Genomic DNA, 144,179 nt, shown 5'->3' on the forward strand with positions numbered 1-144,179 from the left:
TGACTGTCTCCCAGTACCCTGTTACCATATAGGTAATTTTCCATTTTGGATCTTATTATAGTTTCCATAAGTTTGCATATAATAGAAGTCAGGCTTACTGGTCTGTAGTTACCTGGTTCAGTTTTGTTTCCCTTTTTGTGGATCGGTATTACGTTTGCAATTTTCCAGTCTGTCGGTACCACCCCTGTGTCTGTGTTCTAACCATACCCTAAATTAGTTAATTGGACCAATTAAACTTCTAATAAGGTCCAATAAAGTACTTTAGGGAGCAGTTGGAATAAAAACTTGCAGGGACACCAGCCCTCTAGGACCGAGTTGTGCACCTCTGCTCTAAACGGACCCAGTGTGAACACAGCCAAGTGAGGTTGGCACTGCAGGTGCAACAAGTGACTGTTTTGTAAGCATTATGAATGCTTATTCACCATGGCTACATCCCGAAAATATACTTGAGTATATGCTTTCATACTTGTCAACACTGAGTTTTCAAAATAGGGGAGCTTTTGAAAACTGAAATCTTAATGGCCTAAATTGAAATGGATACCTACATAAGATAAAGGTATAAACATATTCTACTTTATTACTTCCTTCTAAATGCTTTTAAAAAGGAAAAATATAAAAACAGAAAAACACCTATGCCATGCTTCACAAAAATGGCCCTTCACTCTTGGCCCCTGTGGTTCTTATTGTATTGTAGTTGTAGGTGGTTGATTTGGCAGCAGCGAATAATTTGTAAAAACGTCCACTGTGGTTGATTTTGCATGACAGCAAAACATACCCTCTTGGCATTGCTACTTTCAAATCACACAAACCTAAAAGACAAGCTATGGCACTTGGTATAACGAGAAAAAACCCCCTCTAAATTCACCGTTATTCATTACAGTGCATGTATCTGGTGGAATCAGTAAAATACCACTGTCAGTAACATTTCATTGTCAACCATCTTCTATTTTAAATGAACACACTATTGCTGTATATAAAGCATACTATCAATCTAAATTTCTAAAGCAACGTTGATGTTGAAACTGTAATAGAAACACTTTTACTATTTCTGTGGCTTTTAGACTTTAGAATACTTTGCAGTCTGAGAGTCTGGGAACATGTCTAGTACAGATCTGCTGAATTAGTCACAACATATAAAAATCTCTGCATATGTAACGGTCTTGATCACCGTTTTTACTTTGTCAACAAAAGTTGTTATTGAAGTTCTGGTTTTCTGAGCGCCACTGGCTTTTTGGTGTATTTGTTATTCTTGTGCTTACCACTCACATCATCATTCTTGCTCCTATGTCACACCAGTAAAATCAGGTACAGACAGGGATTGTTGTAACATGCCTTTTGCAGAAATTAAAGGTTTATGGACAAAGGGGTTTAACAGTAGTTTTGTGCAAAATACAGGAGAAAATCTGTCCCGGGAGTTGCCCGGGAGACATGTCCAAAAAACAGGCAAATAAGGGAGAGTTGACTGGTCTGCAGTCTGCTCAAGGTTGCTCTCCTTTAAGAAAGAACCCGACTGTGTCATAATCCTTGGAAAAGGTACTGTGAAAAAGTGAAACCTACGTTTGGTTTGCCAGGTAAACAGCTTAGCTGTCCTGCATGTTAGTCCGGGACCTGCATATGTCTAGTAAGTGCTCGGAAAAGCTAGACTTTTGTTTGTTTATTTTTGTTTTGTACAATAAAAGTGTACCTTGTGCACTGGAAACATCAAGTTAAGTCTCTGGGTTATGTTTTTATAGGGGCACGTACCCAAAATAAGACCATCTCTGTTACTATATATATATATCATTTTTTGTATCTTTTTTTTTTTTAATGACTTTATCAAAACAAAATTGTGGCACTAGTATGATCCAGGAAGTTAAACAGAACATGAATTATTAAATATATAATGACAATTACTAAATATATAATCATATGATTGTTTATTTTATTTTTGAATGGCGCTAACACAACCTAATACATAACTAATGTTAACTTGTTGAGCACACTGCTACAGTTGTGTACTTTAAACAAATAATTTAAATGCAATTGGAAAACCGGGGGAATTTAACAATTGTACTGTTTCCAACCGGGACAAAAAATGAAGCTGAAAACTAGGACAAGCCCAGTTTTCCCGGAATGTCTGTGTGGCAGAGCAAAGCTCTGCCCTTTTTAAATTGGCAGGGATGTCTGCAGTGGAGACAAGGTGTGCAAGGCTGTGGTTCCCCTTCTGATTCACCGTGGGCAAAGGCCCCCAGAGATTTGTGAGATTTCCTTGTTAGCTTTTTCTTCAATGAGGTAGGTCTGCATGTACTGGCTGAAGGGTCTCTTTCTATCTGTGGTGTTTCCACAGTGTCCTTTACTACTGTACAATGTAGCCTTGCTGTTTCTTTTTTTCTTGTGAATAGTCTTTTCAACAGAACACACAAAGCAACACAAGGTAGAGTCTACAGTACTCACTTCCGCGATTCATTTAAAATAACTACAGCAGCTGCATGCAAATGGCCACCGAGCCAGATTCACCTTAGGGTTTTCAATCAGACTTCAGGGGCTTTTTCAAATGTAAAAAAAACACCTTTTCTATTTACAAAAAGAGAAATAAAACACCTGATTTAAATTAACCTAATCTTAAATACATTTGAACTTATATGCCTCTGTTTATAGATTCCTGAATAATTTACCATTTGGTTTAAAGGGAAATAAAATGCAATATGGCTGGGATACTGCCACAAATGTCCACTAAATGCATCTGTTACCAAAAAGCAGCTGCTTTCATGAAACATTGCAATTGAAAGTGTAAAAGAGATGAGGTTAAAAGCTATGTAAGGAGCCTGTCTCTCTTGTGTAGTGGTTAAGATGCTGATATGTGATGTGCATGTTCACTGGTTCATATCCTATAACTTGTTAGTTTCTAGCCATTGAACTTAGCAAGTCCATCATTGGTTCTGCATAATGACCATTAGACCAGATTAAATGAACCAAGGATTTTGCAATGATGAACAAAGTTTGCTGCATTGTCAGCTAGCCTAATACTTGTGAAGGAAGTTACCTTTGAAGGTTTCCTAATGGTAGACTGTGTGAAATCCACAAGCATGTAACATGTCTAGTGATAATGAGCTTGCTCTGCTCTGAGAACTGATACTTGTTAAACCTTACTTCTCTATCTGGCATGTTTACTTGTTCAGTCTGAATAAACCCAGATGTGTGTTGGATCCGCTGGCTAATGCAGGTGTTGTAAAGGTCAACTGGAGGTAAAGTGATAAGATCTCTTTTTAAAGTTCAGCTTCTCATCGGGGGATTTTTTTCTCCTTAATTTACTGGCAACAATCTCGGTTTATTGTAACATAATTAACCTAACATCCTGCATTGCATGCCTTTAATGTATTTCTACACTCTGAACCTGACTCGCTGAGATGATGGGATAATGATCTCTGCTCTGAACCTAACTTGCTGAGACAATCAGTGAGGTTTATAATGCTGTATAAAATCTTGCTATGTCATTGATTTCTCATTTTAAAGAGCACATTGTAATACAGGAGAGCAGAAATGGAAATATAAAAAAAACATGTTTCATAGTGCAACAGATAGGTGTGGTTTGAGCAACGTTACTGTTAACGCCAGCTGTGACATATTGGACTTAAATATGTCCTGTGAAATAATCCATAAAAAATACTGTGAAACCTCTATTGTACTGCTTAATTGAGACAATTGATTAAAATGTACATTTAAAAAGGTACAGTGGGGATGCCAGACCCATAGTGCCAGAAGAATCAGGACTGTCTTGTTATAGATTAATAAGACTCCTTTACCAGGAATGTTCCAGGGCACCGCTAGAGGGACTATAGTATAGCAGGACACCTGATACCACATTATACAGAAAATGTGAATGTCTCTTTAGAAGTCGTTTACAATGAGGGTCTTTTTTACACTCAGCTGGTCCTCACACTGACGTGCTTTGTGACGTGCGTAGTGATTCACATGATTTCAGGATATATTTAGCAGTTCCTGTAGGTTCCCTCTGCTGGGTAGTGCATTTCAAAGCAAAGACTCAACCATGAGCACCAAGGCGCTTTCAAAGAACTCTAGGACAAAGTTATTGAAAGGCACAGATCAGGGGATGGGCATAAAAACATCAACGGCCTTAAATATCCCTTCGAGCACGGTCAAGACCATTATTAAGAAGTGAAAGGTGTATGGCACCACCAAGACCCTGCCTAGATCAGGCCGTCCCTCTAAACTGGATAACCGAGCAAGAAGAAGACTGATCAGAGAGGCTACCAAGAGGCCAATGGCAACTGATTAGCAACTGATGGTCAAGTGATTAAAAAGAAAACAAAAACATTTAGTCAATGTCCATCATTTATATACCTTATATATTTTTTCCAAAAATAAATGTGTTATAATGATAAGTTATTTTGATGCTCAGTATATATTATATAAAATATTTAAGCATTTTTTTCAGCGTTAAAATACGTTTGTACTAACTGCCTGGGGGTAAATATGTGCATGTTGTAGGTTCATAAATGAATATGCTACTGACCTTATTTTAATCCTGTTGATGCCACATGTGCTAACAATCTTCAGCTGTACAGGTCATGAGCCTCTGGTCTGCAGACATATGTTAGGAACCATTGGTGTGATTTACACAGGGGAGTTGTCACCCTCACTTTTTCAATGATGGGGAAATGTCCAACTCACATTTCAGGAGTACTAAAACTGTTATTTCATTATCATTTATTGATACAATCGCGAGTCAGTATAGAAGTCAGTGGGATGGAAAATTGGATCGGATCCAGGATCACTGGAGCTGGATCATGAGATCGTGTTTTACTACGAGGATCAGGATCAACTGATCCGTAATGTTGATCTGATCCTGGAGCTGCACACACCTTAACTAGGGAAACTGACCAATGAGAAGTGAATGTACGTGGCACGTAGTTTTAAGACCCTGGCTGACAAATTTGTATACAGCCTGAGATCACAGTTTAATGTCAGAGAAAATTGTAAATTGATGGACAAAGATAGAGGAGGATGCACTACACTGATGTATCCAAAACAGAGGAAAATGGTTTAAGTTTGTAATTCACCATAGCTTGTGTTATTTACTAATGTTGTCACACTAAGGTTTGTGACTACTTACAGTGTAACTTCTCATATTAAATTGAAACAGTAAACTTAAAACAGCTAAATGATCTTTGGGCAAATAAATATAGACATCAATAACAACTAAATACATTACCACTTTTTACACAATTATACCAAATTAATGACAATTTATTAATGCAATCATTCTGAGACTGGTTGGTTGTCTTAACTTGCTGTAAACATGTTTGGAGAATCCTACATGCCAGGATTCAAAAACCTTCCTCATTCCATTCAAGTCATGTGACAGTGTGACCTTTCAACTCTGCTGACTCAATACTGGAGAAACAAAGGGAAATATAATAAATAAATAAAATTACATACGAAATTACTTTTTTGTACATAGGAAATGGTGTTGGTACAGTTTCACTGTGAAAGTATATAACCACTGCCACCTACTGTTGATTTCTGGCACTACAGCAACTACAGAACTTAATACTATATAAACACAAGAGAACTGGGCATTCTTCAAACTGTATATTTTAACACAGTTTCCCACTGTTTTAGTTTTGTATGGACAAGGTTTTTTTTTTTTTTTTGTGATTTTCAGTTTTCTCAGAAATGAAAAAAAAAACACACCATAACGTTACCAAACGAGAAATAAACTACTGACTATATTTATTTGGGCCGAGTAGTCTTCACTTGTTTTTCCAATATTACAACAGCAAGAGAACATTCAAAGAGGAGATTAAATGTTTAATAGATACAAATGGCAAAATCGTAGAAGAAGAAAAAAAAGCAAATATATTAAATGATTACTTTTCACAAGTTTTTACAAAGGAAGATACTGACAACATGCCCCACATGTCATCCAGTTCCTATCCAGTTTTAAATAACTTTAGCATAACTAAGGCAGAAGTGTTAAAGGTAAAAAAGTGCCTCCTTTGTCTGATCTTCATTTGTGACCCCTGGTCCTTGTTTCTTTTTTCAGGTCGAAAAAGTCCCTTGGGTCGACATTGTCAATACCTTTTAAAATTTTGAATGCTTGAATCAGGTCGCCGCGTAGTCTTCTTTGTTCAAGACTGAAGAGATTCAGTTCTTTCAGCCTGTCTGCATGTGACATGCCTTTTAAACCTGGAATAATTCTGGTCGCTCTTCTTTTCACTCTTTCTATTTTTTCACTCTATCCTTTTTGTAGCGAGGTGACCAGAACTGTACACAATATTCAAGATGAGGTCTTATTATTGTATTGTATAGTTTTAACATGACTTCCCTTGATTTAAATTCAACACTTTTCACAATATATCCGAGCATCTTGTTGGTCTTTTTTTATAGCTTCCCCACATTGTCTAGTTGAAGAAATTTTTGAGACAACAAAAACTCTTTTTCATAGATTTCTTCTTCAGTTTCAGTATCTCCCATATGATATTTATAATGCCATCGTCAGAGGCAACCGCTAAAAGAAGGTGTCTATAATATCAACTAAACTGTTTTAAAACGTATTAATGCATTTCCTTATTTTATTTATCTGTATGGAATTATATATAAGTTTTAACATGTTCACTGAGTTTAAGAACTTAATGTTAAAATATTAGCAACATAATTAATTTCACTGTGTAACAAATATATATATATATATATATATATATATATATATATATATATATATATATATATTTTTTTTTTGGTTCCTGGGTAATAAGTGTTATTTCCTAATTACTTATGCCTCAAAAGTATAGAAAATGGCTATTATTCCCCACAAACTTTGCTTTTGTGACCAGGACAGTAATATTTTGAAATGTACCTATTTTCCAGAACATTCCAGATAGATTCAGTGCTGAGTAAACTTGGAGTAACTTCTAGAACTTTCTAGAACTTTCCAGTAATATAAATAGTAGTATAAATACAGGGGCCTTAAGCCCACCAGTTCAGTTTAGTTCCAGCTGCCTAAGTGGATACATATCTGCATTTTTCTGAGATGGCATCAAGAGGCTGCAAGCATCCGGCAGACGCATTTTGCTATGTCTGCGGACAATTTATCAAGACAAGAGCGAAAAAGTACTCAGTGGAAGCATCTGCTAAGATGTGTGAGGCCTACAAGACATATTTCGGCATGCCTGTCGGGGATCAAGACAAACCCTGGGCACCTCATTTCACCTGCGAGCACTGCAAAAAAACTCTGGAAGGTAAGATGGACAATTGTTGCTCGGAATTTTATGTTATAAAATTTGTTAAAATTTTTAAAATTGTAAAAGTTTTTAATTTTAAAATGTTTTACAATTTTCAATGTTATTGAAAAAATATATCATATATGAAAAATGTTGCGAGAATCTCTTACACATTAGTCATGGGTGAAATAAATGTATTTTTGTAGGATGGTACAGAGGGGAAAAGAGAGCCATGAAGTTCGCTATCCCAAGAATTTGGCGGGAACCCACTGACCACTCAAGCAACTGCTACTTCTGCATGGTGGACCCTTCCAAACGTCGGACTGGCAAGAATGCACCTGCTATCACGTATCCAGACCTTCCTTCATCCATCGCCCCAGTGCCACACTGCCATGAGCTCCCCGTACCCACTCCTCCGGAGAGAGAGCAGCCGTCTTTAGAAGAGAGCAGCAAGTCAGAGAGCGAGGAAGATGTTGTAGATCCAGATGACAATTTCAGAGGTGGAGCTGAGGAGAGAAACCCATACTACCCCAACCAAAAAGACCTCAACGACTTGATTAGAGATCTTGGTCTCACCAAGTCCAATGCCGAGCTTTTGACGTCTAGGCTCAAGCAATGGAACTTGTTGGATGAAAGTGTGCAAGTCGCAGATCAGAGGAAGTGTCACCAACCTTTTTCCAGCTTCTTCACCCGTCAAGATGGGCTCTGCTTCTGCCACAATGTGACCAGTCTGTTCGAGGCAATCGGAATCGCCTGTAACCAGAATGAGTGGCGCCTCTTCATTGACAGCTCATCTAGGAGCCTCAAAGCCGTGCTGCTCCATAATGGTAACAAGTACCCGTCTCTTCCCCTGGCTCACTCGGTGCACCTCAAAGAGGATTACAACAGCACCAAGACCTTGCTGGACGCTTTGAAGTATGATGAGTATGGTTGGGAGGTCATAGGAGACTTCAAAATGGTGGCATTCCTGATGGGTCTCCAAGGCGGTTTTACCAAGTTTCCCTGCTATCTTTGCCTTTGGGACAGCAGGGACACCAAGGCGCACTACCACAGGCGGGACTGGCCACAGCGGACCGAGTTCTCTGTGGGGAGGAACAACGTCAAGTGGGAGCCACTGGTGGACCCCCGGAAGGTGCTGATGCCACCACTGCACATCAAATTGGGCCTTAGATAAGGCCTTAGATAAGGAGTCGGCAGCCTTCAAGTACCTTCAAGACTTCTTCCCTAAGCTGTCTGAGGCAAAGGTCAAAGCCGGTGTCTTCGTCGGACCACAGATAAAGAAGATCCTGGAGTGCAATGAATTCCCCAAGAAGCTCACTAGTAAGGAGAAAGCGGCTTGGATCAGCTTTGTTGCAGTGGTTCTGGGCTTCCTGGGCAATCACAAGGCCAAAAACTATGTGGAGCTGGTTGAGACTGGTGAAGAACTACGGCACAATGGGCTGTAGGATGTCCCTCAAAGTCCATATCCTTGATGCTCATCTTGATAAATTCAAGGAGAACATGGGAGCGTACTCGGAGGAGCAAGGCGAGCGCTTCCACCTAGAAACAAGGACCAGGGGTCACAAATGGAGTTTAGAAAAAGGGGCATTCAGAACAGAAAATAGGAGACACTTTTTTACACAGAGAATTGTGAGGGTCTGGAATCAACTCCCCAGTAATGTTGTTGAAGCTGACACCCTGGGATCCTTCAAGAAGCTGCTTGATGAGATTTTGGGAGCAATAAGCTACTAACAACCAAACGAGCAAGATGGGCCGAATGGCCTCCTCTCGTTTGTAAACTTTCTTATGTTCTTATGTTCTTATATACTGGACTTTGAATGCCGCTACCAAGGACAGTATAACGAGAACATGATGGGAGACTACATTTGGGGGCTGATTTGTGAAAGTGATTTACAGTATAATCGTAAATCTCGAAAAACTACTCACTTCTAAATCTGTTGTAGTCATTTTTGTATTATTTTAGTATAAATACATGTTAATTTGGATTCATATGTTGTTTTTTTCTGACTTTATGTGAACAAAAAGACACAAATTCACCCGTTTTCTCATTGGAAATAGGTACATTTCAAAATATCACTTTTCTGGTCACAAAAGCAAAGTTTTTGGGGATAATAGCCATTTTCTATACTTTTGAGGCATAAGCAATTAGGAAATAACACTTACTACCCAGGAACAAAAATTGTGTTACATAGTGTTTGCAGTCAGTGTGATACTGTGCTGAGCCGATAAAGAACTGTGTAGTACACACACGGTTGTACAGGAGTTCAAAGTAACATAACAGTTAAAATGGAAGGCTCTTTTTTAATGCCTACTTCATTACTACTAACAATTGTACAGTATTTATCGAGATTACTCATGACTTCAAGGTGATGTTGCATTTTATCCCCTGAAAATACATTTTACTCTTTGTGTTAAAATTAGAGGGTAAGTTACTCGCAGACCAAAACCTTATCTGGAGCGTTGATGACAACTGCAATGTATCTAAACAAAACAAGCAAACAGAAAAAGCTTGACACATCTTACTCAAGTGCTCCATTGCTGTGAAAGAAGTGCACAATTTTGTTAGAAATGTACAGTCTTTTTATAGATGGCTAAAATGTGGGTTTTATCAGGGCTTTTACCATTTTATACTGTGTGGAAATATCTACTGAATAAACAGCAGTCTCCAGTGTTATTTTGGGGTTAGGATAATAGAGTAAAAGGCATCAGATAAACAGCAGTTTCATTTTTATTTTGTTTCACTATTGCTCTAATTGTATGATGTGGCCCTTATGAAGATGCCTGGTATAAGTACAAGAAAAATGACTATGGGCTAGTCTGGAAAATTGGGGAAAATATGAGCAACGTGTGTTCCATAGCAGAGGCATGCTGTACACAAATCCATTGTCTACTGTCAGATAGAAAGGGGACTTTCCAGGGTGTTAAGGGCAGAGCTGCAGAAGGGTTTCCCAAACAAATACAATTTAGCAATGAAATAAACAGCAACAGACCAGTCTGGACACACAGCACTGCTTGCGCGCAGTGTATTTGGAACAGCATTGCGTGTACACAGTGAGTGTATTTGGGTGACCAAGTTGCATGTGTTTAAAAATACAACAGCTGCTTGTCTAGTGCTGTTACTGTACACAGGCTTCAAACACAAGCACTTGAAGATGGAGAGGTAATCCAGACTCCAGAAGAGATGGTAAGAATCAAATGGTCTTTGTGATGAAGCGTTAATGCAGGAAGTTTGATCACTCCGCCACTGGGTGTTGTGTGCCCTGCACTAACCTTGTGTTATTCTTCAAAAATAGCCTGAGGGAAACCAAACTCAAATCATCAGAATCTACTCCCTCATACGCTGTGCAAATGCTGCTTTGGTCATGACAGTGGTTTTGTGGGTTTGTCACAGTGGAAATGAAACAGTTGTTTTTCTTGGATAAACGATCCCTCAGGGCACAAACAGAGCACTGAAACTTCTATTCCAGTTCCACAACACAGCAAGCTGAAACAGATTCAAATAAACAGGCTTGGTGGCATTTATTATTTAGTCACACTATAGTACAGGTGTGATCATCCATAATTGTCTTGATTACAAATTGTTACAGTTTTTTTAGAACTTTACATTGTAGGTAAGGTTCAAATATGATTAATAAGAATATACAGAGCCTGCTCATCTTATTTTAGAACAAAAAAGGATTGTCTTCTCCTTTTAAACAAATATTTTGTGGTTCTGCTTTTGGCATTTAACAACACTGTGAGGCTTTGAATCAAGAGATAGCTGAACTTCAGTTTGATCCAGGTTTTTCCTTTCAGGTCCTTTTCTCTTACAGACGGCTATCAAGGGTTCATGTTTGGACTTCTAGACAGCCCAGGACTTTAGAGCTTTACTTCTTTCCAGCCCCTCGCCTTTCTGGCTTCTGGTTTTGTCTCTTTGTCCTATTCTTTAAGAAATACTGAAAACAAAAAAAAACAGAAGCACCTCCTATAACTAAAACTAACTTGCAACAGGGAGAAATTGCAGAATAAATGTCATCTTTGCAAAACTAATGAGTCAGAGGGACAGCCAATATACAGAAAATGTGTGCTGTATGTCGTTGGTGAAGCAGCACTAAAATACTGAATTTATTTAAAGGCTCTGTGTTTTGTAACACAGTATTTATGACATGAGAGAGTGAAAGTGGACTGATGACATGGCATAAATGTGACTGGCTGTAGGTTGGCACACATGCTAGATACTGCATGTGTATTGTATTTGAAAACACGTTGTTTTCTAATTGGTCACTACCATGGGGAGCTAATCTCTGAATGGCTGAAAAATAGTATTGAAATCCAGAGAAAAACGGTGTGTGGAAGAGGCCTTGATTTACTATTACATGTAAGAAAACAATCAGTGTTTACCAAGGTGCAAAATGAAACGATAAAGTTCCTTACGGCTGTGACTCTAACACATGGACTCATTGAACTCTATTACACACTGAAATTGAGCCTGGGGGAGGGGTTGTGTGAAAGTCAAGCTGAGAAAAGCAGAATGCAAAAACATGATTTCAGTTTTAGTGTGCTGTTGTTCTGTGTCTTGTCAGCAGGGGGTGCCAAAGAGTACAGTTAAATCATAAACCAAAACAGATGTTTTGTTAAGAAAATACATCAAGGACTATTATGGAGTGCACACGGCTTGACCATTCGTTGGTGTTTGGTGAGGCTGCAGCAGGGTCTGTTAAGGTGTTTGGTGGTTCGTTGGTGTTTGGTGAGGCTGTACCAGGGTCTATTAAGGGGTGTCTGCAAATTCAAAGCACAATTCGCAGGAATAAAGAATGCACAATTGATAAATGAATAGGTTTAGTAAAGTATTATATTGTATTATTGTTGCAATGCCATTTTCAGTGCAACTATACAAACAGTTTAGAGGAGTGGGGTGGGTACTGGGACCCCAACTAAAACGCCCCCAGGTACTTTCTGAATGGATGAATCCAGGTGAGACAGACTTGACTGTTATTGTACACACATTGTTTTATCAGAGTCACACTAAACCTGGCTCTCGTGTTTTGCGGACACAGGTTTGAAGCTCTGGATCAATGTCTCCAGTGTATGTCCCTGCATCAGGACTCCTCTGTTGAAATACTGCCCTTGGGATGTGCTCCCTGCAGTGCCCTGCGCAGCTGTATGAAAACACACCAAAGCAAGACTTGCAAGCAGCCTCTGCTGATTTCAGAAAACACAGCAGAGCAGAGCTGCATACGCTAAACAAAATTAACAATATTTATGTGACTACAATGTACAGGGTTTGTTTATGTTTGGGCCTGTACCCAGCTCGGGACCTGGTGAGATCATACTTGCTTCTCACCCCTAGTATTGTCATCGTCTTGCACCCTGGGTACTGGACAAACCATTATAACCAGAGGGGCGTGGCACCCATTCTTATTAATGAACCATTACACACCACACTTGGTCCCATGAACCCTTGTAGCTAAAGCTCAGGGAACACGGGTCGGAATTTGGTTTCAGGACTAAGTGTCAGGCTACTGCATGCACACCATGGGAGACGTGGGGTTTGATACAGCAAGGTTGCTTCAAACTAGGTCTCCCAGTTTACTGGAACCAGGTTTCAAGCCACAGTTCCTGAAAAAGTGGCTTTGTGTTCCATCAATTTAAAACATAGCAGACTTATATCAATCTGTACAGGGCAACTGTGTCATGTGAGGAATGGTTGTACTGCAATACTTGTGAAGAAGAACAGTAAGTGTGTCTTTCCTGTTGGGCTGAATGGAAACAGAACAGATTACAAACAGCTTGTCAACAGAAGTGGAATCTGGAGGCTCCAAGGGGACAGACAGGGTTCCTTCCTTTCACCAAACAGCTTGTTATTGTTGTTCTTCAGCAGCAAGTAAGGAAAATGTGCCTTTAGAGTATTGTAAAACTACCCATAATCAGCACCAGCATAATGTAAAGCCACCAGGCAAGTTCCATTAATACTAGTGACACCAATAAAATACAATGAATTGAAAGTGATCATTGTTATTATTACTGATGGAACAGAAGTTAATTTACAGTATATACACTAACATCCTGCATCTATATAGTATCTCGAAGTGCTTTAATTAATATTCTTCAGTGTGGAGTCTTCCTGCGGGCAATTAGCATAATTACTTGTACTTGTATGATGAGCAGAGAGAAAATTACCTAGCATGTCTGCACCACCGTGTGTATATCACATGATTGTATTCAATAGTCAGAAGCATAACTGTGGCTTTCCCTTTCTAAAGGTTTCTCAGTGTTTTTGTACTGTATTGTTGCACTTTTACTATGCTTTTCCCATGGTTATACTATGCGTTTACCATAGCTTACCCAGGTTTTACATGTTTTTAATGTGCTTTACCATACCTCTCTGTGCTTTACATGCTTACCTCTGCGTTACCATGCTTTACTACACTTTGCTAGTCTTTTACTATGGGAAACTTTTATAAGTGTCTGTTCCCATGAAAATAATTATAGTAAAGAAATATTCTCTTAAACTGGAATTGCAAACGACAGAAAGAAATTAAACTGTAAGAATGATAAAGTTGCAAAACGGGTCTACTGACAAGAGTCTGGATTTAAGACTGAAGACATACAGGCGCTCCTTGTCTTTCTGTTGTTTGGGAAAACGTCCGTAAAACCAGCAATGTGGGAAAGGAATCTCCATCATGTAGAATATGTCTACAGTGTGTTCATGTAATTATGTAATGCTTCAACTCTATTCAAGTCGTGGAACTGCAAACCTTCAAGACATGGACATATTGTAATTTTCCTGGATTCTAGTGAACTATTATAATATCTAGGGTACAGAGTACTTAAGCCTAGTAGCCCTAATGTTACAACACCTTGCTCACCTCGCTATAGTTAGACGGCCCAGACTCCAGACACAGACCCCGCGAGGACTCGTCTTGGTAAACTCCATTACAACCGGGTAGATGGGACAAAAAACAGCACTCTCAGGTCTAAAGGGTTTATAGGAAAAAAAAAAAAAAAAGGCTGTTGAGGACGAGTTTAAATGTATTCAAATACATTGTGACAGGAGGATTAACTCTACATATATAATTGTGTTGCTTATGCAACGCGTCCCCCACTAAAGCGCTGTTTGGTTGAGTCCTGTGCCTCTTGCACGAAACGGTTTCAAGGAAGCTGCAGTGTGCAGTGCGCTTCAGTCCCCTCATTAGTCACTTATGTTTACTTGCTTTGTCAGCTGAGCTCGGTGAGGTTGTTTTGTGTGCCTCCTTGCACTCTGAAACTGGACTTAGGACTTGAACCCTGAAAGAGGTTTTATCAGCGAGTTACGGCTTGCTGACGGCCCTTTTCTCCCCTTTCTCAACGGCAGCAGCTAACCGAACCAGCAGAACGGCGACGTAGGGTACTCGTTTAATTAATAGAAATTAGAACCACTAGCAGTCTAGCAGTAACAGTAACAGTAGCAATTGCATTGAACCTTTAACATGACACTCAAATCTAATAAAAATGAACCCGCTGCCGTATTTGAGCGAGTCAATAGTAGTGCACATACCGCGCTTTCAGACCTGTACCTGGAGCATCTACTGCAGAACAAAACCAAGCCGGAAAAGGTAAGGAATATTTTATATCTATTTAATGTAAAACAAATATTGTGCTGCTCAGAACCAATTATGCAGTGCCGATATGTACTACATAATTATTAACCCATATGTAATTTGTTATACATACCATGGATATGAATATTTAGGAATCAAACCAGTGTTGCCTGTGCGCACGGGAGCTGACCCTTACTTGTTTTTAGATCTAAAAACAAACTGCAAACCAGCTCTGTACCCAAAATGTGTGATTCAGTGCTGAAGTGTTATCAAATGAAAATACCCTGCTGAAGGAATAAGACAAAACATTTTTTTGTTATCTCAGAATTAATGATTGAGAGTTGTGTTTGTCAGAAGGACCCTCCTTATGAAAGGAAACGGAGCTCCATTCTTCTGTCTAGTCAGTGGAATGCAGCTCTTGTAACTGTTGATTCTTCAATAATATGCAGATTCCCAGAGACCCAGTGATCTCAACCAATCACTTTCTGAGGTATTAAATTAAAGGTGTGCTAGGATCTTAAAAACCACCCACTTCGGTAATCAGCTAGCTTTCCCAGCCCCATTATGCAGGTGAACTTTGTTTCCTTGCAGCTCCAGAGCAGCTCTCTCCTCCCTGATGCTCTGCACCTATTAATGTCCCCTTGTTTTCCTCAGCAATGTTTTGTAATCATAAAGTAAGAACACACTAAAATAAATACCAGAAAAAAAAGAAAAAAAACTCCACTGTTTCATCCCAGGGCTGCTAAGGAGCTAAGTTGTTTCTTCTTAGTTTTAAAGTGAGTTGTTTGGGTTTTGTTTTTGTTTTTTTCCTCTCAGTAACACATAACACTGGAGGGAATTTCAGCCATGTTTTAATTTTTTTTACATCCCTTATTGTCCTGTCAGGATGTCCCTCTGCTGTTTCTTCAACATGCCTTATGCTGCTCAGAAAAGAACAGTTGTGTGTGCTGATGACAGTGATCAAGTTTGGGAATTTAAAAAGGAGAATGTTTCACTATTTATTAACCAGACCTGAACTAAATAAAGTGCAGAACAGTTGCTTCTTTCCTTGCACAGTTTCTGAAGTATCTTTCTTTGTACTGATATTCCAGTTGTGATAGGTGAAAGTTCCCAGTGTTTGCTCCAGGACATAGAGACTGAAGGTCAATGTGGCCCTCTCTCAAAATTTTAGGGGGGCATTTTCTTCAGTGAGGTGGTCAATATGTTTGATTCAGAACCAACCACCATTTCTTATTTTTGTTTGTTTTAAATATGCTGTAGCAGGGCGGTAGGAAAGCCCTGCTTAAATGTGTTGTGGTGTTTATTTTTATAACAGGGTCTCCTCCTCCGCCCCTGTATCATGTTATTTTGTGTTTGTATTATGATTATGATTTATTTATTTATTGTATTTATTTATATATGACGGCAAAGCACCGCATGTTGTTGTTTTTGTTTGGGTGTGTTCTGACTGGGGCGAGGGGGCAGCTGGTCCTCTGCCAGGAGTAATTGAATAAACGCATGCAGTTTGTGGCTGAGGGCTAATAGAATAAACCCCTCAGCCACTGTATAAAAAGCCTGCTACGCTTTCGGTTTGGGGTGGGTGTATGGGGGAGTGCGAGTGAGCCAGAGGAGATATTTAAAACATCTAGGAACAGTGAAGGCGATTTGCCTAGCCTGACCTGGATTGCATTTGTATTGTTGTGTTCAGGATTATTTTGTTTAAATCTTTTATTTCGCCCTGTGAGCAAGAGTGTTTTTTGTTTAAATATTTTATTTATTTTTGTGTTTTAAAAATAATCAGCACGCTGCACATCTTTTTCAACTGCAGTACTTGCCTTTGTGTGCTTCCTCATTCTGGCCTGACATCACCGCAACGCCATTTCCTGTCACATATGCCAGCAGAGTTTACTTACCTTTTGTTTCTGAAGAACAAAAAATAAAACTGTAAAGCTGTAGCTACAACCAAGGTGTCTCTACAATACTCAGCTGTCACTTTTGGGGAAAATATTGGGAAATGTGTCACAGTGATGCTGGTGTATCACTGAGTAAAGGATATTCATTGTACCAAATAACACTAGAACCGGGCTTTTCAGTCTTTTCAAGCTGCATACCCCTTTCCAAAAAATGCGGTCCACTGAATATCCCCATCTGAGATAGACATAATAAAATGAAAACAAAAAAAAAGGTCTGTACAATAACATGATACAACAACGCACAAGCCTTGGAGTGTGTGATGGATACAATTACAAAAGTTACTTTATAACAGATAAACCATTTTATGGCAAGCCAAATTATCATTTAGACATCTCAAATTCATTTAGAGATATCTCTAAATATTTGAAATATCTCTAAATCATTTCCAGATATCTCAGAATATTTGAAGATATCTTCATATATTTAAAGATATCTCTAAATCATTTTATGATATCTAAAATACATTTAGAGATATCTCAAAATGATTTACAGATATCTTTAAATGGAACTTTAAATGCAATATCTAAAATGCATTTTCAGATATCTTTAACTCTTTAAATACTTTTCAGATATCTCTAAATCATTTAGAGATATCTCTAAATAATGTGATGTTCATTTAAAGATATCTCTAAATCATTTGAAGATATCTTCAAATAACTTCCTGTTCATTTAGTGTATTCTCGAAATAACATCCTGGTCATTTAGAGATATCTTCAAATTCAAGAAGATATCTTCAAATGAACAGGAAGCCATTTCAAGATATCTCAAAATGACTTCCTGTGAAAATGCTCTATGTTTTCAGTGGACGTCCTGTCCATTTAAAGATATCTTCAGATGAACAGGAAATTATTTATAGATATCTGTAAATGATTTAGAGATATTTCTAAATGAACAGGAAGCTATTTGAAGATATCTTCAAATGATTTACAGATATCTTTGAATAATATGTGGATTTGGCTAGCATGGTGCGCCAAACTGTCATTTACAGATATCTTAAAATTAGGGTTTTAAAGATATCTGTAAATCATTTGAAGGTATTTTCAAATAGCTTCCTGTTCATTTAAAAATATCTCTAAAATGTTTTAAGATATCTTCAAATAACTTTCTGTTCATTTGGAGATGTCTCTAAATCATTTGAAGATACCTTCAAATAAACAGGAAGCCATTTTGAGATATGTTAATGATTGGCCTGCCATCAGACATTTCATGTTAATACAAAATGCATTAATTTGCTACGTATTCATATTGCGTCTGGTCTGGGAAGGGGGACACACGGGCGCGTTAAGAGAAATTCAGCGGGACATTTTTTATTTCGGGGGCATTGGCACAGTGGCGTGACCTAGCGCGAACACTGAGTTCTGCTTGTGGTGGAAATGAAAATATTAATGATAATCATAGATTTGTACCATATACTTTGCAGTCCTTTCTTTTCTGTCACTAAAGTTCACTAATCCTGACATTCAGAAAACTGTTTCTTCCAAAATGTGACAGAAGGCACAGAAAGCACCCCTCTGTGTCTCTAGGTTCTGACGACCGTTCAGGAACATACCTTATGCCTGATGAGTAATCTGTGTCTGGGTTAAACTTACTTGCTAACAGCTGATTTAGCTGTTAAGTAGTGGTTGATTTATCAAGCATGGCTACTATTCTGGGCTGTCACACATTTTATGCAATCCACAATTAATGTAAAGGGGACTCGGACACTGCTCAGTCAAAACACACCCTGGTTTCCCTTATTGAGTGGTGTTGAAAAAGTCCCTTCATTTCAGTTCGAGATTCCGGTTTAAGGGATATGAAATATTAAATGTAGTTTAGGATTAAATGTGAAATGTGTAATTACAGAAAGTAAGATTATAACAAGATTATTACAGCAAAGTGAAAAATGGGTCAAACTATTCCCCAGTATGAGAGATTATATTCCACCTTTGACAAAAACTTACTATATTACCTGCATACGCATAGCATGGTGGAAACCTGTCAAGCACAGCATAGTGGAAACCTGTCAAGAAAACAGCACAAAACTGCATGTTAAAAACAAGGTTAGGTATAATTATGGGAAAAGCATGGCAGAAAACTGCAAAATTAAATCTTTAAAAGGGTTCCCCACACAAATGTGGTATATCTTAGGCGATCTGAGCTCTAGTCATTCATTATCTCACATTAAGCTCAGAAGAATATTGGCATATAAAGACCTGCTTACCATTTGGTAAATATAAGGATTCCACTGTACAGCTATGGACAATTCCATCACCTGGAATTTCAGGACTGAGACATCATTTATATATATATATATATATATATATATATATATATATATATATATATATATATATATATATATATATATATACATACAGCTCTGGAAAAAAATTAAGAGACCACTGCAAAATTTTTCTTAAATCAGCATCTCTACATGTATGGCAGCCATTCCATTCCAGTGTCTGTTGAATTCCAACACAGGCACACCTCATTCTACTGAATGAGGTACTGATTAGGGGATCACCTGAACCAAATCTTATTTAATGAGGAAAAGTATAAAAACCACTCCTGTGGTCTTCACTGTCCTCTTGCAATAGGACCAGCTGGATGGCAAAACATTGCTAGTAGTACCTCAAAAGTAATAGGAATCAAAAAATAACTATTGACCATGCCCAAAGAGTTGAAAAGGAAAGTTTTGAGTGAGGAAAAGAAGGGTTCAATTCTGGCTTTACTGGCAGAGGGATACAGTGAGCGTTGGGTTGCTTCCATCCTTAAAATTTCAAAGACGGCGGTTCATAAGAACAGTGTCAAGCAGCACACATTGGGGACAACAAAGCTACAGACCGGCAGCGGGCGAGAACGACTCTCCACTGACCAGGATGACCGCCAACTCATTCGAATGTCACTCAGCAACCGTAGGATGACATCAAGTGACCTACAAAAAGAATGGCAAATGGCAGCTGGGGTGAAGTGCACGACGAGGACGGTTCGAAAGGCTCCTAGGGGCAGGGCTGAAGTCATGCAAAGCTAGAAAAAAGCCCTTCATCAATGAGAAGCAAAGAAGAGCCAGGCTGAGGTTTGCAAAAGACCTAAGGATTGGTCCATAGAGGACTGGAGTAAGGTCATCTTCTCTGATGAGTCTAGTTTTCAGCTTTGCCCAACACCTGGTCGTCTGATGGTTAGACGGAGACCTGGAGAGGCCTACAAGCCACAGTGTCTCACACCCACTGTGAAATGTGGTGGAGGATCGGTGATGATCTGGGGGTGCTTCAGCAAGGCTGGAATCGGGCAGATTTGTCTTTGTGAAGACGCATGAATCAAGCCAAGAACAAGTTTGTCCTTGAAGAAAACTTGCTTCCTTCTGCCCTGACAATGTTCCCCAACTCTGAGGATTGGTTTTTCCAGCAGGACAATCAAGGTGTGGATGGAGGACCACCAGATCAAGACCCTGTCATGGCCAGCCCAATCTCTAGACCTGAACCCCATTGAAAACCTGTGATCAAGAGGAAGATGGATGGTCACAAGCCATCAAACAAAGCCGAGCTGCTTGAATTTTTGCGCCAGGAGTGGCATAAAGTCACCCAACATCAGTGTGAAAGACTGATGGAGAGCATGCCAAGATGCATGAAAGCTGTGATTGAAAATCAGGGTTGGTCCACCAAATATTGATTTCTGAACTCTTCCTAAGTTAAAACATTAGTATTGTGTTGTTTAAAAATGAATCTGAACTTATTTTCTTTGCATTATTCAAGGTCTGACAACACTGCATCTTTTTTGTTATTTTGACCAGTTGTCATTTTCTGCAAATAAATGCTCTAAATGACAATATTTTTATTTGGAATTTGGGAGAAATGTTGTCAGTAGTTTGTAGAATAAAACAAAATTGTTGATTTTACCCAAACACATACCTATAAATAGTAAAGCCAGAGAAACTGATAATTTTGCAGTGGTCTCAATTTTTTCCAGAGCTGTATATATATATATATATATATATATATATATATATATATATATATATATATATATATACAGACACACACACACTACCAATCAAAAGTTTTAGAACACCTCCATTTTCCAGTTTTTATTGAAATTTACACAGTTTAATGTCTCAATGTACTCTGAAATTAAAGCGTAGAACAAATAAACAATTGGAGATGAAAAAGAAATCATGGAATCGTTTTGTTTAACAAAATTTAATAAAACTTTGACTCATTAAAGTAGCCACCTTTTGCAGATATAACAGCCGAACACACTTGTGGCATTCTTTCTACAATGGAAATCAAATATTGTTCGGAAATTTCTTCAACACTGTTACAGAAGTTCCCACAAATGTGTTGCACTTGTAGGTTGCTTTGCTTTCACCTTTCTGTCCAGTTCATCCCAAACCAGCTCGATGGGGTTTAAGTCTGGAGACTGTGCTGGCCATTCCATGATTTGAAGCCTACCGTCTTGTTGTTTTCTTCTAAGGTAGTTCTGACATAGGCTGGAGGTATGTTTTTGGTCATTATCTTGCTGTAGGATGACCAACTAGGCGTATACCAGTGGGTATTGCATGGTGCTGCAAAATGCTGTGGTAGCTGTTTCGGTTCAGGGTGCCACTCACTCTGTGCAATTCGCCGACTCTGGATCCAGCAAAAGAGCCCCAGACCATCACGCTTTCTCCTCCATGTTTGACAGTTGGTGTCACACACCGAGGAACCATCCTTTTGCCTACTCGACGGCGTGCAAAAACCCTGCGTGATGAACCGAAGATTTCAAATTTGGATTCATCGGTCCATAAGACCTTCTTCCAGTCTTCAGTAGTCCACTGGCGGTGCTTCATGGCCCAGGCAAGCCTCTTTTTCTTATTTTGCCATCTTAGCAATGACTTTCTTACTGCCACTCAACCTGTCAAACCTGCAGCTCGAAGTCTTCTCTTCGCAGTTGAAACTGAGACTTGCTTACTTTGACCAGTGTTAAGCTGTGCTTGAAGCTGTTGTCCTGTGAGCCGCCTATCACGCAAGCTGTTGACTCTCAGAAACTTGTCTTCTGATTCTGTTGTGGCTTTGGGTCTGCCAGACCTCTTCCTGTCAGAGTTTCCTCCAGTTTCCAAGTGCCTTTTGATGATGTAGGAAACTGTACTCACTGACACCTTGGCTTTCTTTGCAATTTCTCTAAAGGAAAGACCTACACTTTTAAGGGTTATAATGGTCTGTCTGTCTTCCTTTGTTAATTGCCTTTTTCTTGCCATTATGATACCAATATACTACTTCCTGCAGTACAATACTGTCCAAATAATGCTTAAGAGGGTGTATTAACGGTCTGTTCCAGCACTGCTTTTATACAGACCGAGGGTTTGTAAGTAATCAGCAAAAGTTGGGACATCTGTAGGAATTGTTAGCATCAACTTTCAAGGCTTAATTTACTTCCATTGCTGCAGAACAGCTGTAAGTTGTTAACCCATTACTTGTTCCCTGAAAAAGGCCTTTTTGTATAACTGAAATGTACATTATTTTTCAGTTTTTGGTAACCTAAACATTTTTTTTTAAACCTCTGCCAGTTTACTGCTTACCTTTGTACCATTTCAGGTTATTCACTGGACTTGAACTGCTTAAATTTCAATAAAAACTGGAAAAATGGGGGTTTCTAAAACTTTTGACCGGTAGAGTGTGTGTGTATATATATATATAGTGAAAAAGTATTTGCCCCCTGTCTGATTTTCTGCATTTTTATATATCTTTCTGTGGCAGAGCACAGCTCTGCCCTTTATAAATTGGCAGTTATGGGGTTAAATTCCCCTACCTGCCTGGTATTGTGTTCAGGTGGCTGGGGTTGATTAGAGCAATTAACAATCAATCAGCACCCAGCCACCTGACATAAAAGGAGGCCTCAGCTTCCCATTAGGGAGAGGAGGGAGCAGAGGAAGCAAGTTGTCTGTTTGTGCTTGCTGTTTTTGATTTTGTGGGTTTTTTTTAATTCTCATCCAGTGAAGGCATCGCCCAGCCTGGAAACCTTTATTTTTATAAGTTGTTTTGTGTCTTTCTATTTGTGTTTAAATGACACCAAAGTTTGGTGCTTCTTTCATTTGTTTGGTGCGCAAGGTAATCAAACATGCACTCTTCAGGTGTGAAAAAGTTACCCCCCCCCCCCCCCCCAGTTAATTCAACCCAATTAAAGGGATAATTAGGGTCAGCTGTTTGAATACTTTGGTTAACAATGAGGCCTGATTTGGGCCAGCCATGCCCAATGTAAATCGGACTAACTTTGGCCCTTACCATCAGAGTCAAGTTGTCAGCACACAGGTTCTAGAGGCACATCATGCCACGATCAAAAGAAATTCCTGAAGACCTCCGAAAAATAGTTGTTGATGCCCATCAGTCTGGAAAGGGTTACAAAGTCATTTCTAAAGCTCTGGGGCTCCACCAAACTCCAGTCAGAGCCATATTGTCTAAATGGAGAAAGTTTGGGACAGTAGTGAATCTTCTCAGGAGTGGGCGTCCTGCCAAAATCTCTCCAAGAGCAAGGCGTAAAATCGTCCAGGAAGTCACAAAGAACCCTAGAACATCCAGGGATCTGCAGGCCTCTCTTGCCTTGGCTAAAGTCAGTGTTCATGAAACATACTGGGCACAAATGGGATTCATAGCAGAGTAGCTAGGTGGAAACCACTGCTCACTAAGAAGAACATGAATGCTCGTCTCAAGTTTGCCAAAAAGCACCTGGATGATCCTCAAGAGTTCTGGAACAATGTTCTATGGACAGATGGTCAAAAGTGGAATTTTTTGGCCAACATGGGTCCCGATATGTCTAGCGAAAACCTAACACTGCATTCCACAATAAGAACCTCATACCAACAGTCAAGCATGGTGGTGGTAGTGTCATGATTTGGGGATGCTTTGCTGCATCAGGACCTGGACGACTTGCCTTCATTGAAGGAACCATGAATTCTGCTCTGTATCAGAGAATTCTACAGGAGAATGTCAGGCCGTCCGTCTGTGAGTTGAAGCTGAAGCGCAGCTGGGTCATGCAGCAAGACAATGATCCAAAACACACAAGCAAGTCTACATCAGAATGGTTGAAGAACAAGAAATTTAAAGTTTTGGAATGGCCTAGTCAAAGTCCAGACCTAAACCCCATTGAGATGTTGTGGCAGGACCTGAAACAAGCAGTTTATGCTCGAAAACCCACAAATGTCACTGAGTTAAAGCAGTTGTCCATGAAGGAGTGAGCCAAAATTTCTTCACGGTGCTGTGAGAGACTGATCAATAACTACTGGAAGCGTGTGGTTGCAGTTATTGCTTTTAAAGGTGGCGTAACCAGTTATTGAGTCTAAGGCGGTGATTACTTTTTCACACGGGAGCACTGGGTGTTGCATAACTTTCTTTAATAAATAAATAAGTATCATAATGTTGTGTTATTTGTTCACTCAGGGTCCCTTTTATCTAATATTAGATTGTGATTGAAGATCTGATAACATTGTGTCAAAAATATGCAAAAATGCAGAAAATCAGACAGGGCAAATACTTTTTCACAGTACTGTATATGAATGAATGAATGAGCAGTCTTTAAACTCCAAAATGGGCATACTGTACATTGTTCTGCAGAATCTTTGGTTGAATAGGAGAGAGTTAGTGTACTTGATTACTTGGCTTACAGGAGTCTTTTTTCAGGTTTCTTTCAAACACAAGGGTTCCTTTGACAAGTACAGTGCCTTTGTCTCTGCAGTGTTTTTAAAGAAGTGATGTTTGAGTCCTGCACAAGTCGAGTCTTGTATTTCAGGCTGCTCCTGCTGAGTTGGGGAAAGTGAAATCTTAAAGAATACAAGTTGTATGGAAGGATAATCTTTTTCTAAGCAGGGTTGGTATTTTGAACAAAAAACAATCAAATTTAAGAAGATTACACAGCAGTGCTGTGGTGGTTTGGGAGCTGAACCCAATTTGTGTAAGTTCAGTTGAACCCACGTAGTACCAGGTGCAGTGGCAGGATTAGAGGTTGTTGCAACAAGACTTTGGCAAGCAGCTGTGCAGTACCTTGTTTGCACACAATTTGTACCCACCTCCAGAGAGTATGCTAACAACGTGGGACCTGTCACTTCACAAACTGACTCCCACAAAGCAAAATAAACTTGCTTGTTGGTATGTCCCCAGGTAGGCAATTGTACCGTGGTTTAGCCAGTGTCTGTGTGTCCAGATGGTGTTGTCTCACCACATGGGCACTTACTACTCGCTGTAGATTGTTTGCTAAATGATCCTTAGTTGATTGGCTGTGCACAAATAAACCAAAAGCGATCCTCCAGACTGGCTCAGCCCACCAGTTTGCTTGGATTGTTTTAGTAGCTCTTAAGATGTACAACATGTCGGGGTGAAGGGGGTGATTTTGAGGAATGATAGAGACTAACATACAGGGCTGGGCAAAAGTACTTGGAGACCGATATATTTACTGAAACATCTAACCCTGTGGTGTGTTTGCGACTCTAGATCACTCAGATTTCTGACCTGATGACCTGCTGCAAGGCAGAAAATAAAATAACAGTTCATTCATCCAGTCCAGGGCTGCATGTCAGATTTCCACAGCCATCCTCCACTCAGTTGTTAGAGAGGGTGCTTTTTTATATAACAATATGGACAGGCACTTCAAACAGAATATATAATAATGATTGTAAAAGTAAATTTTCTGACTGAAGTTAATCACATTAAAAGCTGTGTGTCTTTTAGGGATGTCAAGGTATAACGGTTTTATGGTAAACCGAGGTATAACTGCCACGGTTTTGAAACCGCAACCATTTTTCTATGCCATGATTACAAGTTTGCGGTATTGGCTCATTTTTGTATTCACCTTTTGTCCATCTGTGAGCCACGCTGGCATTTGGTGGTTTTGTTTGTTTGTTTCTCGATAGTTTTAATTTATGAATGAGCAAGACAGTTACGCAGCAACTGTTTCAACCAATTGCTGCGAGGGAGCATTTCAAACAATTGGCACTAAGCAGTATTATGCAAGGGCGGGTATTCATGATTTCAAACTATCGCTGGTCATATCAGCACCTGCTGCGAGAGACATTTACTGTATTGTGGAAACTACAGCGCCCTATTAACACATCGGCCTTGTCGAGATTTATCAGCCACGACACACTTCAGAAACTTCTGTTCTGATTGCTACTGTTCAAGGTCTGGGAGCTGGGAATATGCAGTGCTTGAATATCCATTTGTCATGCAAATCTAGCATTTATTCTTAAATAAATGAAATGTCGTCACCCAAGTGCTGAAAGTAAACATGGCAGATACGAAAGCAATGCAGGCCATTATATAACACAGGGCTTGCTTTAGATGTGCTTTCATTGCTATTTGTTGGTAATTAGTCTCACTGCAGTAAGTTGTCTGCTGTACAAATCCTTGACAGAGAATGATTTTGCCCAGGTACTGACTCCCTTGTTCCCACTGCTCATCACGGGGTATGGACAGTCTGGGTGCTAGTTGAATTAAGGACCCATGTGTTTGTATCGTGTTTAAACAATGTAACACTGCTATTATATGGATAAACCATAAACATGATTGCCAGACTAACCATGTTTAAACTCGTACAAGATGTCCTTGTTTGACCAAGGCGTTCCAGAAGATGGTTGTACATGACAACCAGTTATCAGTACTATGAGTCTGAATGAAACAGTCCTGGTCAGAAATGGTACCATGGTTTACACAATGTCTGGGAAGGAACTTTGAGTCATTGTTTAATATAAAGTGAAGAAAAAGGCTGTGGCCAAAAAAAAACAAGTTCTGAATTCCTGTTACTGTTAATGTAAGAGCGTTGTTTATGATCCACGTTTCGCAAAGTGCAGCGCAGCACAGCACAGTCAAGTCAGGTAGAGCTTTCTGCTTCCTGTTGTGTTTGAAGCTTGTGTGGTATTTAGGGTTTGCATTGTTGCATCGTTATCGAGATGTTAATAATGAATAAAACATGACCGAAACTTTGCAAATCCACACTGTAGTTTTCTAGGTTCTGCGTTGCCTCATCCCATGAACCACATGGCAAGCCTTTCTTCTGAATCAGCCCTATCCTTTCCCATGCTGTGTTCCCTGCATGGAGGTACACCAGGCTGCTCTATATCAAGCCTGTTCGGATCTGGTTAGGCTGTGCTGCAGGTCCGTTGGAAGCTGACAAGGCCTTGTATAATGCAGTCTTTTCTTGGCTGGGTTACTTTATCAGAATGACCCCTTCTGTCAGAACAATTCTATTTTTATAGAAATCACAGGGTTTCGCATCAGCAGAACTATACAGAAGTAGTGCAGCTGAAACCTTAAAATAAATACATAGCTGGTGGAATCCAGTCTGTATTGTTAATTTGATGAAATATTGCAACTGAAACACATGTAATTGTGTTGGTAAGTCACTCCCTGAAGAGCAGAGAGCTGTAGTGTACAGTGCCTTGCAAAAGTATTCAGACCCCTGACCAATTCTCTCATATTACTGAATTACAAATGGTACATTGAAATTTCGTTCTGTTCGATATTTTATTTTAAAACACTTAAACTCAAAATCTGTTATTGTAAGGCAACATTGGTTTTATGTTGGGAAATATTTTTAAGAAAAATAAAAAACTGAAATATATTGCTTGCATAAGTATTCAACCCCCACACACATTAATATTTGGTAGAGCCACCTTTCACTGCAATAACAGCTTTAAGTCTTTTGGGGTAAGTATGTACCAGCTTTGCACGCAGTGTCGGAGTGATTTTGGCCCATTCTTCGTGGCAGATTTGATCCAAGTTGTATGGGTTGGTTGGACGACGCTTGTTGACCGCAATTTTCAAATAGTGCCACAGATTCTTAGTGGGATTGACATCAGGACTTTGACTGGGCCACTGTAGGACATTCACCTTTTTGTTCTTGAGCCACTCCAATGTTGCTTTGGCCTTGTGCTTGGAATCATTGTCCTGCTGAAAGGTGAATTTCCTCCCAAGGACTGAAGCAGATTCTCTTGCAGTATTTTGCTCCATCCATTCTTCCTTCAGTTGTAACAAGATGCCCAATCCCTGCTAATGAGAAGCATCTCCACAGCATGATGCTGCCATCACCGTACTTCACTGTAGGGATGGTGTGTCTTGAGGCATGGGCAGTGTTAGGTTTGCGCCACACACAGCGCTTTGAGTTTTGGCCAAAAAGCTCTATCTTGGTCTCATCTGACCACAAAACCTTTTCCCACATCACAGCTGGGTCACTCTCATGCTTTCTGGCAAACTCCAGACATGCTTTGAGATGGTACTTTTTGAGTAAGGGCTTCTTTCTTGCCACCCTCCCATACAGGCCAGTGTTATGCAGAGCTATTGATATGGTTGACTGGTGCACCATTACTTCACTCCCAGCCACAGATCTCTGTAGCTCCTTCAAAGTGATTGTTGGCCTCTCTGTGGCTTCTCTCACAAGTCTCCTTCTTGTTTGAGCGCTGAGTTTTGAGGGACAGCCTTTTCTTGGCAGTGCCTGGGTGGTGTGGTGCAACTTCCACTTCCTGATTATTGATCCAACTGTGCTCACTGGGATATCCAAACACTTGGATATTATTTTGTACCCTTTCCCTAATCTATGCATTTGCATTACTTTGTCTCTAACTTCTGTAGAATGCTCTTTGGTCTTCATTTTCCTTCAGATTCACAGCCTTACCAATGATCCTTCAACAGTGGGGTTTTTATCCAGAAAATGTGACAGCAACTTTAATGGTTCACGGGTGGAGGCCAATGGTAAGGTAATTGTGTCCTCGTTAGGGCAGTTTTTTTCATCGGTGCAAACTGGGAGCTTCCACAGCACAGGGGCTGAATACTTATGCAAGCAAGATATTTCAGTTTTTTATTTTTCTTAAGAATATTTCCCAACATAAAACCAATGTCACCTTACAATAATTGATTCTGAGTTTCAGTGTTTAAAAATAAAATATCAAACAGAACGAAATTTCAATGTACCATTTGTAATTCGGTAATATGAGAGAATTGGTCAGAGGTCTGAATACTTTCACAAGGCACTGTATATTTTCTATTTTGGTACAATATTAATGAAGTTAGCATTGAACACTACTGTATTAGTAGGTGTTTACTGTTTACACATTAAAAGCAAGCTCACCATTCATTGAAAACCAAGTACAATCACAGAGACATTTCCATGTGCCTGGATTGATTGTTTCCTGACACACACTTCCAGCTCAGCAACAGCACAAGTTTTCTTCAGGGGGTACTGAAGGCTGTTTGATCCAGTGCTTGTTCTATAGGCTGTTTGATCCAGTGCTTGTGCTGTGGGCTGTTTGATCCAGTGCTTGTGCTGTGGGCTGTTTGATCTAGTGCTTGTACTTTGCCTTTTTTACATTGGCACTTTTTAATCAGTAGATATTGAAATGTGCTTTGCCCATCTCAGTATTAGCTGAGCTAGGGAATTCTTTAGACTGGAGCTTGACTGCTTCCTTATTGCTTGTGATTTCCTTCCAAGTTTTTGGGTTGGAACCATCAGCGATTTCCTGGGAAGTTTACGACAGGCACAGTGCAGATAAAGAGACACGTTTCCAGTCAGGAGGCTCGTCTTGCTCTAAAGTGCATTTTAAACAAGCTTCTGATTTTGTTGTTGGCTTGTGTTTGTAGCTGTAGACATTTCACATTATGTTGTGGCTCTTGGGTTTGCAAGTCACCAATAGGGAAACTGTGTAGTCACAGACACACAGATGTGTTGTCTTACTATACAGCAGCCACAGTATGTTTTAATGGAAAAATGTAGTAATGATATAAATATTATGCAACTAATATCTTCCTCATTTTCTGTGTCCAGTAACATGTGACATCTGACAGATGCAAGCATTGGGTCATAAGTAAATTAAGTTACACAGAGTTGGAAATTGAAGATACAAAACTAGTTGAGCATTTTGGGTTTGATACTGTCTGAAATCTGCTGTGGAGTGCATTGCACTGTATGTATAATTAAATAGTGGATACAATGTCAAATTAGGGGTTATCTGTGTAGGGAGGGCTACTTTATCAAGAGCCTGCACTCAGTTGTTTTGTGATCTCTGTTGTGTATTGCAAAAATAGTAAGATGCAAACCTGTTGACCCAAAGGTTAACTAAGCAAATGTTATGGCTCTTACAACCAAGCTGCGCCAGTGCCATACCGAGCCCTCATGTGGTTAAAGGGAACCTGGGTTGTTTTTCCACACAGAGCCGAGCTACTGATGTCACGCTCAATGAAAGACAGTTGTTTTAATTAACTCAGTTTGCCAAAAGATGCACAAACAAATGGAGTTCAAAAATGAATAGACCAATGGTACAAGGGTAGTTGTTGTTTTTTGTTTGGGTTCTATAGACTGCACTTCCTCACCGTCCCAAGGATGTGCTTTTCTCTCATCACACTCGCTGCCCGGCATGTTGCTTGTTGTTTGTCTTTCTGAGTGTACTGACTGACGTAATGTAATGACAAAAATCCTTAACCCCGCCCCTGGCTAGGCTCGGCTCTCAGCCGGTTTCAGATGTCTTGTGAGGCCGGATTCTCATGGTTTGGGTCTTGCTTGGCTCAACAAATAGCCAGTGCAGAACCACCCGTACCCTCACCGTACCAAGCCCTCACGGGGCGGATGTGCCAGTGGAGAAGGGGTATTAGTCTCCTTTAGTATTAAAGGACAGTACAAACAACTGTATTTGTTTTTATATGGAAATAACAAAACAGGAGTGTTCAGTACAGTGCAGGTTCACAGCATTTTCACTCCTGTTGTCAGGGAAGGTAGGGCATGAGAATCATCATTTGAAACGACACCTGAAAGAAGTAGGGCATTTTGCTGTCTGGGCAATGCATGGTACCACAGTATCTCATGATATTCAGTACCAATGACTGGACTGGTTGTGAAACTTATTTAAATATATTTATACCGACAACACTCCACACATATGAAAAAGAAATAAAATAAAAAAGTTTATATATATATATATATATATATATATATATATATATATATATATATATATATATATACACAAATATCAGATGTTCATATTCGCTACAAATGACAAAAATACCTTAATATACTTATTTACATTTCACCAGAATTTGCGCAACACACTAAAAAAAGGCAAATGAAAAAGAGTTCTGTGATATATGAGATTAATATATATAAAAAAACACAGAATCAACACAGCAGTTCTTGAACCTCTATTTAAAAGTTTTAGACAGCAAAAAGTAAACAAACCAAATTATGCGCGACCATAGGAAGGCCATCTGGGACAAAAATGCATTGTGCTGTTTAGAGCCAGAATCTCATGGGACAGAGTGATTTTTATATAGAATGTATATGTTACGTGACTTCTGCTTTGTGGAATGTAGTAAATGAGAACCAAAACTGTGAGGTTTTTTTCCATTCACTTTACAACGCCTGTGGCAGGGATGGCTGAGTGGTGATGTTAGGCCAGAAGCAGGAACAAAAAACAAAAGAAAATGCTATGGTGCATGCTGCAGCGCAAATATTTAGCCCTTTTGCGGTCCATTTATTAACAAAAAACAAAGAAAGTACTACAGTGCAAAAGGCTCTGCGGTGCTATTTATTTAAACAACAGTAATAAAATAAAAGGTTTAACAAAAAAACACACTTGCTCACAGAGCGAAATAAAAGGTTCATACAAAAATAAAAATCATGAACAGAAAACTACAAATATGATCCAGGTTAGGCTGGACAAATTGCCTTCACTGTTTCTAAATTTGATTTGATTTAGTTTACATTCTGTTTCGTTTCTTGCAGAGAGCTGTAGGCTTTTATGTAGCTGACCAACTTCTGGACAAGGTTTTTTTAATTGTGGATGGGGCTTCCCATCCACACTACCAAACAAAAACAAAACATACGGCTACGCTGTCACATATTTTAAATAAATACAAATAAACAATAACATGGCTACGTCATCATATTTGCACATAATAATAATAATAATAATAATAATAATAATAATAATAATAATAATATTAACAACCAAAAACATATCTACAAGCAGGGCTTTGCCCTGCTCCTGTTTAATAATGTGCAGGGCTCTCTCCTGTTGCCCTGCTACAACACCATTACCACGTTTGTTTTATCTGAAGTGTTTAAAGTTAAATTTCAGTTTTTGTTTGTTTGTTCAGCTACAAAAAGGCACAAGCAAACCTTAAATGTTATTAAAGTATGGCAATGGCCACTGTTTACTGTGAAGAAACAGCAATGGCAAAGAATTAAAAAAAAAAACAATGTGTAATTTGAACTGCTATTTCATCATTTGTGTTGTATGTTTCCATATATATATATATATATATATATATATATATATATATATATATATATATATATATATATATATATATATAAACTGCTTTTGTTGTACCGGAGAAACTATTTGTACAATCAAATGATCAGTTCTTGTATTACAAGACAAACACAGCATTTTAGTATTTCACATTAAAATGAACAGAGGCTGTGCATCTGCGATAAATACAACAACGGTATATATGCATGTAGGGTTTTTCAGTTTTGTTTCCTGTCGGTCTTGGTTGTATTGAAATTTCTTGAGCACAGGTACTGTTGTCTTAACAGTGGTGGTTAATTAAAAATATGTCAATGCCCTTACATGTTGAGACTGTTGAAGTTACAGATTAGCTCCTCTGACTAGAAGAGGCATGATCAGGAGTGAAACTAGCATACACATTGGTGTGTGGGACTGGTGCTGGGCAATTGTACTGCAAGCTGTTTAAAAGGTAGAAGAATAAACAGAATATATAGTCTGAAGCATCACTCAATAAGGTGCATGAGAAAAGGCTTATCAGATAGAAATAAGGAGTAATCAGCATTTTTTAAAGCCCTTAAGGGTGAAGTCCGTGTGATTACATGATTCACTTTGGTGTTTACAGTGCTTGTTCCTCACAATCATCGTCATCATAATCCCATGTAATGAGCAGTGTGCGCCGAGATGTTGTCACCCCCTGCCGTGAGCAGTGTGCTCCGAGATGTCACTCCCCGCAGTGAGCAGTGTGCTCCGAGATGTCACTCTCCGCAGTGAGCAGTGTGCTTCGAGATGTCATTTGATATTTGATTTGGAAAGAATGTCTTTTTATACCAAACAGCATCGTTTTATCCTATCCTGTAACTCCAACCTATGTTTTAAATAAATCTAGTCCTAAAATTAAGTTAATTGATTGAGCTAAATTTAATGTACATATTGCCAAATTCATAAAGCCTTAAAAACATGTCAGTTACTTTATGTATTGAAGAGAGAATTGTTGTCATTTTTTGTCTAGTTTTGTCATGAGCACATAAGACGGATAACACAGCCATCATTAGATTATTTTTCCCTGGGAAGTAGTCATGACAACCAGATATTTGATATGCCTTTGAAACAGAAAGAAGCATTGTGAAATAATGTAGTGCTGTGCACTTTTTATATTGCAGGCTGGTTTAACAAGCAGGCCATGTTAATCAAGATTATTTTAATAATCATATCAATGCTACTATTTTTTATTGTCTTTTTTTTTGTAAGTTCTGCTCTTTTGGATACCCTACTATAACTAGGAAGTACTGGAGTCAGCCGCACTGCATATCTTTTGAGGAGACTGCATCTTTGTTTCATTTCATTTCTGTTCCAAGACTACATGTATAGTTCCCAGTGTGAAATCTAATTTGTAATCAACACCATTATTTAATTACAGAATTCGCTTTAAATGCAGTGTTGTCAGGACAGTCATGTAATGCATTCTTGGACCTTGTGGGTAAGCCCATAGTGTATCTCACAGCACATCATACTCCCTCTGGGGCTGCTGTGGAGGCTCCAGAACAAACGGCTCTAGGTGCAGCAGATGTGTAGGTCTGGTTATAGCTATCCACAGTGCTATGTTTCCAGTAGCGCTAATTGTTTATTTACGTGAAGAGGCCGTATGTTACAATACTTTATATTCACATGTCATTTAAGTGTCAGCTCTTGAATGCAGATGTACCGGTAATCTATTCTGTGCAGGTTTAAAGTCACCTGCACTCAGTCACCTTGCTAGTATGAAAACACAGCTGTTACCTTGGCTACACAGAAGAATAGGAGAGGTCCAGGCAAAAGTGTATTTGATACAGTTCAGTGTTATTACAGTTAGGGTCTTGTTCTAAGCCATGGCAGATATTATTATTATTATTATTATTATTATTATTATTATTATTATTGGACCATCCCTGGCTTAACACATTTTTACAAACAGAAATGCACTAAAGAGACTCGCATGTACAGTCTGCTAGTGCTACCTTAATATCCCTGATTGAGTGTTTTTGAAGCTGCGAGTGAATAACCTTGGTGTGAAGGGCCCTGTTTTAATGATCTAAACAGTTCATATGTGCTGCTGTGCAAAGCAATTGACCTGACCCTCCACGGTGTGGTTTTCATAGAGGAACACAACCTTCTTTCTGGAAATGCTGCCTTTTGATCCCAGTGATTTTGGGTCAGGTGGACCTCGTTTGTGCTGATAAGGTCAACATGACTTGTTTTTTACTCTGCCAGGTCACATGTGTGCTGCATGGCTGATTCTGGTTTATCTGAATGCAGTTGCAGCTCAGTGAGTTGGATCTTCACACACACAAGTGAAGCTGATAATGTGCAGTGTGGGGCTGCTACAGCTCAGGCTTCATCCTGTGTCCTCATCTCCGTCAGCAGTGGGGATTGTTTCCCTCTGTTTGCCAGATTCCCATAAAGATTCACCTGCATCACAGCAGAAGAGCAATCAAGGAACTCCTTAAGGTGAAAGGTTTGGCACCTGTCGCCAATATGAACCAGTTTGGACCAGATACTGCAGATTATTGATTTGTAGATTATAATCTGCCTATCTTTTTAATTATATTTTTGATACCTCTATGTCATCAAAAATGTGCCTCTGTGATTAGAAAAATGACTGAGGTAGTTGTAAATCTTTTATACACAGACTGTAAAAGTTTTTTATTACAGTTAACTATTTCACTATACAAAAAGATTGGAGCAGCTGGTCATAGTGACCAAAACTAAAGGCAGATGATACATGTATTAATCAAAAGAACAGTTTGTTTATCAGTTTGTTGTTGGTGTGTCTGTCTGCCTGTCTGTCTGTCTGTATTTCATTACATTGATGCTCTTTTGCAGTGCTATGTCACACGTTGCATGAGATTCAAACACTGGATTGCATTTTTGTGTCCCTGGAATTAATGCATATTGAAGTCCAGGGATACAAACCAGGTATAAGCAGGCACATGGCAACACTAAAAACCATACCTGTTCTCTGCTGCCCTGTGGCGTTTCATGGTCGGGTTACTATGGGATTAGAGCAGTGGTCTTCTATAGGGAGGTACATTTGCATGCAGCTGCCATACTCTTTGCAGTTAAGGCAAGGGTAACAACCAGTGGGGACAAGGTTAATTACTTCTTCCAGTATGTGGTCAAGATAATGCAGCCAAATGTCCAGTTTGAGAGACAGATCTGGGCTCTATTAAAACATCATGAACAGATCATGAATAATGCATTCCAGGCACAGGTCCTGATAGCTTCTCAGCTGTCTGCTTCTTGAGACTATCCCCACCCTCCATACACACATACACACACAGCCCCCTATTCAGCTGGGTATTCAATAGACTCCTTAAAGGATTAATGGCAACAGTTTGCAAACCATGCCTCTCCACACAAACAGACTCGGTGATGCAGTGGATCAGCTCAGAGAATTTAAGATCGCTGTACAGCCGAGTACAGAATCTCTGGGAGGCTTGGTAAACACAGAGTACTGTATCTCCACCCTGCTGTGGGATAGAGCTGGTTTGTGGCAGGTATTATAACAAACTTTTCAACAAAGTGGCTTACATTCAGTAGATTACTATTTAGATGATTAATGAGGCAAGATTGTAAAATGAAACGTTAGGAAGTTCATATTTGAATGATTAAATGACATCTGTGTTTCGGTCTTCTGCTGTTCAGATCAGGACTAACAGAATTTTTACATTCTGTATGTTTACATAGAACATTAAATCCTTTTCAAATGTACAAGTTACTAAACCATGCAATTTAGAAGTGGGGTCGTGCAATGAGATTTGTATATCAGGTATATAAGGTATTGGATTTTGTAATCCTGTGCGAGTGCCTGGGGAGCTGGGTTCAGGAGTGGTTACAGAGCACAGGCACACTGCTAGGGGAGTGCTGTGCTGCGCAACTTCAGCTGAATAATGTCTTCTATCTTACATCCGGAGGCTGCAGCTAACATTGAAATTCTCTACTGAAGAAGCAGAAAAAGAATAGTCATAAATTCATATTAAGCAGTCTTCAACTTACCACATAAAGCATCAGTGACACACAGAACCATTATGAAACAGATTTTAAAATCCATCTGCCTCTTTCTCTCGCTCTCTCTGAAACTTAAATGCACTGACTGGTGAAGTGTCAAAACTTCGATGTCCTTCTTTATAATGTGCACATTGTTATGATTGTGTGCTTAGAGAAGTGAATGAGGCATATTGCAAATTGGCCGTTTTTTGGTGTGTGGGTTTCTGGAGATAAGATACCATTTAAAACCATTTAAATCAGTGCAAGTAAAAGAGCAGGCATTTCTTATTGATATTTTATGTGAGCACTAAGTAACCATAAAGAACGGTATTGTCAAGCACATTAAAAACCCTGATTTCAAAATTCTGAACAGGTTAGCTTCAGTACACACAAAGACTTCTAACGCTTTAGAGAGCCTGTGACCGAGATGGCGAACACTTTTATTTTCAAGAATCGGAGGCTCCAAGTTTTTATTATCTTATGATTCTCTGGCACAGAGAGATCTGTGTGTATGAGCAGGAACTCCAAGCATCCTTGTTAATTAGTTACTGTTTTGTTAGAGGCAGAATTGATTTTCCCAGCAGTGCAATTCTGCTGCTTTGAATATATCAAAGACTCACTTTGAATAACTCACAGGGCATGTTTTGAGCTGCACAGGGACTGAAGGAATATGTTATATTGCTCATACTGTCATACACTCATTGTATGACGCATTGTGGCAAAGTGATTGACAGTGTGCATGTGCAGGCGATCAATAATCAGACAAACAACGATAATCCAGGTGCAGTGCAGGTTTAGTTGTATAATCCAATGCCTGATGGTTAACAGCAGTAAACAAAACAATGTTAATGAAGCATACAGCAGCGTGTATTCCTTTATTTATAATCCGCGGGTTTGCCCCGAAATAGTAACAGTCCAGTTTCAGTTCACCCACACGAATCACATGCACAAACACCAGTCCACAGTGCGTGATCTACTGCTTGTTCAGAATACAGTTCTTTAGTAACAACAAAAGTGCAGTGGTGTTGATCCGGGTTTAGTGCTGGCCTTTGGCGACAGCTACGGATTGTGTTAGCCGTCCAAATAATTACAAACAGTATTTTTAACGACAAACAAAAACAAACAAAACACTCACATTTCACACACAGGTTCTCCTTCTGGTCATTTAACGTAACCATTCACAAAGGAACAGATCAGATCACTACGTTCCATTTTTATAATGTCACCCATGATCCCTTGGTCAACGAGCGCATCTGCTCCTCCAATCCGTGGATGCCACGCCGTTTCCCATCTGGGTCATTCGTTTCGTGTGCGTAGCTCTGTCCCCTTTTTTAATGGCCGACTTCGACCTAACCCTGGGAATAAACTGTCGTGCCATTTAGTCCAAGGTATTCTGTTTCCTTTACACAGCGCCCTCGCCGGTCGAAAGTGCGATCTAACACCAAGAATAATTCGATATCTGTCACACGCATTGATGCAGTTAATTTCCTTTCATATCTGGAAGCAAAATATCAACATTATTTTAAATTTGTTCATGTTCAGGAAGGATTAGTCATGTACTGTATAAAGCTGGAAATTAATATTAATATATCCCAGTCCCCTTCCTCTCACTTTCCCAGACTCTTTTTCTCCTTCCCCACTCCCCTTCCTCTCTCTTTCACAGATTCTTTCCCCTTCCCCACTCCCCTTCCTCTTTCCCAGACTCCCATTCCTCACTCCCCTTCCTCTCTCTTTCACAGATTCTTTCCCCTTCCCCACTCCCCTTCCTCTTTCTCACTCTTTCCCATTCCTCACTCCCCTTCCTCTCTCTTTCCCAGATTCTTTCCCACACCCCTTCCTGTCTTTCCCAGACTCTTTCTCCTTCCCCACTCCCCTTCCTCTCTCTTTCACAGAACCTTTCCCATTCCCCACTCCCCTTCCTCTCTTTCCCAGACTCTTTCTCCTTCCTCACTCCCCTTCCTCTTTCCCAGACTCTTTCCCATTCCTCACTCCCCTTCCTCTCTCTTTCCCAGATTCTTTCCCACACCCCTTCCTCTCTTTCCCAGACTCTTTCTCCGTCCCCACTCCCCTTCCTCTTTCCCAGACTCTTTCCCATTCCTCACTCCCCTTCCTCTCTCTTTCCCAGATTCTTTCCCACACCCCTTCCTCTCTTTCCCAGACTCTTTCTCCGTCCCCACTCCCCTCCCTCTCTCTTTCACAGATTCTTTCCCCTTCCCCACTCCCCTTCCTCTTTCCCAGACTCTTTCCCATTCCTCACTCCCCTTCCTCTCTCTTTCCTAGATTCCCCTTCCCCACTCTCTCTTTCTCCTTCTCCACTCTCCTTCCTCTTCCTTTCCCACTTCATTTCCCGAGACCTCTTCCATACATAGAATCAACAAGTGTCTGCTCTTCAAAAATATGCAAATGATTCTTGTGAGAAGTAATCACATTTCTGTGCATAACAAATGAAGGTTGATTATTTATTGTCTATTTTACCCCCTAGACCCCTCAGTAAATATCTGTTTGCCTGAATATATATTTGCCGCAATCTTCAAATACATTCATTTTCATGCAGAAGATTTCATGAACAATCCACCTGGCAGGTTTTTCTCTGCAAACTGCTTGTAAGCTACCTGTGCTCCACACTGTGCTTTAATAAGAGCACCCATGCCGTTTCTTTGTTTAACCCTTTGAGAGCTGCATGAATACAGTGATGCTCCTGCTGCTGTACCAGCATGGAATTGGAGTGTTACAATGTTGTTTAAATCTTTAACACATATGATTCCATCTTACTCTGAAACCATGATTGCTTACACACAGAAATTGAATATATGAATACTTAATACATTGTAATAATGATGTGTAGCTAAAATATATTTTAGGGGAGTCTAAAAGTCATGTTCTGTTGTACCATGTGCAGTAAAACAGTACAGCAAAGGGTCACATACTGTAAGCATTACACATACTTTAGCACTTTTATTGTATATAATAAACCATATACAATAGATGACAATGAACTATCATCCTTGGATTGCCAAATGTGCAGTAATGTTCATCGCACACTCATGTAAAAGCGAGCCCTGTTTATGATATACAGTAAACTCTGTAAGGAAAGCCGAGCCAGTCTATAAACCAGAGGCCACATTTTCGAATCCTCCACTCCAGTCTTTCATTCAGTACTATGTTACAAAAATACAACCAAACAACAAAGTGAAATGCAGCTTCCCTGACTAGAGAAACACAACTAAGTAATATAATAAAGCAGCTTCCTTTCAGCACGCTCAAGGGGTTTTGTTTCTCATTTTGTAATGATTGTCCTTTAAAAAAATAGGAGTTACTTAAATAATGGAGGAAATGCTTTAAAAATATTGCATTGTAGTCCCCAAATACCAGTGAATGAATAAGCTGTCTAAACAGCCTCAGTAGTGTAGTCCCTTTGGTGGCTGATTAGTTCAAGTTCTGCACTAACCTTCATCACACCCAGACCTTGGCTAAATAGCTTGAGTCCCTCAAACCCTGTGGACTTATTGCTACAAGCATCTCAAACTAAGGAATGTGATAATGGAGTCTGTTTTAATTTTGCGAGCAGTGGCTATCTATACAGGACACTGTTGAAACTAGACGATTCCTCTCAATGAGTTTGCTCCTGGTTCATTTGTATTATTTTTTTATTAAAAAACAGCCACTGATTTAATGACACACTTTTTTTTCAAAACAGAGAAATGAGTTTGGTGGTATAAAACTGGTATAAAGATTAAGAATCTAGTTATGTAATGCATTTCAAAGAGGCTTTTATTTTAATAATACAGTTAATAAGATTCTGTGTCGCTACTCTTGTGTTTTTCACAGCAGTAATCCATTTCAGACCAGCAGGCCAGGTTTCACATTGTCCTTGATGCATGCTCTTAACTCCTACAGCAACCAGTTAAAGCTCTCACGTGATGTGTTTAGGTGTTCCCATGGAAACTAAATTGCAGATTAAGATTTGTCTGATGTAGTTTTTAGAAGCTTCAAAACCTAGATTAATTTTTAACCTGCAGCAGCTGGTAATGCTTCAGCTAATAAAATGTTTTATGGCTCAGTTCTGACTCCAGTGGAATTCTAATCCAAATCTTTAGTTGCAGTGATAACAAATGTGTTCATTGTATTTACGACATGCTCACTGTGCATCCCGCTGAGCCGTTTTAATGAAAAGAAATAAAAAAAACGAGTGTGGTACAGATAAAATGCATGGTTTGAGAGTCCACTGTCTGGCCAGCTGAACAAGGCGATAGACCCCCCTGTGATTTAACCAAGGGGGTGGTGATTGGGGAAGGTGAAGGGATGGAAATCAATTGCGCAAAGGGAGAGGTAAGTGACTGGTTTATTTAGACTCTACTGATTTAGTCCTTGCTCCCAAACTAAAGTTGCAAAACTTGTATCAATGAATGAGCATGGGTCCAGTGCAAACTGCTTTGGGTTCCGTACACTGTGGATAAAGAGCATGCAAGCCCTTGGTTTGTTTTGAAATCCTAGCTCTAATAAGGCTGCATGAAGCATGCAGTCAGTATATGTTGATGCGTTATGCTGTTTGCAACACAATTGGAAGGTGATGTTGTTTGAGACACGTCTGCTCCGGTTCTTTTCCCCAGGTGGTGATGCAGACGCAGGAAGCTATGGGAGAGGAGGTGTACACCAACGGGAGCCACCGATTGGGCAGTGCCAACAGCCCTTCCATGAACGGGAAGGAGCTCACCAAGATGCGCCTGGTTCAGTTTGAGAAGAGCGCTACAGAGCCAATGGTCAGGACACACTCCGCATGTTATTTGAAGCTTTGTGATGCCACATTATCATTTTCTTTTTTGTAAATTCTTAGCAAAAATGCCCTTTACTAAATGTAAATATTTTATTTAAATCACTACAATAGGTATTTTTACATATTTATTTTATATTTTTCTAAGAAGTTGACATTATGTGCTGTTAGAGGTTTGATTTTTCAAACCTTGATACACAAAGGGCTTAATCGTCCGCTATTTGGATCAATTGAATAGATCCCTGAAAATGTACATATTATGTGTACTTAAATGTTTGTAAAGAAAATTTGTAATAGCCCTTCCTTGTCTTGAAAGAAGATCTGTAAGAATAATTTGTAAGAATAAGAACAAAAGAAAGTTTACTAATGAGAGGAGGCCATTCGGCCCATCTTGCTCATTTGGTTGTTAGTAGCTTATTGATCCCAGAATCTCATCAAGGAGCTTATTGAAGGACCCCAGGGTGTCAGCTTCAACAACATTATTGGGGAGTTGGTTCCAGACTCCCACAATTCTCTGTGAATGAATGGATGTTAGTAGCTCTTCTCATTGTTCTGAAACATGTGCCTCAATCCATTCTTTAGTAACAAACAACAGTGTTTTATTCCAAAGGCATATAAAAACCAGTAGAGTACAATAACTATCCTGAAGCAGTGTGTCAGAGTTGGAATTCCTGTTGTCACAAAGCCCTAGGGAACATGGCGGGTGGGATTCTGTATATGGAGTAGAACAAACAAACCCCCTCCAGCATGCAGGTTCATTTCTGTTTGTGATGCAATAGCAACACTTACCCCTGCACAGTGAGCTTTTAAGATGTAGGGAGGGACTGAATATTTGGCTGTGGTGCCATATATCAAGCATGATCTGGCAATGATCAACCGTGGTAAAACGGCTGCCCATGTCAGCAGTGCATGGTTTGACACATGGTGTAACTTGGTTTAAACATGATACAAATACCTGGTCAGTTGCCTACCTTTAAAGCAATGCCCCCTACAAAGCAGGCTGGATGTTTTCTTGCAGCATGCATCAGTTCATAGAGGTGTTGTCATGGTAGTCCTGAACTACTGAATGTATCTGAATTTGGTGTTCCTTCATTGTGTTCACCCTGAGAGTCATTACCTCTGGTGGGCTATAGTATATCTTCCCTCACTCGTTATCCTCTTAGAACAATCACAAATCTACATGTTCTTTCATACTGTTTTTCAGGGTGTCACACTGAAACTGAACGAGAAGCAGCGATGCACAGTGGCCAGGATCCTGCATGGAGGAATGATTCACAGACAAGGTGACACTGGAGAAGCACGCCTCGTATATAACACACAACCTGTATATAACAACACAGGATATCTCCTGACATTTTCAAAGGGGCTTACATTCTTTGGGTTGCTTTTGAAACAAATGCCTTCCATTGATTCTTACTGTTGCTTCTCCTAAAGGGTAACATTTATAAAATAATGTGAGAGGTCACTAGTTCTAATACAGTCTTTGAGGGATCTGTTGGCAGTCTCTCTAAAGTTTGTTTCATACACAGTATATCTAAAAATAAAAACAAAAAAAAAACACAGTAGATCCTGTTTTGTCAGACCTGCTATGTGGACATGAGAATAGATACAAACTTGAAAAGAATTAAGATGTGATGTAATGTATACTTTGGTAAATGTCAGCACATCAGCTGCCAGGTTTTGAAAATCTGCTGCAGTGTAAATTATTTTTCCAGGGATCCCGATGAACAAGGACTGCATTCTTTAGTGGAAGACACGAAGGCATGAATCAGACACAACATTATCAGACCTTTGGCACCTGTCATCCTAATTGAGTTTTCTAATGATCTACACTTGATTTATGAGACAAAGGCATTCTAATTATCTTTGTTTCAGGTTCTCTCCATGTGGGAGATGAGATTGCTGAAATCAATGGGAGTAATATAGCTAATCAGTCCGTGGATCAGCTGCAAAAGATGTTGGTACGTGTTAACTTTCCTTTGGGGTAAAACATCATTGAGAGATTTTCAGTAGACGTATTAACAATTGTGGCTTGAGCTGTGTGACAGGCTGGCGAGTGGAAAGAGGCCCAGAGACAGACTGCAGTTCAAAAAAATAACTATTTTATTATAAATAAACACAAAAATGAAAGGGCACAAGGGCCAAAACAAAGCAATTTAAACACAAAGAAAGACAAAAAGCAAAACTTACAAAAAAATAACAATTTCCAGGCTGGGCAATGCCTTCACTGGATTCAAACTTTCCAAACACCCAAAAACCCCAACCTGCTTCCTCAGCTCCCTCTCTCCAAATGAGAAGCAGAGGCCTCCTTTTATATCAGGTGGCTGGGCGCTGATTGATCGTTAATCAACCTAATCAACTAATCAACCCCAGCCACCTGAACATAATAAACCCAGGCAGGTAGGGGAAGTTAACCCCATCTCTGCCAATTTAAAGGGCAGAGCTTTGCTCTGCCACAAGCTGTCACTTCAAACAGACACAAGAAATGAAGGTCACTTTCTAAACAGTAAAATCAAAACCTGTGTGAATGTGTTACAGATTAATTGAGAATAGACTGATATTCTTTCACAATATGCAGACATTGCCTCCCTTTTCTTTTTAAAAGCTGCAGTGTCTCCATGCTGTTTGTGAATATTTACTGCATTCTTCCATAGTCTATACTTCCTGGGTGCTTTTACTTACTCAGCTTTCCAGTTTGTTTACATTCAGCTGCAGGGCCCCCAGCTATTTGACAAACTTCCGGTAGACACAGCCCTGCGATAGCAAAATAAATGAACAAGTTAACTGAAAGCCTTAAATTAATCATACACAGAGGGGGAAATTACATTGAATGTTGACAGAGAGCAGGGAATGATGGTATATACGACCCAAAGATGTTTCAGCGTTACAGACCTGCAATATACAATGAACTCCAAAAGTATTTGGAGAGTGACACATTTTTGTTGTTTTGGCTCTGTATTCCAGCACTTTGGATTTGAAATGACTATGGGGTTAAATTGCAGACTGTCAGCTTTAATTTGAGGGTATTTTCATCCATATCGGATGAACCTTTAGAAATTACAGCACGTTTTGTATATAGTCCCCCCATTTTAGGGTACCAAAAGTATTTGGAGAGATTAACATTATGTACAATAAAGTAGTCATGTTTAGTACTTGGTCGCATATCCTTAGCATACAATGATTGCCTGAAGTCTGTGACCCATAGACATCACCAGACGCTGGGTATCTTCCCTGGTGATGCGCTGCCAGGCCTGTACGGCAGCCATCTATGCACTGTCCAATGAGTTTGGAGGCATTTGGTTGTATCTGAGCAGACAAGATGTTTTTGTAAATTTCAGAATTCATCCAGCTGCTGCCGTCAGCAGTCACATCATCAATAAAGATAAGTCAGCCAGATTGGGGGGGGGGGTATACTTTGGATCATGGGCAGTTCCTTTTTTTTCTCCACACTTTCCTCTTTCCATCACTCTGGTACAGGTTAATCTTTGTCTCATCTGTCCATAAGACTTTGTTCCAGAACTGTACAGGCTCTTTTAGGTACTTTTTAGCAAACTGTAACCTGGCCATTCTGTTCTTGAGGCTTACTAGTGGTTTGCATCTTGTGGTGTACTCTCTGAAGTTCTGTTGGTGTACTCTTCTGCGTATGGTAGTCTTTGACACATCTTCGGTCATCCACTGTAGTGGTCTTCCTTGGTCTACCAGGTTATTTGCCATTGCTGAGCTCACCAGTGCTTTCTTTCTTCTTAATGATGTACCAAACAGTTGTTTTTGGCACGCCTAACGTTTTGGCTATGTCTCTGATCGATTTATTCTGATTTTTCTGCCTCGTGATGGCCAGCTTTACTTGCATTGACATTTCTTTGGTCATCATGTTGTCAGAGACCAGCAACAGACTTCAAAGGCAAATGCAAAGCCTAGAATCAAGTCTAGACAGACAGCTCTCTTGTGCATGTACTAATGATGCAAACAAACACACCTGCCTAATAAGAAACAGCTGTGAAGCCAGTTGTCCAAATACTTTTGGTACCCTAAAATGGGGGGACTATGTACAAAACGTGCTGTAATTTCTAAACGGTTCATCCGATATGGATGAAAATACCCTCATATTAAAGCTGACAATCTGTACTTTAACCCCATAGTCATTGTATCATTTCAGAGTTTTCAGAACAACAAAAATGTGTCAAATATTTTTGAAGTTCACTGTATATATGCATGATTTTGAACAGGTAGTCGATCATAGAAATGAGTTTTCTGAAATAGCTGTTATGCACAGAAGAACTGATCTGGCTTCATGGTACTGTATACCCTGTCATATTGCATATGCTGTCTGGGCTTCCTTTATTGACAATTAAAATCAAAGTCACCTTGCAGAATAATATTAATAACCAGTTTTCTTACAGAAAGATACTACTGGAGTCGTCACCTTTAAGATCATCCCCAACCCGCAAGCCCAGTCCCTAGCATTTGAGGTAAGTGACAGTGTCACTGTGCAGCTCAATATCCATCTGCAGGCACAAAGCTTCAACTCAGGAGTTCTTTAAAGAAACTGTTGTGAGCTTGTGTTGACAACAGTGTCTTTAACAGTTTTATTCATTATATTCTTTATTACATTCTTCAAGACAGACTTTAGCAAAAACATATTTTAATGACTCTTCAATTGTGAAAAGGGCCCAATCTTGAATAGCCTCAGAAACAGTAGACCTGTAGTCCTGGGGGTTGTATTTTGTCCTTTTGATAAACAGTATTATTTACAAAGGGTGCACACGTTCCAGTGCAGTTTCAAAGCATGCACCATTTACAGCAGTGTGAGGATTGATTCACAGCAAACCACTTGCAACACTGCAGGTGTGATGGTCTGTATCCATAAGCACGATAAGCACACCGGTAACTTGAATATTTCTATTTTAGAACCACACTGTATATTACTGTACAATTAATGCCATTGGTGTAAGGAATGCTACGTCCTGCTTTTTTAAAACAAGAAAAACAAGTTTGGAGTTTCTGGCTGACTTTAATTGCAATATGAGTCATCAGTCTTGAGTCACATGACACTTCAGCTTTACAGTATGTCTGACAGGACAGGAGTGCCCTTTCAAAAAAAAAAAAGAAAAAAAAATTAGTAGGTTTTTGGATTTTTTTAAATATAATTTTCTCCCAATTTAGAGTAGCCAATTATTTTTAGGCTCAGCTCACAGCTACCACCCCCTGCTCTGACTTGGGAAGGCAAAGACGAGCGCACGCTGTCCTCTGAAGTGTGTGCTGTCAGCCGACCGCTTCTTTTCACACTGCAGACCCACCATGCAGTCACCTCAGAGCTACAGCGTCAGAGGACAGCGCAGCTCTGGGCGGCTTACAGTCAAGCCCTACAGGGGTCGCTGGTGCACGGTGACCAGTCTATGCCGATTATTACTAGCATTTAAACAGTTTTGTACACATGGCTAACCATGTGTGGTGATATGATAAAGGATTGCATTTTCTTCTTTTTACAGAAAATTTAACTGTGTACACAAGAGGGATTAAACGTGTATATTTTTTCATTAGCAAGCTCTTTCCAGGCTGAATTAAAACAGATCTCTCCTCCACTGTGACTTAACGGTTTTTGTAACAATAGTGCAATTGCCATTGATACAAAATAATAATAATAATTATTATTATTTATTATTATTATTATTATTATTATTATTATTATTTACAAAACCCAATTGGTTTTATTCAATGGATTTAAAAAAACAGCAAGTCTAAATACTGAAACTTTTTTAAATATTAAATTCGAACCAACCCTACCATTTTACGTACATTTGAAGAAATAAACTTACTTGCGAGACTCAGACATACTGTACTGTTCGAGATGGTACTGTTTCAATGGTGCTTGGATTAGGTGAACAGACCCCACTGCCTGTCAGCGTGGTGTGGGTGTGACAGAGACAGACACACACTCTCAGTCGAATCATTTGCATTGTGATTGACATTTCTCATTCAATGTCCTGTGTCTTCAACTACATTTGTTCTTTATCAGGCATGTCTTCCTCTAAGCCAATACACAGAAAGGTGACTATTCTCTCTGTAGAACAAACACAGTAGCTTCTAGAATACTGCCATTTCATCCAGTCCTTTTATTTTCAGCTTTAGAGCTTTTCCAGTGTCATCTGCTGGCTCTTGAGAGTTCAGCTTGCAGTCTTTAGCAAGAAGGAATGCATTTCAGTTCTATAAAAAAATAGATATTAAAAATTGGCATGGCTGTTGTAACCTAGATTAAATCAAAATGATAACATGTTATTCTATAGAGAGCTGTTATTTAATGCCACCTGCATAGAGCTGCCATATCTATGGCAATGCTGTATATAAATAATATTTTGTTTTTTAATCTAGACATACTGTGTGTGATTTCTTTAAAAAAGGTGTAGTCATTTTTACAAAAAAAGAGTACATCTTTGAGATTCTTTCACTCCCACGTTTTACATTGAAAAGGAGTACAGTCTGGCGGCATATTGAAGGATGCTTCAAGTGACGGTAGATGACATAAAGCTTGACCTCTCATTCTTACGTCATGTAGACCTGGCTTGTGGACATCTAAGAACAAACACTAATAACCTAGATCCTAGTCAAATTTACTAGACTAATCCACTAAACCACCAGAGCAGTAGCTGCTATGAATGTATTGATGTATGGGCCTGATTCAGCAGCAGGTCTTTTTAATACACCTGACTAGCGAGAGCAGCAGGAGTTGCTCAGTCAGATATTCAGGTGCTTCTCAACCTGGGATCACACAGATCAGAGGCCACCTAAGAGAAATGCAGCACTTAAAGAATTATCTTCTTCCCCAGAACATAATACTTTGTTCTGTATTTTAATGTTTACTCTTACCATCTCTCTGGAGGTGGGGATACATTTTTGTGGTTTAAAAATTCCAGTGTTTTAAAATCATAAAACATTCCTACAGTTGTTTACTCTAGTTCCCAGGGAATAGCAGGTTAGTGCCATGATTCAGGAGGCAGGCCTGTTCTGTGTGTTTCTCTCTTCAGATGTACATGAGAGCTCAGTTTGACTACGATCCAATGAAAGATGATCTCGTACCATGCAAGGAAGCTGGTCTCAAATTCAAAACAGGTGACATCATCCAGATTATCAACAAGCAAGATCCAAACTGGTGGCAAGGCAGGCTGGAGGGCTCAGAGTCAGGGTTCGCAGGTCTGATCCCCTCCCCTGAACTGCAGGAGTGGTACGTTTTCTTGTGAAGCTTCACCGTTTTCATGCCAAAGCAAAGAGGTTCTCACTGAGACGCGCAGTGCACATTGGAAGACTTTACCTTATCACAAGTCATGTGCACATAATATAATAGCAGGTAGTCTTCTCAATCATTCTTTCAGTTTTAGAACAAAGTATTGATGAATTTCTAAGAATTGGATGATCTAAATACTCAAACTGTTCAGTTAATTGAAAATGCAATCTGATATTTGGAAGCCAGCTCAGGTGTCATGTTTTAATGATTTAAGAGAAAGCCTGTGTCTAGCCTACGAGAATGTCAGTTAAGCACATGCATTTCTTTATTTCTACCTATCCTAAAGCCTGGCTTGCTTCAGATTATTAAAAGGTAGTGTTAGTAGATCTCTGTAACTATGTAAAGCTGTCACATAACATCCCCTAATTTGACTCCTGACAGGCGTGTAGCGAGCAAAACCAAGTCCAGCGAGCAGGGCACCCAGTCCTGCAGCCCCTTTGGCAAGAAGAAGAAATGCAAAGACAAGTACCTTGCCAAGCACAGCTCAAGTACGTGCAGGGGTCTCCTCCAGTGATCCAACACATGTTGAGAACCCCTTTCAAAAGCCTTGCCTCTGTACACAGCCCATTCATTGTTATAGTCTAATATCTACTGTATGTAGGGAAGAAAAAATACCACATGCATTCCTGTGCAGAGTGTAATATTTCTCAGACAGTAGCTCATTCTTCTCATAATAGCGTATGAAAGGCAGTATTTGACAATCAACATTTTTGGGGGGATTCAAGAATATGTACTTTCTAACATTTATATTTGTGTATGCATTTATTAAATATATTTCATTCTACAATGGAACTCATTTTCTTTTCTTTTTGGTAGTTTTTGATCAGCTGGATGTCATTTCCTATGAAGAGGTTGTGAAACTCCCTGCTTTCAAAAGGAAAACGCTGATTCTCATAGGTAACCTAGCAATGCCAAAACTATGGGACAAGTACTGGGGTTGGGTCACATCCAGCCCTTATAAAAGTTGATCATGGTGTTATTGCAGTTTTACCAAGCTTTGTTCATGGTTATACTTCTGCATTTACCATGTTCTTTACTATGCTTTTACTATGATACACTTTTTATAAGGGTGGAATCACCTTGTTCTGCAAGACGTACTCACTGACGTAGTGTGATCAGCATCTCCTGCTATACCTTGCCTAACATTCATGTCCAGCACAGCCTTGGGCGATATGAATTGAAGTACAAGGTCTCAATGAAGCTATGTCCTTTTCATTGATAAAAAGGCTTTTTGTACTCTTTAAAAAAGCATGCAGTCCTAATGTTTCAAATAAATGAAAGTTATTCCATGTAATACATCATTCATCCTCTCCAGCTAAGCATGGTGGTATTGTAATCTTTTCTTCTGCCAATCCAACATTCTTTTGTATAGGCTGTTATTTTGTTCCTGTTTTTCCTCAGGTGCCCCAGGAGTTGGAAGAAGCCATATCAAAAGCACTTTACTCACCAAGTACCCAGAGAGATTTGAGTATCCCTCACCTCGTAAGTCCATTTGAACTGTTATACTGGAGCTGCCCTGTGGTGCATGGACACTATTGGAAGATATTTCTGACCTAACAAATAGTGTAACTGTATTGATCAGCTCTATCTGTGTCAATACTGCTAAGCAATGCCATGGACACAAGATACAATGGTACTGATTGTTGCTATGCAACTATTGAGCCACAACATGGGTAATATTTCAAAGTAAGAATGACATTACAGCACTGAATTCTGCGTCCTTCCTCCTCGTTTGCAGCAGAAACAAAGGCTTCCCATGGTAAGCTGTGTGCTGCACGGTGATCACTGCTGTTTACAGTGCCTTTCTCTTTCTGTGCAGATACCACCAGACCGCAGAAGAAAGACGAAGAGCAAGGGAAACAGTACTATTTCATTTCTCAGGAATCCATGTCAAAGTGCATCGCAGACAATGAGCTGGTGGAGTACGGCAGCTTCCAGGGACACATTTTCGGAACCAAGCTTGAAACCATCCACAAGATCCACGAGAAGGGCAGGATTGCACTCCTGGATGTCGAGCCGCAGGTACTCGCAACATAGGGGATTACATTGAGTTATTGAGCTGGGTGTTTATTCCGATCCAAGCGCTAATGTCTGAACCAGGGTTTTGAAAATCAAAATCCAACAGCGCATGTGAGTATCTTCAGTGCATTTCTCTCTGTAAATATCTTTTCAGTTAGCCCTCTCTGTTTAGAGCTGTGCTCGCCTCCACTCTCGCTTCCTCCTTTGGCTGGTTTGAGCTTTCGTTTTGGTTTATTGATGCCATCTACTGGTGCAAGCAGTGCAAAATTTGTCGTTTATTTGTCTTTAGCATAACTCGCCCATTGTTCACTTTGGAAGGCTCAGTCTGGCACTCAGAGTTTAATATCAGCTGGCCACTTGCAGGGCAGACAGACTTCAAGCTTTAGTAAAATGATGTGATCTTGGAGGAATAAAATGGCATGTTCATTATTAAACACAGACGGGTCTTTCAGCTTCCAGATCTCAGAATACAGGTGAAAGAGAGAAATTCAAACTTGCATCACGGGGGCAATAACCTCCCTTACAGTAAGGAAAGGATTGCATGAGCTACCAACTTGAAGTGGTCACAGATGTATTTTGTCACAGTTCAAGGGTGAGACAGTTCAGACATTCAGCAGGAGTAGAATGTAAAACAAAATTATGTTGTCCATTCATCCAAATTCCAACCTCCAAAATTATAAACCACTTCATTAGATTTAGGATTACAATACACTTAACACACACTCAAAAATAGAACATTCTGCCAAATTTTTTCTCGTTAAGCATTCATTTTTAGACAAAGTGAGGAAAATACAGAGATTATTTATTTATGAAATATAGGTTAAAAGTTATTGCGTATTACCTTTTAATTCAGGACGGTGATCTTCTGATGTAGTAGCCACTATAGGCAGCTAGAGGGTGCAAAAAAACCAGTGTTGAAATAGTAGTTAGAGTTAGTTTGGTCATGACAGTTAGGTTCACGGGTAGGAGTAAGGTTTAGGGGTTAGATGAAGGGGTTCATTTTAGGGGTTAGGTGTAAGTTGCATATGATGTCGTGTGGACTGAAGTTGCAGCTGTACTTTGTTTTACTATATTTTTGTAAATAACTTTATTATTTGTTTTCTTTAATTAATATAATAAAAGTCAAGGATGAGAAATTCGGTAGAATTTTGTGTGTGTGAGTGAAGTGTGCCATACCCGCGGTTTAGTAGTATGATTATGTGGTATGACCACAAAAACAAATATGAGTAAAGAAAAGAAACGTGTCAGCCATCTTAGCCCACCACAGAGCAGGCATCACACTCAAACTGCTACATTGTTCACTTCTGCACCTGCAGCTTCAGTTCTAGCTCAGAAATAAATTTAAGCTGTATATTAACTAAACTTTCAGACTAAATATTTTTAACATCATGCATTTTAAATGTAAAAGGAAACAATTTTCAACATTGCAACATTAACTTCACGTTAGAAATTCAAACTATTAGAAATTAGAAATTTTTCTATCTGTCTTTTCCCAGTATTAGATTATTTGAATCCTTAATACCCTGAAACTTCAAATATATTAAGAAAATATAAATACACCCTTTTATTTGTTTCAAATTAAACACATGTTTCTGAGTTGCAGTAGTTAACTTTAGGTAGAAAATATACAAAAGTAAATTCCTCTTTGACCAAAACATATTAATGTTGATATTTTCATAATCGTGTTATATTGTATTTGTTATTTTTTCAATATTATTTGGGAGAGACACATTGGAGCTGAATATCAAAAGTGCCTTATGATGGTCTGAAACTCTGTGTCTCCATCTGTTTTAACCCGACATCCCGAATGTTGTTTCCATCATAAATTGAAACCCTTTTCTGCTGTTTTCTGACAGGTGGAGTGGATACAATGTACATAAGTTAAGAAAACGATTCAGTATTTAAATGAGAAAACAATATGTTAATGACACAAATTTCAGGATTTCAATCAGTGGACAGGTGGGACTAAAAGGTAGTAAAGGCGGAAAAAAACAAAACAGACATGTGTTTCAGGAGATATGGAGAAAGAAGAGAAGATACATTTAATATAAAGCCGTAATAAAGCAAGTACATCAGGACAATGAGAAAAACAAGTAAAGTTAGAGAGCTCCTATTTTAGTGTAGCCTAATTGTTTATTATTATTAATTTTTTAGCAGAAGACCTTATCCAGGGCGACTTACAGTTGTTACAAAATCCCACATGACAGATAAATGCAGTTATAAAATACAATAAAGTTAGTACTAAGAGCAAAACCAAATAAAAGAGAATAAATACAGCAAAGTGGCTGGTAAGGGGAACAGGTGTAGCGGTGATGAGGTGCAGGAGTGATGAACAGACAACGGTGATTCAGTGAATAAGTGCTTTTATTTCTCTTTTTCCAGGTCTGGTGACCGTCAAATAATAAATCCCCGGCAATACACAACAATGTGTAAAGCACGGGGATGATGAAAACAAGGGCACAGTCCCGAACAAAAACAGCAGCACGGTCATCAGTCCTGGGTGATCAAAAACGTGCAGGTGCTCAGTGCAGTGGTGCTCCGGACAGTGCTTTCCTTTCGGCAGCTCCGGAGGTGTGCGTTAACTGTCTAATAGTGCGAAAAAAAGACAGACAATGACTCACAGACAGAAATAAACACACAACACGTAAATTCGTTTACACTCTGAGAGCTCCTCTCTCAGTCCTTCTCTCTCCCACCGTTTAACCCAAACGAAGGAAAAGATCAGCGTTACCCTGGCCCCTATATGTAATCCCACATGACATCAAGGTAAAGGGATGCAGCTGCCTTATTACTTGCAGCTGCCCCTCGTTTGCCTTTCAGGTCAGTACAGTCTTACAACAGAGTCTCGCTTCTATCCAGGCTGACCGACTTCCCGGTCCTGGAAACTAACTGTCAGACCAGTCCTTCCAGATACTTCTCCTCCCATTCTTTAGCGCCCTCACAGGTCGGGAGGAAGATTTATCACCAGAACTCATTGTATTTCTGTCACATATCCCACCGCTGAGAGTGGAGCCGAAGGAACACTCGGCTAAATCTACCTTTCCCATTACTCCCCCTCCTGGGAAAAATAATCTGCATTTTGGTGGTCTTTCCCTGCACGGTGTACCATATGGTACATGAAGGGCTGCATTGCCAGATACCACCATTATCTGGGCATTGCTGTCCTTCATTGTGTTTAACCACGTGAGTGGGGTCTGTGACCAGATCAAATGAGTGTACCAGCAGGTAGTATCGTAAAGAGTGAGTAGCCCATTTAATGGCCAAACACTCTTTTTTGACTACAGAGTAGTTACGTTCCCGAGGTAACATTTTTTTGCTCAGGTACAATATCGGGTGTTCTACTCCAGCTACTTTTTGGGACAAGACTGTACCCAAACCTGCATCTGATGCTTGGTGTGGAGGATGAATCGTTTGGTGAAATCTGGAGTAATAAGAGTGGGGGCCTGGCAAAGCCTACGCTTAATAGTATCAAACGCCCCTTGACACTCAGCTGACCATTTAATTAAATTTGGGGCACTCTTTTTCGTAATGTTGATTAACAGGTTAACCACTGTGGTGTTCTCGGGGATGAAGTGGCGGTTATAACCGGCTAAACCCAGTAGTGACGTCACCCGAGTCTTGGTTTTGGGGATCACTGCATCAAGCAAAGCCTGGATTTTGGTGACCACAGGTTGCACCCTTGCATTCCCCATTAAAAAGCACAAATATTGCGTCTCTGTTTTGGCAAACGCACATTTCCTCAAGTTAGCTGTCAGCTGGGCTGCCCTTAGAGACTGAAGAACGGCTGTAACCCTAGCCAAATGCTCTCGCCAAACTTCGATGCGAATTACATAGTATCCAACTGCCCTTGGATTAACCGCCATGATATTATTACTAATCAGTCCAATTTAATTAATTTCACCTCTTCTCTGTCACCGTCAATGTTGATAACCACAACCCACTCTTTGTCCACTGGGTGCCTCTTACAGGGAAGAGCCCGTAACGTTCTTTGTCAAGTCCCTGACTTCAGGATTAAAGGTCACAGTTCCAATTGCGTCGGAAAAGTTCCAATTATCGAGTGATTTGGATCCACAGTCGATCAAGATTTTCAAGCAGATCTACACTACAGTGCATAACGTTAAAACGGTTGGGGGGGTCACCCTCATTCTGTTGTTTAATAAGGAAATGGTTTTAAAAACTGAAGGTTGCATCTCTGAACCTTCAACAGACGCGTATGCCTATCGTTGATACTGGATCACTTTTCCGGTGGAGCTGTAAGGGCCAATACCACGTTTCAATAGACACTGCTTCTAAAAGTTGGAGATATTTTGTCATAGTCTTCTGAAACGTCATACTAGTTTTTCTGCAGACCACAGCGGTCTGCCAAACTTGACTGACCTCGTCTGGATTTGCCAGTATCTGCCTTAGATATCATTTATAAATATAATTCTTACCAAAAAGCTTGTCAACGAATGAAGAACCACAACTTTGTATAGTTGACTGTCCAAAACGAGACACTGACAAATACCAAATCGAACAGATCCAATTCATCCCTATAAACGTCCATGTATCTTTTTCAGGTCCAGAGTGGAAATAAGCCTCACTTTTCCCAGTCTGTCTAAAAGTTCGTCGACCCGAGGGATGGGATATGCATCGAACTTAGCAATAGCGTTTACCTTTCTGAAATCCACGCAGAAGCGGTTGGTGCCATCTTTCTTAGCCACTATGACAATCGGACTGCACCACTCGCTCCTGAACGGTTCAATCACCCCCAAGCACGAGTATGTCTCATAGCTCTTTGCGAACGCCACTTCGTCGACTTTCCGGGATCCAGTAAGGTCTCTCTCCACTGTGACACCTGGTGGAGAGATATTGTCATATTCAACTAAGTTTGTTCTGCCGGGCACGTCAGAAAAAACATTGCTGAACTCCTCAATAAGCTTACGCAGCTCTTTTTGCTGATCCGGAACAAATTGTTCCCCCATAGAAATCGCTCTTGTGCTTGGGGTCTCTGGACATCCTCCATATTGCCTGGGCTATATATAAGACCTCCCTTGCCTGCCAGGGCTTTAACAAATTAACATGGCAAATTTCACATTCATTCCGGCGATCGGGCTGTCTAATTTCATAATTTACTTTCCCTATAGTCCGAATCACCTCATACAGCCACTGCCATTTAGCACACAGTTTAGACTCTGATGAGGGAAGTAGCAGCATTACCTGTATAATAAATCCCCGGCAATACACAACAATGTGTAAAGCACGGGGATGATGAAAACAAGGGCACAGTCCCGAACAAAAACAGCGGCACAGTCATCAGTCCTGGGTGAACGAAAACGTGCAGGTGCTCAGTGCAGTGGTGCTCCGGACAGTGCTTTCCTTTCGACAGCTCTGGAGGTGTGCGTTAACTGTCTAATAGTGCGAAAAAAAGACAGACAATGATTCACAGACAGAAATAAACACACAACATGTAAATTTGTTTACACACTAGAGCTCTCTCAGTCCTTCTCTTTCCCACCATTTAACCCAAACGAAGGAAAAGATCAGCGTTGCCCTGGCCCCTATATGTAATCCCATATGACATCTAGGTAAACAGTTGCAGCTGCCTTATTACTTGCAGCTGACTCTCGTTTACCTTTCAGGTCAATACAGTCTCGCTTCTTTCCAGGCTGACCCACTTCCCGGTCCTAGAAACGAACTGTCAGGCCAGCCCTTCCAGATACTTCTCCTTCCGTTCTTTAGCGCCCTCACAGGTCGGGAGGAAGATTCATCACCAGAACTCATTGTATTTCTGTCACAGAGCCATTAAACTATTTGCTTATAAGAGTAAATTCCTTTAAGTGCAATAAATGGAAGAACGTATACTGTATGTAAATTATAGTTTCAGTTGTGGAGGATATTTTATGCCAAAATTAAAAATAAATTAATTAATGCATAAATAAATATCAAACTATGTTTTTTTTTATATATATATATATATATATATATATATATATATATATATTACATATTTCATTTTGGATAGCAGCTATATTATCCCTTTCATCCTCTAGAATCGCAGCAATCTCTAGCAGCACATTGGACTCCATCGGCACAGTATTCAGAGTCACTGCACCCACATCAGAGCCTTTTTTAGACAGAGCCTGTTTTAAATAGGTTATCGTCTCCTAGGACTCTGAAACAGGCGTAACCACTTTAGACGGAAAATACTCAATCCGACCACTTCAACCCTTTTGATTTTTGCATAGAGGTATGTTAATAAGTACCAACTTCATTTGCATAACATTCTTTATACTGTTGGAATTGGGGTTTTGCGACTCTTTTCACCCTTCCTGGCCATTCTTGATTTTTTCTCAGATAATGAGAAAACAGTCGGAAAGCTACCACAAAAGCCCTCCTCGACGGTCAGAAAAACTTTGATATTCATGGCAACTGAGACAGTTCAGACATTCAGCAGAAGTGGAGTGGAAAAGACCACACATTGTTTACACAGCATAAAGGAATATCCCCTGGAAAGTGTCCTGAGGTCATCAGGTGATTCGAGGGCATGTGCCAAGCATTCCCAGAGCAAGGCAACTCTACTAAATCGAGCCACACTGTCCCTGTCCCAACCCCAACCCCAACCTTAAGCAACCCTTGCCCTAAAACTTAACCTCAAACCCCATACCTAACCCTAAACCTAATTAAGAGTCATCTGATACCCTCAGGACACTTTCTAGGGGATATTCCTGTATGCTGCAATCACAGAGCCTCCAAGCAGAGAGTAAGGGGAGCCCCAAATACTGCCACATTTTTTATTTAGTTCAAGGTTACATCAAAGTATTACATGCATAATTATTTAAAGGAAATTCATTGATAACATAAGCAAAGACTGGCATAGCAGGTCCATTTTACTGATTGCAGGAAGAACTAACTGTTATTTTCCCTGTCTTTTGGTTACTGTCTGAGAAACTGTTAGTTACATTTAAATTCAAACCTGTAATCTCAGGTAAAGTTGCATATTAGTATCACTATTGTTAATGTTGTTATTAGTTGATGAATGTATATTCTTTTTAGATCCTAAAACTCCTTCGGACTGCAGAGTTCGCGCCACTAGTGGTGTTCATCGCCCCGACCAACAATGCCAATCAGGTGAGCAGCCTGCTTCTATGATACTGTGTGTTGCATCAGGGTGTCTATTAATTTAAAGTAGTGTGAAAGCGCTTGTACTGCGTGATTTCTACTGGCTGAATAGGCACAATATATGTGTGCATAAAGACATGACTACGAACCCCACTACAGGAGGATTCCCCTTTAGCGAGACAGTAGCACATCTGCCTGTTGTGCTGAGGGGCAGCAGTTCAAATCCAGACTATGGTGAATATAAAACAGAATTAATAAATAATAAATACATAAATAAAAAGCGTTACATGCTTCCTTGTGTTTTATTGAATACAAATATACGTAAATACTGTTGTGTTTAATTCTGAGAATACAAAGAATATATAAAGGTCACTGTAAATAGTAGATGTATGTTTTCATTGAACACTCATGATAGTTTAACAGCAGCCTTTAAAGTTTTTTTTTTTTATTGTTAGACCGTCACACTCATTTTCCTTGAGATGCTATTCTAAACTCTGGATATGGACTACCCTCGTTTTAGCTCTACATGGAACAATTCAGAGGGCTTTTCTATAAATAAAGAACAACTTTTGTTTTTCAGTGTGAATCTTTGCCACAGATACAGAAGGACTCCGACGCCATGTGCAGTGCGTACGGACACTACTTTGACCTGTCGCTAGTTAACAATGATGTGGAGGAGACTGTGAAGGGACTGGAGGAGGCAATTGAGCGAGCCAGCACTACCCCTCAGTGGGTCCCTGTGTCCTGGGTTTATTGAAATATTAGCCTACTCCATTATTCACAATTTACCCCCTTTTTAAAGATCAGTAAACTCTCCAGATGCTTTTTTTTTTTTTCACTTTTCAAAGTTGCAGAATCCCATTCGAATACTCTTGTACTTTTGTCTGATTACTGTTTGGATGTGCAAGTTCCAATGAGACACTAGCATGGGTTGAAGTGTATGCCTCTGGTAAATGCTTTTGCAAGTGTTTTGCCTATGGATACAGAACAGATGAACTGGCAGCAATAATACTGATGCCTCATCCCTGCTTCACTGCTTGTGTAACATTAAGTTTTACAGTGGCTTCTCTGGTGCCAATAGTGGAGATTACTCATCTATTAAAACTGGGCAAGGTCCACGTTACCAGTCTCTCCAGATTGGGTAAACCAGATCTCAGGGAGATTAACATATGGAGAGTTAGGATTTGAAATCAGACTGTACAAGTGATAAGCCCCTTTCACACTGGCACTGCTACCTGGGTCAGAGACTAACAGGGTCACAATCCCGCATACTTTGAAGCCACATACCTAGGTCAGACCCTGGTTGAGCGAGACAAAATGCTTGATGGTCGTTCGTGAGCCGACACAACAGCCACACCTGTGTGAAGATTTCACTTACACAAAGAACATTTTTGTTCAGCCCTACCTTTGTTGCTTGAGACCTGAGAACCAGATTGCAGCAGAGATGAAGAAACATTGTTGTAATCAACATTTGGGCCAATGGTTCAATCCAGAGAAGCTTGTATGGAAGAGTCATTAACAAATTGCTTCCGGGGCATTGATACACGCATTGTTTACTTGCATCTGTCACCCAGGTCAACCCTGCTTTACCAAAAGCAGTGTGAAATTGCGTACCTGACCCCCATGACACCAGGTCCTGCCCAGGGTAGGTTCTGACCTGGGTAAATCATGCCACTGTGAAAGGGGCTTTAGGAAAACCAAACGATGATAAAAGTAAATGGGAACCTGCAACTTTTTTTTGGGGGGGGGGGGGGGGGTGGGGGGGGGGGGGGGGGGGGGGGGGGGGGGGGGGGGGGGGGGGGGGGGGGGGGGGGGGGGGGGGGGGGGGGGGGGGGGGGGGGGGGGTGTGTGTGTTTCTACATCCCCAAACAGTACAGTCAAGTGGTAGCAATCCATTAAATGTTTTAGCCCAGGTTTTGCTGGAACATATTTAAATTCATGCCAGAAGTGTATTGATCAGTACAGCACTGTTATTCTAGTAGAGAACTGACTCAATTCAAGTAAACATTGTTTGAAATGGATCAGGTATTGAAAGGACTTGTCACAACAGTTGTGCAGATTGACACAAAGGATTACTGGTTGATTTTCACCATGTTATCCTGATAAACATGCAGTTTCCCCCACAAGCTAGAATAGAGATTTGTTTGTACAATCTGCATGCAAAGAAACTTTTCATTTGTCCTCCATAAGTAAAACATATTTTGGTTTATCCATGTTACCATTTACAGCTTTAAAAAATAAAATTTCATGTATTATATATACACACACACACACAAGTATCCACAGGTGCCTCCCTCCCTCCCAGTGAAGATGGTCCTTTCCCAAGGCACATCATCCCATGAGCAAGTGCAATAACACAATTAATGTCTACATGTCTTGTCCTTAATTGGGGTCTATTGTGAGACCATGGTCTTGTGTAACACGCACACTTGTGGGTACTGAAGTGATCCCATCTCTTATTTCAGGAAGGATATTGTTGTTTGGGACAGTTTGGTGTTGGGTTAAGGGATTGTATTTATGCCAGGAATCATAAAATGGCATGTCATTTTGAATAAAGCAGTGAAAGCTTTTATTTTTTGTAAGTGTCTAACAATGTTTAATTTAATTATATACAAAATATTTATAGAACAAACGTTCAAGCTGAAATCTTTAGATAAAATCCACAAAGAGTATACAACAGTTCCATGTCCACCAAATTTAATGCAGTATCTGCTGGTCAATCAATCACTTATTTACATTACAAAAATAAACCTGGTCTTAAATGCCATTATATATAAAACAAACCAGCATTTTTAGTTTACAGTATAAGATTGTATCTGAAAATATTCCAGCAATGTTTAAACAAATCTCATGAACTGCACAAAAAAAAAAAAAAAAAAAAAAAAAAACCTAGTTTGGGGGACAGGCAAAAACAAATTGACAGGCAAAAACAAATTGATGCACAATGCAGTATTCACATTCAATTGATTTATACATTCAGGGTTTGTTAAAACCACAGATTGGGTGGTAAAACACACTTCCACTTCTGATACTCCTTTAAAAACAAAAAAGTGAGTAGGGAGGCCAGCCCAGAACAGCGTGCCAGCTGCTAGAATAGATACAGGCTGCAAGTGAAACAGCAGGGATCAGACGGGCTGCTACGGCCTCTTCAGAGCTCACGCTCCTGCAAATGTCAGAATCCAAGACATTCTTGGCACTCAATCTTTCCATTGGACAAGGTCTGCTGATGCCAAGTTCAGTGGCGATTCGCTGTCAATATCACTCAGATTCAGTCTCCGCTTTCTGCTTCTTTTTTTTCTTTTTCTTGGTACTTTCACCCACCTGTAGACATGGAAACAAAAGTTATAAATATTGCCTGTGTTAAGTCTTGTCTTTTTTGACCTTCGTGTAGATAACCAGCTAAAAAATTGTTACAGTAACAATTCACTTATTCAAAAAATTGAGGGCAAACCCTAATTAAACATATCACTTGATTCATTTGAGCAGTCTAATGAAGAGTCAAATCATTTGAAGGAAACCAGAAGCCAGCAACAATGAATGCACACTGGACAATAGCCAAGTCTCCCTGTTAATCTTGCAGACTGACTTCCTCAAAAGTCAAAGAAAAGGGATAAATCTGCTGCCTAACACCTTGGCAAACCATGCATATATCCTCATTTATCCAGAAATGGGTGCTCAGAGACTACTAAGGAGTAACTTCAGAGTTCTGAAAAGGTACACATCTCTTCCAAATCTGGCTAATTAAGGGCTTACATCCAGCTTACCTCTGGTGCCAGTTCATCCTTAATTTTTTTGTCTCTCTTCTTTTTCTTCTTGCTCTCTTCAGTTTTAGGAGTTGAAGGTACAGTTGAAGTTGCAGCCTCTTCACTTTCACTATTGCTTTCCCTCTTTGAAGAGAAATCAGAATTATTAATATGATCCTTATTGCATGACACAGCTTTAGTATACAGCAAAGCAACATAAATACACTAAAGCAGAATATGCTGCGGAGAGAGGGCATATTGAGCCACTTCAGTAACTAAAGTGCTGCACTGCAATAACATCATCTACAGATCACATGCATTGTTTACAGTTAAGGCCATGGAAAGTCCATGCTGTAGTTTGTGCAGACAGGAAAAACCAATCAGTGGCAGTTTAGACACATGTAAAAGGAAACCGGAACCAGCATTTACTGTTGTGCTGTAGTATAGCAGCCTCAATGATCTTGCAGACTGACTCCCTCAAAAGCCACATAAAGACAAGGAAGGGGTAATTGTCTGCCTAACATCTTTGCAAATCAGGAATATATCTTATTTAGGCTACTGCAGCGAGATAACCATTATAAAGACTAATACGACCTCCTGTAACATGGGAAGCTATGAATTTTTTTTTTTTTTTTTAAATGGGATGCTTAGACTACAGGAGTAACTTCAGAGTTCTGAAAAGGTAGAAATCTTTCAAACCTGGCTAATTAAAGGATTTATATACAGCTTACCTCTGGTGCTGGTTCATCCTTAATTTTTTTCACTTTTTTCTTTTTCTTGCTCTCTTCAGCAGCTTTAGGAGTGGAAGGTACAGATACAGTTGCAGCCCCTTCACTTTCACTATCGCTTTCCCTCTTCCTCTTAAAAAGGACAAGAAATCAGAATGATTAATGCGATTCATGCATGGCACAGCTTTAGTATACAGAAAAAGCAACAGAAATACACTAAAGCAAAATAGTGTAGAGATAGGGCATAATTTCTCAACCTTAAGTGCTTCAGTAACTATTATAGCAGGAACCAGCATTTACTGCTGTGCTAGACCAGGGGTCTCCAAGCCTGGTCATAGTGAGCTACTGTGCTGCTGACATACATTTCAACCAATGTTACTTAACTGAACCAATTATTGGCTTAAATCAGTCAAGATTAACAGGTGTTCCAGATCTTTTGCCACCGATTATGTAACCTGCTGGATAGGGGCTCTCCGGGACCAGGGTTGGAGAACCTTGTGTTCGACAATAGCAGGAACCAGCATTTACTGTTGATGTGCTGGACTATAGCAGTCTCCTCATTGATCTTGCAGACTAACTTCCTCAAAAGGCCACAGAACCAGACAAGAAAGGACACTCGGTCTGCTTAGCTAGCACTATGAATGCTACACACTGATACTGCCCCTCCAGGTACTTGGTCTGGACTACAAAACTGGTCCAGCATTTTAGTTATTCAAATCAAATCCCGGCTGGTACACCAATTGGTTTCCCATTTCTAAAGATCACTGGCGCTGTCAGCAACCACACTGCAAATATGAGAAACCACCATGTGACACTGGAAAGTCCTATGGGGTTTATGGCTTACCTTTCCCGTTTGCTCACTTTCACCTACAACAGCCTTTGCAGCACTGAAAACAAATAAATACATCATTAATGGCAGGCAGACAGTTTTTACATGACTGAACAACATTCATGAAGTTTCAAGGATATGGAGGAAAAAAAAATTTGGTAGCAAACAACAATATTCATAGGATAGAAATCAAACAGGATCATGTATAGAAAATCAAGATGAATTTAAAAAGTGCATAATATGAAAGCATGTAGGGAAACCAGAAGGCAGCATACAATGAAGATACAGTATTCTGGACTACAGCAGTCTCCCTGTTAATCTTGCAAACTGACTCCCTCAAAAGCCAGGCAAAAAAAAGGGATAACTGGTTATATAAAAGCACATGTTGTTTCTCCATACCTGTAATCTACATATCCCTCCTTCCATGTCCCAGGAGTACTTCCATTTGGCTTTCCGTGTTTGTCCAACAAGCCCTGCTTAATCATCATTTTCTTCTGGCTTGCCTGGGGGTAAAAGTAAAATATTAAATGTAATCAAATATTTGCTGTCAATTTTGCTGTTACATTGTGCAATACATTTGAGGCAAACTGGTTCCTATAACAATGCATTAAGTACACTTTCAAGGAAAATAATGATACATAACATGTATTAAGAAACCTGGGAAAATTCTTTGACAATTAATTCAACTAGGAAGTCTGTTTAAAGTACCAGTTGAGGGTACATAAATACCAAATTTTGCCTATATAAAAGTCAGCACAGTCAGACACAAAAGGAACAGAAATGCAGTGTTTTCAAAGCAGACTAATCTCAAGCTTTACCTTTGGTCCCAAACCCCACTTGCGAGGATAGGTGTCTCTCTCCATGATGACTCTCTTGATCTTTGCTACAACACCATGGTCGCAGGTAGAGATCACTGCCGTGGTCATGAGGGCAACCGCTTAAGGAGGGGAAAAACATTTAAATCCTAAAGATTTGGTTAATCAGAAAATCAGCAGCACGGTTTGGAAATGATTCACTGCTGCTCAAATACTGTCATGCAAGAACCTTAAACTGCCTGGTTTGCATTGCGCCATCAGTCATGGGTGATAGACAGCGGGTCATCTTTGCACAAAGTGCTAATGCAATCTATACAGAAACATCATTTGGCAATATAGAATCCAGGCCTTCACGCCAGACCAGCTTAACTGCAACATCCACTTGAACACACCTGTTTTACCACCCCTGCACTGAATCGGGAGCGGCGAAGACGAACACACGCTGTCCTTCGAAACGTGTGCAGTCAGCCGACCGCTTCTTTACACACTGCAGATTCACCATGCACCACCCAGGAGCTACAACGTGGGAGGACAATGCAGCTCCCGGGCATAACAAGCAAGCCAGCAGGCGCCTGGCCAGACTACAGAGATCGCTGGTGCACAGTGAGCAGATACACCCTGGGCGACCTAGACCCCCTCCCTGCAACACTCAGCCAATTGAGCACCGCCTCCTGGGAACTCCCGTCCACGGTTGGCTGTGGAATAGCCTAGACATCCAGGCTATAGGGTGCATCCTGCTTTTACTGGATGCACCACTCGGGAGCCTCGATACACACTGGTTTGTGTGAAATCAGTTGGTTTCAGTCAAAGCTCCATTAAAAGTTGATTATCTTTGCATCAGTAATCCCAATATTCCAGACAGTCTTCTCAAAACCCACCTAAAGCACCAGTGTCCCAGGACTTACCAATGCAAATGGCCTCTCCCTTGGTTGTGATGACAACTATCTCCTGGTTCATTTCTATTCCATCTTCATAGCGGAGAACACCAGGTAGCATTATCTTTGCACCATAGCAGATAGCATTCACCTGTAAAAGACACATTGAGTAAAGACCACTAGAGACAAGTCGAACATCTACATAGAAATGTATTCAGACCAATGTTCCATCAGGCCGCACACAAAGGAAAGAAAACGTAGGTGGGTATGACACCATTGCAAAGTTAACCCTTTGCAGTCCTATGTAGGACCAGGTCCGACATTACATCTCCCTTTCCAGTCAGATCCTGTCCAACATAGGTCTCTAGTAGTTTTCTTCTCTCCCGAAAAAGCAGAAAAAACAGTTCAATGGCCGAGAGACCAATAGGAGCAGAAAAAAGGGGGGGGGGGGGGGGGGTGAGAGCAACACATAGCCCCATGCACCAGAGATAACACCGACAAAGATAGCTGCTTTCACATCCAGCTCTCAAAGAATCAGACATTTGCAGAGTTTTGAGATGTTATAGTAATGAAATACTATATTATTGAGGCGTTTGGTGAGAAAACAAGTGATCTGGAGATTTCAGTATGCACGACTAAGAGGTATTTGAAATACAGCGATGTATTTTAAACCGGTTTTATGGTGAAAAAATCTTTTAAAAACAGCATGTGTAAAATAAACTGAGCATGTGACAGACTAACGGTTAAGTTTTTTTTTTTTATAAAAACAATTTTTTTTAGTACATAACTAAATCCCTACAAATCCCTATAAAAACTCAGATGGCAAAATCTTTACAACACAATTTAAAACTAGAGTTGCTATAAAGGCTTCCAAGAAAACATGGTTCAATCACCACAAGTAATCACCAATACAGCTCGCTACGTTTCCTATAATTAATGGGCTACTTAAGTTGTATGTGTACAGAGCATAATCTTGCACTGAAGTTTAAGTGCACTGATCTGTTACATACAGCTGAGGAGCTAAAGGCCAATTTGTGGGTTTTGAACCTTAGCAGAAGTCAAAGGTCATGGGTAATGACTTTTTTAGAGCACAAATGACTTCCTATGTGTTCCATATGAACCATGACTGATCCCGAGGCACAAGGAGCCAGTTTTTAACTTGCCCTTTTGGAGAGGTCAAAGATCATGGGTGATGCCATTTTTCATAGAGCACGTCTTCCTATATGTGTTCCATTATAACTACGATCCCATCGGCACACCCTAGGAGATGAAATTTAAACAAATTCCAACATGCTTTTGATTTTAGTGGTTATTACTTTATGGGCCACACAACTGTACCAACATTGAAGAGCATACGTGCAACACTTCTTGTTATGGGTCATTTTTCTATTATCAATATGGCCGCCAAACCATGTGACAAACGCACCAATTTGAAATCAACAGGACTTCACATTACCCTCTACTACCACTCAGTTTCATGCCTCTAGTCTATTGCAGTATGGATTTATACTTTAATATGTAAATATAGCACTCCTGAAATTGTTATTTTGCTCACGCATCCATGTTTAACAAAAAAGCTGTGATTTTACAAAACTTAGAAAGGTCCTTGTCCTGAGCAAGAGTGACAATTTTGGTGCCGATCAACACTGTGGTTTCAGACAAGATGATTTTTGAATATTTTGCGCAAAATCCAATGCGGCGCATAAACCAACCATCCAATTGATTTTATTTGAACGTTTTCTTTTTATAGAACTTTCATGCGCTATATGCAGACATTGTCAGATCTCCATCTTAAGTCATTTTTGTCGACAAGAGCTTTGAAAATTGTCCAATATTTTCACGAGATTTGGCCTAGTGGCTGTGAACTTTTTCCACTCTGGGACGCCAGTCTGGTTGTCCACACGTAGGCATCTACTTACGTATGCGTTTTCATTACTCTGCGACAAACTTTTGGCAGAATAATAATAATAATAACAACAACAACAACAACACCACAGCAACAATAGGCTTCCCAGCCTTTGGCTTGGAAGCCTAATAAATACAAATACAGAAAAGTTATGTTCTAGTAGTACGTGGACTTTGAGAACTGCTTGGTGTGTACTTACTGTGTTTCTTTGATCGTAGATAATACTGTGAGTGCAATGTGTTATTTCTTTGGCTTGGCAATTAATAGGAAGACGCTGAAAGGATGTTCGGACGATATTAAAAACTTAGTTTATTTAAAATCTTGAACATTTATAGTGCCTTGTTCTTGCTGATATTTTAGTTCATTTGTTGCGTGTGTTGCATTTATTGACAATCATGTTTGCTGGTGATCATTGTTTAGTAGAGCAGTTTATATTAACTATGACATCACTTATTTAGTGTTCAACTAAGCTGCCCATTGACAGAAAAGTAATGCTCAGAGAAGTTTGTAGTCCTCAGTACAAAAGAAAGAGGGAACATTGATTCAGATTATGCTCACAGGTATAAGGTACATTACACAAATTTTGAAAGTTTCATGAGTTAAAAAAAGGGTAGTTTTTCAGATGTCTATTTTAAACTGACATTTAACAGTTAAACTAAAAATGAAAACTGAAAATCCTAAAGTTAACCTCCATATTCAATGCAAATTTGCAGCAAAAAATAGGGTTGCAGTAGTATTGGTATCCATTAGCAGATAACATCCAGTAATTAAACTGTATGGAGTTCAGGGTTATTTCACTGCAAGTGAAATACACTGTATCAACTCATGATGCAATGCAACTGAGGACTACCAACATTACATTGAATATCAAGCACTAACAGTTTGGTTTCCAAAAAAGCCATCAGTTATGGGTGATAGATAGTGGGTCATCTTTGCACAAAGTGCTAATGCAATCTATACAGAAACATCATTTGGCTCCTTGAAATCCAGGTCTCCGTAAACTAAAGACTGCATTTGGCTTATTTTTAAAGTTTACAAAAGCTGGCCATTAGTTTACATGAGCATGTACAAGATAGAATCACGAAAATTTAAATGAATGTGCCCAGCATTTACTACATACAAGCAGTAAAGGTTGAACAAGCATAACTTTACATTGAAACTCTAGCGTGGCGCAATGTCCAAGAAACACTGACTGAATTAAAGAGACACGTACCGCACTGTCCTTCATGACAAGCCGTTTGTGGGACACAAGCAGCTTCTCCAGGGGGAAGATGACACGTCTCAGGTAGGTCTCATCCTTGTTATTATCGTACTGCCACTGCGCATCCATCACGTCATGCATGGTCACCAGGTTATCCTGGGAATGAGGACAAACATGGCAAAGAACCAAAACACCTCCATCAGTACTTCCATTTCATAAACCCATTTACACACCTGACTCGCTTTTCTGTGTAAAGAAGCATTTTATTAATTATATATATATATATATATATATATATATATATATATATATATATATATATATATATGCTCAACAGCACATTTCCCAGTCTCTTCTTTAGTTAGTCTTAATGCTGAAACACTGACTGACTATGCAAGCATTCTGCAAGACATTTCCAAAACATCATGTAGGCAGGAGGTTATAAATGGAATGGGCCCGCACAGCCATACCAAGTATACATTCTCCCTTGCCACTTTCTGTACCAAAGTTTAATTACCAGAACGGGTGGGGAAAGAGCCCTGAACTGAACTCAACACTTGAGACCACTAAGCTAACTCTGCATTTAAAACATGCTGCAGTGTATAAAACCAACCATTCTTGGAGATGCAGAATTAAACACACGTGCAGATGACTTCATTATTTCTCACCTTTTCTCCCATCACTCCAGATCTGACTCTCCTCAGTTCTTGCATTTGGCCACCGACTCCCAGTAAAAGGCCTATGTGAACACACAGCGTCCGGATGTAGGTGCCCGCTTCACAGCTAACCCAAAAGATTCCTGCAAAAACAAGACACACATTGTGGAACAAAAGTCCAGTAAAACAAAAGTTTCAATGAATGCCTTCAGTGTGCACGGAAGTGATTAAAACATTCGTCAAACCACTGCACCAAGCAGGTAGAGAACTAAATCTCACGCCCAATCGCAAGGTTCTGTATGTGATCAGATTGAATCCTTCGTCTTCGCTGAGGTAGATTCTACCTCTGCCAGACCCCTATCCTGCAACAGCTCACCAAGCCCCAGTAGCAGCAGCCAGTAGAACACGGGACTGCTACCACAGCGTCTGGGAGCTGAGGAACACTCAGGCCTAGAACAGACTCTGGTGCTGCAGAGATAGGAGGCCAGAAGCACTCAGAGAATGGATAAACTTATTCATCATTTCACATAGCCAACCACAAGGCTTTTCAGCTTTGTGGAGATGCATACTTGTCCAGTTACCTAGTCATGTAGAGTACCCAAAATAGGATTTAGGTTAAGTCTCCTATAGTAATGGAACACAACAGTATTCATATCTAGCCAATAGTGTGGGTTTGTTTATTTAGATGCCAAGACATTTCCAGATTTAATTTAAGGTTTACGTGAACAGGACTAAAGGTAAGCAAGTGGGCAGAACTGACACTTACCTAACCTCTTCTCTGGATCATACTCAATCAGCTTGCTTTCATAAATGGTTCTCACTCTTAGCTGCCTTTTAACAGCAGAAATGAGAGGAGGGCGCTGAAAAAGGGCACCAGTCAGGGTATCCATTGCCTAAGAGGGAAGACAAAATGAGGATCCTAATGCAACATACACACCATTCCCTCAAGCCGACTGAGCAGAGATTCTGTATGCGATCAGAATGTATCCCTCGTCTTCGCCGAGGTAGACTCTACCTCTGCCAGACCCCTATCCTGCAACAGCTCACCAAGCCCCAGTAGCAGCAGCCAGTAGAACACGGGACTGCTAGCACAGCGTCTGGGAGCTGAGGGGCACTCAGGCCTAGAACAGACTCTGGTGCTGCAGAGATAGGAGGCCAGCAGCACTCAGAGAATGGATAAACTTATTCATCATGTCAATCAGCCAGGCTTTTGTTCAGTATTTATGGTTTTGGTTACGATTTGTCACATGCTATTTATTTTTTTTTTTAGAACTCACCCTGCTAAGCTGAAGCTCATTCTCAATAGCACTGTGCAGCCGAACAATTCCCACATACTCTTTGCCTAAAAAGGAACAAGGAGTAGTCAGGAGGGGCCACTTTTTCTGTATCACTCGTGTGACCCAAAAAAAAAAAAAAAAGCAAAATGTAAGAATTTAACAGTTACACAGAAATCCCCCCACACCTGCACTCTGCTGAGACTTGACGAGGCGTGTTGCGCGCTCCACACACACTATCAGACAGCCTGTGACTTTGGGATCCAGCGTGCCACTGTGCCCGGTCTTCTCCACCCTCAGGATCCGGCGGATCCAGGCAACCACTTCATGGGAGGACGGATTGGCAGGTTTATCCAGGTTGATATAACCGGTCCTGCAGGCAAGATTACAATTTGATTTATAAATGTTTGCTTAAACTTTTGGCTTTAATTTAAAACCACCACAATTTTGTATTGGTAAAGTGTTGATATTTTTATATACATTTATTTTATTGTAATTAAGGCTCAAAGTCAGTAGAGAGCATAACTAAAATTTAAGGTGGCCATCTGGTAGAAAAAGTAGCTGAATTTGGTGCGTTAACGTTAGTTTACCTACCGTAAACCGGGATCCCTGAAAGAAGATGGCCACCAAACATTGTTATGGGATACACTACTGCCTATTGATAGGTGTCACTGAAGTCCTAATTCAAAGTTGCAGATAGGCCCTCCTTCCCCCAGTGACATCCTCGGTCCGGCCTCCCGAGGGTACTTAACCATCACACAGGGGAAGTAACACCCTCTTTCGCGATGAAACCGCGATGTCGACCGAAGCAACCTTGCAGTTGGTGGTCATCTTCTCTTTCAGGGTACCAGGGGTTTACGGTAGGTAAACTAATGTTCCCTTTCAATTCAAAGATAGCCACCAAACATTATTATGGGAAACATGTACCAGAGCCATCGCGAGGGAGAAAAGAACAGCAGCATATGAGGGACGCCAAGTCCTGCCTGACCAATGCCTGCGGCAATAGCGTGCAACCTCGAGGATCTTAGTGCCCACAGAGGGCAATGAGGGATCTACTACATTCAGGCGAGCTAGGCACATTGCAAATTTCAGCCATGGAGGCACATCTGAAGAGGGCCCATGATGTAGCCACACCTCTTGTGGAATGTGCGGCTATCTACCCAGGTTGGGGTAAGCCAGCACGATCATACGCAGTCGAGACTTCGTGGAAGGTTGTAACTACCTTGCAAAAAGCAGGGTTTGCACGCAGTGACACTCGCCTGCAGCGATAGCCAAGAGGAAGGCTATCTTCATGGACAGGTGCTTCAGCTCGATAGAGTATATAGGCTCAAAACAGGGCATGCGCGAGAGCCTCCTGTACACTCAAGGCTCCATTCGGGGAGAGTGGCCCTCCTAGGAGGGCCACTATCGCAGAGTGCCTTGGAGAAATCGGGTAGCTAAAAAACGTGTGGCAAGCAGAAATGGCAAGCCGCTTGGTAAACTGTCAGTGTGGAAGGTGCTCTACCAGCCTCGAGCAGATCTTGCAGAAACTGCAAGATGGCAGGCATGGAACAGGAGATTGGATCATGACCGTCAGAATGGCACCAATCTTGAAAATATTTCCACTTATAGGCGTATAGCGACCTAGTGGAATGTGCCCTAGCATTCTGCAGCATACCCACGACCGCGTCTGACAGCCCTAAGGCTGATCAGCGGTCCCTTTCAGGGGCCGGCTCCAGGTGTCAAAGTGTGCCACTCGCCTGACTGAAGATCCCGGCGAAGCGGGATTTCCCAGGGCGGGCAGTTCAACAGCTGGCACAGGGATGAGAACCAGATTCTCCTGGGCCACTAGGAGAAGGGAATCCTTCTCCGGCTGGACCTTCGAAAAAGGCCAGGAGCAACGGCAGAGGTGGGAACGCGTAAAGGAGCGCTCTGGGCCATACGTGGCGCCGACGCAGAGTGGACCGTCGCAGCGGTGGAGGGAGTACCAAAGAGGGCAGTGTGTCGTCTCCGCCAAGGCGAAGAGATTGACCGGCGCCTTTCCAAAACATTCCCAAATGCACTCCACCACTTGAGGGTGGAGACGCCACTCCGATGGGTACAGGCCCTCCCTCGAGAGAAGGACCAACGCTCGATTTTCCACGCCTGCAACATGCGTCGCCCGAAGGCACAGCAAGTTCCGTTTAGCCCAAATCAGCAGCCTGAAGGCTAGGCAGTGCAACCCTGGGGATCGAAGGCCACCATGGCGGTTGACATATGCCACGACTGATGTATTGTCTGTGTGGATCAGCACGTCTGTTACGAACCACGGGTAGAAAGTACTGGAGGGCAATGAACATCTCTTGCAGCTCCAACATGTTGATATGCAGGGACGTCCTGTGGCGTGACTAGTGTCCGCTGACTCCTCTGCCTTCGCAGACCGCGCCCCAACCCGAGTTGGAGGCGTCCGTCGTAGCTTCCCTGCGGGTGTAAACCGCCCCATTTCTGACTCCTTTCTGCAGGCGAGAGGGAATCCTCCACCAGCGCAGGGCCGCCGTACACGCGAGACACACACTGTCAGCCGACGGTGCCCGTCGCGTTTGGGACGCAATTTGAACGCAATGAGCCACGCCTGCGCAATAAACCCAGCTCAATGGCTGATACCGCTGCTGCCATCAGACCCAGAAGTTGTTGGCACAAAACAAGGGACATCCTCAATCCCTGCTGAAACAGGGAAAGGCGGTGTTGTAAAGCCGATACCCTGTCATTTGATAGGTATGCGCGCATCATGGAGGAGTCCAGCATGAGCCCCAAATACGTTATGCACTGCACTGGTGTCAGCAGACTCTTGGCATTGTTGATGGAGAGAACCAGCCTCACTACATGCTCCTTCACTAGCGCCATGTGGGCCACTGCTCCCTCCCGTGACTGGGAACAGATCAACCAGTCGTTGAGAATTCATCACTCTGACTCCTTGCAGCCGCAAGGGGTCGAGGATAGCGTCTACGCACTTTGAAAACGTACGGGTAGCTAGAGAAAGGCCATACTGCAGCACGGAAAACTTGTACGCATTGCCCTGAAAGGTGAAGCAGAATATTTCCTGTGCTGTGGACAAATGGGAAAGTGAAAATATGCCTCCCGTAGGTCCACCGTGGTGAACCAGTCGCCAGGCCAGATAGACAGGAGTATGCGACGATGAGTCAGCATGTGGAACCCCTTCTGCTTTAGAAACCTTAAGTCCAGGATGGGGCGAAAGCCAACGTCCCACTTCGGTGCCCGAAAGTATCTCGAGTAGAAACACTCTCCAAGAGAGGTAGGATCTACGAGATTAATGGCGCGCTTGTCCAGCAAGGCTGCCACTTCTGTTTGGAGCACTGTGGCCTGAAGCAGGTCCGTCACAAACAGTCGTGACGCCGCAAAAAAGAAGGGTGTCCCAAACGAAACTGAAGCAAGTAACCATATTGTACGGTTGTGAGCACCCACACGTCGGAGGTGCAAGCGCGCCAGTAGTGCAGCTGTTGTGCCGTGAATCGGGTCTGAGGCCGCCAGCCTTCAGGAGCCCTGCTGGGGAGGGTAAGGCGGGGCTAGCGGTGGCAGTTATCTAGGGCAGAAACCCAGGAACCGCAGTCGCAGTTGTTGCTGCGTCGGCTGGCTACGGCCACCACATTGAGGGAGGATCTGCCTCCCACCCGAAATGAAGCCTGTTGGCGGTTCTTTAGGTGACCTGGCAGGGCTGTGGGAAGTGGCACCGTCCCAGTGACCGTACGAGGCTGTGCAGAGTGCCAGTGGCTCGACCTGAGCCGCACCGGAGAGGGGGGAGGGAGCAAAATAGCTGCCTGCCTCAACACCTCACGATCCCGAAGGCTCCGTTAGAGTCTCTCTTTCACTGCTGGGCCGAAGGTGTGGCCTGGAGATATGGGCTTGTCCAAAAGTGTGGCCTTATCAGCATCAGGCACCCACACATGCGACAGCCACAGCTGTCCGCGCGTGACCAGTAGGCCCACCAGGCTCTGGCCCAGGGTCTGACCCTGCAGGACAGAGAACTGGAGCAACGTGTGCAACGGAAGTTGCAGTTCCATGGCCACCAGCTCTGGTAATGGGGCATCACGCAAAACTCCGTCCAGGTATGCAGTGAGCATGCTGGACATATTCGCTAGACGGGTACTCTGGGCTCTACAGACGTGTCTCCGTTATTCTGCAATGCCGGTTCGGGACACACAGAGTCCTTGGGCATACCTCCCACCGGCAGAGCCTTAACCAAAGCCGCAATGGTGGAGTCCACAGGAGGAAACCCAGCCAGTCCCAGCTTCTCCACCCTTCCAATGAGGCCAGAGGAAAACTACAGTGGCTTGCAAAAGTATTGACCCCCGCGCCCTGGCATTTTTCCTATTTTGTTGCCTTACAACCTGGAATTAAATGGACTTATTTTGATTTCATGTAATGGACATAAAGTCCAAATTGGTGAAGTGAAATAAAAAAAATAACCTTTCAAAAAATTCTAAAAAATAAATAACGGAAAAGTGGTGCGTGCATATGTATTCACCCCCTTTGCTATTAAGCCTCTAAATAAGATCTGGTGCAACCAATTACCTTCAGAAGTCACACAATTAGTTAAATAAAGTCCACCTGTGAGCAATGTAAGTGTCACATGATCTCAGTATATATACACCTGTTCTGAAAGGCCCCAGAGTCTGCAACACCACTAAGCAAGGTGCACCACCAAGCAAGCAGCACCATGAAGACCAAGGAGCTCTCCAAACAGGTCAGGGACAAAGTTGTGGAGAAGTACAGATCAGGGTTGGGTTATAAAAAAATATCTGAAACTTTGAACATCCCACGGAGCACCACTAAAGCCATTATTAAAAAATGGAAAGAATATGGCACCACAACAAACCTGGCAAGAGAGCCACCCACCAAAACTCACGGACCAGGCAAGGAGGGCATCAATCAGAGAGGCAACAAAGAGACCAAAGATAAAAGCTCCAAAGCTGCAAAGCTCCACAGCGGAGATTGGAGTATCTGTCCATAGGACCACTTTAAGCCGTACACTCCACAGAGCTGGGCTTTACAGAAGAGTGGCCAGAAAAAAGCCATTGCTTAAAGAAAAAAATAAGCAAACACGTTTGGTGTTTGCCAAAAGGCATGCGGGAGACTCTCCAAACATATGGAAGAAGGTACTCTGGTCAGATGAGACTAAAATTGAGCTTTTTGGCCATCAAGGAAAACGCTATGTCTGGCGCAAACCCAACACCTCTCATCACCCCGAGAACACAATTCCCACAGTGAAGCATGGTGGTGGCAGCATCATGCTGTGGGGATGTTTTTCATCGGCAGGGACTGGGAAACTGGTCAGAATTGAAGGAATGATGGATGGCGCTAAATACAGGGAAATTCTTGAGGGAAACCTGTTTCAGTCTTCCAGAGATTTGAGAATGGGTTGACAATGACCCTAAGCATACTGCTAAAGCAACACTCGAGTGGTTTAAGGGGAAACATTTAAATGTCTTTGAATGGCCTAGTCAAAGCCCAGACCTCAAGCCAATTGAGAATCTGTGGTATGTCTTAAAGATTGCTGTACACCAGCGGAACCTATCCAACTTGAAGGAGCTGGAGCAGTTTTGCCTTGAAGAATGGGCAAAAATCCCAGTGGCTAGATGTGCCAAGCTTATAGATACATACCAAGAGACTTGCAGCTGTAATTGCTGCAAAAGGCGGCTCTACAAAGTATTGACTTTGGGGGGGGGGGGGTGAATACTTATGCATGCTCAAGTTTTCTGGTTTTTTTGTCTTATTTCTTGTTTCACAATAAAAAATATTTTGCATCTTCAAAGTGGTAGGCACGTTGTGTAAATCAAACAATACAAACCCCCAAAAATCCATTTTAATTCCAGGTTGTAAGGCAACAAAATAGGAAAAATGCCAAGGGGGGGGGGGGGGGGGTCAATACTTTCGCAAGTCACTGTATGTCTCAGTTGTGCCGCCGCTGTAGCAGGGTGGTTCCAAGAGGAATGCACCTCCTCCATAAAATCGGGGAAAGCTGGGAAGAGTTGAGCTCAGGGAGGCGGGAGTGGGAGGGGCACACTGCAGGGGACAATGAACGCCCCCACGCGACTCTTTCCAGGCGGCTCAAGAGCACATGCGGCTGAAAAGCCGCAGGTGCCATTTAGGGTTGAGGCAGCAGATCGGGGCCTAAGCACCATGCACACATGCTGTGCCTGTCCTCCTGTGGGATATTGGTTCCACAGGCTACACAGACATGGGAGTCAGCCCTACCAGTCATAGCACAGTGTTAGAAACCACTGCGCTGTAAACACTGTGCGCCGCGTGGTTCGACCACTGTGGGCACCGGGAATAGTGTGGCACCAGGTTAAGAGCACCAAGTACTACGTTCATCGAGTACCGTGCAATAACGGCGCATGCACAGAGCACCATGCGAGCCGCTTGCACCGAGCACCGCGTGCAAGTGCAGCACCGGTATAATATGCACCGTGTGCACCAAGCACCACTTGTATCCAGCACCACATGCACAGAGCACCAGATTACCGCTTGCACCGAGTACTGTGTGCACAGATGCACCGAATACCGTGCAGCGGCAGGCACAGAGTACAGCGACAATGGGCACCATGGTACCAAAGTAGCACGAGCAGAGTCTTACGCACTGCGGTATTAAACACCGGGCAGCCGTGCACAGTGCCTACCCTGACCGCGTGATCACACCCCTGAGCAGCGCATAGCGTACAACAGCGGGACAGGGCCGAAGCCGTGGCGGGCGATTGACACACAGTAAAAAACAGTTTAAAATACAAAAAAGTTCAATATTACAGGACAGATGGGGGAGAGCACACAGTCTATTGATTGAGCGACCTACACCAAAGTGAAGGCCTGCGCAGCCCATTTACATCTCAACCAAATAACGAGAGAAGCCTTGTGAGGAGTATATGGCCGCCCCGGTGAAAGCAGCCGCTGAGCAGCAAGCGCTCTACGCGAGTACGGGGACGCAAAGCTACAATCAAAAGAAGATCCAACAGTTGCCCACAGGCGGCTGGTGGGCAAACTCGACAACAAGAACAAGGCAAGCCTGGTCCCGTACAATAGTAGTGATCCCCAACGTAAGAAGGGGTGAGAAACACACACAATTCTTAACAATAATACTTACCATGCTAAGACGGCCAAACAAAGAAGCAGCCTGGCACGCAGAGCACACAGGTGCTGATAGTCAGAAACAAACAAGAAAAGGCTACGAATTTTTAAACTACTGATTCCAGGAAAGTGACGATGCCAGTTTTCAGCATAAAGTGCAGGGGAACTAGCAGTAGCTTACGCAGCACTTTCTATAAAAAGACAGGGCTCAATGCAACACAGAGGTCTTACCTTACCAATGTGAGAAGCGAAACAGGGTGCAACGGTTAAGTATCCTCGGGAGATGGGACCGAGGAGGTCACTGGGAGGAATGGGGCCTATCGGCAGCTTTGATATAGATGCTCAGTGACTCCTACCAATAGGCAGGAGTATATCCCATAACTGTTTGGTGGCCATCTTCGAATTGAATTTTTTGTGCATCCAGAGTTCAGATATGTTCAAATTAGGTCAAAACTAAATAAATAATCAATTTTATTTGTTAATCTAATATTTGGGTTGACCTCCCTACTAGTTTCACCACATTTTGATTTTGGACAACCATTTTACAACCAGGATGAGGAGGAGGGGGTTAAAAGTTAAGATATACAAACAAGAAATTTCACTTTACAGCTAGTCCTGAGAACAATCTTCATTCGTGTGATTTATGAGTTAATACGTCACTTGAGCACAGCTTGAGCAGCTAGAACCACTCCGATTCGCTTCACGGTCCTCTCACTCAAATTCCATGAGATGACATCTTATACAATAAAAAACAACCTCCACACAATGCATTGACAATGTTGGGACCTATAGTTACTCAAGTGAAAAAAATGTGAACATGCAATTAAATGCAATATCTAACCCATGATAAACCATTTGAGGCATGCATAAACAGCTGCATAATACAAGACTGGTAACAATTGATTTCTTTAGAACACAAAGCATACTGAAAGTGTTAAGGAACAATCCTAGTGCTATATTAATTGTATACACCCACCAGTCCTGGAACAGCAGTTTACTGACCAAATTGAATTGGATATCCTGTTAATTCATAGACTGGTTTTCCAACAGCCATCAGTCACTGGTGATAGATAACAGGTCATATTTGCACACAGTGCTACTGGGATCTATGCAGCCACATTTGGCTTTTTGGAATCCATGCCTCAAGTGACATTGTTGTACTTCCTATTCTGGCCTGAAGAGTGCAGTTAAGCGCAGAAGATGTCACCAGCATGGCATTAGTCACGCTCGGTCTCAGCTCATTTGCTTTGCTTACCTGACATAATCGTGGATGTTCCTTTTCAGAGGATTAGACCCATTAGGCAGAGGTGTGTAATGTGCCGTCCGTATGTTTAGCTTGTCAAAATTCTGAAACACACAACATAGATTAGCGAGTGTCACACTAACAAACCGGGTCTGTGGATTTATGTTCTTGCTACATATGTGATGTGGGTAGAATTGACATTATCACCAAAATATTCTGCTTGCATGGCAAAGCAAAAAAAGAAACAATGCAACAAAATGAAGTCCTCATGCCCATTTGCAAGGTTATGTATGCGATCAGATTGTATCCTTCGTCTTCGCTGAGGTAGATTCTACCTCTGCCAGACCCCTATCCTGCAACAGCTCACCAAGCCCCAGTAGCAGCAGCCAGTAGAACACGGGACTGCTAGCACAGCGCCTGGGAGCTGAGGGACACTCAGGCCTAGAACAGACTCTGGTGCTGCAGAGATAGGAGGCCAGCAGCACTCAGAGAATGGATAAACTTATTCATCATCTCACAGTGCCAACCACAAGGCTTTACATACACCTTTCTCAGCATTACAGAATGCTGCAGGCAAAGTAAAGCAAATACCTTGAGCAACAGAGGCCACTGAGAGGTGTCCAATGATGCAACTTTGGACTCTGGTTTGATGAGGAAGTCTCCCGTCTCTTGAATGTCCTGTTAAAATAAATGGAATGTTAAGTGTCCCTACGTGGAATCGTTTAAAAGACAACTATATCGATACCTATCTAGAGATTTAGATACAGGAATTCTCTTTTTCTAATCCTCTGTGATAACGCCGCATTGTGTGTTACAAAACCAATTCATGTATTGAGATTTCTAAAAAATACTATACTGAGGTATTTAACCATTAAAAATGTCTTGCTCAATTTACTCTTGTATTACTGTAACATTTATATTTCTGGAACAAAACATTTCAAATAACTACTATTTAGCAATGCGGTAAAAGTAACATAACTAAAATGAAATGTCGTGAACACACTCGAGGACAGCTACACTCCTCAGGTCTGCCCTTGATATATTAGTTAGCCACTTGCCTAATCTTGGTTGAGTTATGCTTTATTTTTTTCTCGCTGCAATTGTATAACCCTATGTAACCTATAAAATGAAACATTGTCTTGTCTGTGCCTACTGCAACACCAAATGACTACACACGGGTTCACCATTTTTCACAAGCAAACTAAACTATAAGGTCTGAAACCATTATGTGAATCACAGATACAGCTTGCCTGCCCACCTGCTCGAGACAGGCGATATGGATCACGTGACTTGAAACGTCATTCAAACACTATCTCGATATCTATCTATATAGAGATAAAAATTAAAATACCCACACAGTTTGACCTGTCCCTACACAACTCCAAAATGTGTTATACTAGACACCATAAATACTTCAGTATTTGTGCAACTTACCCCAACATCGTCAGTTACTTGCGTTTCCTTCTTTTTCTTGTGCTTCTTTCCCGATGAAACTTAAAAAAAAAAAAAAAAAAAAAAAAAAAAAAAAAACGTAAATTGGCAGTCCGTTATGGCGCTAGAAGTCCACTGGGGAGAGTGCGAGCACGTGTTCGTCTTGACACCACGTGGCAACTACAAATCTATTTTACCTCACAACCAGTAATGCAATACTTTAAAATTTCAATTCGATTGGTTTAAACTTCCTCAATAATTAAATAAACGTTGCAAGCTTCAAAATCAAACACGTAATTTTCTAATTTTTTTTAATACCAGTACACTTATTTCTACCAGTTCTGATACTACTTACGGTACCAAAACTTACATTTAGAATATCAATATTACATTAGTATAAAAAGGTGCATCTCGTTGACCCATTTTAGACATCATGAAAATACAGAAATAGATATGCAATAGAAACACACGTGTACCTACCCTACCCTACCCTACCCCCCCCCAGCTTGCTTTGGCTCACTTGCCTGTTGTAACCCACCTCCCCTACACACGTGCTCTCACACACGCACATAGAAAGTTCATAACACCAGTCTGAAAATGCTTAATAAAACACAAAACACACTATTGCCATTCAAAACGACACAGCACAATCAATTCAACCGATATGGTCTCATGTTAAATGCAACCTTGCTTTTTGCCCGGTAATGCAAACTGTGTACCATAACATACGCCAGGAGCAACGTTCCTTCACTATCTCCGCTCTCTCAGTTTAATAACAAGCCACTTCCTGTTTCTAACACAAAACACTCTGGCACACGTTTTTAAAGGCACGACATCACTTCTCATGCAATATTTCTTAAGCAAACACGCAGCAAATAAATGTCTTTACTTACAGTCCCCGTCCGCCATCTTCACTCTCCCAACGTTGAAACTAAAGGAAAGAAGTAGTGTAGGACTGGCCTCTGATTATACCCACAAAGCACAGCAAACACCCGCCCACCCCATCACGTGATCAGTGTAAAGGAATATTTCAGTGCTTTTTAAAGGCAGCTGGGCCGTTGGTTTTTTAGAAATTGCGTGGAATATTTTTTCACATATCAACCACACATGTGATTAACTAATAAAACCTTCTTAAATTATCATACTGGAAATATGTGTTGTCCAATCCAAAATAAGCTCTTGTTGCTTAAAATAAAATAAAAAACAGCGTCATTTGATGACTTCAGCAGTCGTGGTGTGTAAGATGGTGTGATAAGCAGGATATTTTGATGTATGCTTACAAGGCGATATAAAGGAGAGGTGGATAATAGGAGGTACGAATCCCTGCAGTTACCATTTTTAAAGAAATTGTGTACTCCGTATCTTTTATATACTTACAGGTCAAAGTTTTATATATTTTTTCTGTATTGTTTTATTTTTTTTTATTGTTTTTTTTTTTTTTTTACCAATAATGTTCATAAAGAGCTGTACTTGCATATACTTAATGCTTTTTTGTCTGTTGTTAATTTGAAAACAAAGTACGGAAATGTTTTTGAAATATAAATCAAAAAGCAGCATTTGACCTAAAAACAAATGTTCCTTTCAGCTTGCCTGAAACACCACACTGTGAGCACAGTTAACAAAAAGAGTACGTACTGGGTATTACATAAATAAATAAAGTTTCCTTCCTGTCAGCTACTGCTAAACACCGTTCATGTGTCAAACAACCTAGTGTTTCAACCACATGAACCTTTGCTTCGTAACCCTTGTGCCTACACAGGGTTCTATACAAATGAAAAAAGTAAGAATTAAGCCATTCAGTTCCGCAGCTATACCTTATGGGAGTTCACTAGCGTAGGCAGAACATTTTTGCCATTGGGGCAAAAATACAAATATCTCTAGAAACTTTTGCCAGACGTTCGTTCTGATTCAGTTTTAAGTACAGCTATGGCCAAAAGTTTTGCACCACCTAGAATATATATATATATTATATATATATATATATATATTATATATATATATATATATATATATATATATATATATATTCAGTTAAAGTTAAAGCACTTAGTATTAACCTTATCTGATGTAGGTATTAGTTTTATTAGGCAGCTACCACAGACTTCAATTAGGAAAGTTAGGGGAGCAGAAGATAGACACTGAGCAGCAAGTGCAGTATACGGGATTAGTGGGTGTGTGAGACGTCACATTAGTATTTGTCGTTACTGTTTTAAATTGCTAAGCGTGGTATTTAATTGATTGTACAGAGTGTTTTGCTGTTTGGTTCTTTTTATGTTCTTTATCTTTTATTCTTTTATGCTTGTTTGCAGTGATTATTGTGTGTTTAGATCTCGTTTAGACATCCCTAACACCCTACCCTAGCATTGGCTACTAAGGTGGTCTGTCTTGCACCCTTCTACAATTGATATTGATACAACTGTGTCTGGTACTATATATCTATTCCTTTTGTGAATGTGTTTTAAAACTGGATATATTATAATTTTAGTGGATATTGTGATTATTGTGGTGTTAATGCTATTTGGTATTTAAGTATTAAACTGCCCTTTTATAAAGATTATTATTGAATTTACTCTTGTCTGACGAGTTAATGAACCGCCTCCCTCCTCAACTCTCTACCACATCCAGACCTTCCTGTAGACAAAGGTGGTGGCAGTGCAGTCGTTACCCGAACCTAAACACCCGGGCTTGTAATCAAGCAGAGTGTTACACATGCACATTTACCCTCATCATATACTGTACATTGTGCAATTTTTTTTTTAATGTGTATAGTCGCTGTGAACGTATATCCAGCCAATCAGATTAGCAGTCACTTAATAGGCAAGCGGGTGGAACTATTTTTAAGGACCTGTATTTCACAGTGTACGGTTTCCCTGCCTGAGATGGGGATATCCAGCCAATGGGATCACTGCTATCCCGAACCACCTCCCCCAAATCTCACCGGTCCCTGGCAAAAGTAAATACATAAATAATTTATAAAAAATAATTGAATTGCATGTCTCATCGTGATGTGGCAACAGCCCCAGTCAGCCAGTGTAGCTGCCCTAGTGTGGGAGTTCCATTCTAAGTGAAACAACTTTCATAGTCAATATTTCATTTTTGGCTGTTACTTCTTGGCAAATTTGTCATTTATTGTTTTTCTTTGTTCTGAAAACAGTTAAATATTGTGAATATACATAAACCTCACTGAAAAGTTAACTGCCAAAATCGACCAATCACAATCTAATAGATATGGAACCAATATTGCACATTGATGCATTGAACGATTGTGGTTGTACCGTCAATGCACTGCCATCACAGAGCATGTCCTGCAATGTTTTCATGTCTCATTTCTGATTTACAACCTTTGTTAGAGAGATTTGTACCTTTTCTCTACATGTTTAAAATTCAGGAGCACTCTCCAAGTTTTTAAAACCAATTTCTTACCTCTTATCAGCATAAGCAATATTATCACTGATGCCCTTTTCTACTACTGTTGAAGATCTTTTGGTTGTTTGCTATTGTATTTTACACTTCAGTTTGGCAATTAGATATTTCATAGATAATAGTATAGATGTGAGGTTTCTGTTTCATCTGTTGTGGTTCAAGCTGCAGTCATACCCTAACATGAGGTAAAACACTGCTTCAAACTCTTTTAATGAATTAAGTAGAAACACCCTGGCCTATCTGTCCACTATGGACAACTTGCAAGCAAATTGCACAGCAAATGTATGAAGTGGGTCATTTTCCCACAGAGGAAAATCAGGCACCCTAAATATTGAAATTGACAAAAAAAAACAACCATTATTCTGCATGGAGACACAGAACAAGATAAGACAGACACTGATTACTTTTCTTCAAAATGATTCTTTATATTTCTAGTAATTCACATATTTATGGGTTACCACAATGTAATGAGTACCATAGGTTTTCCACTATACATTCACAGAGAACCATCCTTTATGTTTTCTTTGCTTAAGACAGTTATTTTACATTGAGGACCTTTTCCAGTTAGAGATTGTGGGATCTCGGTCTGAACTGTGATGCATTTGTATAGCTCAGTCGCAGATCGAAATTACAGGATGGGCTTTTTGAGTCATACATTCTCCCCCAAAACAAAAATAAATATGTCATGCTTTATCCCCTCTTGATAACAGTTACTGCCACAAGACAGTAGAGCACAGACATCAGTAATCACAGATGACTTTCATTTGCTTTTGTCAAAGCTCCTTCTAAAAGGAGCACTGCTGTTTGAATCCACATTCCCAGTGAGTCAAACTAAGGCAGAATTACTTTGTTTCCACAATTACACAGAATACTTGCAGTTTACACATTATTACAACATGAATCTTCCTCTGTGCAATCACATGGTATTCACACATCTTAATGTGAAATGTACATACAATGGCTGTGTAACTCAGATTAATAGGGAACACTACTTCACTGTGCTATTTCAACGAGTCAACAAATGATCTCAGTGAACACACACAACTGACCTTAACAGGACCTCACTGCTACTACTCTCTCATCATAGGCCTTATTGCCTGTTCAGTTTGTTTCCCAAAGCTAGTTATAGCTCTTCCTCCTTGTAACCTGCATGCCACTCTCATTCTGTGAGACAAACAGGCATGCTCTTACACCTACGTGCAGCAGTAGTAGTAGGTTAATGCTTTCTACAAATTCTGTTTTACACAACTCTTCAATTGAACCAATACCAACTTTCTGAAACATGAACAAAAACTCTGCAGCTTGGGGACCTGGGTCCATGGGATTAGCCCCAGCTCGGTCTGAATAAAGGAATTCCCTTTGCTGGTTACAAGCTGTTGATGTACGCAAACCATTTACAACTACTACACACTCAATTGTGCTGAATGTAGAAATACTCAAATACATTCAATGGCAAATGTTTGGACTAGAATTATTTTCAATGTATTCAAATTTAATTTAATTTCTTACGTTTCTTTTGATATATGCATATACTGTAGCACTAGGTAGCTATGCCTTCCAGTCACATTTGCAATCATTGTCAACAAAACATTTTATAAACAAAAAAACACATATATAGATTTGAAAGGAGGTATAACTGAAGTATAAACAAATGAAAACAATGAAAGAAATGATTTTTTTTTTTTTGGATGCACACTATATATATATATATATATATATATACACATACACACACACACACTTAAATTGGATTTTTTTTTCCTTTGCTTTACACAACCTACAAAACACTTTGAAGAGGCAAGATAATTTTTATTGTGAAACACAGTTTATGAAAAAAAAAAAAAGCTGTAATGTCTTGGTTAGATAAATATTCACCCCCCTAAGTCAATACTTGGTAGAACCACCTTTGGCAGCAATTACAGCTGTGAGTCTTTTGGGGTAAGTCTCTACCAGGTTTGCAAATCTGGATCGTATACAGGTATATTTAATTTGAAATCATGTCAGCCACTTTTATTGCACACAGCTGGAGATAGCAAAGGGGGTGAATACTTACCTAATGAAGACTTTTCAGCTTTTTATTTTTAATTGATTTGTCCCCCCCCCCCCACCCCACCATTTTTTTCACATATTTAAAGTGTTCCCATTTAAATGCATGAAGATTTCAGGTTGTAAAACAAACTGTGAAAACACCCAAAGGGGGTGAATACTTACTATAGGCACTGCACATGTACAGTGTGTGTATTATATATATATATATATATATATATATATAAAATCATTAAAAAAAAATTGTGTAAAGTAGTTTTGAAGAACTGAGAGAAATTTGGTTCCGTTAAGCTTGCTCCCCCGTCAGGTTCACGCCTTGAGCCCCAGGGACCTGGCTGTGTTGAGGACATCATCTCGGGTGAGGTAGCAGCCGCAGAGCTGCCGCAACCCTGTGAATGACTCACGCCCGTGAAGCACACGCCAGTTATCAATGAACAGCACCTGCAACAGCAAGGAGAAACAGCCAGCAACTGCACAACTGTGTGCTCACTCAGGGAGGAAATAGACCTACGTCTATTCTATGAACCAGTAAGAATGTAACTGTAGTTTTGTCTGTTAATGTGAAGATGTACACCACAACTGGCTAAGACATACACGTACTGTGCAGTGCATTATCAAGACATTGCTGAGGTGTTGAGAGCATACAGCCGACCGGCCTCCTCTCATTCATACATTTCTGTGTTCTAGTCTTACGTATATTTATTTGATCTCCTACCGTTTTAGATTTAACAGAATTAAACAGAAAAAGCATACTCAGTGTCCCTGATGGTTTGTACCTTTCCTGGTTTGAGCTTCACCCAGAGCTCATTTTCAGGTTTCCTCAGCTCAGTGGTGAGTGCTCGATGTGCAACATACCAGCGCTGCACAGTATCGTGAGGCACTGTGTTAATGACAGCTCGGTCGTAGTTATTGTACCTGGACACAATTACAGACAGAAACAAACTTTATAGCAAATAACTGTCCATTGGAACAGATTAAAAGGGCAACTTACTTGTGAAGAGCTCTGACTGATGATATCTCTTTACTCTAAAACGTTTTCCTCTTTAATCAGCCGATGTCACAGGGCAATGGATAAACAGACATTCACTGTGCACAATTCACAACTGGCTCCATTTAATAATACTTGTTTATGAGACTGAAAATTCAGTAGCAATGTAACACTTCAATCGTGAAATGTGTCCGACAACAAGAAAAGCTGAACAATTTTGCCACCTCCTTAACTGTTTTTTTTTTTTTTCTTTTAATTTTCATGATACAAGTGATGTTCACACAGTTAAATTTGTGAGTTTGTGTTTGTACTGTGCCTGATGGCACAGGGTTGTGTGATGCATGATGTAAATACATCATCGCTTGTATTGGATTTCAGTCTTGGTCAGTTCACTTCTACTTGAGCCAGTATGTTCTCATACACAAACATTTGCCATACTATTACATGATTAACTGCAGTCGGGAATAAACAAAAAACAATTCTACTCTGAATGAGTGTTTGCCTCATTTGTTTGGTGATGCAGTTTGGCAGGGTGGATGGGTTTTATTCTGCATCAGAGATTTCTCTACTCTACTATTTCTCTTTTCCTGAATACACTTGAGCTATACTTCTGAAACAAACGTGAGGTAGGAGAGAATTATTCAACCTTCAAATTTCCCATTTGCTACTCTTCTTTGTATATCCAGTAGTGGTTACAAGAGATATGGAGAGGCATATTTCAGAATGAAATGAGAACTAGAGATTCCCAAGCACGTCCCGGTCTGTTTTATGGACACTGACGGTAAGAAACACAAGATGCCTTACCTGATCATATAAAGCTCATTGTTCCACGGGTACACGTTGAGGACAGGTCCCACTCCAATCATATGGTTGTGATGGGCTCCCACATTCTCAATGTATTCGTGCTTTATAGGCACTCTGCTGAGCAGCTCAAAGTTTTCTGGGGCTTCTTTCAGAACCTTGTCAGCGCCATGAAACCCATCCACTAAGAGGGTCCGCCCCCCTGTGCCCTCGTGCCTCAGACAGTGGAACACCTGGATACTGTAGCAGGGAAAATAAGGGCTTAAAGGAATGCTAACCAAGGGGTTGAAACCCTTTCTAAACTCTTATTAGCGCAAGCAGTATTAACTCTGGGACCCTTTTCTTTCTATTGAGGACAAATGACTCATTACACAGTGTACTTTCTTACCAGCAGTGCTGTGGTGTCAAAAAGAGTCCTGTCCTTGTTAAAAACCTTTTCCATGAGGAAGGCAAACTGGGAACAGAAAGTGAAAGGGGTCCCTTTCTGATGGCTTCCCCTGAAACAACTGGCAAGTTCTCATGTAGCCTACACTGTGAAATCAGTTCATCTATGCATCACTCACCAATTAAATGAAAATATTAAAAATATATTTTTGCACAGAACAAACACTGCATGAACAGTTTGGACTTTATGCAGGACAAAATCAATATCAGAAATTAATTTCTTGATTATTTGGTGATGTAACATTCAAAATAAAAGAGAATAAATCAAACTGGATAAATATGCTTTGCTAATGACCTTGACATCTTATGTACATCCATAACCAACAGAAGACAGTGTGGTCCGGTGGTTAAAGTAAAGGGCTTGTAACTAGGAGGTCTCCAGTTCAAATCCCGGCACAATCACGGACTCACTGTGACCTTGAACAAGTTGCTTAACCGCTTTCTGCTCCGTCTTTCAGGCAAGACATAAATCAATAAATAAATAGCAAAAATAAAAAAGTTCCCATGCAAAGATGAATCCATGGACATTCATTTAAAGTATGTAATAGTATGTGAGCACTTGGGATTGTACAAATTAGTTCACGTGCTGGGATTCAAGTGAATAACTAATTAGTAATTGAATCCCGGCACAACAGTGTGTGTGTATATATACTATAGAGAGAGATGCACATTTCACTCACTCAGGGTTGTGTGTTCAGGGCAAAATGGGAGAGAGTGAGGAGGAAATAATAATATAGCAATTGCTATGTCATGCTGGAGGACCAGCACGGTACTTGTTTGATTAGTGTTTGTCCCTGTTGGTTAGCGTCTATTCATTTTGTCTGTTTATTTTGGCCCAAAGTGCCATGTTGTTTTGTTCAGCACTTTATTTTCTGTGTGTTATTAAACGTAATGAGCACCGCAGAGTCACAGTTTCACCTGCCAGTACTGCCTGTGAGCGTTTCTTTCTGGCCTGACATCACCCCTAAAGCCAGCCTGTTCAAAATACTTTATTAACCCAATCAGTTTATGCATAAGCATACCAACAAGGCTTAGAATGCAATAACCTCAGTAGTCTCCATGTATGTCACACAGCTTCCATAGCATTGTGAATAGGGTGTTAAACATTAGAAACGAAGTCTGAATGTGCCTTTTGATCTGGAGGAAAAGATGACCGTTCCTTAAGGATTACCACTTTCTTCAGGGAAGTCAGGGGCAGTAAAGCCTGGATCAAAATCTCTTTCAAAGTCTATCTGATCTGATGCTTACCCATTGTGACCAAAATGGCTGAGCAGCAGAGAGCAGCAACTTTATCTTACAGGAAGCATGTCAGACATACTGCTTGTATAACAACTCATTGAACCACACAAGCACCTTTGAAAGCATGGTTTCTGGATGAAAGAAGAGCTATCACTAGACTCTGCTGCAGAAAAAAAACTCAGTAAAGCCTGGCAGCACAGTGTGCCCTGGTATACCGACAGGTCTGGACTTGTCCAGAGGATTTCAAATAAAACAAAACACACAGCACAAGTTAGTGCTCAAAATCAACGGCTGACTCGGATAGCAAGGGCACAACTATGGCTTTTTGGGAGCAAATAACGTTTTTGAAAACAGACATTTAAAAAATCTAGAAAGGCATTATTGTGTATTACCGAAGTGATCCTGTACAAAAAAAGTTAACTAGCACATATATAAAAATAATTTAAAATAAAAGTCTAATTTACAAAAGCATCATAGCATGTCCCAAGTCAAAGTTAACCACTTCCTCATACTCATTACATTAGCACATACCATCAGAAACCAATTCTGCCTGCTTACACACAATACAATTAGAGGATCTACCACCAGCTGTTTATTTAAGACTTGTACAGTATAGTACTGTGCTGCTGTCCAGTATCCAGCAGTGTGCCTATGTATTACAACACCCCACCGCTTCTGTAGTTTTGATTTGTTGTGCATGTACAATGAAACCACTGGAACTCAATAATATTGTCAAAATAGGCGAATTTGATTGGCTAATTTAATTGATGACTTTAAAAAGATCACACATGTAATACATTTAAAATAGTAAGAGAAAAGGAACACATAGCCACAAACGGTAAAATGCATGACTTTTTAGATGTTATTTAGATGGCTAAATAAAAGCAAAAAGTGGTTTAACACTTTCACACGAGTGGCTGTTGTTTCCATTGCACTCACTACTGACCGAAAATTGAAATTCCCACATGCAGAAGTTTTCATGCAGGTAGGTATATGAAGGATATAAATGACAAATCTAAATGTGCACACTACTGTGATACTGTGCTACTGTACAGTATGCTTACCCACAGGGTTCCTGGAAGTATGAGGTGTCTGTGTGACGATCTAACGCAAGTTTAGTATAGGCTGTATCTCCTCTGGAGAAATCAGATGTAAAGTTCCATACTCTGCCATACATAGTTTCCCTGAAAAACACAAAAGAGAAAATACGTTTGTATGCATTATCCAATTGGAGATATTGATTTTTTAAAAAGCATCACATTTTCTGTGACCAAAGCAAACCAGAACAGACATTATAGTGTGTCAAGTGTGAATTTTTACACTTTGGCATTATTATTATTATTTTTTTTTTTCATAGCTTTACTTTATCATAATTTACAAATGAGAGGAGGCCATTTGACCCATCTAAGCTTGATCTCAGAACTTTGTCAAGCTGGGTCTTAAAAGGATCAATGTGATTCAACCTCAAAAACATGACTATTTAGCCCTAAGAGTCTCCTTCCCTCTGACCTGGTAATTTTAAACTAGTTATGAAAGCAGATCTGGGTTCAGGAAGAGAAGAATTTTCATGGAATTGCAGAACGCCGACAGGGGAATGGCGAATAGAGTAGTTTATATATGTATGGATAGTATACTCAAGGACCTTTTCACTCTATTTTTTATTGTTAAAGTAGTTAAAGACTAGTGCTAAATGGGGACATTTTTTTGTGAGAATTCCAGTAATAAGAGCAAAGCTAACCTGATGAGACTGACTCTCTGAGCAACCATCTCAGTGGCCTCTAGAGTTGGGGGCACATCTTCCACGAAGGCAATGCCGTACAGCAGAAAGGTTTTCAGGAATTGTTTCAGCTCCTCGTTGGAGGTCATGAAGCCCTCACAGCTGACGGCAGGCACTTTTGTTTTGTTGTAGATCTCCGAGTTCCAGAGAATCCGGGGCTGGACTGCTCTCTGTTTCTGCCCCTCATAGCTGTTCTGCACAAGCCAGACCAGGTTGAACCGGGTCACGTGACCGTCCGGCCCTGGGAATCCAAAGACAACACCATTGAAAACGTCTTCATTGCCATACAGTCAGCTGTAAAACTTACTGTAGTGATGTATAGTATTCCTGTTTTATGTCCATTTACCAAAAGGATATACAGTACAACATGCTCTATACAGGGGTTCACATAACTGGTACGCAGGCGCACCAATAAAGAAAAATGCAGACTCCCATATTGTCAGTACATTTAACAGGAAAGCATTTGTCATAAAGGCAGTGAAGGTGCTCCTGCTTGCAAGGTGAACCATACCTGCTCAACCTCTTGATTTATTTCCTGGAGCTCTGTCAACAATCTCTGGGAGGGTTCCAATTTAACTACTGTCCCTCCCTGCTAGCTCTATCATTGGCTGCTTCAAGTTTTTATTAAAAAAAGAGTGACAGATGGAACCTCTCCAGTTCATAAGACCAATAACTGTCTTTTAATGGGCACTTGAAGCAAGCAGTGATAGCATGGATTTCTATAAAGCCGTTGTCACAGGCAGGCGAGTGAATAGAGGCCCAGAGACAGACTGCAGTTCAAAAAAATAATACTTTTATTACAAATAAACACAAAATAAAAGGGCACAAGGGCCAAAACAAAGGGATTTAAGCACAAATAGAAAGATACAAAACAAGACTTACAAAAATAAAGGTTTCCAGGCTGGGTGATGCCTTCACTGGATGAGACAAACACAAACACAAACACAAACACAAACACAAACACAAACACAAACACAAACACAAACACAAACACAAACACAAACACAAACACAAACACCAGCTTGCTTCCTCAGCTCCCTCCTCTCCTTGATGGGAAGCTGAGGCCTCCTTTTATGTCAGGTGGCTGGGTGCTGATTGATCATTAAATTACTCTAATCAACCCCAGCCACCTGAACACAATAAACCCAGGCAGGTAGGGGAATTTAACCCCATAACTGCCAATTTATCAAGGGCAGAGCTCTGCTCTGCCACAGTCGTCCATTCAGAAAAAAGGGTTGTAGTTACAGGGAGTGGCATTAAGGAAGTTCGCTTCCCAAACTCAGCGGGGGTGAGGAGGTGTCGATGTTTGAAAGTTGTTCCATTTAAATATGAATTTAAAAGAAAACATTTATTTTACCATTTTACTTAAAATAATATATGTTCGCCCTCAGTTCTATCCTTATATAAATACTGTTGTGCCGTCAAGCTAACGTGTTCAAAAGCACTAATAAAGTGACAAACCGTTTGGGTTTTTGCTTTTGAATAGCAAGGGCAGCTATAGTGGTAAGATATTAAAATAAACAGAACATGCATGATTATTTGTTAACAATTGTAATAACCAGCAATCTGGACTCCTACTTAAACATTCAGAAACTATTGTTGTGGTCTCTGACACTGCCATCCTAACTGTCTGTACTGTTGGAGAAGGAGGTAGAGCTAGACAGCGACTTGGATGGTGACTAGGGTTGCCACCTGGCCCCATAATTCCGGAACACTGTGAGACAGAACAGGATTTTGAAGTTGCCTTTAAACTTAAGTAAATCAACATATGAACTGAGCACTAAACCTTTGCTAAACTGATTCTGGTGATTAATTATCTTGAGGCAGCATGACAATACAATAATAGCTTTTAACAAATGAAATAAATAAGTACATCATCAATATTTATTTATTTAAGTAATAGTTTTAAAAATATATATTTTAAAGTTTCTTTATAGTTTCTAATAGCATAAATTTAGCAAGTACTCAATGTTTATTGCTTTCAGTTTAAGGGCAACTTAAAATATTTTTAAATCAGAAAACTGTCTATAGACGAAACACTCCCAACCACTAAATCTCTCATGCAAACCATTAAAAATATTTGAAGCAGACAAAAAAATACATGTACTTACATATATTCACTTGAAAGTGAATGCACTTTAAAAATACAAACAGGCACAGTAACCAAACCAGCAAGAATGCAGTATTACATTTTAAGCAATTATTAAATACAATGAAAGTCAATCAATTATTTACCATTGGCTAGTTAGTATCCTCTCGTCTCTGGTTCATCTTACACAAGATAAAGAGTCAGGGCTTACAGACAACTTTTCTGGCGTCATGACACTCCTGAAAATCGCAGTTATCTCTTCAAAAAACAGCAATTTCAAGCTATTTGTCAACATTCAGCCAGCTGTCTTAATCTTGTTCACTCGAGCCCTTCTACTAAACTAAACTCTTAAAAGTGTGTGCATATTTGTTTTGCGATGTTGACCGCTGCACTACTACTAACTTACTTAAAAAATGCACATTAAAATAAATGTCTGGGACTTTTCAACAGATCCACACCAACTGCTTTGCAGGCTGTCAATCAAATGTGGCTTGCACATGATTCGTTGTGAGAGGAAGATCCGACCCAAATATTGCATCACAATTACCACTTTCATTTGATTGGGTAAAACCTGTGGCATTTAAAAAAATGTGATCTTAACTTAATACCACCCCCACCCCACCCCCTTTTTTTGGGGCGCACAGTTTGCGCTTATTGTTATTATTCTTTTTATAAATGTACTTAAACCTGGCATTCACACAGGCACAGATTTGGGTGGGCCTGTGTGCAAACTAGGTGGGACACCTATGCATATGGATTATGTTTACAATGTTGGTAACAAGTCTACCAGAGATCTCAGCCAAGACCTACAAAATATAGGACTGTGCTTTAAAATACAATGCAATTCCCTTACTACTCAAACTTAAATAAAACCAACAAACACTTCAATTCTTCAGGGCTCTTCAAACTCACTGGAGTTTTGTAACTTCTTTTCCATGCAATTTGCTGCATTTACCCTTAAAAAATAACTCACAATCAGCAATATAGCAATCTGAGGTCATAACAGGGTTCAGATTGTAATCTTCAGCCTGGCTGTTTACAGTTTGTAGGCATTAAATGAGTTGGAGTGAAACCAGGTTCACAACATAGTCATATACAACAAGGGAAATGGAGCAGATGGCACTGCCAACAACAAACATAATACAGTAGTATCATACACCCCCTGCCATAGATATAGGCTACTGCACAGCACGTCAAAGTGGGACATAGGCATGTACATAGAGTCTATATTATAGACGGACGGACAGTCACCTCCTTATATCCCCTGATACTGATACTCTTGTCAAAAACATGCTTAAGAATCCTAGCAGGTTTTATCACAGCTGGATAAGCAGTCCTCCAGATCTATGTAGAACTCTACAGTGTGACATGCAGATGCACAGCTGCCTACACTCCTGCATAACTGTGTTACAGGGGAAATGCATCCCCACTGCCACAAGAATTAATAACCAGGAAAATGCAACAGTATTTTAAAATTGTCTGGCCTTCAAAACTACCTGACCTACAAACAGGTCTTCCGACAGGTTTGAATTTTTAGGAAAGGTTTAAAAAAAAAGTTTGAATTAAAAAAAAAATGTGTAACAGTATTTATTTCTCAGGGGAACTGACAGGAAAGAATAACACATGTGCACCATTCAAACAGGAATACAGCACTCATTGAGGGGGTAATGTAACCCCTGTGCTGGGATCTGAAGTGCACTGGGATCGTGCATACAGGTTCATATTTTGTGAAGACCACACTGCAGTGGATGCCACTTATTGTTAAGAGTTTCAGCTTATTATTAGGAATTCTGTCAATTTACTATTAAAGGGGTGCTGCTCTTAACACTATTATAGTGCCCTGATATCTTCTAGTGCAACTGTTAAAATAACAGTGTACTATTTAAACTAGTGATCAGATCTGAAAATTAAACAAATTGACATATTTTACAAGGATTAAATATATATCATATATATATATATATATATATATATATATATATATATATATATATATATATATATATATATATATATATATATATATATATATATATATATATATACACAGTACTGTGCAAAAGTGTTAGGTAGGTGTGAAAAAATGCTGTAAAGTAAGAATGCTTTCAAAAATAGACATGTTAATAGATTATATTTATCAATTAACAAAATGCAAAGTGAGTGAACAGAAGAAAAATCTACATCAAATCAATATTTGGTGTGACCACCCTTTGCCTTCAAAACAGCATCAATTCTTCTAGGTACACTTGCACAAAGTCAGGGATTTTGTAGGCATATAGTCAGGTGTATGATTAAACAATTATACCAAACAGGTGCTAATGATCATCAATTCAATATGTAGGTTGAAACACAATCATTAACTGAAACAGAAACAGCTGTGTAGGAGGAATAAAACCGGGTGAGGAACAGCCAAACTCAGCTAACAAGGTGAGGATGCTGAAGACAGTTTACTGTCAAAAGTCATAAACCATGGCAAGACCGAGCACAGCAACAAGACACAAGGCAGTTATACTGCATCAGCAAGGTCTCTCCCAGGCAGAAATTTCAAGGCAGACAGGGGTTTCCAGATGTGCTGTCCAAGCTCTTTTGAAGAAGCACAAAGAAACGGGCAATGTTGAGGACCGCAGATGCAATGGTCAGCCAAGGAAACTTACTGCAGCAGATGAAAGACACATCATGCTTACTTCCCTTCGCAATCGGAAGATGTCCAGCAATGCCATCAGCTCAGAATTGGTAGAAAACAGTGGAACCCTGATACACCCATCTACTGTCCGGAGAAGTCTGGTCAGAAGTGGTCTTCATGGAAGACTTGCAGTCAAAAAGCCATACCTCCGACGTGGAAACAAGGCCAAGCGACTCAACTATGCACAAAAACACAGGAACTGGGTTGCAGAAAACTGGCAGCAGGTGCTCTGGACTGTTGAGTCCAAAAAAAATATTTGAAACATTTGGCGGTAGCAGAAGGCAGTTTGTTTGCCGAAGGGCTGGAGAGCGGTACACGATGAGTGTCTGCAGGCAACAGTGAAGCATGGTGGAGGTTCCTTGCAAGTTTGGGGCTGCATTTCTGCAAATGGAGTTGGGGATTTGGTCAGAATTAATGGTCTCCTCAATGTTGAGAAGAACAAGCAGATACTTATCCATCATGCAATACCATCAAGGAGGCATCTGATTGGCCCCAAATTTATTCTGCAGCATGACAACGACCCCAAACATACAGCGAAAGTCATTAAGAACTATCTTCAGTGTAAAGAAGAACAAGGAGTTCTGGAAGTGATGGTAAGGCCCCCATAGAGCCCTGATCTCAACATCATCGAGTCTGTCTGGGATTACATAAAGAGAGAAAAGCAACTAAGGCTGCCTAAATCCACAGAAGAACTGTGGTTAGTTCTCCAAGATGTTTGGGCCAACCTACCTGCCGAGTTCCTTCAAAAACTGTGTGCAAGTGTACCTAGAAAAATTGATGCTGTTTTGAAGACAAAGGTGGTCACACCAAATATTGATTTGATGTAGATTTTTCTTCTGTTCACTCACTTTGCATTTTGTTAACTGATAAATATAATCTATTAACATGTCTATTTTTGAAAGCATTCTTACTGTACAGCATTTTTTCACACCTGCCTAAAACTTCTGCACAGTAGTGAGATATATATATATAATTCAATGAAGAACTGCAGAACCCCTTACAGGTGAGGAAGAGGGTTTCTTCGTCCACTCGGATGTTTGAAGGCCGGATCCCCAGCTCCACGGCGGCAGTGTCCAGATTGCGCTGGTTTGTTTTCGTGTTGTAACACGAGGCGGAGCGACAGTGATCCCGAAGCCACACGTAGTCGAAGCGCATCACCAGCCCACTGACGCTCAGCTCTGCGAAACAAGGCCATGAGTAACACATACTGGGGTCTGGTCCAATGAACAAAATGACAGGGATCTAGTAGTGGATCACTGCAACAGGCCTAGTAGTGGATCAGTACAACAGGTCTAGTGGTGGATCACTACAACAGGCCTAGTGGTGGATCACTACAATAGGCCTAGTGGTGGATCACTACAATAGGCCTAGTGGTGGATCACTACAATAGGCCTAGTGGTGGATCACTACAACAGGTCTAGTAGTGGATCACCATAACAGGTCTAGTAGTAGATCACTATAATAGGGCTCTCCTTCATGTCCCAAACAATCCAGTGCATATTTATAACATTGTCTTTATAAAGAAGTAAAATCCCATAGAAGCTATTTTAAGAGTAGCTTGAAATTACAGTTTCAATATTTTGATTTACTGACCCCGTGCTATTATTTCAGTCACTCTGACTGGGTTGCAATTACTGAAATACTGGAGTTGTTTTCAAGGCACATTGATCTTTGTTCAAGAGTTGCTCACATGTTCTCGCTGCCTGCCATAGTCACATGTTACCCAGGCTGGACCATCTAGTGTGTCTTTATAGCAGTAATAACTAACTCAGTGTTACCCAAACTACTCACTTCACAAAGCAGTTAACACTGGGCTACAGTAAGTTAACACTTGTTTTCTAAAAAAAAAAAAAACACTGATATTAAAATGCTTCAAATAAAAAACTCCTACATGCACCACAGCTGTTTCTTGTTACTGCAGCATTCCAATTTTAGTTTTACACAAAAACAATGCAGACAGTGGTAGATGTATTTAAGGGACATAAGTTTCTTACCAAAATAATCTTCTCGCAGCTGCCATAGGCAGCTCTTTGAATGTGAGGCCATGTGCTGCCTGCGGTTGGCTGCACAGGGGCCCCTGCTGATTCCGGGGGGCCACAAGGCTGGAGGCTGGGCATTCCTCTTGGGAAGGCAATGCAAGCAAGCGCCAAGGCGGACAAACATGCGAGTGAACGTCATCTTAAAGGAAGAGGCAACAACATAGGAATCACATGAAGGTAACAAACTTTTAGGCTACACATGAACTTTATTATGTCTTTCTTTAGTCCTCCATACTTGTTAATGGTATATGAAATTAAAATAAAAACTGCTGCTAGTCTTTTTTGGGGGGCATCTCGGTGACTTTATTTGAGATTGTTCTGTGATCCTGTTTTTCTTTTCTTTTTTTCAAATTTAAATTTATATGTATTCTTCTACCAACCGAAGGTCCTTACCAAGGTGACAGTTTTATCCAGTTTGCTATTTGATATGTCTGAATCCACAGACATCGTGCGCTAGTGCCCTGCATGGCTTCAGATTAGCTTTATTAACTTCTTAACATGATTGGTGAATGTTTACCATATCCTTATATGTTCACCTTGCAGACCGTGTTGGCTTACCAGTTAGTTTGCATTATCTCTATAGTCGTTTAGCTGCGGACAGCACACTGATTTACTTTCTCCTCCTCCATGCTGACACTGAATGAATAGCAATCCTCCAGCAACTGCCGAATAGAGCTTGCAATCGGAATTGCAAGGTCTATTCCAGCAAATAATCCGCTTTTTCCCCTTTTGATTACATTTAGCTTTTTTATTGATAACATTTAACAAGAAAACCCTGTAAATATGTTTAACATGAGCGTATACAAATGCACGAAAACTAACTTGAACAAAACGTTCCATGTTAAAAACACACGGTAGATTCCTACAGACTGTCAATGTACCAATTTCACTAACTGAATCTAAATAACTTCATGCCAGAAAAATATTATCACGACGTCACATGGCTGCTTTGCGTTAAGAAAAAAACAAGTCTTATTGCACGCCACGAAATTGTTCTGTATGTTTCCTGTACCACGCAATTAATATGCATTTCAAACGGATACGTTTTTTTCCCCTCATAAAAAACAGTACATACCCTAATTTACTGTATGATGCACTTACCTCTTTATTTCAAGTACTAGCCGCCAGTAGCGACGTGCTTTTAAACCAGACCCTCCTGTCTCTTGAATCCTGTTTAAGGAGGACTTCAGTTTTATTGGTGCAACACGTGCTATTCCAGCATAACGTTAAACAGGATTAATAATTAAACAGAACATAAACTTGACCGCCATTACCATTACTATGATGATACTGTTCTGTTACGAACACTACACGCATGCGCCCAATTTATGAAAAAACAATTCCTCTTTCTTCCCTACGCGTTCTAGACGTAATATGTTGCCAGCACTGAAAATATCCTGCGTAATAGGCGACAGCTGTTTTGTGAATACGGTTCGTAATTTGATCTTTGTGAAATAAGTAAAAAATTATAGTATACTTGAAAATGAGGCGCCATTAGGGACATAATTCAAACTGACACCTCATACACTACACACTGAACTTGCATGCGGTACACACTGAAATCGCATACACTACATGCTGAAATCGCATACAGCGGCGCCTCATACTTTTACCACACAACCATGTAATATGAAAAACTAAACATTTTCTCTGGAAATTGTATGGAGCAGTGATTCTCAAACTGGGGGACGCGGACTGTATAGGGAGGGTGGGGGGCGTACAAAGTTCACGATTTTTTAAAATTTTATTTTTTTTAATTAGAGCGCCCATTTTAACCTAGGCTATACCGTATAACAGACAGATACTATAGTTGTGCTTTATCGACTATTTTGATGGGATCGCCAATAATACTTCCACCAATCACAGGGTGTTATACAGTTATCGCCCTCTGTCAGACTAGTATGCAGAACAGATTAAAGAAGCGCTTGACAATATAAATAATGTGTCAGATATCAAAGTGGGTCTGAGAATGGCAGTGATGAAGCCAATTTGCTTAAAAACATTAAAATTAGACTGGACATTTCCATCAATGGATTTAAAAAGTCTGGAAGTTATGATGAGATCAGAAACCCAGAGTCAGTGTAAACTGTGCCTGCTGCTGTAGTAGGACTGTTCCCTTTCAATTCGAAGATGGCCACCAAAACATCTTTATGGGATACATTCCTGCCTATTGGTAGGTGTCACTGAGCTCTTCCTATCAAAGCTGCCGATAGGCCCTCTCCCCTCGGAGACCCCCTTGGTCCCGCCTCCCGAGGGTACTTAACCGTCACGCAGGGGAGACTCGCTCTTTTTCGCTTCTCACAACTGATACGGTAAGACCTCTCTGTGTTGCACTGAGCCTTTATCTTCTAAAAAGTGCTATGTAAGCTACTGCTAGTTCTCCTGCACTTCGTCCTGAAAGCTGGCCTTCGCCGCTTTTCCCGGAATCAGTAGTTTTAAAAATTCGTAGCCTTTTTATTCTATTTCTAACTATCAGCACTATCAGCTCTGTGTGTCAGGCTGCATCTGTCTGTCTGTCCGTCTTAGCACGGTAAGTATTATTGTTAAGAATTGTGTGTGTTTTTCACCCCTTCTTCCTTCGGAGAGCGCTGTTACTCCATGGGACCGGGCTTGCCTTGTTCCCATTGTCAAGTTAGCCCACCAGCCGCCTGCGGGCCGCAGGTTGGGCTTTGTTTTAATTGTAGCTACACATCCCCGTGCTTGCGCAGAGGACTAGCCGCGGCACAGCTGCTTCAGCTGGGCCAGCCATATACTCCTCACGAGGCTTCCCTTGCTGTTGGGTTGAGACGTACGCGGGCTGCGTGGGCTTTACCTCTGGTGTAGGTCGCTCAGTCAACAGACAGTGTGCTCTTCCCCCCCTGTCCTGTAATATTTTAACTGTTTTTTGTATTTAAAAACTGTTTTGTATTACTGTGTGTGAAAGTCAGTCGCCCGCCGCGGCCGGCCCTGTCCCCCTGTTGTACGCTACGCGCTGCTCAGGTGTGTGATCACGCAGTCAGGGTAGGCACCGTACACAGCTTCCCTGGTGTTTTTTAAATACCGCTGTGCGCAAGACTCAGTCCGTGCTACTTAGGTACCACGGATCGCACGGTGGTTATTGACTGTAAACCCGCAGCAGCTTTGTCCCTGTCCCTCTGTGGTACACTATGTGCTGCTCAGGTGTGTGACCACGCAGTCAGGGTAGGCACCGTGCCTAACTGCCCCGGTGTTTTTTAATACCGCGGTGAGTAAGACTCAGCCCGTGCTACTTCGGTACCACGGTGCTTATTGACTCGTTGTACTGTTACAGGCTAGTGCGCCGTTGCTGCACAGTACTAAGTGCATGCGGTGCACGCAGTACTAGGTGTGCTCGGTGTGCGCGGTGCTTGGCACTGAAAGGTATTCGGTGCATCTGTGCACACAGCACTCAGTGCAAGCGGTAGCCTGGTGCTTGGTGCACACGGTGCTCGCTGCACACGGTGCACATTATTCCAGTGCTGCACGGTACTCATGGTGCTCACTGCACGTGGTGCATATTACAGCGGTGCTGCACGGTACACGTGGTGCTCAGTGCACGCGGTGCCTGTTGCAAGCAGTGTGCACAGTGCTCTGTGCACACGGTATCTATTGGTGCATGGTACTTGGTGCACATAGTACTCGGTGCTCCTTAGACCCGGTGCTACAAGACGCTCGGTGTACATGGTGCACAAGGTGTTCGGTGCGCACAGTGGTTAATCTACCCCGCACTATGACGGGCAGGGCTGTCTTCCATACCTGTGAGGCCTGTGGGACCAATATCACACAGGAGGACAGGCACAACATGTACGCTTGGTGCCTAGGCCCCGATCACACCACCTCAGCCCTGAAAGGCTCCTGCGACATCTATGCGACTTTTCAGCCCCGCATGCTCGCAAATCGCCGGAGAGAGTCGCACGGGGGGGGGGGGGGGGGGGGGGGATTCTTCGTCCCCCGCATTGGGCCCCTCCCAGTCATGCCTCCGGAAGCTGTCACAGAGCCCCTTCAGGGAGATCCCGTGAACAGGCGACTGTATCCACCCGCAGCTGCTCCCCGTCGCCTCCGACTAGACAGGTGAAGTTATGGATATGAAAGCTCAGATCGGTCTGATCATAGAGCTGTTTATTGAGTGCCCCCCTGAGGCGTCCCCCCTACCCCCTGTGCCGGACGCAGTCTCTGTACTACCCCCTGACCCTCCATGGGAGAGCATGGCGAGCAGATCGACCGGGCGCTTTGTTCGAACGAGGACACACTCTCTATCGCCGCATCATGGGGGGAGTCTGCTTTCCCTCCAGATATGGAGATCGAGGCAGAGCCTGAATTCCGGACTTATACGGCCCCTAATTCTGAGGCTACCTCGGTTACTAGCATGCTGCTACTGGCAGGGTCTGTGCCCGTGCTTATGGGGCACCCGGCGGCATGCCTGCAGGTCCCTTGGACAGCGCAGACAGAGCCACGCCATTCCGTCTTTTGACCGCATGATGTGGCTCCCCGAGTTCAACCCTTCCCAGCTTTCCCCGATTTTATGGAGGAGGTGTGTTCCTCTTGGAACCATCCAGCCGCAGTGCCAGCGCAATTGCGACATAGTTCTCTTCTGGCCTCGCTGGAGGGTGCAGAGAAGCTGGGCCTGGCCGGGTTTCCCCCTGTGGACTCCACCATCGTAGCCTTGGTTAAGGCTTCTCCGGTAGGAGGTATGCCAGGGTTTCCACCCTACACAACCGCCAACACTAGCCCCACCTCAGCCTCAACCGCTGCAGCAGGGCCCCTGAAGACTGGCGGTCTCAGACCCAAGTCACGGCACAACAGCTGCACTACTGGCGCGGTTGCACCTCTGATGTGTGGGTGCTCACAACAGTACAGTACGGTTACATGCTTCAGTTTCGCTTGGGACCCCCTCCTTTTCACTGCGTGACCACTATATGCTTGATGGATCTGCTTCAGTGCTCCAGACCGAAGTGGCAGCCTTGCTGGACAAGCGCGCCATTCGTCTCGTAGATCCCACCTCTCTCGGAGAGGGGTTCTACTCGAGATACTTTCTGGTACCGAAGAGGGACGGTGGCTTTTGCCCCATCCTGGACTTGCGGTTTCTCAACCGGTTTCTGAAACAGAAAGGGTTCCACATGTTGACTCATCATCACATACTCCAGTCTGTCCTGCTAGGTGACTGGTTCACCACGCTGGACTTACGGGACGTGTATTTTCACATTCCCATTTGTCCACAGTACAGGAAATATCTTCGCTTCGCCTTTCAGGGCAATGCATACGAGTTTTCTGTGCTGCCGTTCAGCCTGTGCCTAGTTCCCCATACGTTTTCAAAGAGCATAGACACTATCCTCAACCCCTTGTGGCTGCAAGGAGTGATGATTTACCTGAACGACTGGTTGATCTGTTCCCAGTCGCGGGAGGGAGTGGTGGCCCACACGGCGCTAGTGACAGAGCATCTAGTGAGGCTGTGCCTCACCATCAACGATGCCAAGGGTCGGCTGATGCTGGTGCAGTGCATAATGTATGTAGGGCTCCGGCTGGACTCCACTACGATGCACGCATACTTGTTGGACAACAGGATAGCAGCTATACAGCACCACCTCTCCCTGTTTCGATAGGGATCAAGGGTGCCCCTTGTTTTGTGCCAGCAACTACTGGGTCTGATGGCAGCAGCGGTATCAGCCATCGAGCTGGGTTTATTGCGCATGCACCCGCTGCAAGCGTTGCTCAGTGCGTTCCGGTTACATCCCAAATGCGACAGGCACCGTTGGCTGACAGTGTGCCTCGCGTGTATGGCGGCCCTGCGCTGGTGGAGGATTCCCTCTCACCTGCGCCAGGGAGTTCTAATTGATGTGGTTTACAATCGCAGGGTAGTGATGACGGATGCCTCCAACTCAGGTTGTGGTGAGGTCTGCGAAGGCAGAGGAGTCAGCGGACCCTTTTCGGGCCGTTGGACATCCCTGCATATCAGTATTCTGGAGCTGCAGGTGGTGTTCCTTGCCCTCCAGCACTTCCTACCCATGGTGCAGAACAAGAACAGACATATACGGACAATACATCAGTGGTGTTGTATGTCAACCACCAGGATGGCCGTCGGTCCCCGGGGTTGCATCGCCTAGCCTTCAGGCTTTTGATGAGGGCTCAACAGAACCTACGGTCCCTTTGGGTGACGCATGTTCCGGGCATGGAGAATTGGGCAGCAGACCTCCTCTCAAGGGAGGACCCGCATCCGTCGGAGTGGCGGTTCCACCCTCAGATGGTGGAGCAGTTTTGGTAATGGTTCGGGAAGGTGCAGGTCGATCTCTTCGCCTCAGCGGAGATGAAACATTGCCCCCTGTGTTACTCCCTCCACCGCTGCAACGGTCCACTTAGTGTCAACGCCCTAGCCCACGTATGGCCCAGAGTTCTCATTTATGTGTTCCCACCTCTGCCATTACTCCTGGCCTTTCTCGAAAAGGTCCGATCAGAGAAGGTGTCAGTTCTCCTAGTGGCCCCCAGGTGGCCCAGGAGAATCTGATTCTCATCCTTGTGCCAGCTATTGAACGGCCCGCCCTGGGAGGTCCCGCTTCACCGAGATCTCCTCAGCCAGACGAGAGGCACACTTTGGCACCTGGAGCCAGATAGGCTCCAGTTGTGGGTCTGGCCTCTGAAAGGGACCACTGGTCAGCCTTAGGGCTGTCAGACGTGGTCGTGGGTACACTGCAGAATGCTAGGGCGCATTCCACTAGGTCATTGTATGCCTATAAGTGGAAATATTTTCAAGATTGGTGCCGTACTAACGGTCATGATCCAATCTCCTGTCCCCTGCCTGTCATTTTGCAATTTCTGCAATATCTGCTCGAGGCTGGTAGATCACTTTCCACTCTGAAGGTTTACCTAGCGGCTATTTCTGCTTGCCATGCCCCTGTTGACTCAATGTCCCCGGGCTTGCATTTTCTGGCTACCCGGTTTCTCTGAGACGAGGGCCACTCTCCCTGAATGAAGCCTTGAGATTGTACTGGAGGCTTTCACGCAGGCCCCATTTGAGCCTATATACTCCATTGAGTTGAAGCGCCTGTCCATGAAGACAACCTTCCTCTTGGCTATCATCTCCACAAAGCGGGTTAGTGAGCTGCAGGTGCTGTCTGTGCATAGCTCCTGCATGCGTATTTGGGATGATGGTAGCAGAGTGTCACTGCATGCAAACCCTGCTTTTCTCCCTAAGGTGGTTACAGCCTTCCACATGAATCAATCTGTGGAACTGGAGTCCTTTCATCCTCCACCGTTTGCTACGGAGGAGAATAAGAAGTTGAACCTTCTCTGCCCGGTACAGGCATTGAGATGTTATGTGGATGGGATGAGAGCGCTCTGACCAGCTCTTCATCTGCCATGGATTGGATCTGTCACATTGAATTGCGGACACAGTCTTGACTGCGTATGATAGTGCTGGCTTACCCCCACCTGGGCAGGTAACCGCACGTTCCACGATAGGTGTGGCTACGTCATGGGCCCTCTTTCAAGGTGCCTCCATGGCTGAAATTTGCGATGCGGCTAGCTGGGCTACCACGCATACATTTTCCAAGTTCTATCGCCTGAATGTGGTAGATCCCTCATTGCCCTCTGTGGCACTAGGGTCCTCGAGGTTGCACGCTCACACCGCTGACCTTGGTCAGGCAGGGCTTAGCGTCCCTCACATGCTGCCGTTCTTTTTTCCATCGCGACGGCTCTGGTACACGTTGTAACAAACTTTCTTATTATTGCTACTAGGCACTTAGTCCATAAGCATATACTGATTACATAAGTAAACATTCAAACATTTTGGAAACAGCAAGTAATAAGTTACAGCTTAAAAGGAATTTAAAGGGGACCTGAGGAGTATGCTTAACCCAAAAAATGTTTATTCTGGAACATGAAAGGGATATTGAGCATAGACAACATGAAACAGTATATCAGCAGACAATCCTGTCGACAGCAAGGCTCACTATAATAAAGTGTAATTTAGTTTAACCAACAATTGACAATAAGGTGTAAGCAGGGTGTGATAGAGAGAGAAAGGATCGATGCTGTAAATCTCCCTCCCGATTAGAAAGGGCGCTGTGTAAGGGGGAAGGTAAGCTGCCTCCTAGAGCTGCCACCTCTGTGGTAGGTGGAAATCGGAAGGTGACCATATTAGGAGGAGCGTATAGCTGCAAGTACTCAGGACGATTCCATTGCAGTCAGCTGCGGGGCAGCCCTCTATTAGGGAAACCATGGCAACGCGGTGACTGCGGGGAGGAGTTTGCTGGGTACAAAGGGGAGCAGCTACGTCAAAACCTCCCCTTTACGCTGATAATGAAAATAGACGGCCGGTACCTGTATTGCTTTGTTTTTGGGATTACGTGTGTTTTGTGTTGCAGAGGATGAGCGAGCCGCGGACTGGTAAAACACAGAGCACGTCCCTGCACTGCAAGCACAGCACAGCACCACTGACGGCACCACGTTTCTCACCACCAAGAGCACTGCGTGCACGGAGAACGTGGGGATGGACAAAGTCCCGTCATTGTTTCTTTTTTTTTTTTTTTTTTTTTTTTTGCAATTTTCTTAGCGCCGACGCATACTTTTAATAACCACAAAATCAAAAATTAAACAAAACAAACAAACACCTAGCTCCTTCTTGGAGCACTAACTATACAGTCTGGAACCTAACTGAACCAGGACAGCTAAGCTGTTTACCTGTAACTCAAACACAAACTCTCACGGTTTCCTACAGCACTTTACCTTGACTGCTTGGAAGCAGACCACAACTTCTGCCTCCCTACACACAGCAGCCCTGAACAAACTGCCTGTCTCTCTTAAATACCCTGCACCTGGCTCTAATTTACAACTACCACCAAGTGCAGGAGATTACTAAACAATAACACAATTAAGCAATAAACAATTAAACAATTAGTTCAATAACACCCAAATGTGCATTTTCACATGTTTTAACAGGGAAGGATTTTAACCCCCTCCCTGCTACCTTACACATCATCCCCCTCTAGTGTGAAACACTGATCGGCCATACCAAGGCCACCCCCTCCCCTAAAACACAACCACCCACACTCAAGTCCCGAAATGTCAATTTCCGCCCTCTTCCACGGGTAGACTTGAGGGTGGGTCGAACCTTCCTGCACTTCCGGGAAGGGACCATGAACCAGCAACACGGGACCCCATCGGTACGATAGGGCCGACCGAAGCGACAACCGGGGAACAGGAGGATGCAGCAGTGGGCAGAGATCTTCCACTGGGGACCGGCGCAGCGATATCTGATCACCCAGGGGGAGCGAAGCAGCGAACAGGGGGAGCAACAGCGACGTCTGGGTGCTCGGGAAGAGCGGAGCAGGGAACTAGGGGAAAAGCTGTGGCCAAAGTTGCAGACTCCTGGGCTCCAGGTCCAGCGCAGGAAGGTCTAGGAAGACCGGCAGGGTGTCCAGGAGCAAGGAGCAAGGGACCGCAACTGGCAGTGCCGGACTGGTTCGCTGGGGTGATGGAGGTGGGCACCTCACCTCCTCCTCTTTGTTCATTGCTTTGCCCTCTCTGGGCTCTGGGAGCGGCGGCTCCTCCTCTCTGGGCTCTGGGAGCGGCGGCTCCTCCTCTCTGGGCTCTGGGAGCGGCGGCTCCTCCTCTCTGGGCTCTGGGAGCGGCGGCTCCTCCTCTCTGGGCTCTGGGAGCGGCGGCGGGGCTTTTCTTGCCTGCTCCCATTTTTGGAGCAGCAGATCCAGCTCCCTCGGCTCTGGCTCTAGCAGTCCAAGTTTCAGTCTCCACCACTTATTCTGCTCAATCTGGGCAGCAGTGTTTCTGTTGATCATAGTGATCAATTCCTTTAAGCTTTCCATTTTTACTGGGTCGTAGGGGCGCCCACACACACTTCTGGTACCATATGTGAATGATCCACTCACTTTTCACGTTTGTTGCCCCTTTCAAAGTAGACCCAGGACACAGAAATGGAATTTTCTTAGTGCTGACGCGCACTTTTAATAACCACAAAATCAAAAATTAAACAAAACAAACAAACACCTAGCTCCTTCTTGGAGCACTAACTATACAGTCTGGAACCTAACTGAACCAGGACAGCTAAGCTGTTTACCTGTAACTCAAACACAAACTCTCACGGTTTCCTACAGCACTTTACCTTGACTGCTTGGAAGCAGACCACAACTTCTGCCTCCCTACACACAGCAGCCTTGAACAAACTGCCTGTCTCTCTTAAATACCCTGCACCTGACTGAATTTACAACTACCACCAGGTGCAGGGGATTACTAAACAATAACACAATTGAGCAATAAACAATTAAACAATTAGTTCAATAACACCCAAATGTGCATTTTCACATGTTTTAGCAGGGAAGGACTTTAACCCCCTCCCTGCTACCTTACACAGGGTAAGAGCAAATACTATCCAAACACTTGCAAAGCAGAAGAACACAGTGCATAAATTGCAAATTAGTTTAACCAGCAATTGACAATAAGGTGTAAGCAGGTAAAGATAATTAACGCAAACAACAGGTTCTCAAATCAAAAGATACAGACATATACCACTGAACATATTGCACAGTTCAGAAAACAAACCACATACATACAACCTGGTACACATTGATTGTCAATAAAACAAAGAGTTAAGCTTAGTTCAAATATAATTTTAATAAGTTCAGTCCCCTTCATGAAAAACAAAACAAATCCAAAAATTAAAATTCCATGAAATAATATTCCAATGAAAAAATCAGAATGGCCATTCAGAAAAAATGAAAGAACAAAAGGTTTGATCTCACTTGGATGTTGATTTGCAGTCCGCTGTGTAGCTGTCTTCCCTTCGTTTTCAATTAAACTGAGTGGTAACCCAGAAAAACCACATGATACAGGAAAAGAAAACGTAGGTAGCTTGTCAATATGGTTAGGTTATTTACTGTAACCCTGGTTCCCTGAAAGAGAAGAAGACCACCACGACATTAGGTATGGGATATTCCTGACCTTTGGGTTGGTATCGCTGAGCTCTCTATACCAGAGCTGCTGTGAGCCCGAGATGAGAACAGCAACACCACCCAGTGTCCCTCCGAGACATTGTAGCCATGGTGCTCAACTAGCTGGCTGCAGATATGGGAGGGGTCCCGCCATCTCTGGTCTCACCAGGAGAAGCCCCGCCACTGTCGCCAGCGCCACAGAGAGAGGAGCCAATGCTGCTGTCTCCAGCACGAGGAGAGCCGCACCAGTCCCCTGCAAGTGAAGGAGAGCCGCACCAGTCCCCTGCAAGTGAGGGAGAGCTGCACCGGTCCCCTGCAAGTGAGCGAGAGCCACACCGGTTCTCTGCAAGTGAGGGAGAGCCGCATCAGTCCCCTGCAAGTGAGGGAGAGCAGCACCAGTTCCTTGCAAGTGAGGGAGAGCCTTCATCGCCAGTAGACTACACGCCGCTCCCACCTCCGTCACCAGGAGACTACACGTTGCTCCCACCTCTGTCGCCAGGAGACTACACGCTGCTCCCACCTCTGTCTCCAGGAGACTACACGCTGCTCCCACCTCTGTCGCCTGGAGACTACATGCCTCCGCCACCTCCACTGGCAGGAGCAGAGCAGCAGGAGCTGCCTCTGCCTCCGTCACCTCCACCACCCAGAGCAGAGCAGCAGGAGCTGCCTCTGCCTCCACCACCTTCACCAGCAGGGGCAAAGCAGCAGGAGCTGCCTCTGCCTCCACCACCTTCACCGGCAAGGGCAGAGCAGCAGGAGCTTCCTCTGTCTCCACCACATCCACCAGCAGGAGCTGCCTTTGCCTCCGCCAACGCCCGGAGCAGAGCAGCAGGAGTTGCCTCTGCCTCCACCGCCTCCACCAGCAGAGGGTGAATACCTGCTGGTCCCACCTCCACCAACGTGGGAGGATTGCTTGCCACCCACCTCAACTACAAGAGGGAGACTGCGTGCAGCTTTCCCCTCTACCACTGGAGGAAGGACCAGGACGTGATGCTGCCGATCATCAGCAGCCCCATGCTGCTGAGGGAAACATGCCCGGCCGCAGTGGCTGCGAAGAGGGCCAAAGCCCACACCCCAGCTAGGCCTGACTCCCTTCACGGCATCGCTCAGGGATGCCTGCACGACACAGTCCAAGGATGCCCTCACGTCATCGCGTGGTGATGCCTGCACGACACCACCAAAGGATGCCTTCACATCATCGCTCGTGGATGCCTGCACGACACTGCCCAAGGCTGCCTTCACGTCATCGCTCGGGATGCCTGCACAACACCGCCCAAGGATGCCTTCACGTCATCGCTTGGGGATGCCTGCAGGACACCGCCCAAGGATGCCTTCACGTCATCGCTTGGGGATGCCTGAACGACAACGCCCAGGGATGCTTTCACGTCATCACTCAGGGATGCCTCCATGACACTGCCCAGGGATGCCTTCCTCGCTTCGCCCAAGGATGCCTGTCTCGCTTTGTCCAAGGATGCTTGCCTCGCTTCGCCCAAGGATGCTTGCCTTGCTTCACCCGAGGATGCTTGCCTCGCTTCGCCCAAGGATGCCTGCCTTGCTTCGCCTGGGATTGCCTGCTGCACCACATTGCCTGGGGTTGGTTGTTGCTCCATATCACCTGGGGTTGCCTGCTGTTCCACATCGCCTGGGGTTGCCTGCTGCTCCACATCACCTGGGGTCGCCGAACTGCTTCGCCAGCGGTCACCGCCACCTCTTGGGCTGGGCATGTGCTGGAGGAACCAGCATGGAAGCCATTAATGGCTCTGCTAACAGTCTTTCCGCTGTCAGCTAGGGAGCCGCAGGTTGTGAAGAGGGGGGAGGAGGTCAGGAGACCACCAACCCCAGTAGCAGTTTCGCTGCCGGAGATCTTGTGGGAGGTCAGGAGACCTGCCCTCACGGCAGCATTTTTGCTGCAGGAAGTACTGTGGCTGGAGCCCCACAAGAGGGAGCTGCTCACTACGAAGAAGGGGGGGGGGGGGGATCTGGAGACCACCAACCCCAGCAGCCTTTCCGCTGCTGGAATTGCCCCGGCTGAAGGAGTCACGTCTGCTGACAGCCTCACCGTTGGCAGCATTTCCGCTGCCAGTGGTACAGCGGGAGGAGAGACTCGCCCCGCTGTCAGCACGTCTGGCAACATTGTCGCCCATGAACCCCTTTAAGTCCCTGTTCTTGGCTCGGGACTTTCAGCAAGACTTTTGGGATTTTAAGGGGGGGTGGGCATCGAGGCCACAAGGGGGGATATATGTGGCAAAGTGCCCGCCCTTGTGCTATTTATTTGTGTTTTATGTTGTATGTAGTGTGTTAATGTTGGGATATAATATGGGTTATGAGCACAAGAGTTTAAAATATATATTTGTATTTATGCATGGGAATTGCACAGCACTTCACATGCAGGTAAAATGTAATCATATGTGAGCACGGAGAATTGCACTTAATTAATTCACGTGCAGTTGTACTGAGACTCCAAATGAATGATTGATTAGCAATCAAGTCTCAGTACAGCTGCATAATAGCAGAATGTTTTCACTCACTCTGGGTTGTGTGTTCGTGAGTAGATAATGGGTGTGGAGAGGAGAGTTCAAATAAAGGAGAGAAATGCCAATTGCTAAGGCGTGCTGGAGGGCCAGCACAATACTTGTTTGTTTAATGTTCGTCCACTTGTTTTGTCTGTTAGTATGTTTTATTTGTCTATTTATTTTAGCCTCAAGTGCCTTGTCCTGTTTTGGTGTCAGTGTTTTGTTACAACCTTTTTATTTGCTGTCTGTTTACCTATTAAATGCTGAGTGCAAACAAGCGCTCAGCTTCACCAAACTCCACGTCTCTGTCTTCTGTGTTACTCTTCCGGGTCTGATGTCATCCCACTACAGCTGTCTTGGTGACAGGGATGCACAACACTGTCTAACCCAGAGGTTAGCGAAGTGAACTTACACCTTCAAGGACCTTTGTGCCTACAGAAGGCAAGGTAGGATCTACCACATTAATACGGCATAGCCCAGCTAGCCTCAGTACAAATATCAGACATCGAGGCACAAGGAGTCCAAGATGTAGCCAACCCTCTAGTGGAGTGTGCGGCTACCCTACCAGGAGGGGGCAATCCAGCACCATTATACGCAGTCGAGACTTTGTCCACAATCCAGTGTGACAGACACTGCTTAGAGAGGGGCTGTCCTAGGGTTCGTGTTCCGTGAAAGACAAAGAGCTGGTCAGGTTGACGCAGCGCTCTTGTCCTATGTACGTAGCATCTCAATGCCCGCACTAGGCAGAGGAAATTCAATCTCTCATTCTCCATCGAAGCAAATGGTGGTGGATGAAAGGACTCCAGTTCAACAGATTGATTAACGTGGAAAGCTGTAATCACTTTGGGAAGGAAAACAGGGTTGGTGAGCAGAGAACCCTGCTCCTGTCTTCCCAAATATGCATGCAGGAGCTGTGCACAGACAGTGCCTGCAGCTCACTGATCTGCTTTGTGGAGTTGATAGCCAAGAGGAAGGCTGTCTTCATAGACAAGCTCTATGGAGTGTATGGGCTCAAACGGGGCCTTCATAAGAGCCTCCAGTACAATATTAGGGCTCCATTTAGGGAGAACAGTCCTCCTAGGAGGGTGTACTCGCTGAGCGCCTTTAAGAAAACAGGTAGCCAAAAAATATGTACTGGAGACATTGAATCTATGAGGCATTGCAAGCAGAGATAGCCGCTAAATACACCTTCAAGGTGGAAGGTGACCTTCCAGCATCAAGCACTTCTTGCAGAAACTGCAAAATGACTGGCATAGGGCAAGATATGGAATCATGGCCAGCCAGACTCCAAGCCTGAAAATACTTCCACTTATAGGTATATAAAGACCTAGTGGAGTCCGCCCTAGCGCTCTGCAGCGTACCCACAACCGCATCCCATAACCCTAGGACTAGCCAGCGGTCCCTTTCAGGGGCCAGACCGATAGCCGGAACCTCCCGGTTTCGGGTGGCAAAAAGAGCCTTTCGCCTGACTGAGGAGATCCAACCAAAGAGGAAACTCCCAAGGCTGGTCATGGAGCAGCTGGCACAGGGTCGAAAAGCCAGGAGCATCGGTATAGGCGGAGACGCGTACAAAAATGCTTTCGGCCACTCATGGGCTGCTCTCAGCTCCCACGCATTTATGTGCAGGGATGTCTAGCGATCCGACTAGGGTCCGTGAACTCCTCTACCTGCCCAGACCACCCCACCCCCCCAAGCGAGTTGGGTGTGTCTGTCATCACCGATTGACAGTTGTGTATTACTCCTATCCTTGCACCTTTGCTCAGGTGAGAAGCTTGTCTTCACCAGTATAGAGCTTCCCAGCATAAGCGAGACATGGTCAGCCTGTCTGTCACTCTTCGGGTGCAGCCGAAGGCACTGAGCCACACTTGGATCGGGCACATGTGGGGAAACCCTAGTTGGGTGGGTGATGAAGCCGCGGCCATTAGACCCAATAGTTTTTAACACAACACCAATTGTACTGTGAACCCTTGTTGAACAGAGCCAGACAGTTGTGAATGGCAGCTATTCTGTCGTTTGACTGTTAAGTTTGCATCCTAAGGCAATCCAGCTGGAGACTCAAGTAGACTGGTATTAATTGGCTCTGGCATCGTTGAGGGTAAGACCCAGCCTCAACAGGTGCTTTATCACAAACCACTGTGTGGGCCACTGCTCCTTCCTGCGACTGGGGCAGATCAACCAGTCATCCAGGTAATTCATCACCCTGATCACTTGCAGCTGCAAGGGAGCTAGTATGGCATCCATGCACTGAAAATGTGCGGGGGCTAAGGAGAGGCCGAATCACAGCACAAACGCTCCTCTGTAAGGCGAAGCGGAGATACTTCCTGTGTGCTGCATGAATAGGAACGTGGAATCCGCATTCTTTCAATTAAGTGCCCGGCCGGACAGCCTGGCGAGCACAGTGGACGTCAGCGTCTCATTCTCTACCAGCCGAGACGCCTTGCATTCTCGATGGGAGCTCTACTTTTGAAGGAAGGAGCCACCTTCCCATGAGTCCGCGACATAATCGCATCATGGTCCTCCTCAGCAAAGCTGAAATCCGGTTTCTGTAACATCCGGGGCGACCACCGGTACAGGAGGGGGCCACTCCATGGCTGGCGTTATCAGCTGAGTTGGGGCTACAGCAAAGGTTCAGGGGCTCACAAGGCTGCGTATGGCTCAGCCATGTATTGAAGCACTCAGACTCCAAGGGTACAGAAACACGAGGTGAGGTAGAATACACTACTGGTGCACCGAAGCATTGGGGGCACCGAGTGCAGGTGTTACTGACATGCTGTGGCCCTAACCACCGAGGCATGGAGCATCTAAACACGAAGGTGTCGAAGCACTGAGAGGCGCCTAGTCTTAACCACGTGAAGTCAACACAACCCAGGGTAGCGCATAGCATATACAATGCCTGTAGTAAGTATTCACTCCCCTTGGACATTTTCACAGTTTGTTGTGTTACAACCTAATATCGTGATGCATTTAAATGGGATTTTTTTCCTTTGATTTACACAACCTGCTCAACATTTTGAAGAGGCAAGATTATTTTTATTGTGAAACAGCAGTTAATGAAAAATAAGAAAAGCCGTAATTTCTTGGTTAGATGAGTATTCATCCCCCTGAGTCAATTCTTGGTAGAACCACCTTTGGCAGCAATTACAGCTGTGAGTCTTTTGGAGTAAGTCTCTACCAGGTTTGCACATCTGGATCATGCAGTATTAGCCCATTCTTCTTGGCAAAATTGTTCAAGCTCTGTCAAGTTGGATGGGGATCTTTGGTGGACAACAATCTTCAAGTCTTCTCATAGATTCTCAATAGGATTCAAGTCCGGGCTTTGACTGGGCCACTTTTATTTTCACATTCACTTTCTTGTTTTTAAGCCACTCCAGTGTCACTTTGGTTGCGTGCTAGGGGTCATTGTCCTGCTGAAAGGTGAATCTCCATCCCAGTCTTAGGTCTTTTCCAGACTGAAGCAGGTTTTCCTCAAGGATTGTATTTAACTCCATCCATTTTGTACTCTACTTTGACAAGCTTCCCTGCCGATGAAAAGCATCTCCACAGCAGGATGCAGCCACCACCATGCTTCACAGTAGGGACGGTGTTATTTGGATAATATACTGTGTTGGGTTTGCGCCAGACAAAACTCTTTGCATTTAGGCCAAATAGTTAAATATTTGTTTCATCGGATAACAGAAGCTTTTGCCACATCTTTTCATGCCTTTTTGCAGATACAAAGTGGGATTTTACATCAGCTTTTTCCAGAAATGGCTTCCTTCCTTCTAGGTTCCGGTGGAGAATCACTCTTATTATTTATTTGTTTCTAACTGCAAGGCAATAAAGAAACAAACACACACACACACACACACACACCAAGCAAGTACTCCTGTGTGTATTTCTCACTGTTTGTTTACAAGGCCCGACTCACTGAGGTGTGTGGGTCCGGCAGGGTCTACTCGACAGCAGGGATGCAGCAAGGCCTAGCTCTGTGGAGGAGAGCCCAGCTGGAAGAGTCACTCGACAGCAGGGGTACGGCAAAGCCTAGCCCCATAGAGGAACTGTGTACTCTCTGGAAGAATAGACAATCACTCTCAGATGACTGCACAGGCAGTTGCTCACATACAACAGATAGATATAAAGAGCGGCCTACCACACAAGTGGGGAGGCCGATGAAAGACAGAAAGGCAAAAAAGACTTGGTCATTGATTCTGGGAAAGCGGCAAGCTGACTTTCAGCACTTTCAGCACGAATACAAGGGAAATACAACCAACTCGATTCAACACAAGAAGCTGTTTTCTATCAATACGCTCAGCTCTTAAGAGGGAAAAAGAGGAAGAGCTTCCTTTGGGTGACGGTTTTATTCCCTCATGGGCAGGATATGAGTGCGTCATCCTAGGAAGGGGCCTCTCGACAGCTCTGGTATAGAGAGCTCAGCAATACCTACCTAGCAATACCCATACGTAATGTCATGGTGGTCGTCCTCGAATTGAAAGGGAAACGGCTATAAATGCAGACATCGTGCAGGTACTGCAAAGTTCATCAAAACAAAATGTTAAAACATTTTGCATTGTATAAAACTGAGCTGATTTTGCCAGTGCTTACTAGCCTATTAACCTGTTTGAAATGATTTCGAAGGAAATAAAAGCATTTTTGTTTTGGCTTTATTGTTAAAGATTTCACCCATGGCAATACTGCCCTCCAATTCCTGCATGGTAGTACTGTCATCGTTCCACTGTGTTATGTTGTCAACCATAGTTTTAAAACGGAGAGACAGCAAATCTTTATCATAAAAGTTTACTGGTTCTTACAATTAAGAGCCATATAATAATGATAATTACTGTAACTGATTAGAAGGCTTTTGTTGTTCTCCAAGTTTCAGCAGTAAAATTATAGATTCTATAATGAGTTACTGTCAATGAGATACAGTTTTAGCAGACATATTTCATTAAGTAAACATTTATTTTAATGCTTTTGGAATTAAAAGAATAAATGCAAAACTGACTTTTTTGTGAACATGCTGTGAAAAAAACCCAAAAGGTAACAAATCCAACTAATTTAATTCCAGCCAAAATTGCCCCTTATACTATATACATATATATATATACATACAGTGCCTTGCAAAAGTATTCAGACCCCTGACCAATTCTCTCATATTACTGAATTACAAATGATACATTGAAATTTCGTTCTGTTTGATATTTTATTTTTAAACACTGAAACTCAGAATCAATTATTGTAAGGTGACATTGGTTTTATGTTGGGAAATATTTTTAAGAAAATAAAAAACTGAAATATCTTGTTTGCATAAGTATTCAACCCCTGTGCTGTGGAAGCTCCCAGTTTGCAGTTTGCAAACCTAACACTGCCCATGCCTCAAGACACACCATCCCTACAGTGAAGTATGGTGGTGGCAGCATCATGCTGTGGGGATGCTTCTCATCAGCAGGGACTGGGCATCTTGTTACAATTGAAGGAAGAATGAATGGAGCAAAATACAGGAAATTACTGCAAGAGAATCTGCTTCAGTCCACTAAAAAACTGAAGCTTGGGAGGAAATTCACCTTTCAGCAGGACAATGATCACAAGCACAAGGCCAAAGCAACATCGGAGTGGCTCAAGAACAAAAAGGTGAATGTCCTACAGTGGCCCAGTCAAAGTCCTGATCTCAATCCCATTGAGAATCTGTGGCACTATTTGAAAATTGTGGTCAACAAGCGTCGTCCAACCAACCCAAACAACTTGGATCAAAAAGTTGTTGGGCCAAAATCACTCCGACACTGTGTGCAAAGCTGGTACATACTTACCCCAAAAGACTTAAAGCTATTATTGCAGCGAAAGGTGGGGTTGGGGTTGAATACTTATGCAAGCAATATATTTCAGTTTTTTATTTTTCTTAAAAATATTTCCCAACATAAAACCAATGTCACCTTACAATAATTTATTTTGAGTTTAAGTGTTTTAAAATAAAATATCGAACAGAACGAAATTTCAATGTACCATTTGTAATTCAGTAATATGAGAGAATTGGTCAGGGGTCTGAATACTTTTGCAAGCCACTGTGTGTATATATATATATATATATATATATATATATATATATATATATATATATATATATATATTTTTTTTTTTTGACACCGCCAGGCATGTCATAGTGCATCTGACTGGTGCCTTTTAAGCTTGCATGAAGTCTGCTGCCATCTGGTAATGTATGTTGTTATCAGCTCATATATTAAGCTTTGGTAATAATCGCTAAGCTGTTATTTGCAGTGTTAAGTTTGCTCTTATTACAATTAATCGGTGGCTGGTCAGTGCAAAACAAAAAAACAAAACAACAAAAAAAAGCAGTGACATACAGAGAAGCCTCAGGGGATGTTGGATTATTTTTTATTTTTTTTTACCAGTATGCATGTGTGTGTAGGTTGGGGGGGGGCGGGGCATCATGTACCACAGACAAAAGGAAAGGGGCTGCAGCCAAAAAAAAATTGAGAACCTCTGATCTGAAGGGACGTTTCTTTAGTTAAAGCAAGATGTACATTGCTCATAATGTCCACGAATACTTGGAGGTTAGTTTCTTTTTTCAATAATATTCTTGTAGCACAAGATTTAGTGTGCGAGTGAGGCGGTATAAGATTTGCTAGTAGTGGGATATAGTTTGCCACAAAAATCCAGGGTGTCACAGAGTGCAGAACAAACAGCACAGTGATATATACAAGCTAAACAGAAGGTGGTGTGCTGTATGGTGGCTGATCAGAGCGGGTGGTTTGCTGGTTTTAAGATCATTACGCCAGTTGTGGAGCTGGTTAGTTTCCTTTCAATTCGAAGATGACCAGCACTTACATTGGTATGGGATAATCCTGCCTTTTGGGTAGGTATTGTTGAGCTCTCTATACCAGAGCTGCAGAAAGGCCCCTTCCTGTGATAACGCACTCGGTCTCACCTACCAAGGGAATAAAACCCTCTTTTTCCCTCTCAAGATGGTAAGGTAAGACCTCTATGTCTAGCTGAGTGTGGATAAGGAAAGAGCTTCTCGAGTTGATTCTAGTCTGTTGTATTTCCCTTGCATTCATGCTGAAAGCCAACTTGCTGCATTCCTGGAATCAGTGATTTAAAAAAGACTAGTCCTTTCTGTCTTTCACCGGCCGCTCTTTTTATCTCTCTGTAGTATTTGAGCGACTGCCTGTTCAGTCATCTGCAAATGACTGTCTTTTCTTCTTGAGAGTACACGTGTCCTCCTCGGGGCTAGGCCTTGCCGTATTCCCGCTGTCGATTAGACCCTGCTGGCCACGCAAGCCCACCACCTCAGTGAGTCGGGCCTTGTAAACAGTGTACGCTCTCTCCCTTTACTCTTTCTGGAGTACACGTGTCCTCCTCGGGGCTAGGCCTTGCAGTATCCTTGCTGTCGTGTAGACCCTGCCCGCCACCTCGGTGAGCCGGGCCTTGTAAATGGTTTTATCCTGTGAGTACATGTGTCCTCTATGGGCTAGACCTTGCCGTACCCCCGCTGTTGAGTAACCTTCCCAGTGTGATCTCCTCCACGGGGCTAGACCTTGCCTTATCCCTGCTGTCAAGTAAACCCTGCTGACCGCACAGACTCGCCACCTCGGTGATTCAGGCCTTGTAAACAATCAGTGTGCTATTTTCCCTGTGTTATTGTCTGCTTATACTTGCCCACCACGGGTTTCGGCCCTGCTTCTCCCCCTGGAACACGTTACACGCTGACCAGGGGTGTGTATTGACCATACGGGTAAGGTAAGCACATTGCGTAGTGGCCCCCCGGTACTGCGGTATCACGACACATGCATGACCCATGAGATTATTATCTTGGGGCACAGCGCTGCATGTTACGCGGTGTACTTAGTGCCCTCAGTACTCGGTGTGCGCGGTATTTGGTATGCACACATGCTGATACCTCTACCACTCTAGTGTGATTGCACATGTATGCAGTTCATGTAGTGTATGGTACCTGGTACACATGGCGTTTGGGAAGCACAGTGCAAGCAGCGCATGGGGTGTGCGTTGCACTAGTTGCATAGGCACTGCTCAACCTAGCGTATAGCTCACAGTGCTGCACAGTTCCCAGTGTAAACAGGCTACTCAGTGCAAGGTGGGTAAGGTTAATATCCTTGCTGCAATGCTAGAGGTTGTATACACTACATTGACACTTACCAGTGTTCGACGCAGTGCAAGCAGTGCCCCAGTACTAATGTACAAGGCCAGGCCTAAAGGAGGAAGCCCGTGCATCCAGCGCCCAGAAGGGGGAAGCCCATGCATCCATTGACCAAAAGGGGGGAGCCCGTGTGTCCAGCGCCCAGAAGGGGGGAGCCCGTGCAGCCACCACCCAGGAGGGGGGAGTCGGTGCCTCCACAACTCAGGAAGGGGAGGCCTACAGGTCCAGAACCCAGGTCTCTACCAGTGGAGGAAGGGTGCCTGCTGTTTTTACCTGAGCCAGCAGGGGGAGAATGCCTGCTAGTTCAGCCTCCACTGCCAGAGGGAGAGCAACAGGTGCTGCCTCTGCCTCCACCACCTCCACTGCCAGGAGCAGAGCAGCAGGAGCTGTCTCTGCCTCCGCTATCTCCACTGCCAGGAGCAGAGCAGCAGGAGATGCCTCTACCTCCACCACCTCCACCGCCAAGAGCAGAGCAGCAGAAGCTGCCTCCACCACCGCCAGAGGGAGAGGAGCAGGAGCTCCCTTTCCCTTCACCACTAGAAGGACCAGGACAGGATGCTGGCGGTCCTCAGCAGCCCCTGCATATGCCGGAACTGCTTCGCCTGGGGTCGCCAGCTCTGCTTCGCCGTCACCTGAAGGTGGTTTGTTGCTGACCTCCAGGGATGTGCTTATCCATCCCGGAAGCAATTAATGGCTCTGCTGTCAGTTGGTAAGTTGACAGCCTTTCCGCTTTCAGTTAGGGAGCTGCTGATTGTGAAGAGGGGGGAGGATGTCAGGAGACCACCCTCCCCAGCAGCACTTTTGCTGCCAGTGATACTGTGGCTGAAGCCCCAGAAGAGGGAGCTGTGGCACGAAGAAAGGAGGGGGTAGGCAGGAGTTTGGCTGATGCCCTGGCTGGTTCAGCCTCCACATGCCATCCACCATGGTATTATTTTGTATTTATTATTATTTTAAATACCCCGTGAGAATGTGTGACTGTCAGCTACTGATAACTAGCTGACAGTCACACAGGCTTGGTAGACCTGTGCATAATGTGAAAGAGGGATAATATAATAATTGATAGTTAGTTAGTCCCTCAGTCACAAATTATGCTGCACAAATTTGGCTGCACAGGGGGAAGGACAGTGACAGTGAAATAAAAATTGCTAAACATGCTGGTTTATTGTTTGTTTGTTTTTTTGGCCAACATGCCCTTTTGTTTTCTGTTAGTTTGAAATCTTTGTTTATTATTAAATAAAGATACGGCTTTGGCCATTTCAGCCATACTATTTTTGGTTTGTCTCACTATCTCCAGGTCCATGACATAACCACACTTGCACACTGCAACCACTCTGCCACAGTAACCTGTTGGTATTTGTTTTGTCAGATGGCCAAAACGAAGCCGGGAGCTGCAGCATGAAGCCAGCACTAAGCCCGGACCACTCTTGTATATACACCACCACCACTGAAAGCACTGCACCTGCACAAGGAGCACACACTACCTGGAGATGTGTTTTTGTGTCTGTGTTGAGTGTTTGTGTTTTGTCTTATTATTTCGGGACTGCAAACCCTTTTGCAATATGCTGGCAATACCCATTGTTGGGTAGAGCAGTCTTATTATTTGTCTTAAACTAAAGACGAGACAGAATTAAAGAACAGTTTGCACCGTAGCTTTGTGTTTGTCGTTGTCTGGAATACCCGCATCACCCTTTTACCTATGCACTGCGACCCACACTTTCACACGTGACCATGCTGCTGCAGGTACTGGAGCAGAGACGGGAGGCGGAGGAGAGATAGAAGGAGGAGAAGTACACAGCACTGATAGAGAGGGTCGGGCTCGGGAACACACCCCAAGCACCAGCGTGCCTCCCAAGGCACGGGCACAGAAGGTGACAGCTGAGGATGACCCTGAGGCGTACTTGGTTGCCTTCGAGCGGTTGGCCAACATTGGACTGGATAAGGTGCCACAGACACCCTGGAGGCCGTTGTCAAACTGGTGGAGGATTTTGAGGACTCCCGGGTCTCCATCAGAACCGGACTACTGACCCATCTTCTTCCTCTCACCAGCCGAGGAGCAGCGCCTGAATCACGACCAATACCTCTTTCTTCCCTGGGACCCTGACCGGCCAGACCGCCGACCCCAATGTGCCGACCCACCCCCCTTACCCCCATTGCCCCCGGCTGGGGTAGATTTGCTACCCCCGACTCGCTGCTGATAAGCTAACCCCAGTGCCTTCTGCCCCGATTGTCAGTTTTAGGTGCCAAGAACCTGGATACATCGCTCGCTTGTGCCCCTCAGCAATGGAGTGTAACGTAGTGACGTGCAATTTGGCATCTGAGACAGGTAAGGAACAGGGAAATGGTCAGGAGGGGCCTTGTATTATTAGTGGTGGTTGGTAACATGAGTACCCAGGCTTTAGTGGACTTAAGGTCTGCACAGACCTTAATTCGATCAGCTCTCTTTGACGGTGTGTCGTTGCAGCCACAAGGCAAGGTGGCGATCTCCTGTATCTATGGAGACACGGCGACATACCCCACACTAAAAGCATATGTGTCAATAGGTCAGACACAGCGCCACTTCACAGTTGGGGTGGTGGAAAGGCTGCTGCACCCCGTAATTCTGGACCGGGACTGGCCACAGTATCAGCAATTAATCCAAAAGGCAGTCCCGACTGCACATGTAGGGGAAACAATTGGTGAGATTTTCTCCCTGCAAGCCGACCTGTTTTCTTCCCTTTTTCATCTGAGGAAAACAAAGAAAGAGAGATGGATCGAAAAATGGGAAGGTGCATCTCTGAAACGAGGCTGGGAACTGGTGGGAGAGAGCAGATGGTATCAAATGTCACTGAAAAGGAGTCGGTACGCAGTGTGACCAAGAGGGCGAGGTTACTGGGCCATCCAGGGCAGATGTTTCTCTGGCCCCTCTCAATATACCAGACATGTGGGGCTCTAGTGTTGGACCAGACCCCACATGCTTGGGACAGGTCTGGTCTATTTTAAGGTAAGGATGCTGAAGGCGTTGGGGTGCTAGTATATCCGCACTTCATTATCAAGGGACAATTACTGTATAGGGTAAACCTTGCCACGGGCACAGGACAGCTGTAACACAATTGATGGTACCCCCATCGTGTCAGCTGGTGCATGACATCCCCTTTGCAGAACACTTGGGAGCTGACAAGACAAGGGAATGCATATTGGCTCGATTTTATTGAGTAGAGCTTCATAATGAAGTGTCGAAATATATAGCCACATGCTCAGTCTGCCAGCGAGTAGTGCTGGGTCGAGTGCACCCCGCCCCTTTGGTTCCACTGCTGACTATTTCCACTCCTTTTGAACACATTGCATTGGATATAGTGGGCCCTTTGCTACCTTCTGACTCTGGGTATATGCATATATTAGTGGTGGTAGATTATGCAATGTGATACCCAGAGGCAGTTCCACTGAGGTCCAGTAGTGCCATTGCGATATACAGAGTTAGTACAGATTATGGCTAGAGCAGGGATTCCCAAAGAGATTTTAACTGATCGTGGAACCAACTTTTTGTCTAACATATTACAGCAGGTATATAAAATCTATAACAAAAACAATGTAAACAAGTTTAAAGTGGTGATATCAAACACAAAAGCCCAAGTTAGGAGAAGCAACTGGGGCAACCTTGTCAAGCATCAAGCAAATAGGCACAATTGGAAAGGTGCTGGGGCCCAACATTCACACGATTGTTGCTTCTGACTTGGCTTCTTTTTTTACTTCATCAAATAATGAATAAAGCAAGGGAAATATATCAGAGAATGTATATGTTAAATAGACAGACAGACAAGAGAGTAATAAGTAGAGTAATATAAGAGAAATGAGAAAAGATTTGAAAGTAAAATAACAGTAGAAGGGACTTGGAGAGTATTGAAAGTGTATACATTGTATTCTTTTAGTTGCAAATGTACATCCATTTGTGGTGAAAACAACATGTCTATTTTGGTAGGTATTGATACATTGATATTTACATAGGTACAAAACAACAATGTTATGAATGGTTAAAAGGGCACATATGCATGTCAGTGCTAAAGGGTAGTATACTAACACATTTTAATGCTAAAAAAAAAACCATTATTCCCCTTGTTCCCCTAGAGGTGTAATGAACTTAGGCCAATGTAAGGCATTTGTAAAGCATCCGATCTCTTCATAAAAGGCCATATCCATATCCTTTGCATTTCTTGGCCATGGTTCGACTTCAATAGTGCATCATTTGCATGCACCCATTTCCCAGTAGCACCTGTCTTTGGTGTATGATAATGGAAGTTAATTGGTCATTCCCGCTGTCCACAGTAATTTTGCTTTTCTGCACAGCAGTAAACTTGGAATTGTGTCGCTTTGTAATTGTCTGTCTGGTTTGGACTGCAATCATTCTTCCTGCTGGCTGAACTAGTTCACATTTCATGATTGGAGATGTTTTAAATTGCCTACATTTGCTACCAAGAATCGTTGCCCATTTGTCATTTCTATGAATTAGTTCTTCCAAACACATGGAATCTGTACCAGCAGGTACATGTAGAGGGTAAACATGCAATACCTATCGGTTTGATGAGCAGTAGTTCCATTTAGTACATAGACTGTCATGATTTATTGTGACTGAAACCATGCGAGATACTTCATGACAGATTTCAGACAATTTGGTGAGAAACTCTGCAACATATTGCTGCTCACCTCTATTGAAGGGTTCTCCTAATAAGTGACAAATATCCACAGTAGTTAGAGATGCGGTGGATGCAAGTGATCATAGTTGTGAACAAAGCTCCTGATAGCCTCTTGTTGACTGTGTTTTCATGAATCTTTCAGAGGCTGCAAGTGAAGAAGGAACTGCAATGTTGCATTTGCATAGCATGAGGTAAAATTTGGGTTGCTCAAGCATCTGAGTGCATGTGCAACTACAAGTGTTCTCTTAGCAGATTGAGGCTTTTGCTGTTCCTGAACATTAGTGATGGCTTGATGAATGAAATGCATTCGATATTTTACCTTGTGTCCCTTGTGTGTGTTGGTCTTGTTCAAGCTTATCAACTTAGGGCAATAAATCCCTCTGAGCCTATTGTACTCTGCAAATGCAGTTTGAACGTTCACAGGTACGGGTGACTCCATTGTTAAATTAGATGGTTATGGTTTTGACCATACTTGTGTTTTTCAGATAGTAGGAAACAGCCTGAAGCTTCCCAATTGCCCTATTGATGAGATCAGTGGCAATGTCAATGTTTTTGCGAAGCATCAGTTTGCAGCCTATTTTGACTCGTATGGTAGTTTCCAGTCCAGCTGTAAGACTGTAGCCAGCCTTATGGGTGTTTATTTTTTTCAGCACATTTCTCTGGAATGGCAGTCCACAGTCCATAAGATGAATATCATCTCCAGGCATATGATCAAGCACAGCAGTCTGGATCTGCTTACAGGCATCTACAGTAGGCATGAAATAGCTACGTGGTTATTCTTTTTTAATTATCAGTGGAAGAAAACCACTTCAGCAAGTACAGTAGAATCTGACAAAAATGACAGACGCTGTAGCTACTATAGATACTAAAGAGAGCAAAACAAATACAAAAGAAAAACAAGGAAAACGCATATCTTTTCAAGAAAGCTGAGAGTCTTTGTATAAATTGATTTTAGATTTTTAAATGCTGCAATAACAGTTCTGCTTGTGAAGCATCCACACTATAATTTGACAGAACAGGTGATTTATTTGCACTATGCAGGATCTTACTTTCCCCTGTTGGTGCTTGAGCCCTGCAGCACTAATGGAATTGCCGCCTGTGAACCTATTATCAGTGATTAAAGCCTGGATTTCAAACAAACTGATTATTGCTCACTAAGCCTGTATTGGTATAAAAAAGTGTGTTTTTAAAAAGTAATTTCAGCTTTCAATCACTTAAAATATGCTGATGATAATGTAAGCAACACCAAGCTACAGACAGCGAGTCCCAAGCTTTAAATGTGTTACTGTTTAGAAATAAGAACTCAGCTTTATTATGAATATTGTGTTATTATGTTTTAAGCAACATACTAGGATAATGTTCATTATAGCAATTGTTTATTTATTAGTTTTAAAATGTTTAGAAAATGTGACCTATTGTTTGACCTCATTAGTACAACCGGCCCCCTTTTCTAATGACATCTTCAATGAGGGTCGTAACCAAGTATAAATCTCCACATTTTTGTAAAATGACTTTACATTTACTTCTAAAGATGCAACGCATTTCTGTAAATTCAAACGATAAACTTCACATCCCACGCAGTGGAAGAACACAAACGTAGAACACCATTAAGTGGGGGTTGGCATTGCAAGGAAGATGAAGGGAGGTTTCACAGTTCCAATCGAGTGTCTGTTTTCTAAGCATGATTTGTGAAAGCTTATTCACCATTGCTACACCCTGTTAGAAAACTGACTTTCCTGCATTTTTTAAAATTATTCATCATTTAATCATAAAATCACAATTTACAAGATTAAATACGCTACTATACTCCTCCTGGGCACTGCCATAATAGGTTCACACGACTGTGATACTGCACGCCGATTAGTTCAGTGGATATGTCGATTTTTGCTAAATTGGAAGCTTGTCGTACAGCCAGTTATGGAAAGAAACGATCATTTGAGTTGTATTTAACGTGTTGTATATATGTGGAATAGGGGAAAGAAAGGATGTAAATGATATAAACCACAAAGTCAAGTCTGTTTGTGGGAAGGATGGTATGGAGGGAATAGACAGGAGGAAGTTACCTTAACAAGGCTGTTTATGGGACAACCAACTTTAAATGAACATTTCTATAGAACTGGAGCGCATGAGAATGGGTTATGTAGGAGATGTGGGGTTATGGAATCTGGAACACCTGATGGTTGAATGTGCTAGATACAGGGAAGTGAGATTAGAGGTAGGGGAAGAGTTGAGATCTTTGAATATTCCGAATTTTTTGTAGGGGATGGTAATAGAATAAATAGGGGTAAGGTCAGGTATACAGGGAAATTCATTAGGAAAATAGGGAGATTTAACCAGTCTTAATAATAATAATAATAATAATAATAATAATAATAATAATAATAATAATAATAATAATAATCACAGTGTTGGGTTCACAATAACTATAATCAAAATAAACAGTAGGTGGAAACAATAAGCTTCGGCGGAAGAAGAAGAATGACCTCCATAGAAGCTCCGCGTGATTCTCAAGCATGCAGAAACACTCCATCTATTTGACATCGAGTCATGAAAAAAAATTTTTTTTTAAAAAACCTGAAAATGAATACCTTCCCACAAGGGAAAAGTTCGAACGCTACATTATGTTTACACTTAAATAAATAAACAAATAAATACCCATTTTCAGAATGTAATCTCACAAAGTGTGGTTACCGCCGGTCCCTGGCCTGTATCTGTGGTACATCATGTAGCGCTGTACTTTGAGCGCCATCTGCTGTTGATTTGTGAAACACAGCCAATCCTTGTTTCGTATATGAAACAGGAAGTGCAGCAGGAAGTCTGATCTGGACAAAATGGCGGCGCCGAAGGTTGTACCGAAAGATGCGCAGGTACGAAACAATATGCTACTTTTTCCAGGATTGAAAGGATCAGGTGATAAAGTTAAACGTGCTAACAGCTAGTTAAAGTATACTACGTGTTTTTTTTTTTTTTTTTTTTTTTTTCTGCACACACAATGTTCAGTCTCATTTCCAATATACTATATTCAGTACGCGGGTAAAAATGTTTTCATCACTGTAATTTTACAGCAGATGGATGTTTGCCATCAATTATCCAGGTGTGTCGATGTTCCGTGAGCTTTTACGTTATTAAATTAAGTAAACGGGAGATAATAAGTTTTCTTGCGATTATAAAAAAAGTCCCTCGTCTTAGATTCCCTCAAGTTAAATACAAGGACACTTGAAGTTTATGGCTTTTCAGTAGACGTGCATGTTGTTGTATTGCCTGTATTGCGTCTTTAAAAAAAAAAATCCAGTACATATTGAAGAACAAAACAAAAGCGATGCTATTTGACTGCAGGCATTCTGCGCAGGTAATGGCACAAAAGCCAAGTAGCGTTTTTGTAGGATTTTTTTTTTAAATTTCTGTCTAAAAGCATAGCAAGCTAAGCACAATAAAATACGTATTGAGAATACCGAGCTATGGTAAAGCATATTAGCAAACAAAAGCATGGTAAAACTACCAAAATACCATGCCGAAATAGCATGGTAAGCTTTTAAGGATGGGGAGTGGGACCAACCAATCTAGGCTCTGTATGAAGTGGTTTAAATGTTGGTGCTGTGGAAGACTACTGTAATGCTGTCGCTATCAGACGTGCCGCCTAACTAAACACACCAGCTGCTAACAATTACCGACTATATTTTAAAATAATTCGTGACTCATCTATGATATACGAAAAGGTGACTTTTTGATTATCTGAGTTTTGTAAATGTGCCAAAAACGGGGTATGTTATTTGTTTTTCTTTTTAAGTGTCATTTCTGCATTAATTTAGGCAGGTATTTGTGTTTCTATTTGTTCCCCACATTTAGGTTATGACCCAGATTCTGAAGGATATGGGTATCACAGAGTATGAGCCAAGAGTAATTAATCAGATGCTGGAGTTTACCTACAGTGAGTATTCTCTGTTAGCCCCTGGATCAATGGACATGTATTGACCTTGCTGTCCCCAAATATGTTTGTCTTTTTTCACTTGTTTTTGGTATGTTATGCTTTTGCTCCAGTATAGTGGTTCTGTTCTAAAAGAAAAATAATGTTTGTGTTTCAAAACCAACTGAGTGTTTTCTGGGAAAAAGCATGTTAGTCAATGGGGAAAGTAGCTGATTGGCTATTGGCACGAAAGAAGCCAGTGAAGGGGTGGGCATAATCTCTCACTCCATGTGAAATGACCCAGGAAGTACAGACAATCTAAAAGCATGGCTTGTAAGTTTTCTTTAACTTTGTGTAATACTGTACCAGATATCACGTTTTGAAATTAAAGTACATGTTTGTTATAAACATGTGTTTCTTTAAAAACTTCACATTGAGACCTATAAAATGAACAGATGCAGGATAATTTTATTGAACTGTTTTGTTATTTACAGTTACTTTAGTGTTAATGAAATGTCTACACCTTATAAATAGGGGTCTACTTAAATTGTGGAGAATTCACATATCTTTCTTGGGTAGGTTATGGAATAAAATTAAGATTTCGCAGACCTGCTCAAACATTAATCAACCCAAGTAGATAATATTTCAGAGCCCTGTAAAAGCCTAAAAATAGTGGTACTTGCTTTACTAAAACAGAGTGCTTTCATTTGTTAAAGGCAAGCATGCAAATGCTGCCAACATTTTCTATCTCTATGTCGTGAAGACTTGCCTCTACATTGAGACTGCATGTTCTACATCCACTGAATTGTTTGGAAGTGTAGGCAAAGCTTTGCCAAGTTATACAGATGTGGAAATCGATTAGAAGCAGTCCCAAAGCTCAGTTACCCACAAGGGCATCTGGTATTCTTTAATAAAGGCCATATATGCAGCACGTTCATTGTCATGTTGTTTTTCCCATCTAGGAATTTGAGTCAAAAGAAAGAAAACTTGCCTATTTGGGTCTAAAATTCTAACTGCGTTTAAAAAGTGGCCGGTTGTTTGAAGCGAGGTGGCTTTGCTGGTTTGTGTCTGTATTACTGATTTAACTTGATTACAACCGACAGGAATACGTTTAGTTTGCGCTGACTTTCAAGTTTGTTTTCTGAAAGCTGTTTTTATTTGTTTTACATTCTGTTTAGCAGCCTCTGTATTAGCCTTTCGTTTAATGTGTGAGGCTGAAGCTAAATAGTGATCGATTGTATTTTCTCCAAAGTCACATTACAATATGTGCAAAACAATTTACCGCCATCTGCATGTACAGTTTCTTTGGAAAATGTCTTGACACAATCCTTATCCGAAATATACTTTGCTTTTTTTGCTTTGTTGTTCATTTTGGATATTTTGCCTTCAATGCTGAAGAAATTTATTTTATTTTGTATTTTTACCTACGTGCAAAGCACACAGGACAGCAAAGGAATAAAAAAGCCTATCTACAAAATTAAGATAAGTAGTTTGCAGTCACGCAGTGTGCAGTAGTTCATTTAAATTAGGTTACTTTTTTTTTCTCTCTGTACTAGTCCGTCATGCATTGGCCCTTTAAAGAGGTGAATTTTGCAGTGACCCCTCAATTTCCTGATTTCCACAGATTAGGTAGACCCCTACTTATAAACTCCCAATTCACCTTTGTTTAAAAATCTCCCAATGGGTATACAATTGTAACCCCACCCATTTTTTAAATGAAAAGCTTTCTTTCTTTGTAGGATATGTAACAACAATAATAGAAGATGCAAAGATCTACTCAACCCATGCCAAGAAATCAAACATTGATGCTGACGATGTGAGGCTAGCTATCCAGTGCCGAATGGACCAGTCGTTCACGTCACCTCCTCCTAGAGATGTAAGTCGTGTGAATTTACATTCAATATCCAACTGGCTAGGGGTACAGCCATCTGGTGTCCATGCCACTTTGGAATGTGGTTTTGATCTGATTAACGCTTCTTACACTAAGAAGTGTTTGACTTGGTCAGTGTTTGAGTAGAAAACACAGTGTTATATGAATTAGCGTTGGTGGCTTTAGGCTTCATGTTCTCTGCTCCTCTACTCCTCCAGTGAACCAGCATAGTGTAAGTGCTATCTGTGTTGTTACTGGAGCAGCTTTAAGACAAGTGGGTCTGTTCATTTAATCTTGCCAAGGGCGGATTTAAATACCACCGTCGTTTATATCAAGGGGGCTTTGCAAAAAAACACCTCCAACAGTGGAAGTGAGACTCCTTCAGTGTAATGCCTCTTTGAAAGGAAGTTAAATATTAAATAAATATTAAATGGTTAATATTTGAATGCTGGAAGCTTTTCAGTCCACCACTGTTTCGATATACACTGGAATAAAGTGTGTATTTGCGGTGCGTACAAACCCCATTGCACTATTCTAAAGAACTGCAGGGTCTGTTTTCATACTTGAAGTCAATGCTCCCTGCCTTGGCTCCTTTTATTAGGGTTTTCAAAGTAAGCCGGCGACCGGAGCAATCTACAGTCTAAAATTATATTTGCGCTGGCTACTTTTTATTTAAAAATATTACGAATATTTTTGGATATTTATCATTCGGCGTATTCCTTTTATTATTTATTGTTAAATATGTACTCAAATGTGCTTGACATTCTGGGAGTTCATGTTTAGAGACTGTACGTCTTTAAGAAAAAAAGGTGGGATATCAGCTGATCCCTTGTCAGCTGATGATGTATAAATGCTTGCAAGTGTAGAGCAGCGGTAACCCCAGTTTCTTGCAACAGTTGCGATGGTGACCAAACTTGTGCGAGTAGTACTGTTGTGTAAAAATGTAGCTTAAAGTGAACAATTCAAGAAATTTAGAGTACAAAAAATAAATAAATAAAATACACTAAAAGTTTGTTTGTTTGGACATGCGACATTAACAAAATGCAATGAAAATAATTTTAATGAAGGGCTATAATGCAGCAAAAAGCTCCAATAATTAAATAAGAGGAAGTGAAAAGGTTACCATATCAAGCTAAAAAAAGTTGCAAGTGAACGCCAATAAACCAACATTATCTTTCACCAGTCAAGTTGTATAGTGCCTAAATGAAGTTTATTTCTTCTATTGCATCTTCTTAGCAGCCACAACTGTGCCAGGAGTTTAAGAACGATTGAATTGCACAGCAGGTTCCCTAGTTAATGATAATAATAATGAGCTGGTAATATCTCAAGTAAAGAAGCATGCACAGTAATTTAAGACATTCCCATAATGAAAACAGCATGGAGCTGAGTTTTGGACTAAAGCAGTGTCAGCTGTTGCAGGAAGAAGTTGTTTATTTCTCCAGCTGACCATTTTAAGGTGAAAGCAGAATGTAGAAATAATTGAGACTATTTTGGAAGTGTACTGCTGAGAAAAAAAAAAAAAACATTTAGTGAATTAAACATGAAATGCACTGCAGCGTACTTGATTGCAGTAAAAAAACAAAAAAAAACGCATTGACTAAATTTAGCTCTCGGATTGTGCTAATGAAAGCATCTATAATGTATTGAAATGTGTTTGCTGTTGTGTAAATATAGCAAATAGTAGAACAAACTCAGTGCAATTTAAACTTGTTTTTACTGAAAAATAAACAGTAACATGTAATCATAAGAGCTGTCTGTTATATGCTCTCAGATCAGGACTTTACTAACACTGCTGTAGCATGCTATTCCCCATTACAAGTGGACAAAATTAAAGGTGCGGTCACCAATTCCACACACAGTCTTGTATTGCAGGGTCCTTGATGATCCTAAAGTAAATTTCTTCATGCTGATCTTGTCTTGCTGTGAGCTGAAATAAAGCTCCTTCATTGTACTAGTGGAGTACTTTGTCAGACACTGTAAGCAGACCATTACTAGTCTAGAATGTGCTGAAACCGTGCAAAAATACATCAGAATGCACAAGTTTAATCTTTTCAAAAACTCCCTCCCCTCCCACACACTCCCCCCTTGGCGCCTTGCGTCTCTGAGATGGATGCCTCCTCCTACCGTAGAAGTGCCATGTACTTTAAAACTCAAGTCCCTATGAGGGGAAAGGCATCCTTCAAATAAGATTTCTCAGATTTCACATTAATAATTGAACACTACTTTTACTATTAACTATAACAAAACGCCCATTAAATACTTTTTTTTCAGTTTCTTCTAGAGGTTGCAAGACAGAAGAATCAGACTCCTTTGCCATTGATTAAACCTTACACTGGACCCAGACTCCCGCCAGATAGATACTGCTTAACAGCCCCGAACTACAGACTGAAGTCCCTGCAGAAGAAGGTAAGCACAGATGATGTCGGTTACTAACTTTAAAGAGTAAGTAGCAGGGTTCCGAAAAATATAGCATTGTTCGTCCCCACATGTTGCTACAGCTGTTTAAATAGCATACCTGTAATATTTATTTGTTAACATCCTGACAACTTTTTACACTTATAGCTTTTAAAGTTGTTTCAAAGCTATTTTCAAAATGCAGCTAGTGCGCTGGGTTTTGAGATCTGACCTCCAAATCACTGCAAGAAGAAAGAAAAAAAAACATAACAAATGCTCGGTCTTTTCTGTTCCATACCACATGGATCGTTATTGTTGTGTTAACTGAATGACAATGTGGGCAATAATCTTTACACTGTCAGTGCACTAGAGCGGCTGCTTTGGAAAGAGCTTTGAAACCAACTTTAAAGTTAGAAGTATAAAAGGTTGGTGGTTTGTTAACAATGAAAAGTAAAACGACAGGCACGTTATTTAAACCGTTGTAGCAACACGTGGGGAGGTGTAACGATATATTTTTTCGGAACCCTGCTACTTACTCGTTCTTGGTTAATGGATCATACATCTGTGATGGTAGTAACACACACATTGTGCATCAGTATTGGCTTTTCCTCTGTACAGTTTGTCTTTTAAAACTGTAATGGAGAAAAGCTGGCATATTTATTTAACCTAACCCTGTTCCGTCTACCAAACTTAATTCTAGGTCTGTACAGCAGCACCCAGTGCATTCATTTGCAAGTGAACGTGTTGGCTCCTGGGGCTGGCTTTTAAACACTGTGCAATAGTGGACTGCAAAATATTGGATCATATGGGTTACACCAGCAGACACCAACTGAGCTGTGACCAGTGATTACAAAACCTAGGATTCAAACAATTATGCACTAGTCTTATTTCATGTTATTCTTTATTTTGCTTTTTGTGCATGAATTGGAGTCTGCTTGTTTTTTTTTTTTTTTTTTTTTTTTTTTTTAAGGTCTCGTCGTCAGCAGGAAGAATCTCTGTACCTAGACTGAGTGTTGGAGCGATGAGCAGCCGCCCCAGCACACCCACACTGGGTAAGTATAAGAAACTTCACGCACAGCACTGACACCTCAGTGGGAGTGATAGAGGCCCCACAGGGCTAAATGCCCACATTAAAGTAAGTGGTGGGAGAAGAACAGCAGAACAAAAGCAAGCGTTCTCTCTGATTCTCCTGGACATCCCAGTTACCATCCTGTCTTACCCTTACCTCAGGCGTCTCGTCTTCCTTCAATGAAAGGCACCAATACACGGTTCAGATCAGTCCCTTCTTTCTCACAACTTGTAACATTTAACAGTAAAGAATTTTAATGAAAATCACACATTTGCACTGAGGAAAGATATTTGTATTTGCCATGTTAATCAAGGTAATAGTGACAATTGATTTAAAGATTTGATACTGTTTATTAGATTAACCGTGATATAATAATGGCATATTTGCATTAAACTTAGTTTTTACTTTTACCCTGGGTTCCATGGAAAATGTCCCCGGCACTGCTGTGAACTTGTTTTACCTTGAGTCACATCAGTTTACCGCAGTTATCGTGTGCTGCAACTTGAAGTGTAAAACCAATACTTTGTTTTTACCAGCAGAGTGCACTAGAGATCATTTGGGAATTGAATGGGTTGTATACTGTTGTTCCTTAACAAGATGATTTCTGCTTAGGATTTGTACTCTCATCCCTCTCTTGGGTACTGTATTTGTTAAATTCATTTCCTAATTGACAATGTGACTAAAGCAAAAAAAACTTTCCCTTGTCTGTATTAAACACTGTTGAAATTGAAATGCTGTTCCCCACTCATGAAGGTTAGGAATACGGGTTCTTAATGTTCATTTTTTAATTTAATCGGGGGAAGTTATTTTCATTGTAAATGCTTGAAAAATGATTCCGGTGGTTTTTCAATTTATTTTACATCACCAAACTACTCTAGACATTGGATGAAAAATGACCTTTGGGAAATATAAAACAGAACACATAGATATGAAAAAGTATATGTTATAGGTTGTTTACTGCAAATTTCAACTTCAGAGTTTGCTCAGTAAACAGAACAATGAAGATGATGTCCACGGGGTTCTCAGCAGCTTGTTTATCCTGACTCGATCTTCTGAGAGCAATCCCCAAACCCTTTAAAACAAACCAAAAAATAAATCATATGCTAGTTAACTGCAGAGTTGGCTGATTTTAAATCCAGTTGAAAAACATCTTTTTTTCATTTAATACCTATTTTGTATAGTTTTTCAAGGAACAGATGTGCAGAGTATGTTTTAAAAGCCTTTTATTAACACAAACATCTTAAACTGTCTATAAACTAAAACTGCTACGGCTGTATTCTGATCACAGTGCAAGTGCAAGCGTGAATGGTGAACGGCGCTTGCTCCCGGTTCTGTGGCACACACGTGGAGTGAAGACATAAAAAAAAAAAAAAAATACAAATACTGCACTGAAATTGTATTCTGAAGACGTCTTGCCCCGTTAGAGCGCCTGCCCTATCATTAACATATTTGCCGAAGCGATTTTGATGAAGTGGAAAGGAGGCCCAAATAGAAAATTGAGCACTGTGTTAAGACCTGCTGAAACCAGGCTTATTTAGTGGCACAATCAGGAACTTTAACAATTGAAAACACTGTAAAAAGCAAAGTAGTCCTAAGTAACAACTGCATGTGTTTGGACTGACACAGAAAGAGGAAATCAAAGAAAGTAAAAGAAAAGAATGACTGGGATGAGTGAGGGGTACACCATCGCTAAATTAATGATGCCACAGTGATAAAGAATTTGCTTTATGTATTCGTTTAAGATTGAGTAATGTAGTTTGGTATGTAACTCTTCACAAACCACTGTTTCCAACATCCTTAAATTTACAATTTAGAGGTACTGTAGAGCCACAACTATGGTACTACAAAAAAAAAAAAAAAAATCTGATTTAAATCAAATCACATTTAAAATAAAAAAAAAAAAAAAAAAAATCGGCAACCCTTGTTAACTGCTACTAATTTGAAATACTGTTGAAATATAGGCCAATAGTCAAGCTTAGATCTTTTGTAAATTTTTGCTAAAGTGTGTCGTGTAAGAACGGCTTTCCACTTCTCTGCTTTCTTCTCTTTAGTTTGGAATACCTTCATCTTAAGGATAAAGAAAACGCTGATAAGCCACTAGACTAAAACAATATGCAGTTACAATCAAAGAATGTAAGGGATGCCTATCACTGCAGGACTGTAAAACGGTCACATGGAATGCTTTGAATAACAGAGTAAAAAAAACAGTACAAAGAAATGAACCCCGTACTCAAACTTGGAAAACCGTGTGGAAATGACTAGTCGGGGATCGGAGGGGTTTTAGAAACTCTGCACAGTGATTAGCAATGCTGGGGTATACTGGGAGATTTTTACTGCATCGCCATGTGAAAGTTGTGTTCTTATTCATTTCCTTTTCAGAACTATGTAGGTATACAGTAGCTGGTTATAACATTGGTTATGTGTACATTTATATTAATGAATACCACTTGTTCCAGTGTACTGTAGTTCAAATCAATCTTTTCATTAAATTCAAAACACTCACTCAGAATTCCAGTCTTCTTCAAACAACCCATGTAGACATTTTTGATAAAACGCCTCTTCCCCAGTATTGAAAATCGCCATTCGGATGATCCCCTCATCCCTGACTAATTTCCATGCGGTGCTTGGAAACCTATCTGTGCATGAAATATGGTTCAGGCTAATGTAGGTTATGTTCAGTGCTATTGCTGTAAGTTGCATGAAACCTCTGGTGCTTTTATGCCTTACTGCATCAGTAAGGCATTACACTAGTGTAGGCCTATCATATCGTCTGAATATCAGTAATTCTTATTGCAGAAATACACCCCTTTCACCCCTTTTTTAACGTACTGAAAATTAAGCTAGAAAACATATACAGCACAAATGTATTGATTTTATCATATAAACAAGAGACAGGAATATATGCTGTACTATTAGCTATGATAATATTGAATCTGTTTTCTAGCCATAAAGCAGGCATACAAGGTGTATTGTATTCATGCTACATTTGGTTTTTCCATGAAAGCAGAGTTTTTACCATTAATTTCAATTGCAGTCGTATTTGTTCCTTGGAAAGGAATGAAGTGCTAATGAAACACCATCTCCTCAGAATGTTGTTTTTAAAGTTCTAAGTAAATTTGCACCACCTGGTGATTCTTTGGTGCACTGCAGATACCTAGCCTACTGCAGGACCGGGGGCAGTTTTTATGGAAACCACTGTATGCTGCGTCCAGTATTTGATTTGGTTGTGGTAACAGTATTCTGACGGTACTACCATGTTCACTTCACTTTTGTTCCCTCAGGTACGCCTGTATCGCAGTCAGTCACGCTCACCACTAAGGTAGGAACACCTGTGTCATTGTCAGGGCAGCGCTTCACAGTCCAGATCCCTTCATCACAGTCTTCAACAGTGAAATCAGGTAAGATAGTATTTTGTTTAATTCAGTATTGTAGGATCCCTCATTCATATGAAACCTCTCAAGCAGGGCTTGCTAAATGTTTTTCGTGTACCCTAAGAAGCTGGATTCAGTGGTGAAAGGCTGCAACATGAATCCACAGAGGACTCGGTTCTCAATACAATATATTTGGTAGCAATGCAGAGCCACTCACACTTAATGTCACTTCATGTTGCTCTGTCAACCCTGCTGCCTGATATGTTCCAGCACATATCTGCAGGGCTGGCCTTTGTTCTCCAGGGGCTGGTAGCTCGACTGCGGCTGTGGTAGAGCTCTTGAGTATAAAGAGGGAAGTGGGCATCCTCCCACTGACCTTTAGTTCTCCTAAGCTGTTGTGAGGAGATGCGTTGGTGAGAGGAAAAAGGGAGTAAAATAACTTGATGCTTTGAGAGAGATCAAAAGTGAAGTTGGGATCTGCTGAGGCTGCACAAACTCCCGTTGGTAACCTGTATTTTAGAAACACTACATTCAATTATATAAATAAAATGAAAAAGCAACTGTAACACCTTGTTAAACATTGATCCAAACTGTTAAACGTTTCTTTCATTTACAGCTATGCCCTCCACCCCTACAGTTCAAAACGTGCTCATCAAACCCTCCTTGATCGGCTCCAAAAATATTCTCATCACAACCAGCATGGTGTCGTCACAAAGCTCAGCCAACGAGTCGAATGCTTTGAAGCGGAAGCATGAAGATGAGGATGATTACGACACTCTGTAACCAGGGACAGAACCGCTCCATGGAAATGGCTACTGGGACAATATAAATAATGACCCTTCACAACTGTTTAGGGCATTTTTTGTTTATTTTTTTTGCCTTTCTAAAAACACTGTCTAAGCAGGTGAACCTGTGTGGATGTTGCTGCAGGCCTGATTTACATCTGAATACCTTTCACAAAGACACACTTAATAAATAAGAGATTAGGATATAACATTTGTGTTAAAGGTTGGATATTTTATTTTTTTTAATGAATTTCATACTTTATTTGTTTTCATTCATTTTATTGTTCTTGTCTGACTTTTTTTTTAATTTTGCAAACTTCTGTTTTCTGTCGGAAGATCTACTATTGAAAATGGTCCCCAGAAGAGAGTATTTCCTTTTAAAGCCCCTTTCACAGGTTCACACCCAGGACCTGCCCTGGGTTCTGGCTGCCTGGGTCACAATCCCACATAGTGTGAAACCACGTACAGAGACAAAATGCATGATGACGTTCGTAAGCCAATGAAATCACAAACAGCCACATCTGGGAAGGTTTCACTTCCACAAGGAACATTTCTGTTAATTGAGACACACCATGAGTCAGATTGCATCAGGGACAAAGAAATGTTTGCTCTAGTCAACATTTGGGCTGACGATTCAATCCAGAGAAGCTTGGGTAGAAGTGTTCTGTAGCAAGCTTCTTCCTGGGCATTGCTATCATTGTGTATTTGCTTCTGTCGCTCAGGTCAACCCTGTTTGTTCAAAAAGCACTAATATCGTGTATACGATCCGCAGGACACCAGATCTGACCCTGGTATATATTATTATTTCCATGGAAATGTTAACACATAGAACCATTGGATTGGTTCTGAGAACTTGTCAGGTGAACTGGAGATCAGTAGTAATATGAGTAGTAAAAAAGTTAACCACAATTGCATATTTGCATCAGATTTATTTTTAAATATACAGTATCATTAACATCTTTGCATGTGCCCATCAATACTGCCCACCTCCATTCTCTCATATTGTATCCCTTAAAATTCTCAAAGTATTTACTGACTTATTTGTAAACCATCATTAAGCATATACAATATTAAGGACAGACAGTGGCTATTCAATCCTGAGCTCTCTGAATCAAATCTGGACAAATGAACCAGCCTCCTATTATCTACTACTTTAAAAGATGTATCTTTTGTAGCACGTTCTGTTAGAATCACTTAAGATAAACGAAGATGAATAATCTTAGCTGACTGGTGGTTTTCCACTTTTACTCGGTTGCCTGGGCCTGTTGATGTGAAAAGTGATCTGATGTAAACAAGTTGCATTTGAGATCCAAAGGAACAAGAAAATTAAATTAAGGCATGCTGTACATTTATCTCAGCCTTTGTGCACAGTTAAGAAAAAATAAATTTCACTTAAAACTAAATATATATTTTACCTCAACTTTATTTGATTGGATAATTGTACGAAGTTTCACAGACCCTATTTTACCATCCTGGCTTGTCAAAAAAGAAATATACCCTATTTTGCTTGGCAGGTGCTGTTTTGTTCACTCTCAAGTATTGGCATCTCTGGGTTTGTGAAACCAGCAGTTAAAGTTCACTTATTAGTTGGTATACGTTCTAATTTCAGGTGTAAATTGATTCTTCATTCAGTTTGGGTTCCTGAACTACAAATCCAACACGCCAGTGGATCCCATATTCCAGCCAATTTTCAGCTTTTTTTTTTTCTTCTAACTTTCATCTCTGAATAAAGTAGTCAACTTCCCTCTCTCTATGAAGTGGATGATAACACTGCATGCACACTTGAACAGCAAGGGTTCCAGCAGCTGACAGCAACAATTGTGCAGCGTCTCGTAATTACAACCGACCATCAGCTAGAGCTAGTCTGAGGACAGTAAACAGACTTTCAGTGTATGACTCATTGTTGCTGCAGACAACATCCTTGAAGTAGGGATCTGAGTTTAAAATGTTCAATACTCTCATTATACATTTAAATCTTCCCAATTTATCTGAATGCCTGTTTTTGTTATTGTTAATTTTTATTTTTTTACATTTGTTGGTGTGTTTGGATTACAGGATTATAAACAAACCTGCCATGACATTGTCTATTGAGTCCAGGACTGTAAGGTTTATAGTGTTTTAGAAGGATTCAAGGCCACTCCTCAAGGATTTCCTCAAAGTATGTCAGATCTGCTGTATTCATGATAGAAACGGGGTGATGCAGCTGTATATATTCCAAAATACAACGTGTTTGCACATTCCTCAAACAACAGAATCTATTTCCACAGACAATGTGAGGCACAAAACACAGCCCTTTACCATTATTATCCAACCCCTGTGTTTTTTTCTTCTGTTGTAGCATTCTAGTATGATTAAGTCAAATCAGATACCCTTTAAGAAGAGCCTGTATAGAGGCATGGGGTGCAGTGCAATGTTAGCTGTATTGTAAAATCAGATACCCTTTAAGAAGAGCCTGTATAGAGGCATGGGGTGCAGTGCAATGTTAGTTACATTGTATGTATTTCATCTAGCAGCAATTAATGTTACTCTAAAATAAGTGAAAGCAGCAATAAATCAAATATCAAATCAAATTATGTCCCTCTGTGAAACTGAGTTCAACACCCCTGTAAGATAGCAGTACAATTATGGCACTAAACAGTATATAGTTCCCTTTCAATTTGAAGATGGCCACCAAAATATCATTATGGGATACACTCCTGCCTATCGATAGATGTCACTGAGCTCTTACTATCAAAGCTGCTGATAGGCCCTCTCCACTCGGTGACCCCCTCGGTCCCGCCTCCTGAGGGTACTTAACAGCCACGCAGGGGAGACTCGCTCTCTTTTGCTTCTCACGATTGGTACGGTAAGACCTTGCTGTATTGCATTGCGCCTTTTTTCTTCTAAAAAGTGCTGTGTAAGCTACTGCTAGTTCCCCTGCACTTGGTGTTGAAAGCTGGCCTTCGATGCTTTTCCCGGAATCAGTGGTTTAAAAATTTGTAGCCTTTATATTCTATTTGTGACTATCAGCAACTGCTCGCTCCGAGTGTCAGGCTGCTTCTTTCTGTCCGTCTTAGTACGGTAAGTATTATTGTTAAGAATTGCCTGTGTTTTTCACCCTTTCTTGCTTCGGAGAGCACTGTTACTCCACGGGGCTGGGCTTGCCTTCTCCCCGTTGTCGAGTTAGCCCACCAGCCACCTGCAGGCTGCAGGTTGGGCCTTGTTTTGATTGTAGCTATGCGTCCCCGTGCTCGCCCAGAGGACTAGCCGCACCGCGGCTGCTTCAGCCAGGCCAGCCATATACTCCTCACTGAGACTTCCCTCGTTGTTGGGTTGAGACGTACGCAGGCTGCGCAGACCCTCACCTCTGGTGTAGGTTGCTTAATCTACAGACAGTGTGCTCTCCCCCATTTGTCCTGTAATATTTTAACTTTTTTGTATTTAAAAACTGTTTTGTATTACTGTGCGTGAAAGTAAATTGCCCGCCGCGGCTTCAGCCCTGCCCCCTGTTGTACGTTACGCGCTGCTCAGGGGTGTGACCACGGGGTCAGGGTAGGTACCGTGCCTTGCTGCCCCGGTGTTTTTTAATAGCACGGTGCATAAAACTCTGCCCGTGCTACTTCGGTACCACAGTGAGCACGGTGCCCATTGTCTCGCTGTACCGATACAGGCTAGCGCGCCAGTGCGGCACAGTACTTGGTGCACACGGTACTAAGTGCGCGCGGTGCCTGGTGCTGCACGGTACTCGGTGCACACGGTGCTCGGTGCACGCGGTACTCGGTACACGGGGTGCACATTATACCAGTGCTGCACGGTACGTGCGGTGCCCAGTACACGCAGTGTGCATGGTATCTATTGTTGCACGGTACTCAGTGCTCTTTAGGCTCGGTGCTACACGACACTCGGTGTTCGCTGTACACAGGGTGTTCAGTGCGTATGGTGGATTCTCTACCCCTGGCTGGCTTCCATGCCTGTGAGGCCTATGGGACCAATATCCCAAAGGAGGACAGGCACAGCATGTACGCTCGGTGCCATGTCCCGATCACACCGCCTCAGCCCTGAAAGGCGCATGCAACATCTGCACAGCTTTTTAGCCCCGCGTCATTGCGAGCCGCCCGGAGAGAGTCACACAGGCATTCTTTGTCTCTCGCAGAGGGCCCCTCCCAGCCACGCCTCCCAACGCCGTCACAGAACCCCTCAAGGGAGATCCCCTGTGCTCAGGTGTCTGTATCTACCAGTAGCCGCTGCCCATCGCCTCTGGCTAGACAGGTGAAGATGGGCAGGCACGTGAAAGCCCAGATTGGTCAGATCATGGAGCTTTTGGAGAGGCAGAGCTCAACCCTTCCCAGCTTTCCCCAATTTTATGGAGGTGTGTTCCTCTTGGAACCACCCAGCTACAGCGCCGACGCAATTGAGACATGGTTCTCCTCTGGCCTCGCTGGAGGGTACAGAGAAGCTGGGCTATGAGTCCCTGTGGACTCCATTGCAGCCTTGGTTAAGGCGCCGCCGGTGGAAGGTATGCCCAAGGACCCTGTGTGCTAGAACCAGCAGTGCAGGATTACGGAGACACACGTTCGAAGAGCTTATGTGGTGGGAGCCCAAAGTACCCACCTAACAAACACATCCAGCATGCTCACTGCATACTTGGATGGGATTTTGCGTGATGCTCTGCTCCCGGAGCCAGTGGCGTCAGTTGCGATGACTACCACACAAGTTGCTCCAGATCTCGGGCCTGCAGGGTCAGACCCTGGGCTGGAGTCTGGCGGGTTTTAGTGGTCACGTGCAGACAGCTGTCGCTGTCGCAGGCTGGGGTGCCTGTTGCTGATAAGGCTGTGCTGTTGGACGCGCCCATATTACCAGGCCACACCTTTGGCCCGGCAGTGGAGGCGATCCTTCAGCGCGAGGCATCGAGGCAGGTAGCCGTGTTGCTCCCTCCCCCCGCTCTGGCGCGGGTCAGATCGAGCCACTGGCACTCTACACAGACACGAACAGTCACCCGGAAGGTGCCAGTTCCTACTGCCCCACCAGGTGACCTTAGGCATCGCCTACAGGCCTCATCTCAAGTGAGAGGCAGGACCCTCCCTCAGCGTGGTGGACGTGACTGTAGCCAGTCCACGAAGCAACAACCGAGAAGGCGGTTCCAGGATTTCTACCCTAGGCAACCACTATCCCCACCCCAGCCTCAGCTGCCCCAGCAGGGCCCCTGAAGGCTGGAGTCCTCAGACCCAATTCACAGCACAACAGCTACACTACCTGCGTGCTTGCACCTCCGATGTATGGGTGCTTGCAACGGTATGGTTACGTGCTTCAGTTTCGCTTGGGACCCCCTCCTTTTCGCTGTGTTACTACGGATCTGCTTCAGGCTCAGTGCTCCAGACTGAAGTGGCAGCCTTGCTGGGCAAGTGCGTCATTCGTTTCATAGATCCCACCTCTCTTTGAGAGGGGTTCTACTCGAGATACTTTCTGGTACTAAAGAGGGACGATGGCTTTCGCCCCATCCTGGACCTGCAGTTTCTCAACTGGTTTCTGAAACATAAAGGGTTCCACATGATGACTCATCATCACATACTCCAGTTTGTCCTGCTGGGTGATTGGTTCACCATGGTGGCGTATTTTCACGTTCCCATTTGTCCACAGCATAGGAAATTTCTCCTCTTTGCCTTTCAGGGCAATGTGTATGAGTTTTCCGTGCTGCCGGTCGGCCTCCGTATGTTTAAGTTCATAGACGCTTTCCCCGCCCCCTTGCGGCTGCAAGGAGTCAGAGTGATGAATTACCTCGACGACTGGTTGATCTGTTCCCAGTCACGGGAGGGAGCGGTGGCCCACATGGTGCTAGTGATGGAGCGTCTAGTGAGGCTGGGCCTCACCATAAATGATGGCAAGAGTTGGCTGACGCCGGTGCAGCGCATAACGTATGTGGGGCTAGACTCCACTACGATGCGCGCATACCTGTCTGACGACAGGGCAGCAGCTCTACAACACTACTTATCCCTGTTTCAACAGGGATCGAAGGTGCCCCTTGTTTTGTGCCAACAACTAATGGGTCTAATGGCAGCAGCGGTGTCAGCCATCGAGCTGGGTTTATTGCACATGCACCCGCTACAGCAGTGGCTCAATGCTCCAACTCGGGTTGAGGCGAGGTCTGCAAAGGCAGAGGAGTCAGCGGACCCTGGTCGGGCCGTTGGACGTCCCTACATATCAACATGCTGGAGCTGCTGGCAGTGTTCCTTACCCTCCAGCACTTCCTTCCCCCTGGTGCGGAACAGACAAGTGCTAATCGGCACAGATAATACATCAGTGGTGGCATATGTCAATCACCAAGGCGTCCCCAGGGTTGCATCGCCTAACCTTCAAGCTTCTGATTTGGGTTAACAGAACCTACTGTCTTTTTGGGCGACACATGTTCCGGGTGTGGAGAGTCAGGCAGCGGACCTCCTCTCGAGGGAGGGCTCATTCTATTGGAGTAGCGGCTTCACCCTCGGGTGGTGGAGTGCATTTGGGAACGGTTCGGGAAGGCACAGGTCGATCTCTTCGCCTCGGTGGAGACCACACACTGCCCCCTATGGTACTCCCTCCACCGCTGCGGCGGTCCACTCTGCGTCGACGACCTAGCCCATGTATGGCCCAGAGCTCTCCTTTACATGTTCCCGCCTCTGCCATTGCTCCTGGTCTTTCTTGAAAAGGTCCAGTCAGAGAAAGCGTCAGTTCTGCTAGTGGCTCCCATGTGGCCCAGGAGAATGTGTTTTTTATCTCTGTGCCAGCTATTGAACAGACCACCCTGGGAAATCCTGCTTTGCCGAGATCTTCTCAGTCAGATGAGAGGTACAATTTAGCACCCGGAGCAAGGCAGGCTCCAGTTGTGGGTCTGGCCCTTGAATGAGACTGCTGGTCAGCCTTAGGGCTGTCAGACGCAGTCGTGGGTATACTGCAGAATGCTAGGGCCCATTCCACTAGGTCACTGTATGCCTATAAGTGGAAATATTTTCAAGATTGGTGCCGTACTAACAGTCATGATCCAATCACCTGTCCCATGCCTGTCATCTTGCAGTTTCTGCAAGATCTGCTTAAGGCTGCTAGAGCACCTTCCACACTGAAGGTGTATCTAGCGGCTATTTCTGCTTGCCATGCCCCCGTTGACTCAGTGTCCCTGGGTGTGCATTTTCTGGCTATTCGGTTTCTCTGAGGCACTCTGTGATTGCACCCTTTTAGGAGGGCTACTCTCCCTGAATGGAGCTTTGAGATTATACTGCAGGCTCTCACACAGGCCCCGTTTGAGCCTATATACTCTATCGAGTTGAAGCACCTGTTCATGAAGACAACCTTCCTCTTGGCTATCACCACAAAGCGGGTTAGCGAGCTGCAGGCGCTGTCTGTGCATAGCTCCTGCATGTGTATTTGGGATGATGGTAGCAGAGTGTCACTGCGTGCAAACCCTGCTTTTCTCCCCAAGGTGGTTACAGCCTTCCACTTGGATCAGTCTGTGGAACTGGAGTCCTTTCATCCTCCACCGTTTGCTACGGAGGAGGATAAGGGGCCCTCTTTCGAGGTGGTTCCGTGGCTGAGATTTGTGATGAGGCTAGCTGGGCTACCCCACATACTTTTTCCAGGTTCTACCACCTGAATGTGGTAGACCCCTCATTGCCCTCTATGGGTACTAGGGTCCTCGAGGTTGTACGCGCACGCCTTGTTCAGGCAGGACTTAGTGTCCCTCATATGCTGCTGTTCTTTCCTCCCTTGTAACAGCTCTGGTACCCATTTCTCATAATGATGTTTTGGTGGCCATCTTCGAATTGAAAGGAAACATTAGTTTACCTACTGTAAACCTTGTTCTGAAAGAGAAGATGGCCACCAACCGCGAGGTCGCTTCAGTCGACATCACGGTTTTGTCGCGAAAGAGAGCGAATCTCCCCTGCATAACGGTTAAGTACGCTCGGGAGGGGGGACTGAGGGGGTCACCGAGGGGAGGGGGCCTATTGGCAGCTTTGACAGAAAGACCTCAGTGACACCTACCAATAGGCAGGAGTGTATCCCCTAACAATGTTTTGATGGTCATCTTCTCTTTCAGGAA

General features: G+C 42.2%; 4 protein-coding genes, 1 long non-coding RNA gene and 7 other non-coding genes across 12 annotated transcripts; 2 read left to right on the plus strand and 10 right to left on the minus strand.

Moving 5' to 3' along the window:
- Positions 1–10,739: 10,739 nt before the first annotated feature.
- Positions 10,740–15,498, minus strand: LOC121295598. Its single transcript, XR_005946948.1, has 3 exons — positions 14,916–15,498; positions 14,072–14,179; positions 10,740–11,158 (listed from the first exon to the last, which is right to left on the minus strand). It is a non-coding gene; the product is annotated as an uncharacterized LOC121295598 (long non-coding RNA).
- LOC121295597 (55 kDa erythrocyte membrane protein-like) lies at positions 14,357–58,748 on the plus strand. Its single transcript, XM_041220451.1, has 12 exons — positions 14,357–14,797; positions 40,589–40,738; positions 41,954–42,032; positions 42,625–42,710; positions 45,150–45,218; positions 47,772–47,968; positions 48,410–48,516; positions 48,845–48,925; positions 49,430–49,510; positions 49,848–50,050; positions 57,083–57,157; positions 57,729–58,748. Exons 1-12 carry the CDS (start codon positions 14,672–14,674, stop codon positions 57,903–57,905), a joined length of 1,431 nt encoding a protein of 476 aa, XP_041076385.1. The 5' UTR covers positions 14,357–14,671; the 3' UTR covers positions 57,906–58,748.
- A 1,447-nt stretch (positions 58,749–60,195) lies between these two features.
- LOC121295489 (H/ACA ribonucleoprotein complex subunit DKC1-like) lies at positions 60,196–79,939 on the minus strand. The gene is made up of 16 exons (XM_041220153.1): positions 79,841–79,939; positions 78,951–79,009; positions 78,108–78,194; positions 77,529–77,620; positions 69,364–69,548; positions 69,179–69,243; positions 68,668–68,794; positions 67,914–68,044; positions 67,258–67,401; positions 64,169–64,289; positions 63,267–63,385; positions 62,848–62,951; positions 62,464–62,506; positions 61,623–61,751; positions 60,913–61,035; positions 60,196–60,469 (listed from the first exon to the last, which is right to left on the minus strand). Exons 1-16 carry the CDS (start codon positions 79,854–79,856, stop codon positions 60,407–60,409), a joined length of 1,608 nt encoding a protein of 535 aa, XP_041076087.1. The 5' UTR covers positions 79,857–79,939; the 3' UTR covers positions 60,196–60,406.
- LOC121295934 lies at positions 63,516–63,595 on the minus strand. Its single transcript, XR_005946985.1, has one exon. It is a non-coding gene; the product is annotated as a small nucleolar RNA SNORD83 (small nucleolar RNA).
- Positions 66,941–67,020, minus strand: LOC121295933. The gene has a single exon (XR_005946984.1). It is a non-coding gene; the product is annotated as a small nucleolar RNA SNORD83 (small nucleolar RNA).
- Positions 67,669–67,809, minus strand: LOC121295939. Its single transcript, XR_005946990.1, has one exon. It is a non-coding gene; the product is annotated as a small nucleolar RNA SNORA36 family (small nucleolar RNA).
- LOC121295942 lies at positions 68,203–68,428 on the minus strand. The gene has a single exon (XR_005946993.1). It is a non-coding gene; the product is annotated as a small nucleolar RNA SNORD17 (small nucleolar RNA).
- Positions 68,874–69,099, minus strand: LOC121295944. Its single transcript, XR_005946995.1, has one exon. It is a non-coding gene; the product is annotated as a small nucleolar RNA SNORD17 (small nucleolar RNA).
- Positions 77,322–77,398, minus strand: LOC121295935. Its single transcript, XR_005946986.1, has one exon. It is a non-coding gene; the product is annotated as a small nucleolar RNA SNORD83 (small nucleolar RNA).
- On the minus strand, positions 77,809–78,034 carry LOC121295943. The gene has a single exon (XR_005946994.1). It is a non-coding gene; the product is annotated as a small nucleolar RNA SNORD17 (small nucleolar RNA).
- Positions 79,940–84,618: 4,679 nt separating the features above from the next.
- On the minus strand, positions 84,619–97,912 carry tmlhe (trimethyllysine hydroxylase, epsilon). The gene is made up of 8 exons (XM_041221030.1): positions 97,578–97,912; positions 96,432–96,615; positions 95,439–95,615; positions 89,627–89,906; positions 88,953–89,072; positions 86,209–86,445; positions 85,193–85,331; positions 84,619–84,857 (listed from the first exon to the last, which is right to left on the minus strand). The coding sequence occupies exons 2-8, from the start codon at positions 96,613–96,615 to the stop codon at positions 84,726–84,728; spliced, it is 1,269 nt and encodes a 422-aa protein (XP_041076964.1). The 5' UTR covers positions 97,578–97,912; the 3' UTR covers positions 84,619–84,725.
- A 27,630-nt stretch (positions 97,913–125,542) lies between these two features.
- LOC121295629 (transcription initiation factor TFIID subunit 9-like) lies at positions 125,543–136,341 on the plus strand. The gene is made up of 7 exons (XM_041220520.1): positions 125,543–125,606; positions 126,586–126,667; positions 128,383–128,519; positions 130,785–130,919; positions 131,878–131,959; positions 135,258–135,374; positions 135,964–136,341. Exons 1-7 carry the CDS (start codon positions 125,571–125,573, stop codon positions 136,128–136,130), a joined length of 756 nt encoding a protein of 251 aa, XP_041076454.1. The 5' UTR covers positions 125,543–125,570; the 3' UTR covers positions 136,131–136,341.
- The last annotated feature ends 7,838 nt before the right edge of the window (positions 136,342–144,179 follow it).

This window comes from Polyodon spathula, chromosome 20 (genome assembly GCF_017654505.1).
Source record: "Polyodon spathula isolate WHYD16114869_AA chromosome 20, ASM1765450v1, whole genome shotgun sequence".
Lineage (NCBI taxonomy): Eukaryota > Metazoa > Chordata > Actinopteri > Acipenseriformes > Polyodontidae > Polyodon > Polyodon spathula.

Bases quoted from the DNA above. Each gene is read 5' to 3' on its own strand.
- LOC121295489 (XM_041220153.1), bottom strand. The intron at 63,386-64,168 runs GTAAGTCCTGGG...CCCCTCCTTAAG, and splicing joins GGGAGAGGCCATTTGCATTG to CGGTTGCCCTCATGACCACG. The intron at 60,470-60,912 runs GTAAGCTGGATG...CCATGTCTACAG, and splicing joins AGGATGAACTGGCACCAGAG to GTGGGTGAAAGTACCAAGAA.
- LOC121295597 (XM_041220451.1), top strand. From the start codon at position 14,672: ATGACACTCAAATCTAATAAAAATGAACCCGCTGCCGTATTTGAGCGA. The intron at 45,219-47,771 runs GTAAGTGACAGT...TTCTCTCTTCAG, and splicing joins CCCAGTCCCTAGCATTTGAG to ATGTACATGAGAGCTCAGTT. The intron at 50,051-57,082 runs GTACTCGCAACA...TATTCTTTTTAG, and splicing joins TCCTGGATGTCGAGCCGCAG to ATCCTAAAACTCCTTCGGAC.
- LOC121295629 (XM_041220520.1), top strand. From the start codon at position 125,571: ATGGCGGCGCCGAAGGTTGTACCGAAAGATGCGCAG. The intron at 126,668-128,382 runs GTGAGTATTCTC...CTTTCTTTGTAG, and splicing joins GATGCTGGAGTTTACCTACA to GATATGTAACAACAATAATA. The intron at 130,920-131,877 runs GTAAGCACAGAT...TTTTTTTTTAAG, and splicing joins TGAAGTCCCTGCAGAAGAAG to GTCTCGTCGTCAGCAGGAAG.
- tmlhe (XM_041221030.1), bottom strand. From the start codon at position 96,615: ATGACGTTCACTCGCATGTTTGTCCGCCTTGGCGCTTGCTTGCATTGC. The intron at 89,907-95,438 runs GTAAGGGGTTCT...TTGGATTCCCAG, and splicing joins AGAAACCCTCTTCCTCACCT to GGCCGGACGGTCACGTGACC. The intron at 89,073-89,626 runs GTTAGCTTTGCT...TGTGTTTTTCAG, and splicing joins CAGAGAGTCAGTCTCATCAG to GGAAACTATGTATGGCAGAG.